Source organism: Bactrocera oleae, chromosome 5 (assembly GCF_042242935.1).
Source record: "Bactrocera oleae isolate idBacOlea1 chromosome 5, idBacOlea1, whole genome shotgun sequence".
NCBI classification, from domain to species: Eukaryota; Metazoa; Arthropoda; class Insecta; order Diptera; family Tephritidae; genus Bactrocera; species Bactrocera oleae.
In genome coordinates this window covers 15,973,089-16,097,748 of record NC_091539.1, presented here as the reverse complement: position 1 = coordinate 16,097,748, position 124,660 = coordinate 15,973,089, and the positions used below count along the sequence as shown (strand labels likewise).

Sequence of the window (124,660 nt, the reverse complement as noted above, 5' to 3'; positions counted from 1 at the left end):
CGGGTGACTGTCTGTCCGTCCGTCTGTGCAAACTGTAACTTGAGTAAAAATTGAGATATCATTATGAAACTTGGTACACATGTTTCTCGGTACCGTAAGACGATTGATATTGGAGATGGGCGTAATCGAACCACTGCCACACCCACAAAACACCATTAATCAAAAACAAATAAATTGCCGTAACTAACCTGCACAATAAGATGCAAGACTGTTATTTGGTATACAGGATCACATTAGGGAGGGATATCTGCAGTTCAATTTTTTTTTTTTTAAGTGGGCGTGGTCCAACAGCAACAACGATTATATCGGCGTAAAACTTTGCTTGAATAATACGTTTAAAGTATGCCGCCTTGTTACCAAAAATTATCTAAATTGAACATAAACTGTTCGAGTCCCTAGGTACTTAATATGTGGACGCCAGTGCCTATAGTTGACTTTTTACCGAAAATATCGGTCAACATAGAACAAGGCGGCAAGATCCACAAAGAAATCTAAAACAAGTATACCATTTGACTTTGCGAGAGCATAAAATGTTCAGTTACATCCGAACTTAGCCCTTCCTTACTTGTTTTGATTGGACAGTTAAAATCTATTTTTATAGATATATATATAAAAAGAACGTTACGCACCGAATTTGGTTGAAATCGGTTAAGTAGATCCCAAGATATGGGTTTTCACCTAAAAGTGGGCGGTGCCACGCCCACTGTCTAATTTTGAACGCGGTTCCTATAAAGTTATCACATACCATCCCAGAGATAAAATTTAATATCTCTGGCGTGTTTCGTGCTTGATATATCGCGCTTTTAGGAGTTGCCACCCGACTTCAACTATTTTCACGTTGTAGGTAGAGGTTCTAAAAAAATTTGCTTCCAGCGAATTTTGTTATAATGGCTTTAGCGGTTTAGGATATATGCACATTAAACCTATTAGGGGCGGGACCACGCCCAGTTACAAAAAAAAAATTAACTGCAGATGCCCCTCCCTAATGTGATCCTGTGTACCAAATAACAGTCTTGTATCTTATTGCGGAGCTTAGTTATGGCAATTTATTTGTTTTTGCTTAATGGCGTTTTGTGGGCGTGGCAGTGGTCCTGCAATACCAACCGTCTCCCAGTACCAAGAAACATGTCTACCAAGTTTCATAAAGATATTTCAATTTTTACTGAAGTCAGCGCTTTCACGGACGGACGGACGGGCGGACATTCAGTCACCCGGATTTCAACTCGTCTCTTCATCTTAATCATTTATATATATATAACCCTATATTTAACTCGATTAGTTTTAGGTGATACAAACAACCGTTAGGTGAACAAAACTATTATACTCTGTAGCAACAGGTTGCGAGAGTATAAAAACAATGATACGTCGTTGTATGACATTTAAAGAATATTCTGTTAAATTTTTATGGAAAAGTATTAAAAACTACGGCAAAAGCAGCAATTAATCTGGACCGTCTCGGAAAAAAGTTAAATTACGGGGCTGAAAACTCGGCGCTGGATCATATGAAATCAAACAACTAACGAAGGGCTAAGTTCGGATGTAACCGAACATTTTATACTCTCGCAAAGTCAAATAGTATACTCGTTTGAGATTTCTTTGTGGATTGACTGATATTTTCGGTAGAAGGTCAACTATAGGCACTGGGGTCCACATATTTAGTACTTAGGGGCTTGAACAGTGTTGGTTCGATTTAGACAATTTTTTTCCACAAGGTGGCATACTTTAATCGCATTATTCACGCAAAGTTCTATCCCGATACAGTCATTGTTGCCTGATTTGCATAGTGGAAAGTATAAGAATCAGATGAAATTGAAAATGGTGTTATATGGGAAATAGGCGTGGTTGTAGTCCGATTTCGTCCATTTTCGCACTATGACATAGAAATATGAAAAGAACGTCATGCACCGAATTTGGTTCAAATCGGTTAAGCAGATCACAAGATATGGGTTTTCACCTAAAAGTGGGCTGTGCCACACCCACTGTCTAATTTTGAACGCGGTTCCTATAAAATCATCTCATGCCATCCCAGAGATAAAATTTAATGTCTCTGGCGTGTTTAGTGCTTGATTTATCGCGCTTTTAGTAGTTTTTAACAGTACCGTTATATGGGAAGTGGGCAGAGTTGCCACCCGATTTCTTTTTTTTTAACGTTGTAGGTAGAGGTTCTAAAAAAAGTTGCTTCCAGTGAATTTTGTTATAATAGCTTTAGCGGTTTAGGATATATGCACATTAAACCTATTAGGGGCGGGACAACGCCCACTTAAAAAAAAAAAATTTAACTGCAGATGCCCCTCCCTATTGTGATCCTGTCTACCAAATAATTGTCTTGTATCTTGTTGTGGAGCTTAGTTATGGCAATTTATTTGTTTTTGAATAATGGCGTTTTGTGGGCGTGGCAGTGGTCCGATTACGCCCATCTGCAATACCAACCGTCTCACGGTGTCAAGAAACATGTCTACCAAGTTTCATAAATATATCTCAATTTTTACATTACATAACCCTATATCTAACTCGATTAGTTTTAGGTGATACAAACAACCGTTAGGTGAACAAAACTATTATACTCTGTAGCAACAGGTTGCAAGAGTATAAAAATCATGGGGGTGAGGGGATTTAGAAATTAAAATTTTTCACTTTTTAGAACACTTCGAAGGAAAAAAAACAAAGTTATTATTGTAAAATGAAAAATATTACCTCGAAAATTATGTGTAAAAATAGTTTTCAAAATTTCAAAACGATCAGTGCAGTAGTCACGGGAAAGCGCTTTGAAGTTTAGGACTCTAAAAAAAACTGATGTAAAACTTTCGTACAATAATTGTAAAAATACTCAATTACTCATTCGACTTGAAATTTAGACACAACATTCTTGAGATACATATATTATATATTTTTTTAATTTTACACATTTTTAAAACGATAACAATGTTTGATAGCACTAGTTTTAAAAACTATTGTACTATGTAGTACTTGTACTATTGTACTAGTTTTATAAACTATTGTACTATGTAGTACTTGTACTATTGTACTAGTTTTATAAACTAATGAACAGTTTTATTTTAATAGCTTAGAAAGATAACAAAGAAATTCGTAATTCCTTGAATTTCTTGATATTCTAACTACCAGCTAAATTATGTGGTTTTTTTCGACATAAGTCACTAGAGAGACATCTGTCTAAGAGAAGATTTCTCGCTTCCTCAGTCTCATATTTATTAAGTCTTTGTGGTGGGCCTCTGCCTAAAATATTACTTCTTCGGTGACTGTATTTACATTTAGATCGCGATGAATATCAGCATTTCTGATGTACCAGGGGGCCTTACCTATACTCCTTAGCACCATTTTTTGGAAACGTTGAGTAATATTTATGCTTTTTTGGCGCAACCCCACAGTTGTGCACCATATGACCATACCGCCTTGATGATTAATTAATAAGGAATTCGTGCAACACCTCATCTAATTCCTGTGCAACGTCAAGAAATACCGCTGAGCACACTTTTCTCTCTTCCAGGATTTTTTCTATTTTAGATGTTGTTTTATGAATTTTTTCTATTGTAGAATGCTTGTTTCTGAAGCCGAACTGATGCGATGGGATTAACTAGTTTTATCGATGATAGATTTTAATCTTTAGAGGATTAATTTTTCAAAAAGGTTTAAAATATGTGGAAGTAGTGAAATAGGTCTATATGACGAGACTATGTGTGGAACTTTTCCTGGTTTAAGAACGTCAGACGTATTCTTGAATTGAATGGATAAATGAGCTTTAATAAACTTTGTGTGATAACTGTTTTAATACTTCATCACATCACTTTTATCGAATCCAGGTGCTTTCTTAGCTTGAAGCCTTTTAATATAATTTTTGAGCTCACAAATGGAGATTGCTGGGATTGTTACATGATCTGGTTGAACAACACTTAGGAACGTATTTTCACTACTCTCATTTGGACGAAAAGTTTTAGCTAGGTGTGTTGCGGATGCACTTGTAAATATTTAATGGTGCAAGGTGGCATGTTGGACGTTTAAGATAACATATTTGTACTTTTCTAGACCGAGTAATAATCTTTTTTGTCAGCCGGTAGTTGAGATAAGGATTTGTGAATTGAATCATTCTAAATATGAGTAATTTCACATTTTAATTCAGCTGTTGCTCTATTTTGTCAAGTGGTGAGCGTGCATGTTGCCATTCCCGTCGTAACTTTCTTTTTCTGGTTAGGAAATGTTTTATTTATTTAGAGTAATTTGAACCTATAATTTTTCGCTTTATCTCTGGAGTATTATCCCAAACAGCTTGTTGAATTTCTTTTGTAAACCTGTAAATTTTTATATATTTATTTAAATTTTGTGATTTGTGGACAGTTTATTGTAGGCTGAAATACTTATTTGAACGAAGTCCAGTCCGTATTTTTGTTGTATAGTTTCAAATTTAGTTCTTTTATAATGACTGTTTCACTTGGTGTTAAATATAATATATTGGGTATTCCTGGGATAGTCCTAGGAGTAAAGAAGTGTATTACATCACGTATTTTGTTGGTATCCGCATTAAAGTCGGCACCGATAATAAATTTGTAGATGTGCATGTTGAAAAGTTCTTTATATTCACCAAGTAAATCTAATTTCTCTTTTCCCAAAATAGTTTGAAGTTATTTTTCTTCTTCTTCTTTTTGGTGCTTCCATGTTATAACCCGTAGAGCACCATTCATACCGATGATTTCGTTTTATTTTTTTCTAGGTTATCTAAATTTTTTTTGTTTATTTAACATCTCAAGACTTTGAGTCAATAGGTCTTCATTCAACTTAGTGTTTTTTGCGTTCATTACTTTTGAGTTACTTTTCACAACTTCGGAAAAAATGAACTTACTGGTCTGTACTCGATGCGGGTTGTTGACATCATTTTTTTTTTCGGTGAATGGATTATTTGATGTAGTGGACTTTACATCGAAGAACCTTTAGAGGAAAGTATGATTTTATGATAGATGTGACCCAAATCGATCCAATCGATCTCCGGTTTTAAAACATCGGTTTAGAGATTGTCGTTGATCCTGTGAATTATAAATCAATGGTCTTCCGTTCGTTTAAAGGGAAAGTCTTGGATTGTAAAACATACAAGCAAAGTAAATTTAGTAAATGCAATATAGTAAATAATAATGTTTCTATGCAGATTAGTAAGTTCGCGGAAACTGGCTCAGTCTTCGTGTTAAGTAAATTTTAATTGAATAGTAAAAAGACGAAGACGTTTTAATTTCTGGTCAAGATAAAATACGTTTAGGGCCGTTTTCTCGATATATGGTAAAGCGCTTAACCAAAACTTTATCGGTAACATGTTGAAAAATGGTTTTCTCATATCTGGTTAGCAACCAATTGTCAATTAACTTCTGTTAAACTTAGTTAGTTTCATACTAGAACATGAAATGGCAGCTATCAGCTGTAAAATCTATAAGAAAAATCAGCTGCATAGACGGCGTTCAGACGAAAACTCTTTTGTCGCTCATATGCATATTTGTATTCATATATGCATATTTCATACTAGAAAGGGGTAATAACATATATAATTCTGAATACAATGTAAATATTCCTTTGAAACCGAGCGCTATTGCAACCAAGAAAAAAATTTCTATTTAACGAGTAAGGAAGGGCTAAGTTCGGATGTAACCGAACGTTTTATACTCTCGCAAAGTCAAATGGTGTACTCGTTTGAGATTTCTTTCTGGATTGGCTGATATTTTCGGTAGAAGGTCACTATAGGCACTGGGGTCCACATATTTAGTATTTAGGGGCTTGAACAGTTTTGGTTCGATTTAGACAATTTTTGGTCACAAGGTGGCATACTTTAAACGTATTATTCACGCAAAGTTTTACCCCGATATAATCATTGTTGCTTGATATGCATAGTGGAAAGTGAAAGAATCAGATGGAATTGAAAATGGTGTTATATGGGAAATAGGCGTGGTTGTAGTCCGATTTCGTCCATTTTCGCACTATAACATTTAAATAAAAAAATAACGTTATGTACCGAATTCTGTTGAAATTGGTTAAGCAGATCTCAAGATATGGGTTTTCACCTATAAGTGGGCTGTACCACGCCCACACTCTAATTTAGAACGCGGTTCCTACAAAGTCATCTCATATCATCTCAGAGACAAAATTTAATGTCTCTGGCGTGTTTAGTGCTTGATTTATCGCGCTTTTAGTAGTTTTTAACAGTACCGTTATATGAGGAGTGGGCGGAGTTGCAACCCGATTTCACCCATTTTCACACTGTGGGTAGAGGTTCTAAAAAAATTTGCTTCCAGTGAATTTTGTTATTATAGCATTAGCGGTTTAGGCACATTAAACCTATTAGAGGCGGGACCACGCCCGCTTTTTAAAAAAAAATTTTAACTGCAGATGCCCCTCCCTAATGTGATCGTGTGTACCAAATAACAGTCTTATATCTTATTGCGGAGCTTAGTTATGGCAATTTATTTGTTTTTGATTATTGGCGTTTTGTGGGCGTGGCAGTGGTCCTATTACGCCCATCTGCAATACCAACCGTCTCACGGTACCAAGAAACATGTCTACCAAGTTTCATAAAGATATCTCAATTTTTACTCAAGTTACAGCTTGCACGGACGGACAGACGGACGGACGGACAGACAGTCACCCGGATTTCAACTCGTCTCTTCATCCTAATCATTTATATATATATAACCCTATATCTAACTCTATTAGTTTTAGGTGATACAAACAACCGTTAGGTGAACAAAACTATTACACTCTGTAGCAACAAGTTGCGAGAGTATAAAAATGGGCTTTCATAGTCAAAGCATCTCTTTGTACAAAAGTGAGTTACAAGTAGACGATTTATCACCGTTATAATCTGTTACAATATGTAGCATTTGGGCTAAAGTAATGAGATAAAGTTAGTAAGATAATCACGACGTGTTATTAATGTAAAAAAATAGTTATTTTTTTCCCGAGACTACGAGTAGATGAGAAGTAACCTACCGGATAACAAATACAGTAAACAGTTGATGTCATAGAACCAATATCGTCCCAACAGTAGGACGAATTTGAGGAAAGAAAATTCATTAATATTTTTACAGTTATTTTATTTTTGCGTTTTTTGTTCCAACAATTATCTAGTATATCTCTATTAAGATATTAAATTTAAAAATGCGTCCGGGATCCAATTGTTTTAATGCGCGTCGGTCAGTCGTAAAGATCACTCTGTCTCGTTATGATTCCAAATCAAACATCCCCTATAAAATGATTGGAACAAATTCTTGAATTTTGACTAACCTCTGCGTCGCAAAAGAAGCCTTTAAAAAACTTCATCAATTGAATATTTGAACCCAATAATATGTATGTAATAATTAAGATCAAGCAGAATAGCACTAATTCGCAAAAGTAAGTTGTTTTTGCTTAGTACTCTAAAAAATTGGTTGATAGACACCTCCATTAAAGGGTCTTCAAGTTTTGAACACTTAATTGTAACGGGAAGGTTCTCCGACTAACGGTTTTCTTATTATCAGATAGAAAAAATCATATCTCGCTTCCATTAACTACAGTCTACAGTCTGCTACATCAATGACGTTATGAGAATAAAACTTTGCACAAATAGTGCCCTTAAGGTATTCTTTCTTACGCCCAAAAATTGTCAATATTGGACCATAACTTTTTTAGGACCCATACACCAAATATGTTTTGGGCCGTAGTGCGTATGTCTGACTTTTTACTAAACAAATCGGTCGGTCTATGTAATATGTAAAAAATCTTAATGAAATTCATAAAAAATTTCTCTTTGATAACATCGTATCCTCTTTCCGAAAATGGATAAAATCAGAGCAATACTTCCCCTAGTCCCCATATACCTAATATAAGGTTGTCAGATATCTCCCTTCCGCTTTTTTGTCTTTTGAATTTCGCGGCTATGTACAAAGCGCTACAGAGCTCGTATCTGGCAACACTATACATAATTTGAAAGGTCTTGACATAACCTACAAAACAACGCTATGCATGATTAGTTTGGATATTGCGTTCAACAGTTATAGACATGTAAACATGAAGTTCACTAACTTGAAGCAGGCGATCGACCAGAAGCGTCCAGAATTGGCCAACAGGAAGGGTGTAGTGTTCCACCAGGACAACGCCAGACCACACACTTCGTTGATGACTCGTCAGAAGCTACGGGAGCTCGGATGGGAGGTTTTATCGCATCCACCATATAGCCCGGACTTGGCGCCAAGTGATTTCCACCTGTTCCTGAACATGGCGAATGCCCTTGGTGGTGTGAAGTTGAACTCAAAAGAGGCTTGTGAAAAGTGGCTGTCCGAACTCTTCGCAAATAAGGAGGGGGGCTTCTACGAGGAAGGTATTATGAAGTTGCCGTCTAGATGGAAACAGATCATCGAACAAAACGGCGCATATTTTAACTAAATCCGATCACTGTAACACTTCTTATAAAGCATTGAATGAAGAGCAAAAAAGCGGAAGGGAGATATCTGACAACCTTATATTCGGATTTTCAAACATTCGCTTGGCTTTATATCTTATATGTTGGTCAATGTGTGAGGTTTCTTAGTTTGCGAATTGCGAAAATATAAAATGTTCCATTACACTCGACTAAGCTTTTCCTTACTTGTTAAATATAAATTTTTTCCATAATAAAGACTTATTCATATCACTCACACGAATTTTGTTCATATTTTTGCTAAGGACAACCTACTGCACACTTTATCCTTGTTTATAGCTTTTAATAAAAAATATTTAAGCTGTTTCAAGGATAAAAAAAAAACATATTTAAAAGTCATGTAAACCAACCAATTCAAACCAACTTCGTCATTAAAGGCGACTGCTAAAAGCTCTACATAAGATGCAATAAAAAAGTTAATAATAATCCAATTTGCTTAGCATGTTGCTACAGATTATAACAGTTTTGTTCACCTAACGGTTGTTTGTATCACCTAAAACTAATCGAATTATATATAGGGTTATGTATATATAGATGATCAGTATGACGAGACGAGTTAAAATCAGGATGTGTGACTGTTCGACCGTCTATCTGTGCAAGCTGTTAGTTGAGTAAAAATTGAGATATCGTAATAAAGCTTGGTACACATACTCCTTGGCAAAAAAGAGAAAACGAGTTCGTAGATGGGCGTATTCGGACCAGTGCTACGCCCACAAAACGCCATTAAACGAAAGTCTATAAAAAGCCATAACTAAGCACTAAATTGAGATATAAAACTTTAGGGAGTTAGTATGTGGTATTGCCAAAGATAAAAAAATCAGGTCAATATATTACTTAGACCCCATATATCAATATAAAATTTCCAAACTCCCGGTGCGAATTATATACATACATATGTATTTATAAAATTGCTTGAACATCTGTTCTCAAGTATTAATCGAAAACCTATAAATTACCACAACTAAGTCGCAAATTAAGATATAAAACTGTAATTTTAAACTATGAATCGTAATAACTGAGCTTTTATGAGCATGATTCAAAGTACCTCACCAATTACAACCAAATTTACTACATAAGATTACAGTGCGAAATGGGCGAAATCCGACAGCAACCGCACCTACTTCCCATACTACCAATTTTACATTTCATCTGATTTTTTAACTTTTCAGTATACAAATAAAGCACAAAATAGTATATCGGAATAAAAATTTGAATAAATATTGCCTTTAAGGTATGCCATCTTAGGTCTAAAAATTGTCTAAATCGAGCCATAACTATTCAAGCCCCCAGGTATCGGAAATGTGGACCCCAGAGTCAGTCAGAGCCTACGTCTGACTTTTTACCAATGTTCAATATGTGAGATATATAATTGAATTAAGGAGAGATTTCTTTCCTGATAATAGTATGTCTATATATCAAAAATGGGTTGAATCAAGTCAATATTTCCCTTAGGCCCCTTAGGTATATGGAATACAAACTTCTGGCTGACTTTATACCCCATATAATTTAATGTTAATTAAATTGAATGAAAATGGATACAATTGGGTGTAAACTTGCCCTAGCCCCGATATGACTAATATCAGGATTTTCAAACATTCGGTACCTTATACTCATTGTATGTATGTATATTGTTGATGATATGTGATGTACTTTAATGAAACTCAGAGGCCAACTGTTTCTGTTAATGATACTTATATAGTAATAAATAAGATCGGGTCTTCCCCATCTCCCATATCTAACCAAAGATTTTCATACTTCCGGTTGGCAAAATCTTAGCAAAATTACCTGAGCATATAATGTATTGTATCATAGTTTAGCTTAACGCCGAAAATATGTATTCTGGTTGACGTTCAGCACATTTACTCAGTACATTACATTTAGTTTCTTCGATTAAGTTTATGTCAGATATATCTCATTTGAGGATAATTTTAATATAATTTTCGCTGACGAGAAGTAAAATAAGTTAACACCATCGATCGCGCAAACGGTGAATGTCCGAGAAGTGCTAAGTATGCGTCAACAAGTCAACGCATGAGAACAACATCAACAAACCATAAACTTAGTCCGGCATTTAGGCGTAGTCGCCGCAAAAATGTAATGTCTTGATTAGTCGTAAGAACTATAGCTAGCTATACTTGCGTTGCAAGTTAAATAAAACGTAATTTAATTAAAACCAACCCGTTTTTTTTTATTGGCTCCCAACGTGGGGCCACGTGAGAAAATCGAACACATAAAGTATAAGTGAAATTTTACCGCACATAACTGGAAGTCACCTATTGACAGAACGAAAAAATACCAGAGGAATTAGTAGCGGCCACCGAGGGAGATTTAGTAAAAGATATACCCAAAATTGTAAGTAAATGGGTTAATTGTATTGAATTTTTTTCTCCTGAATATAAAATTAATTCAAAAGAACGGTTTGTACAACCGACAATTAAAAAATAAAAAGCTGCGATTTACTACCTTTGGGGAAACCAAACATTTGATTTTTTCCCATTATATACTTGGTTCTCCAATTTATTAATCGAAGCACAAACTATTCAAGCACTGCTTAATGCTGCAGTTCGTAGTGCAACTTACCAGACACGGCGGGGTTTCCAATTAAATATAGACAAATTAACTAATAAATTGTCCCGTATAAGGCGACTCCCCTTTTAGGAAAAGGCAAAGGAAAAAGCTCAAAGAGGCAACACGAAAGTGACCGTCAGTTAGAAGGTACAACGAGTCAACTATCTGGAAAAAAATAATATGACCAGGATAGTGACTTTTATGAATTAAATAACTATAAGGAATACGCAAATTATAATTGCAAGAATCAGGTTGCAGAGAATAATGAAGTTTCCACTGACCGTAATGACGAAATTAATTTTGGTCTGATTGTGACCGCGAGAGCGTAAGCATGTACTGAGGAGTGTAAAGTGACAAAAATCGATACCCATTATAAAAACCATTTAATTACCTTGAAGTACCAACATTGAAGACTATAAAAAAAAGGTCAATTCCCGCAACAGCCGGTACTACGTTACTGGAATTGACCCGGATTTTATCCCGCCAAAGGCTGTTATTTCAACGATCTAACCCTGTTTGGATCGGTGAGTTTTAGTCTAAGTGTTTGTATCCTCCTGACACGTGCCGGCATCGAGTCCAACCCGGGCCCCGAGGAATTCGTTTGCTGCATTTGTGCAAAAAGGCTCCATCCAAACTCCACCTCGGTTAGGTTTAACACATGCAATTGATGGAGCCATCTTAAGACCTGCTCAGGCCTTAAGACCCATAGGAAATGGACCACGAGTTAGGTGGCCCCATGCTGCCAACGCACTACTGCGACACCTGCCTCAACGCCTGTGCAACCTGCACCATGTCCGCGCAATTTGTCGCCACTCCAGTCGAGTGGCCAAGAAAAGACATCCACGGCCCTAAGGAGCTCACACAGACAGCATGACTCCCAGTTGGACCAATCTCCTCCCCAACCTTCATTCCACTCCAATCCTCGTGCGAGAACCACTCAGCAGTTCATGGTTCCTCGCACAGTCTGTTCCGTGTCTCAGACCGTAATACGCCGGAACGTCACATCAGTCAAGTGCAATTCATGTGCTGGCTGGTATCACTTTCTGTCGTGTTCTGGCCTGCCCACCACACATGAGTGGAGTGCGTCGTATGTTCCCCCGTGCTGTAGGAGTCTGCCCCCGCAATCCCATATAGTGGCGTCGAGACAAACGCGACTTTTACAATTTAACTGCAACGGACTCCAGGAAAAGATCGAGGAGATAGTTGCATTTATGAGCCGGGAACACGCATCGATAGCTGCGGTCCAAGAAACCAAGCTAAACAGCCGCTCAGGTCTTGTGAGTTGTGCAGGTTTCAACGTTTTATGTAAGGATCCCGAGCGAGATAATGGTGGAGGCCTAGCCTTCATACACCGTGCAATATCGTCAAATCGATATTGACATCGACCGCAGGGACACTACCCTGGAATGTCAGGATATAGCTATTCGGTCAGGCGATGTCGAGCTCATCCCCCCAGTTACATGTTGCCTAACAGGATATCACCCGAACATAGGTGCGCTACTTCGTGGTGAAAACCGTTTGGTGCTAGGCGACTTAAACGCGCACCACAATCTTTGACACTCCTGCCTGTCAAACGATCGTAAGGAGATGGAGCTGGCGGAACAGATTGAGGATTCAACATTCTGCACAATGAATGCAATTTACACTGCACCCTTCGACTGACAAGGCCAAACGATGTGTTACCCGACGACTGCGCAAAATTCCAAAAGACCCCGCACCACTCACTTTCCCCGGTCCTCAACTTGTCGAAAGTCGGAAGAGTGATCCCACCACTCAAACCTGGGAAACCAACAATGGGGAGTCTTATCGTCCAATAACTTTCTTTTCCCCAGTAGTGAAGACACTCGAGGCCTTGCTGCTCCCGACATTTGCTCACCACCTGAGTCTAGCAGACCATCAGCATGGCTTCCGAAAAGTGTACAGCAACACCACAGCACTTAGCGTCATAAACGCACAGATAGTTCATGGCCTAAACCAGAAGCCACCCTGCGAGAGGACGAATCTCGTAGCGTTGGACTTGTCAAAAATTTTCACACAGTCAACCACACAACGCTACTTGAGGACATAGAACAATCAACGCTCCCTCCAGGGCTGAATCGGTGGACTATGAACTACCTAAGCGGTCGGCACTCATCCGTACTGTTTCGAGGTCAAAACTCCAAACTTAGGAAAATTAAACGGGGGTTCTACATCTCGAAACTCCCCAACCACCAGAGGAAATTTCTATGACCTCGTACGATGATGGCTGCACTATATTGACGTCGGGCAATGGAATCGATGGCATGTGTTCAAAAGTAAACAGCTGCCTCTCCGATCTTTCTCGCTTCTTCTCTGCAAGGAGCCTGACACTCTCCCCCATTAAATCCACAGCGACCATTTTTACAAACTGGACGAAGGAGTACAGACTGGATCTAGACATTTCAGTCGATGGCATCAAAATTCCGACAGTCAACAATCTTAAAATTTTAGGCGTTACATTAGATAGTCTGTGTCTTTCACTCCTCACACGACCGCGATAACTGCCAAAGTACAGAGCTGCAACAAAATCCTCAAATCGCTTGTCGGCAGCTCTTAGGGAAAAGACAAAAAAACGTTGCTGGCGATTTACAAGGCAATCGGCCGGCCGGTCTTAACTATGCTGCTCCAATATGGTCGCCTGGATGTAGAGCAACGCAGATAAAGAAGAAGCTTCAGATTTGTCAAAACACTGCACTCCGAACTATCACGGGATGCCTCTTGATGTCGCCAATCGAACACCTACATAGTGGGGATCATATGCTTCCGGTTAAGGAACATAACGAGCTCCTCTCCAAGCAGCTTCTGCTGGGATGTTTTCGTAGAAATCATCCCTGCAGTCGTCTGCTTGAAGCGGAACCGCCTCCTAGGAACATCAAGAGGTCCTTCCTTTAAAACGTCGACGACGTTAGACAGTACGCCGACCGGACTTCGGAGGCAACGAATTTTAGACAAGCACTGACCGCCATTCACAGTGGAGCCGTCAAAACCTTTACCGACTCCCATAGCAGATGTAGAGCTCGAGTTACCTCGCGAATCCAGAGTGACCCTCGCGCAACTTCGTTCTAGATATTGTAGCAGATTAAACTTCTACTTATCCAGAATAGACCCCGACATACCTAATATATTTCCTGCGTGCAATGAGTCGCCACATGACACTAACCATCTCTTTGCATGCTCAACGAACCCCACTCATCTAACACCCATTTTGCTATGGTCCGACCCCGTCGAAACAGCTCAACAACCAAACTATAACTTATCACCCAAGCGGGAACAAGGTCGAAAATACTTAGAAAAATCAAAAGTAAAATTCTATTCTTACACACCTAAATATTAAAAAAAAACATATATATTGAAAGGGCTTAACGGCAATACCGACCCCGAAGAAATTTTTAATGAACTTTGCACATATCAAAACGATAACCTAAAAATTCTTAAAGTTAATAAATTTACCACAAAAATTTCTACACAAAGCAATATACCCACGGCATTAAATGGGAACCCCTACGAAAAGCTGAGATTCCGCAATGTAGAAACTGTCAAAGTTTCTTTCACAATGCAACCAATTGTAACTTACCGCCAAGATGTGTCAAAAGTAGCGGAACACATACAAGCAAAGATTGTAGACGCAAACTCAACCGAAAATGAAAAAGTGTATTCTGTTTAATGCAAGAAATTTGGGCACCCAGCATCCTACAAAGGCTGTGGGCGGTATAAAGAGTTTCAACAAAAACTATGATTGAAAAAATAAAACCTAACAGCTACGAAAATAAACACAAACCAAAAATTTACTAACTCTAATTAAGGTTATGCAAATGTCTGTAAACAATCAACTGATGTATTTTGTGATACAATAATCAAAATTCTCAAAACCCATTAATCGAAGAACTAAAAAATACAATGTTATCTTTAAGCAAGCTGATGACAGTTCTGCAGAAGCAACTGAGAGTTGATGCAGATAGATACAGCATTAATTCAGACCATACTATTACTATTACCCAATCCCAGTTAAACATAACTTCTCTTAACATCTCTGCTTGTTAACATAAGCAGGATAATAGAGCTAAGTAAATGTTTATCAAATAATAATCCCGATATTGTTTTGTTGAACGAAACTAAACTTAACACAAGACTCAAATATGATATCATATGACGATCATAACAGGCAACTTGAGAAGCTAGAAGCTTGAGCAACACAGAGATTTATCACCATCTCCTTCATTTAAATAATATTGTCTTGAAAGACATAGAAAATAATGTATCAAAAACAAAAATCAATAGCCCTTCTCAAACTATTGTAAACTTGCCTATCATAAAAAACTGCTAGCAGAAAAAAGTAAAATCCTTTCAGCCATCAAAAAACATAATCGACTTCAAACATACCTACGACACTTCAAGTAGAAAAAACAAAACTGAAACTTGTAAAAAAACTATTAGATGACAATATTAGGAAACATTTTAATAACCAACTCGAACCTTAATACTAACGATCTCTCAAACGACCTTCTGCAAAAAGACTTTGTTAAAAACAACTGCAATATATACATCACCAATAACAACAAATTTATAAATGAAATTGCCGGGACTCATTTCGAAGCAGTCCATGCTTCAAAAGAAAGTAAACCCAACAATCCAGTCCACTTTTTATTCGACAGCACGCGCGACCAAAACAAACTTCAATACCAACAAAATAGCCAATAATTTAAATGACAACCAAACGGAAAACTTTTTTGTCAGTTCAAATGGCCTTACAGATGTAATCTCTAAACTAAAAGGTAAACTGTCATCCGGCTTAGACCGAATACCCAATATCATTCTAAAAAGTTCGCCAAGAACTAATACTACAAAGAATATTGTAGTTTATTCAATAATATGTTAAACAATGCCTACTTCCCACCTAACTGGAAAACAGCTAAACTAATTGTAATACCAAAGAAAAATAAGACCAAAAATAACTTGAAAACCCTTCGGCCAATTTGCCTGCTACCAAATATTAGCAAAGTTTTTGAAGTTTTGGTTAAAATAAATATAAAAAAAGTTACTAAAACCAACAATTTAATGGTGTCTGTTGCAAACAGACTTAAACAATTTGGTTGCATGGTGTGATAGAAATGATTTGCCATTGAATCTCAATAAATGTAAGATGATGTGCTTTTCCCGTAGATCTGTTCACCTTTCTTCTTATGTAATAAAACACCATATTCTAGAGCGAGTTTTTAACTATGTTGATTTTTGAGTTAATATGGACCCTAAGCTTAATTTTAGTCTTCATATTGATACCATGGTCTTGAAAGCAAAAGCTGTCCTTAGTTTTGTTAAACGTTGGTCTAAAGAATTTATAGATCCGTATATTACTAAAACACTTACAACTTTGGTTAGACCTATATTGGAATATGGCTCTGTTGTATGGAACCCTAGCTACCAAATCCATTCTGACAAGTTAGAGTCTGTTCAAAAACAATTTTTACTTTTCGCCTTAGCGCATTTCCGATGGGATTCTAGGGTAAGTCTACCTCCATACACTAGTCGTTTAAAACTTATTAATCTACTTACACTTTCTAGTCGTAGGGAAATGCTTAGCATAATATTCTTAGATCAAAATTTTTAATGGAACAGTTTGCAGTTCTTTTCTCCCGGTTCGCCTTTCGAGGCAGTTTAGACCTTTACTGCTAAAATCCTGTAGATCAACTTAACGAGCCATTCCGCCGTATATATTCTCATTCCAGCACATTTGACTTAGCTGACTCACTTTTCAAAATTACAAAGACTTTAGTGTTTTCTCTTAATAAATGAAAATATAACAATTTATTATATTGTAACTTTAAATCTCGGCTGTTGAAATTTTTGTTTCTGTAGCTGAGCAGTTTTAGATCTCAACACTTAAAAAACTCTCTTGCCTTTTCTGACTCGGCTAATTCCGCACGTATGCGGATTGCGCCCCTCGCGTCGGTTGGGCGGGAGGAGGGTAATCGTTGGGTTATTATTATTATTAATAAGCCTTAAGCAATTCGAGTTCAAATACAGGCATTCGACTATACATGCCATTATTCTTCTCGTCTCCGAAATAAGCTGGAACTGGAATAAGAAATATGTCACAGGTGCATGCTTCTTTGACCTTGAGAAAGCATTCGATCAGGTATGGATCGAAGGGTTAATATGTAAGCTCATCAGCTATAAATTCTCTCTCCATCTGATTACATATTTCAGTACATATTGTATAAATATTAGGTAAAGTAAAAAGTTCGTTCGGTTTTTATCTAAGAGATGGCGTTATTGTCTATAGTATTAGTGTTACGTGTCGCATCATGTCATACTATACGGCGCTGAAAACGTGTTTATTCGCGCTAAGACTTGTCTTTGACAGTTTTTCGATTGATTGACTCAGTATGTTGTGAGCTCTCGTCAAAGATGGACACCAGCAAAGAGAAAATTCGCTATATTTTATAATTTTTCTTCGATCAAGGCGAAAAAGCAGCCAAAGCGACTGAAAAAATTAATTTAGTTTATGGGCCCGATACTGTAAACGAACGTGTAGCACAAAAGTGGTTTGCTAGGTTCCGTTCCGGTAATTTCGATGTCAAAGATGCACCACGCGTCCTGTCGTCGAAAATTGCGATAAAATCATGAAAATAGTGGAAACAGACCGTCACGTGAGCACTTATTTAATTGCTGAGGAACTGAAGATAAGCCAGAAAACCGTTTGGAACCATTTGCATAACCTTGGATTCAAAAAGAAGCTCGATGTTTGGGTGCCACATGAACTAACGCAAAAAACATGATGGACCGAATTTCCATCTGCGAATCGCTGCTGAATCGCAACAAAATCGACCCGTTTCTGAAGCGGATTGTGACTGGCGATGAAAAATGGGTCACTTACGAGAACATCGAGCGCAAACGGTCGTGGTCAAAGCTCGGGTAAGCGGCCCAGACGGTGGCCAAGACCGGATTGACGGCCAGGAAGGTTTTGCTGTGTGTTTGGTGGGATTGGCAAGGAATCATCTACTACGAGCTGCTCCCCTATGGCCAAGCGCTCAATTCGGCCCTCTACTGCCAACAACTGGACCGCTTAAAGGCCGAATTGTGTTCCATCAGGACAACGCCAGGTCACACACGTCTTTGGTGACTCGCCAGAAGCTCCGAGAGCTCGGATGGGATATTCTAATGCACCCACCTTATAGCCCGGACCTGGCATCAAGTGATTACCATCTTTTCCTGTCCATGGCGAACGCGCTTAATGGTGAGAAGTTAGCCTCAAGAGAGGCCTGTGAAAATTGGCTCTCCGAGTTTTTTGTCAATAGGGACGCAGCCTTCTACGAGAGGGGTATAATGAAGTTGGCATCTCGTTGGCAACAAGTTTATGAACAAAGCGGCACATATTTGACTTAAATCGGACAAATGCACACAAAGTTATCATCTTTTGAAAAATCAATAAAAAACCGAACGAACTTTTTACTTTCACGTAGTAAACGGTCTGCAACAAGGGACAGCAATTCTGCTTAATTTTTTCATCCTCGACTTAGTACAAAAAATGGACACGATTGAAGCGTTCGCTGACGACATTGTCATTTACCACTCCGACAGCGTTAATAGGCACCTGCAACTCAAATACAATACTGTTGAGGATTATACAATAAACTGGCATCTCAAAATAAGTATTAACAAATGTGAAAGTATCCTTTTTCACCCTCCCATTAATAAATGTAACTCAAACATTAAAAAAATGGAAGAAGTTTAATATAAAATCCAGTGTAGCAAATATCCAAATACGCAAGGAAAGAATCAAATATATTGGTATTCACCCCGATAAGTTTTTTTTTAATAATCATATCGAGCTACGAATATTAAATTCAAATAGAGCCCTTTATACTTATAAAAAAATGGTTTCTTCAAAATTGCTATATAACAGGCTAAAATTATCATGTATTAAGCACTAGTGAGACCAATACTTTCATATGGATGTTCCATTTAATATCTCTTTAATATATGAAAAAACTCAGAAAATTCAAGAGCATCGCTGCAAAGGTCACAAAATAGTAATTTCACCAAATTTATATCTAACTCTAAACTATACGACGCTGCAAAAGTTCCCAGAATTGATTGTCATATCATAAATCTAATTAGAAAGCATATAACGCGCTGCCTATATGATGACAATAACATTTTAATGAGAGCGCCTTTTTACGAAAGTGATGAATACTTTGCATTAGCTATTGCAAACGGATTAAAAAATGGTTTTATCCAAAACGAAGACAACATCCCAATAATCTATAACATATTTAAAAGAGCTAACAACAAAGTAGTCACTTCGAAAATACGCACTGCTGAAAACAAATTCGACACATACATCTCGTTTAGAGACAAAACTGAATCCACTTTGATGAAACAGAACTGCTGGTGGCTATTAAATGATAATGAAAACTAATTCACTCCATGACACATCTGGTCTGATTTCTTGTTCTTCTTTTAACCATTTTATATTATAAAATCATCTATGCATCGTTTTTTTTAATTTTTTGTTTGCAAATAAATACAAGTATATATATATCTACTAAGTTAAGATATAAATTATATCATTTGTTAATCAAATGTTACTAATTATTGTTAGCGTAGTACTCGAGAGCTCGTCTAGAGACACTGTACGTATATATTATCGTTGTACTATTGTTTATTATAGTAATTAAGTTTTAATTTTAATCAAATAAACAAAAAAACGAAATTAATTTTTTAGGGATAGATCCCTCTTGCCTTATATATATACACTTGTGGAAAAGATTTCATTATCAGGCAAAAATCTAAATGCTAAATTAAAGCGGTGGCCTGTATTTGTAGAAGAATTATTTCCCTCATTTCATTACAAACATGGAAAGGAAAACTGGTAGCAGATACTTTATCTAGACAATAGATAAACGCACTCGATGATAACAACGAATCGGAAAGTGTTGTGGCAAAAAGTGAGGAATCCCTTACACAAACCATCTTAACGGTTAACCCTTGTTTTCGAAAGTAGATAATAATTGAAGAAGGGAAAACTTTTTCAAAAAGCTCAAAAACAATTTTTACGTCCGGAATGAGACATCATATAATTTTCAATAATATAGAGGAACTAATATAAACCTTGAAAAATTGTATTCATCCGAATATAATTAATTGTTTACTACGTGACTTTCCAATTCTTGCAAAAGTTCAGAATAGAATTTTCGCTGAGTTCCCGCCCGTTAAAATTCAGCAAGAAAAAAACATGTCATAGATATCTTCAACTAGGACGGAAACGAGGACATTTTTATAACAGAATATAACAGAGCCCATCGCTCATTACGTAAGAATATACAACAAATTTTAGAAAATCACTATTTTCTATACGTCAAAGAGACACGTGTAGATATCTACTCCCGATAAAACCTATTTTCTAACTACTAATTTTCTAAGTTTGCTATTGTATCCCCAATAAAAGCTATAGTTGATATATAATATCCTATGTATGAACTTCATAATTTTTATAAAAACACCAAACTGTAGTTTGCGACAATAGAAGATCCCTAAATTCTAAAACAATACTGAAAAACCATTTTTACACGACATTTTCCGCACATAGCACTATCAATGGTCGAATTGAAAGATTTCACAGTAGTTTTACGGAAATAGCGCGCTGCAAGAGATATATTTCTGACACAATTGAGTAAATCCTCCTTGCGACAACTAAATACAATTCACTCAGTATTTAAAAAAAAGACCGATAGAATAACTTAAAAAATTAACAAATACTTTACTTACGTCCCTAAGATTATCCTGCTCACATTTAGCTTTTGGGTTAACGCAAAAATCCTCAATTACACCAACTTCTACTATATTCCAATTACATCCGGGAAAGTAGCTGTTTATGAGCAATACGACTTTCTGTTCCATAAGACTAATCTTTTGACATTCGCAGCAATAGCAGAGATTACATTTGCCTAACCAACATTCAGCAAAATGTAAATCAAAATCCGCCGATAATATCGCCGCCATTGAAGGAGTCGTGGATGGTATTATCGTAATCAATGACCAACCAGCATCTATACGATCCACAAACGTGACCGAATTAACGAAAGGAACACTTCTCTTAATTTTTGATGACGATGAGAATTAATTACTTCAACTAGAACAGATTGGCACGATCCCACCCTGAGGCAGCACCCGCAAAAAGGATAAATTTCACTGAACATATTGATTTATTGTCACTCCCATATTTACAGAATATGAAAGGAACTTCAAGCACATATGTATGTATATTATCAAGTCTGGCACACTTCTTCTACTCTTATTTGTAGTCGCTATAATCGGAGCAATCATACTATAACGTAAAAAGAAAGGCCAACACCGTGATATAGAACAAGATCGCAAAAGAAACCTAGGAGGCCTTTATTTCAAGAGCGAGGATAGTTAACACCCGAAAATTTCTGAGCATGCATCAACAAATCAAACAGTCACCGACATTCCTCCATTCCGTACTTACCGCCCGTATCAAACCAAATTTGTCAAAAGTTATAACCGTAGTTGCAACGCAGAAATCAGTTATTCTCTTTTGTTTTCATTTCACCAATGTTGCCATTGTTCTATTTGTATACACGATTTTTCACACATTTAGTTTTTTAGTTATAATTTTTCGTAATGTAAAAGCTGAAAACTAAAATCCAACTATTGAATATAAGTAAGTAATAGTTTACCTATTTATAAATAAGTGTATTCGAAACAATCGAATTTGATAAAAAATCCAATTTTCGTGGATATCCTACCGTACCGTCTGTTGAAGCGGACGGTAAAAGCGGTGGTGACTGTTCATTTACATTGCGCTCTCATAAGATAGGTCGTATCAGCTGATTCGGTCCACGGTTTTGAGTCGGTGACTATTTGTGCCATAAGAACAACTTCAACAAACACATAAGCTAAGCGATTGCATATTCAATTTCTCCCCCATCGAATTGATGACAATGTATGGTATTTGCAAGTTTGCTAAAGATAATAAACAACTTTGGGAGTCAGATTACACCAAAGGGCTTTGCGGTCATGCGGATGCAACTACAAGTGTTTAGGGAAGTCAGGCATTTGGCGTAGTCGCCCCAAAAATGTAATGTCTGGATTATTTGTAAGAACTCTCCCAGCGAATATAGCTGTACTTACGTAGAAAGTTAAATAAATCGTAATTTTATTAAAATCAACTCGTTTTGTTAATTTATACTTATAAAATTAATTGATTATTATAGGGTATATATAAAATAACTTAATAAAATACCAAATTTGATCGAAATTCAAAGGGAAGGTATTTCCCGTTTAACGTTTTTATTTAGGTATGTCTGTTGGATGGCGTTCACATGGGGACTATTTGTCGACTTTTGTCGCTCATTATCGGCAAATTCCCTTTTAGTGTCGCTCTGTGCATTCATACGAGCGAAAAGAGTCCAGCAACTCAAGCCGAGTTTTTCTGTCATTCCTTTTCATACAATTTTTGCAAATATTCGTGCGGTTCGGCTACGCGACACTATACTACGTCTTACATTTTGGTTGCAACGAATTACCATGATTTTGGTAGAACAATATGCATAATACCTATTCACTTAATAGTTTCAAAGAAATACTTAAGTCGGGAATTCCCAAATTTTTAAGTATTAAAACCCCATAATTTTTTTATTCCATATATTTTTCTATTTATTATATAACATCCTTGAATTAGTTACAATTCTTGTTTTAAATAAAATGATATTCGAAATAAATTCTTTGCGGTTATGCGGTAAGTTATTAAGAATGACAATAAAATTGAATTTTGAGTATCTTAATTTTCTCCTTATTTAGAATTTTTCAAAATATTTCTAAATGAGAATTTATAACACCGTTCTCTGACAGAAATATGTATTTACCAACATAAAGAGAAAAATGAAATACTTTGAACAAAAAATACAAATGGCACTTCACAAATGCATGATTATTTGTTGTCATATAAACGATTTTTATGATGAAAAATTGATAAAATATGATTTTTCTAATAAGTGTGACATAATAAAATGCGAAAGATTATGCAAAAAAAATATATTTTACTTTTTAATAATTTTCTAATTTCAATTGTTACAAAATTACTTATTTATGTATGTACATACATACATACTTACTTATGTACATCAATATGGAGTTCATTTGCATTCTCTGGTATGAACACATGGAGGAATAGAAATTTTGATATTATATTATCACTTATCAATAAATACATGTGCGCGTACTGCTCTATATGTAAGTATGTATGTACAAATATGCGTATGACATTGCAAAATAAGTAATGCATACACAAATCTACATACATGTATGCGTAAAAATGGTAGTATGTCAACCAATAGAAAAAAATACAAACATTGTTGTACAAAAACAACAATTGTCTCAAATAGCATGAGAAGCATCAGAAATCAATATGGCAGTCAAATCCTAAATTTTTAGTAAATCACACAACAACAACATTTTAATTTATAAACGCTGGCTAACATGCAATAAGCTAAGTCGTTTCATTCATAAAAGCGACCGCTTTACACATATCCCCGAGCATGCGTTTGCCCACAAGCGTCTTTTCGCGACGATGCCAAAAGCTAGAAATCATAAATTGAACAGCTTTCTGATGTTCCCTCTAGAAGGGAAAAGTGGCAATCATGCAAACCCACAAAACACAGAAAAAAGTGACAAAAAAAGTGTTCTCTGGTAGAACAATATTTAGAAAACCCGCAATTGATATTTTCAAAGAAAATCTTATGACGGGAATTCACCAATCCATCAGAACGTATTCGTATTGAATACCCGTTATTAATATCGAATATATTCCTCATATATCGGGAATTATTAAAAACCCTAATTTTTATACTCAACATTTTTTTCTATTTATTACAAAACATTAATTTATGAATTGCATTTCTTGTTTTAGATAAAATGTAACATGATATTCGAACTAAGTCATTTGCGATTAAAAAAAAATAAATATGAAAGCATTTAATATTTTAGGTTTACATATATAATATAAAAAAGTACATTAAAAACTGCTAAATGTTATTAAAAATTTTAATGAAATATTTTTGAGTATCTTAATTTTATCCCTACTTACAATTTTTTTTAAATATTTCTGTTATTCTATGCATATTTGCATATACAAGTACATACAATTTTTTAAAATATGTCTATTACTATATATTTGCATATTAAATACAAAAAAATTTAACTAAACTCAAATTTGCAACATATCGTATATATTCATTTGAAACAGAGCGCTATTGCAACCATGAAAAGAATTTCAAAATGAACAGGAATGCTGAATTGCGTAGCAGCGAAGCGTGCCACCCAAGCACGAGCGACACGTCCCTTCGCTTTCCTCGTAGTCGCCCTCGTCTACAAAAAAAACCGGTTTGGGCGAGAAAAGTCCGTGTGTGAACTGGCACTTACTTGTTGATATTTTAATTTGACGACCGCAAATTTGGTTGTATCCACTCATACTTGACAAGTACAGGTTCATTTGCATAGTGACGATTGTATAATCCTAGATATAGTAGATTTATACAATGATAGTGACAGTTGGAAGATGAACAAGTGAGCGGACAAAAAATAAACGTATTATATTATACTTTATTATCTTTATATTTAATATTTTTACTTCTACGCTTTCTTATTTTTCCTATTTGCGTTCTTTTTTTTCAATAAAACTGCAGCAAACCCAAATAAAAGAAAATCGTGCTTCGATGACATTACAACCAAACGCTAGGAATGCAAATGTTAAATGATTATTGACGTGTTTATTTGAACGTCTGCGAGCAAGACTTCACTTACACCAGAGAACGTATACCAATTATTTAAACGTCTCCAGAGCAGTTTAAACCCTTAAAATAAAGGAGATTTAAGATCGGCCTCTGCCGGACTCTATTCGCTTTCAAGAAACTATTTCATTTCTCGTCGTGCATCTATAATACAATTAAAGTTACTAAAGAATCTTCTACAAATCCGAATGTAGCATTGAAGAAATGTATTCACTTAAAAATTTTCAGGTTTAACCGAACAGAAAGTTGTCACTTCAACACCACAGCTTCAAGCCGCCTGCGAGATTCGCGATATGCTAACATAATATCATCCAAAGTCATTGCACTTGTTCTGTTTGTACATGGTGTCAGTAATTCACAGTTGCGTTGTCTGAAACATTGACAATTAAGCTCTAGTTGTCCCGTGCTCTGAATACGACAACCGTAACGTGATTTAAGAGATTTATCTGTGACCATGTCTGTATAAAAATGCATAAAATCAAATAGTTGACGTCCACCAATTAAATAACGGGTGAGTGTTTCTAATATTCCTTCGGCAGGGCGCAGACACATCAGCTTCGCCGAGTTCGATCCGGTTAACAGATATGTAGAATAGTATGAATATCCTTCAATACGTTCGCGCCCCCAGTGGTCGATAGAAATAACCTCGAAGTATACATGCAACAAGTGAGTGAGATTAAAGTCTTCTTCGCAGAGCAAAGTCAATTGCCAATTATAACCGAAGAAGCAATCATTGTTAGCGGGACCAGGAGAGCTAGCATGTGTACTGGCGTTCAACGCACCTTCTTCGAGAATGGTGTTTACTGGCAATTGAATATGATAACGTACATGAATATTGCCGTAGCTGAATCCACTCGCCTGACGCAACTCAAAGAGCAATGATACACGGGTTGTGCGTTTCGGCGGCAGATCAAACAAGGTATTCAAGTCTCGTTCTTCCTGCCAATGGGCGGTTAACTCGGGTAGACGCAAGTATAGCGTCGGATTTGCAACATGTCTGCGTTTTGAAACATTATGCACAGCAAAAGCATACAAATGCCGATAATCAGTGTCGATTTGGATATAATAGGGATTCACCGCGAAATCGTTGAAATCTGGATAAATGTGTAGTTGTCGCAATTTCGGATACCAAACAAGAGATACTAATTGTGTGTCTGGTGATATGGCCGCAAAAATGTACATAAACTGTTGTCCCGCTGTGATTTCGACAAAACTCGCTTGTTTTTCTATCTTGTCACCATTTATTAATAGCGCATTATTATCCGGATTGAAATCGTCCTCATGCACGTAGGTAAATATTTCACCACAACGTTCTTTGGGTGAGGATTCTGCTTTTCGCGACTTTTTATTGCGTTTCTTATGATGACCACGTTTGCTAGCTTCGATCACCGATGAAGTGCGCCCTGACGAAACTTCGGACACCCCAGCCTCCAATAGCCATTGATTATATTTCTTTTGTGTATCAGTGAGACAAATTCGCTCATCCTTATAGAGTTCAATTTCCGAAGGACTTAAAAGCTTTTCTTGCCAACGTATTCGTGTCAAAGTAATTGCATTATTAGTTTGTTCAAAACTTTCAATCTTTTTAGTTGAGTTATTGATATTTACTTTATTGAGAGTCAGATCGAACTTTGGCAATTTCAACAGAGAGTTGATGTGACGGAAATGCACTTCCAATTCTAGATATTCAATATTGTCACGTATATTATAGATGCCCGTATGTTCTGGAAACGTATGAAGCATTTTTATGCCTGCACTCCTAAATCGTTAAACTACCAAAAAAATTTTTCCTTTTGTAGCGTTCGTTGTTTGTTTTGATTTTTAATCAAATTGTTCCCTTGACAACGATTTGATTTTACGATGCATTGTGGCTTCTTGTACTAGGTGGCGCACGAATCGTACTACAAAAACAAATCGAAATACCTTTTTTTAATAACATTTACTTATTTTTTTATTGTATAGCAAACTTTGTTTTATATAATTAAATATTTTTTTTTATATAATTAATATATTTAAATTCAACAGTTTTACAGATGTTTGCGCCATCTAGTAATGATATCTGCTCTACCGCCAAGCAGACACACATCTTATCAGAGAACGTAAATGAATAGAGACAGAGAATGTAAACAGAGAACGTAAACAGAGAATGTAAATGAATAGAGAAGGAGCAAATGTTAGCTGTACTAAAATGTTAATTACGATGAAGGAACATCGAAAACGCACAAGTTCGAAAATAATATTTCACCAACCTGTCAATTTACGCAACGAACTACACCACTCTATAAGCAAAATGTATATACATACATATGCACAGATGTTCTTTGATATGCGCATAAACAAAAATTAAAGTATTAAAATGGAGAATAATTGACTTATGAAAAAAAATATAAGGAATGAGGGAAATAAAATGAAAATATAATTAAAATATCATTTAATAAAAAAGGGTTATAAAAATAAAAAAATACTATATAAAAATATGATAGGATTTGAACTTAGGCAAAATATTTCACGTTGCAATAAACAAGTCGACTATACAAGCAGCACCACAGAAAATATTCATGCTAATTTGTCTAATCTGTGAACTCAAACAGCTATTGTTGTTTACTTGCTTCAATGTTCATATGTCTATATGTGAATATTCTTGAAATTGCCTTCCTTCATTCGCATGTCCAAATATATTTGCATATATGTACACATATGTACATATGTATGTCCCTCAAAATGTCTTTCGCAAAAAATCAAACACTCGCGCAAGTGACAAAAAAACGTAGACGCACCATCATCGGCCAATAATATTCAAGCGAACTCGCGGCTTATTTTCTAAGTATTTCATATTACAACGACAACAAATTTATTCATAAGGAACGTGCGTCTGCTTCAAAGCAAAGTGCGCTCGTTCATAACTCTGCGCCACGCTATTTTTTCTGTGCGCCTGGTAAACCACATTTGGTTTTCATATAGAATTCCTACGCATATGCGAAATTAAGTTTATAAAATGAATGAATGAAATTGAGTAAAACGAGAAAAATTCAATTGTACAATTTGACAGCCACCACTGAAAATCCTACCATCCCCCTCGCATTTGTATGTTGCCCACAAGCTGCTTCCTCACAACATTTGCTAAAAATCAGAAATTGAAGAATTTGTCTGATGTTCAGAAAGGAGAATTGGCAACATGACCTATTAGCGAGTTTAAATAATATTTATATTTTTGCATATTATGCACTATATATGGCATTAAATTATAAAATTTATATAAAATTGCCATTCATATGAAATTATTAACTACTTCTATATATTCTAAGCACACTGCATATAGTACTTTTATATGTTTACTTATTATCATTATTTCATAGTTTGTCGATTTAGCCCATTTTATCTAAATACAACGCTATGAAAATGCAGCCCAATCGGTAATCGCAATATTTCAAAAGAGTATAAGTCAACTTTCAATAGCAAACCACTGCGAAAAGGACAAACGAGACAACATAGCCGACCGACATTGTCGCAAAATTGTCGATACAAACAAATTTTGTCAACTCCGCGACGATTCACACAATTTGGTGTCAATATGTATGCGAGCTCATATATGTATGTATGTATGTATATACATATGTATGTTTGTGGACAAAGTCGTCATTTGGTTTTTTTCAACACAATGTCTGCGCGAACTCGCCGTTACTTCGTTGGCTTGCCACCATACACAGAGGCGTTCTAACTTAGAACCCTTAGTATATTATTATGTTGTTTAATTTGAATTGAAAAATACTGATGCATTTATGAATTATTTTCGTAATATAATATATATTATATATATAAATACACATATATTCATACCTATAATCGTTTTTAAACTAAATTCGATAAATAAAATATATATCTGAAATAATTATGTGGCAGTGCGCCCCAATCCCTCCTTGCCTGCGATCGTTCAACTCACAAAAAGCAAAAAGTGTGGACAAAAGTCATTGCTTGTGCGGGGCAAGAAGATAATACAGATTTTTAATTCAGAAGGCTTTTCATAATTATAAATTTGTCATATCATAGAAATTGAAAACATAAATCTAAATAGGTATGCGCAACGATTTTTCATATAGGAATATTCGTTTTGTCTATTTATAGCATTTCGCATATTGTGTGGTGTATTTTTCTTTTTCGAAGTTATATTTTTCGATGTTCCCTCATCTGGAACTACAAATTAGTACTCAAAAAGATTTCATTTAACATTTGCTCCTTCTCTATTCATTTACATTATCTGATGGTATAAAATAATATTTTTCAACCCTTTTCCGGTCAAAAGTCGGCCATTTGGAAACTAAAAATCAAGCCCAAAGCAATCTGGCAGTTCTCCATAGACCCCTCGCAGCTGTTGCTTTGTTTAAATCTTGTGTGGACCCAACACATCCGCCAGCACAATTTCGTATGTCATTATTCTTCGTTTTCTGTTACTGTAAAATTCTTACAATCTCGAGCTGGATTTTTTTAAGAACATCTATTCGATACAGACGTCATGAAGCTCAACACTACGTAGTCACAAATACTTTTAAATTTTAAGTTAAGTTTTCAGGTTCAGTCTTAATTATAAGAAAGTTTTGTAACAAAAATGAATTAAATAAATATGTGGTAACGTAAGTCCCCACATTCTTATCAGCTGATAGTTTCTCTACTCCCCATTTGCCATGCATACTACTCCATCATTCTTGGCCCAATACAAATTCTTAATCTTGAAAATTGTATATTCGTTTTTACTATTTTAGCATGATGATATTTCTATATGGTTGTATAAAAGATAGTTTTTACTCTTTCTAACTTTAGATTCCCCTATTAATTAGAAATGGCAGTGAATTTACATGTGTTAAGAAAAGCTGGAAAAGTGTTTGTTTTGTGATTGTTTTGTGATATGTGTTACCTCCGTTTTGGAGGGTTGTTGGAGGCAGTTTTTGCGAAATTTACTAGACGGTAAAAGTTTACGGCTGATTGCCGCTCTATAAGTTGTTCACCAATTGTTATATTACGAAGTTTTCTCGTGTATGTGCAAGTAATAATATTATATTAATGTACTATAACAAAACAATTGATGAGAGTACGATCCGGTAACCAATTAAAAAGTTTGAGCAAAAACATTTGTGTTATTTTTTAGCGAAACCTTAGGAATCAAAGTTGAACATTGATATGAGTCAGAAAATAGTTGACAAATCAATAATATTATTATTATTTGTAAATAATTATAAATAAATGCAGTTATACCATATTTTTAAAAAATAATTATTTCAAACCATCATAGCAAAATCGTGCTTTAGTGAGTAGATAAAGAGAAATTTTGTGTGCGTAAGAATTGAATCAAATTTAAATTCTATACCCAACAGTGTACATCTTTCTATGAGAGTTAAAGTTCGAAGTCTAATAGTTTGCCGGCAAACAAGTGCTCTATGCTTAAATTTTGATGTAAATCTTCATAATATAAAATGACATAAAAGTACCTATCCATAATGTGTCTATTGTAAAAATTTCAACCAAAAATAAGAATTAATTCACTAAAAAGAAGTTTCACAATTAAGCAAATTTATTTGCCTTTGTAAAATAACATAAGGGTAAATTTTCGAATAGGTTGATTTCACCACAGCTAGCTCAGAAGAAGAAATTTTTAATTATACCTTTCAGCATTTAAAATGTATATACCATGCACATATGTATTTATATATTCAAATCTGTATTATCGTATATCAGTAATAACGTGCACTACTCTATATGTACAGTGTGGACCATAAAACTGTGAAAACTTATTTTATTTATTAGTTAAACTATAGACCTGCATTATGTCTGTTATTTTAAATCGTTAAAAACTATTCACGGTTTCGGAAACTAGTACAGACTACCAGCACAACTTCTCGAATTTCGTCCCAAAGTTAGTAAGTTTTTCACATTTGTTAATTTTCCCATCATAAATCCCCATATACAAAAATCCAAAGGATTCAAATCCGGAGAAGAAGGGGGCCATTCATCCGCATATTGTCTTTGAACCACTACTGAACAATTCTTGCTTTATAACCCGGGACAAAATCTTGTTGAAAGCAGTTTGGATTACTGCGAAACATACTGGATACATGAGCAGAGAAGCACTTTCTCCAAATAATATTTTGCGTTAAGTTTTACGCATTTATCAATGAAAAAGAGAGGGAGTTTTCCCTTTGCAGATATGGCTCCCCAAACCATAACAGAGGTTTTACTTTGATACATTTCAACAACTCTTTTATTAGCTGGATTCTCAGACGTACTGGTTGCTTAAACCCGGTCATCTTGTGAGTTATGTTGTTCCGTTAGACCATGATTTCGCTTTTTCTTATAAGCCTCCATCCTAAAGTTTTTATTAATATTGTTTCGGTTGGTTTTTTTTTTGGTTCTCACAGGTCCTCAGCCAGTTTCCTTCCCGTAATTGCACAATTTTTCCCCATTCGTTCACGTACAATCTTAATTAGACTTGGAGTTCTGACCATGTAACTGCGACCAGGTTTTTTTGATATTTTAACGCTACCACTTTTCTCAAATTGAACCACAGTACGTTGAACGAATCTGCAATAAACATAAATGCTCTGGAGACCTTAACAATTTTACTTGTTGTTTTTCCTTGAAAATGTAACTTTTTCACCAGCTCTCTTTTTGATTCCTTGTCCACAAAAACTGAACACCAATTGAAGGAACTTAAAATTATGTTGCGTATATTCAAAATATACTTGCGTAAGTATTTAACAATAGAAATGTGTATTGGGAAGTTGTTAAAACTTATGCTGGAAACAGTCACCGACATTCCTTCCCTCTGTACTTATCGCCCGTATTAAACAAAATTTGTCAAAAGTTATGCCCGTAGTGGCAACGTAGAAATCAGTTGCTCTCTTTTGTTTTCATTTCACCAATGTTGCTATTGCTCAATTTGCATACATGATATTGCACACATTTAGTTTTTTAGTTATAATTTTTTATAATGAAAAAGCTCAAAACTAAAATCCAACTATTAAAAATAGTTTACCGATTTATGAATAAGTGTATTTGTCAGTGATTTTGAGTTATTTTAAGAATTTTTCAAATATATTCCAGTTAATTTTTTAATTACTACAAAATATCGAGATTGGCAACCCTGCGTTGCAAGAGATTGCTCTCTCACTCTCAGCTCACCCGAGTCAATTTTCGCGGATATACTACCGTACGGTCTGTTGACAAGGATGAAATGATGCGAGACTCTTTGAATCGAGAGAGCGCTGTCAAAGTCCACATTTTTTATAACATTTGCCAATGTTGCCACTACCGTTTAAAAACGATTGGGTATTTTAAAAATACGTTTTGGATATTTTGCAATTTCCACACTACCATTGAGGTATGCAATTAGCGCGTTACCGATATTATTTTTGGGTGCTCGGTTCCCCAGTAGGCCTATATCACCCATATACTATATACATATTTACTTTTGAAAAATAATATATAATACTATGCAAACATAAAAAACTATAACAAAAACAAAACAATTCATAAAAAATATCACATCTGTATAAAGTATTAACAAACAAACAAACAAAAAAATTATAAACTTATATGAAATATTATATATACACAAAGAAAGAAAACATTTCATAAACAATATCACATTTATATAAAAATAACACAAACATTTCCCATTTATATAAAAAAATAAGTAAACAAAATTAAATATTACTAAAATACTTAAAAGCTATATCTTAGTATAATATTTACATATATAGACAATAGTATTAAATATAATGCCAAAATTTGCCAGAACCCAGTTTTAAATATACTAGTAAAAAAAAAAAGAAAGAAGGCAAAGAAGAAATAGGACACAAGAAATGGTCTCGAAAATTATATATCTATATATTAATTTTGAAGCTATTTTGTCCCAAAAATCTACATATGCGAAACACATAATATTTTTGCCCTAAAGTGAGGAGTACTTAGGTCCCTATTGAAAAACTTAAGTGAAAAAAATATACGTATCCTAATATATAACGCTAGAATAGCATTACTGTTGCTATTATCGCAACATTTATATGGGCTGACATTCTTCATTTTGTCGAACAATAATTGCCCTACACCTATTCTGTGACAAGTGGAATCAAATTCTCTAACAAAAATTGCTTCTACTGCTTTCAAATAATCTACAAATCCCTGTGGCGGCTTAATCAAATTGCACCTGTCCACTTGCCTTTCCTGCGTAAAGAGATATTCTAAAGAAATTTCGTCTCCTAAGTAGGGTAAGGGTTGGGAGCAAGTGTGTGTTTTAAATATTTTTAAATATAAGTAGCCGCTAAAATATGCAAATGCATTTTCTTTTAAAAAATCTACCTTAGCATCATCTACCTCATTATTGCTTTCTAACCCTAGCCTGTTGAACAAATGTTCAGGTCGTGGAAGTCCTTGAAACTCTTGCCACGATAAGTCCTGCGTTACACGGTCATTACACACACTTTCTATTAATTGATACGAAGTATTAGGGGAAAAACTTTCGTTATTGTTAATAGGTTCAAAGTTTCCGTTCGTTACTAAATTAGCGTAAACTATTTATATTAAGGATCCAACCCTTAAGGTAGTTGAAAGAGGAAGTAATATCAGCCCCGGTGTCATCGCTAACCCTAATTGTCTTTAAAAGTTTTATAGCCTCATCTAATAACTGAATATGTTCGGTCGTTGCCGAAAAAACTTTTTTGCTAGGCAAAATAGCTTCAAAATTGCTACTATTAAAAAACTAGGCGAAGGACAAGTTAAACGACCGGAACTATAAATGGATAACATTCCGGAAGCGACTGTGTCACTGAAGACTTGTCCTGCAAGTTTGACACTCATTATTTGAAAATTATTGGGAAAAATATGTGCATCTGAAAGTTTCGGTGCACAACGAATAGGATTTTGTGAATCTTTTTTATAAAAGTGCACTATATCGGACGAGACTTGAAATTTACTTTATTTTTAGAATTTTCGAGACAATTTCTTGTATTTTTCAAAAGGTGGGGGCAGTCATTGAAAAAAAATACATCCTTGCCATTTACTTCAAAGTATGGGTGTTCTTCTGAAACACCCAAGACTCTAGCTAAATTTAGAAAATTAGATCCCTGATCACAAACAAAATGGCATGGATTAAGACCTATGTTTTGCAACTGGGTAATGGCCTCAAAAATATATTTTTTGGCTACATCCCCTTTACAGGAACCATGGACAATAAAATATGATAGGGGGTGAGACCAAGGCGCTCCACCAATACCTTGGACCATCAGAGTCATTGCACTATTACCTATTCTAAACTAAAGCCCTGGCTTCTCAACTCTAAACACCTAATGCTGCTACTATTACATCCTGGATCACGGGGCCATTCCGAAACAAACTCGTCCAGAGTTCTCTCATCCGGAAACCTAAGGATTAGCTTAAGGTGTCTATAAGCTAAAGGTGAAAGGAAGTACACACCTAAAGCCAGTGTTTTAAAATAATTGTCGTATCTACGACCGTTATGGTTTCGGTTAAAATTTTTAACATTATTTTGTACAATGGCGCTTATCTGTGGAGGAAAATTACTACAAAAGTGACCTATTACATCAAAACCTTCCTCTTTCTCTTTTAACTCATTTTGTAATCTTTTATAATATATTTCCTAGCTAAATCTTGTAATTGAAATTTGAGGTAACTAATTTCCCTTTCCTTTTTTTCTAGTTTATTTTTTAACTCAAAATTTTCCTCCACCAATTTCTGTTCCCTAAACGCCCCTGATACTAAATTTAAATTTGTTTGGATTCCTATGTCTTTACAATGCGTTCTATCAAATAACCCTATTTCTTCCTGGGCTTCTTTTGCCACAGATGCTAATAACATTAAATTGTTTGAGATATCGGGCGATTCCGCAATAACTGGCAAAAAATCTTCATAACCCAATTCGATTATTGAATTGGGACTATAAACTTCTTCAAAACTGGGTTCGGACACATTTGGCAAATGTATGTCCGGAACCGCATTTTATTAAATTTCTTTTCTAACTTCATATGAATGGAGAAGTGTCGATCGCACGCAAACAAATATTTATTTTTAATATGTCCTACACCCAAGCGTTGCAGCCAAATCAAATATCTAATTAAAATATAAATAAAAAAGTCCTAAGCCTTACAACCAAAATAAATTTAATGAAAATTCAGAAAATTTCTACTACTAGTTCTATACTTTTCTAATTAACGGATAAAATAAAAATCTAATTGCAGCAATTTATTTCTACTATTCTACAATAGTAAAACTTTTACAATAAAAATATTATAATTTTTTTAAATTATTTCTACACTAAGTAATACAATCATTATTTTAATAAAATTAAATATATACGTTTAAAAATTTAATAATATCATGCATTAATACAATATCTTCTATATTAGTGGATACCATACCCTTACAATATTAATAATTTCAAAATCTAAATTTAAAAAATTTACCATTAACGTTTTAAACTTTTGGACTAACCTGTCTTTATCCTTCTCCATACAAGGAAAGTTGAACGTATGCTGTCCGCCCTCGCATCCCACAACGCATTTTCACACTGAATTGGAATATATCACAAATATCATCACTATTATTATTTATTGTACGCAAATAATTTATTTGAATTTACTTTTATCAATATAATAATACGTACCAACTTGTTCACTGAAATTCTGTTTCACACCGAATTCTGTCGGTTATTTATAGCGGTATTATTTCTGGCATCCCGCCTTTTTTGACATCAGCTGTTCGAAATTCCCTGATTTTAATAATCAGGGAAAGAGAATAACAGAAAAATCAGCGAAAATGAGAGAGTCTCGCATCTTGTCATCCATGCTGTTGAAGCGGACGGTAGAAGCAGTGGTGACTGTTCATTTACATTGCAGCTGATTCGGTCTACGGGTTTGCGTTGGTGACTGTTTGAAGCATTACTTGGCTCAGCCTAACGAAGCATCAAATAAGTGCGACAGTACTGCGTATGACATTGCTACATAAATAATGCATACACAAACATACATACTTAAGTATATGCGTACACATATATAATATAATATATATAATTATGTTACCAACAAACACTTCCAATATTGTTCTACAAAAGGAACAATCGCCTCAAATAGCTAAGCAGCGTCACAAATCCATATGTCAGCCAAATAGCCGAAGCCCAAATTTATTCATTGATAAAAGCAGATACCTACACAACCCCCGAGCATGCGTTTGCCTACAAGGGTCTTTTCGCGACGATGGCAAAAACTAAAAATTATAAATTGAAGAGCTTTCTGATGTTCCTTCTGAAAGGGAAAAATGATAACCCCACAAAACACAGAAAAAAGTAGCAACATAGCTCTTGTCGATTTAAAATATATGTCAATTCTAAAATATCTTTCCATGGCTCGCAAAAATCTCCCTCGATATGTATTCATGATCAGACATAAACATACATATTTGCGATGGTTTGTAGGCAACGCTGTTAGAGCGCCAAGGGAAGCGGTGACAATCGGCGACCGTTCGTTAATTTTTTTTCGGTACAGCTCGCTTTTTCTAACAACAACACAATATTGTGACGCTTGTCGTCGCTCAAACAGTCAATTCTTCCACACATTGACTCTTTGACATAAAAACAAAACCATGAGCTTCGGCAAATAATAGGTGTACACAGTTTTTATTTAATAACTTTGAAGAATTTGCATTTAAAACAATTTTGTTTTAGACATATTTACGCTTGTTTTATTAATCATAAATATATCGAAAATCTTTCATTCCGAATTTTAAAACTGAAATTTTTTTTTCAAAATAAGAAATATCACTGATCAAAATAATAGGTGTAAAATATTTTTTTCTAAGTAAAATCGTTATCCTTTTTTCGGTCCATGGGTTTTGGATAATCTGTATATCCTCCATGGTTTTTCATTAGTTTTCCAATTCTATTCGACATGGATTAAATTAATTGCTCCTTATTTTGAAAAGAAAAGGCTGTCAATCTCTTCTTAAGGTCAATTAGAAGTTCTCAATCGGGTTGAGATGAGGGGATTGACTAGGCCGTTGCATACAGGTCACATTTGCTCCCTGAACTACTCAGATACCAACCTCGATGTATGTTTGGGTAGTTATCTTGTTGATAGCAACACGTTTTGGAAAATAACGAACCAAGGCTTTGCCAGGATAAACATCCCATACCATTATGTTTCGGCCCCCATGCTTAATTGTCTTTTTGGTGTATTTACAATCAAATTCTTTGCGACGGACAGTTCTTTTATAATCATTTCCATAAAAATTAATCTTAACTTCGTCACTGAATAAAATATTTTGCCATTTTTTTTTCTCCAGTGGGGCCGCACCAAATTTTATAATCAGCGGCAAAAGCTTTTCTCTTCTGTGTGTGGACCTTTCTTAGAAGAGGAATTTTTCTGGCCTTACGCCTCGGTAGATTGCCGTTCACAAATTGACATCGAATTCAACTTCAGTCACAAAAGGGACCTTTTTTGCCGTGGGAAGTATACGGCGATCATCAATCAGGCAAATTTTTCTTGGACGACAACGAGTTTCTTTATCATTTTTTTGCTCTAGAACATAAGTTACAAAGTTTTTCGACCTCCCAAACGTATTTGCAATTAATTTATACGTTTTCCTTCATCACGCAATTTTTTTTACCAATCGATGCTCTACATCGGTACAGTGGCTTTTACGGCTCATTCTAAATAATTTCTTGTTTTTAGTTTATGGTGTTTGTTATGTACATTAATATGAAAAATAATTCGAAATAACACTTATTTTTAAAAACATATTACTCACACCTATTTTATTGGCCAACCAAATTTAATGAAGCAATGATAATTTGTCACTCAAACGCAAAATTAATAAAATAGTAATGCAATTTGTTGATACTTATGCACTACTCTTTCGCCTTCATCGTAAAAATGTAAAGGTATCAAAAAAAAAGTAACAGTTACAACACCATTTGGCTAAAAAACAGTACCAGCTAAACGCACACCTATTATTTTGTCCATATGGAAATATTATTTATAAAACCTAAGTATACTAATTATACGTTCTATGGGTACGAATTGATAGAGGAGGTTCTCCAAATGAAGAATATATACATACATACATACATGTAGTAGCTTCCGTTGACTTATGATTTTTTAGATATTTAAGAAAAAATTAAATCACAAGCTTATTAAATATTAGTAGTAAAGTAGAATTAAAATTTGTTCACGTTTGTGAACTTCGTGTTCTACCATTTTGAACTAAAGCTCGCACGGAGCCATCATCTTCAATACTCTAGAACAGTGGTCAGTAAACTTACACATTTAAATAATTAATATTGGGATATTTGGGATTCAAAATTAAATTAAAATTTTTTACTTTAAATTAAATAAAATAAAAAAGTAAATAAAATTCTTTGATTAAATCTTGAAAAATTAGTTTCCAAAATCGGAATTAATAATTTAATTTTTAAAATTTGAAAATTTAAACATATATACATATATAGTATGTATTGTACAGGCTATTTGCTTGACACAGTAATAGTTTTCCGCTGCAATTAATTCCAAACTACGTTATTTTAAACAAATAGTAACATCTAATATAAAAAATAGATTACCCCAACGATGTTTTACACAGAGTTTTATAGTTTTGTGTTACTACCACAAATGGTATTATATATATGTATATAATGTGATATTCAATATTTACATTACATTAGTTAACAGGTAAAAGTAACAAAAAACTCGATGACTCTATTTACATATTTTTATTATCATTTTAATTATTTTTGTTTTCATTTTTATGAACAGCTGCCATAAATCTGTATGTATCAACATCTTTTTTTTTACCATTGCAGATATTTAGTCCAATAAGTTGGTTTTGATTACAATAATAATACTCGAATAAGTTCCTTGAGCACTCATGTTTATCCTAAATTCTGCAAGATGCTGGATTCACTTTACAATTATTGGGCAAATTTACCAGGTTATCATGTATTAGGTTTTGGATTAATCGCTTATTTTACCTATTATCTTATACTAGTGGTTAAAGTAAGTGAACTTGTTTATATATGTATGTACATATGGAGTTGGGTGATCCAAAAATCAATCTATCGAATTAAAAGAAAAATACATTTTTCAAGTTGGGTGCAGTGGGCTTTGATTCTTTCTGCGAATTTTGAATATGTTTCTGTACAATGACCTTTGTTTTTAACAATATTGCTTGAACAATACCTTACAGATTAATAATATTTTTTATTTGTTTGTTTTGGGCTACGGTGACGGCAGCATCACTACAGCAGTGGAGGACTTTTTTTTAGAAACTTGGGAAATATTGAATAAGTCGCTAAACTTAATTATTATTTTTTGATATTTTTTGTGTATATTTTTAAATTACATACATATGTATATATGTATAAATATATCCTTAAGATTTTGAGACCTTTCATAATTTTTTTTATTCTCAAAAATCACCTTTTTAGTTGTGCCCTTTATTTTTAAGGATATACTATTTTACAACGCGGATTCTTGTAGAGCATAAAACTTTCTACCTCACATGAGCAGAAAATGATAGAGTCGTGTTCCGAATTTGTTCAAATCATCAAATGTGTTAAAGATATTGTTGAACGAGCTATTGTGTTGATACGGAAATACAATCGAACTCTAATTCTGGAATTGGTGACCGACGTGCTGCCTTCAAACTTAGTTTTAAAATATCGAGATTAGCAACCCTGCCTTGAAAAAGAGCAATCAGCCGACTCGTTTCTACGGAAAAAAAACAATTTTCGAGGATATCCTACATTACGGACGGTAGAGCGGTGTTTAATATTCATTTACATTGCTCTCTCATAAGATAGGCCGATCAGCTGATACGGTCTACGGGTTTGCGTCGGTCACTAATTGAAGCATTATTTCAGCATAACAAAAAACTAACAATAAATATAAATTAATCGACAACAATATCGAAATGGTTATTAATTGAATTTTATTAAGAACTAAATTGAATATATAAAAGATTACAAAAACAATAATGAATTAATTGATAAACATACTTTTTTGACAAATCTAGACAAACGATATTTTTAACTATTTTATTTTATTTGAATATAGGTTTTTTTTGATTAAATATCAACTATTTTAATCAAAAAACGCTAAAACTGCATATTTTGAGTTTTTTTCAGTTGTCAAAGCTTTTATGATTTTTATCCCAAACGATTCAAAATTTATGTTATTTTTTAATTAAAGTAATTTTTATATAAAAGTTGTTATTTAAATGCAGTGGTATTTTTATCTCGTATATAAGTTCACTTATCCCAAAAATTCGATTGGTCAGTTTATTTTTTGGCTCACCCAAATATGGAGTAATTATAATAAAGAACAAGCAATCATAAGTATCAGTATTTATTTATTAGTATTTATACTTATAATTAACATTAATTTTCTGTTTTTTGTTCGCCCTTAACTTCTAATAGCGCCCAACATTCGTTTGTGCCGAAGGACCACTTAAGAATTATCTTCTGCGGGAAATACCAACATTGAGTGTAAAGTTTTGGCCTACATTTTGGTGTTTAGACAGTCGCGCCCAAACAGTTTTTGCCAGTGTATTACGTTCCAAAGTTATACCCCCTATTAACTATAAAAGGTAATATCTAACATACAAAAACTAAATTATACTAAGATACATACTTGTATGTATAAGTATATAATTTTTGGCTTTATTTATTAGTAGATAATAGCAATATATTTAAAAATGTTTAATATGTGCAGTGATATTTCATGCACATGTCAGTTATACGTAAGTGTTACGGTAGTAACAAGTAATTTAGGAGTTTGACCCGGACAAAACATGATACGCAATTTTTATGTACATATACGTTAATAAATATATGTATATAGTTCTATCATATTATTACTATACATTTTTAGAGAAATTTACACTCTGAAAGATGGAGGGGAAGTAGCTTTGGACTGGATGGACACTAATTGCAATTCAAATTCACCTTGCATTATTATTTTACCCGGCTTGACGGGTAATTCACAAGACGAATATGTTAAGTGCCTTGTATATGCCGCCAATAATTCTGGCATACGTGTTATCGTCTTCAATAATCGCGGACTTGGTGGTGTGACTATCAAAACGCCACGCCTCTACAACGCCTGTAACTGTGAAGATTTGGCTGAGATAGTGCAACATGTTCGAAATGTATTGCCTGCACACTGCAAAATAGGAGCTACTGGTGTTTCAATGGGTGGGCTAGTGCTGGGTGAGCTGCATTACTGTTATGTGTTCATAAGTACATACGAATAAGTTTTTGCTTAATTCTGTTTCAAGGCAACTATTTGGCACGTAGAAGCCAGGAGGCGCGGACGTATTTGTCGGCAGCTAAAATTATTTCAGTACCTTGGAATGTACATAAAGGTACGTTACCGATACTGCATTTGTATACTCTGCTGCAACATAGAGTGTATAATTATTTTTTTTGTTTGACTAACAGTTGTTTGTAACACCAAAAACTAATCGACATAAATAGAGAGTTATGTATATAAAAATGACGAGGATGACCGCCCGTCCGTGCAAACGATAACTTAAGTAAAAATTGAGAAATCTTAAAAACTAAGGGCCCACAAAATGCAGTTAACATAAAAGTGCCATAACAAAGCTCCACATTAAGATACAAAATTGATTTGCTACAATGATGTGGCTCTGCACACATTTGAGTGAATATATCTCAGGAACTACTATTTCAAACATATAACAATATTTTGCCGACCTTATAAAACATTGTGAAATTGGGCTATATCGGGCAGGGGAGGTTTGCCCCTATATATCACCATTTTAAATTTCATGATTCTTTCACTTCATACAGTATATAGCAAATGGCGTTATCCAAATAATACGTTGCATAAAAAGATTGCATACCTTAATTTAATGTCCAAAAATAGTTGAAACCGGTACGGACCCTAATTTTTATCCGGCCAAGGACAGCCAACTGGGCAATATTCCTCCAAATTACTTCAGGGATGTTTTCTTCCGCTGCAACAACAACAACAGCTTCTTTGGTTCAATACTTCCCTTAGCCCGCATATACCTAATAGAAAATTTTCTATTGACTTTATACCGTATCACCTAAAATGTATAAAATCCGCCCGATAATAACCTTGCCCGCCATATACTTACCTAATATACGAATACGAACTCCGGTTGGATTTATAGCGTACACTTATTTATGAATCACTAAGTAACATGTCTTAGCAAAAGCAAATTTATATTACTGGATATACTGCGGCTTCATTCCAAAAATGTGTGTGTGATATTTATGTATATGAAATTAAGTATATTTCTCAAAACTAATGTGGTTAAGTGTTGAATATGTATCGAATTGGTCAAGACGTTGGCATAATCCTTATATAACTAATATAATGATTCGGATTATTTTCTATGCGATTTCTTCGAATATTGAATGTTTAATTCTTTCGCTACATTTTTTATTATAAAGTTTTGCTTACACCTAAAAAAAAATTGCCGGCTTAGAACCGTGCAATTGCAAGAGTATAAAATGTTCGGTTACACCCAAACTCAGCCCCTCATTTCTGGTTTGATATAAATGATTTGATTTGAAATATTTTCGGTTTGCAATCCATAGCTATTGATAGTATAGAGCAACCTATATTAAATAATCTTCTCGGCCGTATATTGACGCGAAATATGTATCGTACATTGAAGAGAAGTGGACTGCACGAACATCTGGAGCTCGATATGAGAAGCATTAAAACAGTACGGTCACAAGTTGTTAAATGAAGAAATATAAGTATTAACTTAATTTATTTCAGTGCAAAACAATTAGAGAATTCGACACCAGTTTTACTATTAAACATTTTGGTTATCCCAGCGTAGAAGATTACTACAACGATGCCACTTTGCAAGATAAATTGCAGCACATCTCCGTGCCACTACTTTGTTTAAGTGCTGCCGATGATCCATTTCAACCACTTGATGGTGTGCATTGTCTGTGTTTATCTATCTTACAATGAAACAGTTAACTTTTTATTATTTTAGCCATTCCCATTCAGGCGGCAAACGAAAGCAGTCACGTGGCTATTATCGTAACTGCTCGTGGAGGTCACATTGGATTTCTAGAGGGATGTTTTCCTTCGGCTAAAGATCAGTACATAAGCCGTGTTTTCGTAGAATACTTTACCAAAGCCTTATTTGACGAAGAAGGTGAATTTCAACGAATTAAAGAAGATCTTAACCGAACATATCTTGAAAAACATAGTGATTTGAAAGTTTAATATTATATAATATTTTAAACATATTTGTTGACGATTTTACTGGTTAATTAAATGAATAAGTCGTTACTCAATATATATATGAATGATTAAAATAGAGAAATGGAAAAAAGCTACTAAATTTGAGGCGATATATTGCATTTATTGTCTTGTCCATATTTTTTACAATAAGTTCAAAATTTTAACGGGACTGGATCTAAGAGCAATCTCTTACAACGCGGGGCTGCCAATCTCGATATTTTGTAGTAATTAAAAAATACACTTGAATATATTGAAAATATTCTTAAAATAACTCAAAATCACAGTCGAATACACTTATTTATAAATAGGTAAACTATTTTTAATAGTTTGATTTTAGTTTTGAGCTTTTACATTTAGAAAAATTAAAACGAGAAAACTAAATGTGTGAAAAATCGTGTATACAAAAAGAACAATGGCAACATTGGTGCAATGAAAACATAAGAGAACAACTGATTTCTGCGTTGCAACAGAGAACGTATATCATATATAGCAGAGAATGTTAATGAATATATGAATTATATAGGCTCATATTCGGATTGTGCTTAACCCCTTCCCACTTACGACTTCAGCCACCTTAAAAGTGGAAACGCGGCCGCTTAGCCACCGTTTTATTGTTATCCTTTGTTTAATAAGCAATTACTCACGCAACGCACATACATAAGTTGGAAAAATTGCCTATTAAATGTTTATTTTATTATGAATTCTGGGGTTTTCACCGGTAATACAGATTTTTAATTCAGAAGGCTTTTCATAATTATAAATTTGTCATATCATAGAAATTGAAAACATAAATCTAAATGGGTATGAGCAACGATTTTTCATATAGGAATATTCGTTGTGTCTATTTATAGCATTTCGCACATTGCGTGGTGTATTTTTCTTTTTCGAAGTTATATTTTTCGATGTTCCCTCATGTGGAATTACAAATTAGTACTCAAAAAGTTTTGAGTTAACATTTGCTCCTTCTCTATTCATAAACATTCTCTGCTCTTTCTCTATTCATTAACATTCTCTGATAGCGCTCTCATAAGATAGGTCGTATCAGCTGATTCGGTCCACGGTTTTGCGTCGGTGACTGTTTGTGCCGTTACAAATGTAGCTGTGCCAAATGGAATGTAAAATTTTGACAGTTGAAGTTTAAAACAAATGAAATTGCGCCAATTGAATGTTTGCCTTGTTATTTAAATTATTAAATATATTCGTAAAATTAATAAAATTAAAAGTAAATATTTTGATTGCTAATAACAATATCAATGAAAGAAAAAAATTCATTAATTTGAAGATTTGTGCTAGGCTACTGACGCTATTCACTTGCATTCGGTATACATATGTATGTACATACGAGTACTGTCATTGGAATTCGCCACAAAAAAAGTTATTCAGGGGTGTTGTGGAATTCAAGACAGATTTGCGTAGTTTTCGGAATTGCACACCAATTCTGATTTTGAATGGTGTCACAGATTGGATTTGCGTCTTTATGAACATATGCAAAACCAATATTCGAATCAGCTGTCTACTAATGAGACAAAATTTTCAAATGAATAAATTAGGAAGCGTTTTATACAATTGAAATGCTGAATGAAGTCTACTAAAGTTTACAATAAGTTCCGCTATTTTAGGTTTTATTTTATTTGAAGATAAAAAGCAACGAAAAAAATAAAAGGAATATATTAAAAGATCACAGTAATCCACTTGTATACATGCTTACTTTACAGATTTATATCACACTATCGACTGAATAAAAACGCATTTGGGTGTTAAATTATGTTTGTTACGTTTTGTAAATTCTCTTAAAATATCTTGATTTTTTCCATAAACTCGATAATTATGAGATTTTTTGTTTTATTCTTATGTTTTCCCCTATAGAAATAACGATAAATTAAATCGTAACAATAATATAAATTATTTTCTTAATTTACATTTCAAATCTGTCAGCAAAAATCCTCTTGCTTTGTTTCTGATAACAAATTCTGTTTCGAACAACTATCAGATTCTACAACACCGCTGATTATCAGCCATATTCTGCATTTCACTTTCACATACAAACGCAGTGATTCAGTTTGAAAATCGAATTTGCCTGTCCCAGAAATCGAATAATTTTTTGATGTGATTTCGAAATGAAATGCCTTGTTCTGAAACCCGAATTCACACATTTAAATGTTATTTGAAAACGAAAAACTTATAACTTGTGATTTCATGTCTTGGATATGTGGGCGGAGCAAGGTTCGAGGAATAGTTTTCTGTCAAGAATTTTCCATTAACTTTAGCTTCAGGATTCCAGCCCACTGTAGTTTTTTTTAAGCAACAGTGGCTACAATTACTCACTAGCAGTAGGATAAAGTCTTATACTGTACCTTTTCCACAGCCCATCTTTTGTTAGATTATGGTTGAAGCATACCGGTAGAAGTACGAGTACCTTCTACGAGCCAGACTGAATGGCTGGAATTGATATTTCCATCTTAACACAACAACTCAAGGCACTTTGTTGATAACAAAAGGAGACAAATTACAGAGTGAAATGAACTTGCAACTGATCTTAACAGTCATTGCAATACTGTATAATCTGAGCAGCCATCGATACAACTAACCACTCCAGGATACCAAAATTTCCTTCAAAGTTAACTACAGTATCCCCCGCTTAATTAACCCCCGGTCATTTGATTTACCCGCTTATTTGAGTCACTTGATCGGTCAAAAATATATTGCATACAAAATATATGTAAATTTTTTTTTTTTTTTTTTAATTGAGCCCGGTTAATTGCTTTCCCGCAGAATTGGTTAAAAATTTGTGTTATTCAAAAAAATATATAACAAAAACTTTCGTTAAAAAAATAATCTGGCATTGCCACACATACATATTTCGCAGCATTTATTATACACAACAGTTAGAATTTCTTCAAAGCAATTAAAAATATTATATTGTATGTGTATGTTTATTGGTGAAGATATTTTTGACGGTGCTGATGTTGAGGAGCAAACGAAAGAAGATAATCCTGCAAAGCCTCCGTCAGTTCTCGAAGTTTTAAAGACATACAAGACATAACTTCAAACATATTTTTTATTTAGATAACAAGTTTTTGTGTGAATTAGGGAATATAGAATTCCATTCCATCAATTATTACTTGTAGATTGAAAAATATACACAAAAATTAGACTTTCTAAATTAACATTTAAAAAATGTGAGCAACGATCTCTAAATGCGTGAATGCAAGTATATATACAATAATATGATTTTTTTTTTAATACATTAAGTTTATTTTATTTCTAATAACAATTATCTCTAAATATATACATATACTTGTGTAAGTGCATTGTCTGGTTTCTGTTCCTTATATTATTCTCGTTTAAAGTTAAAAATATTATATAAATATCATATCTTTTAAACGGGTTTGATTACAGAATTGAGGCAAAGCGTTAGCTTATGGATTTGGATGATTAAGGAGTTTAAGTTCATACCTTTATCTGCTGTCCCCTACTTCTTGCTTTACCAAAAAAATACAAAGATCTGTGTGAATGTTTTCATTACAAATGTACTATGGTAAACCCCTTATAGCTCTAAGGATTTTTGACTACATCCTATGTATTATATCAATCTTAGTTGCAGAGGTGAATACCATGCATCCAAATTGGCATTATTACTGCGTTGTGTAACACAACTTTCTTGTTATGATACCTGTTGTATATAAGATATGTACCCTTGAGGTACACCAACCCTTATCAGTCGTTCATCTGATATGAAATTAGCCAATTTAACAGTAAATCTCCTATTTTTTAAATAAGACTCCAATGTTTTACTCGTATACAATTCGAAAGAGAATAATTTTTTAATTTTACATGCCACACCTTATCGAATGCCTGAGCTACATATGTGCATTAAGAAATATTGCTGAAGAATACTCTCTGTACTCGAATGCCTTTCTAATTTCGTTAGTAATTCTATTTACTTGCTCTACTGTGCCATGTTTTGCACAAAGCCCGAATTAGTGGGTTGGAGTTGTATTATTTTCATGGAGGAATGGAGACAACTTTGATAGTAACACTTTTTCAAATATTTGGAAAGGCATGATAGGAGGCTTATTGGTCTGTAAGAAGATCTCTGTGTTAAGAGGTTACATGGGTTTCGTCGGGTAAAAAACGGCCTATTTTCAATAAATTTTTTTTTTTTTGTAAAAAATTATATAATATATTTAATTCAAATTGTTTTCTGTCTTAAAGATACACATTTAAAGAATAATTTCTGAGATTTTCAAAAAATTAAAACTCTGCCATTGTAACGTCATTTCCAGTGACCCCTCGAAAAAAGGTGCGTTTTCGTTGTCAGCATAACTCCTGACAGGATCATTTAAAATGAAAACAAAATATATGTGTTTAGTTAAGACCATAAACTCGTACTTGGCAGACCTTTTTCCAAAAAAACGAAAACTTCGGTCAAATTTGCTCGACATTTCTTTTTTTTATTTAAACAGTACATCAGCAACTTCAAACGGATTTGAAACATCATTGAAAATACGTCTTGTAATCTTCTGTAACGCGAAATTAATTCAAATTTTTTAAAAAGAAAATATATTTACATATGAATTGAAAATAAATGTCATTTGCTTTAAACAGCTGTTTCGATGTGAAATAGAAATACTTTAAAAGAAATGAAATCATTCGGTTTGCAAAAGGAAATCACATCAATTTCATTCGGGTTCTGGAACATGCCTGTATTTCCTTTTATTTTAATTTATCTATGATTTTAATCTCTGTGCCCGAAAACGCAGTATTTCGATCAGGTGATTGTGTAAAAAGTTTGACAACCATATGAATATTTTCAGAGAACGTATATTATAATAATACTCAGAGACAGCGTTGCCATTTTATTCCGATCGGACCAAAATTGGTAGTTTCATTTGCCTTTGGTAGTTTCATTGGTAGGTATAAGTTTTTGGTAGGCAATATTTTCTATCACATACCGACCAAAAAATAATTATGAATGGAAACTATCAGCTCAATGTGTACAAAATGTGCGACCTAACTATAATTCCATTAGTTCTATAAGTTGAAATTGTAAAATAAAGATGGAAAGTATCAAGAATTTGATATATTCGCGCATTTCTTCAGCCTCATGCATCAAATTAAAGTAAAAGGGGCACATGGGCGAGTAAATACTTTAGTTTTACTTTAAATAATTGTTAATATTATACTTTTTAACTGGTTTTTTATCTATAGCAATAAAGTACCAAAAACCTCCGCAGTAAGCGGATAATATTTTAATATTTTGCGACATGTCGATAAACAACTTGATTTTGTTGTGATATAACTCGCCTGACCTTCAAAGCGAAAATTTCGTAGGGACTGGTTAAAATTAGTCGATTGGCTTGAAGAAAAGTAAGGGTGTTATGTTAGGTTAGGTTACGCGGTCAATCCTAACAGGGATCTCATTTGTACAACTTAGAACACCGGTCTTTTGTGGTACCTAAAACCCCAATATAATTGATCATAAGAACCTTACAATTTGACAAAGCTCTTTGAGCAAGTCTCGGCTATGTTTTCTAGTTCGTCGAAGGAAGACAGTGTTCTACTCTAGGTCAAAAGCATCTCGCGGTCGCACAGGAGTTAGTCGTCGACCAGCGCATGCTAACCGCTCGCGAGGTCCATGAATCAAATGCTAGAAAGCAAGATTCAACTCGTTTCCATTCCGATGGCTTTGCAGTTGTAAGCGAATCCGCTGTGGCAGGACACCCAAACGAATCTGATGATGAAGTCGCTTGATGCTTTTCTAGTAAGTATAGATCCTCCTTGATAAGCTTTGAGCATACAGTTAGTGAGCTCAGTGCTAGTATTGCGTTCTGCTGTGGGAGTGATTGCTCACCGACCTGAAAGAGGCTGCACATCGTAGCAGTCCTTTTACCGCTACCTTAATAGTAGCCGCTTCTGCTTGAAAAACACTAGAGTAGAGTCTGGTAGCCTAAAGCTAAGTTTGACGGAGAGCTACATGCAGAAAACTCCACCTCCAAACTTTCTTCCTAGCTTCGACCCATCCGTGAAAAAGCTAACTGCGACACTTCTCCAGCGAATAATCCACATATCCCTAGCCGGTATTTGAGCAGGTCCTTGTTCGAACCCATTCATATACCCTTCCTTGGACCTAAAAGCGCACTTTGCAACAAGACTACTGCCGGCAATATCCACGGGAAAGGAAGGGTGTGCATGCTGCTAAATTTAATTGACATCTAAAGTTTATTTGTATGTACATATTTTTACAAATGTGAAGTTAAATAAAACCCAATACTTTCATAATAAGAAAATTTAATAGTTTTGAAAGAAATTTGGTAGAGATTTTGTGGTAAAGTGGTAAGACTGTTCAGAGAACGTATATGGTTATAATATACGGTCTCTGATAAACTTTCTCTAAAATATACGTTCTCTGGATGAACCTATCATTCAGTCGATAATTCAGTTTTATCTCTGATTCAGTGCTATTGCGAACAAGTTATAATTATATTGTGTAGTGAAAAGTTTTGTTAGCATTTATTACTTTGCTTTAGTTAATTTTTAAACAAGTTGATTTTTTATTGTTTATAAGTTCATTCACATTTAAATTAATTAATGAAAATCTGCAGCAAAAATACAAATCTTACGATAAAAATGAAATTAGCAAGAATATAAGTATGAATAGAAAGATATTGTTCGGTTAATATGTGCGAAGAAAGAGACAGTGCAAAGTTAGAAAAAATGCATTGTTTGCACTGTATATAATAAGCTGGTAGAACCACGAACATTATTAATTAAAAGAAAAATATGTAAACACAAAACCAGTACAAAACAGTAAAATAATTTTTTTCTCAAGTGCCACTCCTACCGTCGAAATATTTGTGAAAATTCTTGACAAGGGGTCCTTAATCAAAAGCAAAACACACCATTAAACATAAATACTTCCAATTTGTTTAACAACTAGCTGATATACTTAGCCGAATAAAATGTCAGGACAAACAGTCAACGGCCAGCGCAATCAAAGAGATGCCGAAAATGGTCTCTATCCACAAATGCCGTCTGAACGTAGCCAAGCAGTACAAAAACCAACACCGTCTCGCCCACCACCACGTCGTCAAGACACAATTGACATGGAAGTTATCCCATTAAACCGTAGTCAATCCGCCCCAACAGGAGTTGAAACAGATGACCGCAGACGGGCGCGTCGTATCTTTGATAATGTAAGTTGTGTTTGTGAAATAATTACATGAGATCGATATTATAATATATACGAGTTATTGTTTGACCGTTGTTTAAATATAAACTCAGATCAACATTTTTGTGCCGTAGTATGTACATTAACCTTTTGAAAGTTGAAGTAGTTTTGTGCATACATACATTTACCTACTCGTATAAAGAAGGTAAGAAATAATAAAGTTACCATTACCTCAAAGTTGTGTTCAATGGAAATTTCAATGACTCAGTATATAATATTGAATACTTATTTTACACATCTATGTTGTTGTTTAAAATAAACAAAGGCAAGTAGGGGAAAGCGAAGTTAGCTATTTAAATTAATCACAATTGGATTTAAATAAATAATTTTCTGTATATGCATTATAAATATTTACGTACATTTATAAATGTGTATCTTTATGAATGCAGATTTATTTTTTACATTCAGCTCCGTTGTCAGAGTATTGTATAAACCTATGATTATACAATGTGTCAAGTCAAGTTGTTCTGTGGTCACGTCTTCGATGTTTCCCTTGTGCAAAATGTCTAACTGAAATCTCTCTTTTTCCATTTGAGCACAGTGAAATTATTTTTTTATATTTTAATACACCTGTTGCTCTTACATTTCTCAATCACCTTTATCGGCGCCATATTTTCTCGGTGACGTTAAATCTAACAATACAATCACGCTTACATATGTACATAAGTATGTTTATCATATTTGTGCGGTCTTTGCTTTATAATTTTTGCGATTCACTTTTTCTCGTTTCTTTAATTTTTAGGACATAATTGTTTTCAGATTTAGCGTTGGCTTTTTGCATGCGAATGGTATTTAGGAACCGGTTATTTGTTTTTTATTTAAACATTCTTTAGTAATTACAAACTAGTAAGATGAGGCCACATTCATATGCATGTCTTAAAATATATGTATGTGTACAATATTTTACTTAACTAAGTATTTTGGAAAATTTTCAACTTGCTCACGTCTTACTCTGCAGATACCTTTAAGGTAGTTTCGGTTGGATTTTATATAATTGTTTATATGTAGTTAAAACTTACCGATCCAAACAGTGTTAGATCGTCGAAATTGTTCATATCTATATATTTATAATATTACTATCTGTACCCTGGATACGTACATATGTATATAACTAAATTGTCAGCATTGTCTTTTTTTTGACTGCTCCAGGCGCGATTTTTTGGGTTTCGGCTCATTTCTCATTTATGTCCTCACGACCACTTTAAAAACGTTGAAACCACTCGTGCACTCTGCTACGGGATAGGCAATCATCGCCATAAACTTGTTTCATCAATTGAAACATTTCGGTAAAGGTTTTACCAATTTTAAAACAAAATTTAATGTTGGCTCTTTGTTCGAAGCTCATTTTCGAACCGATGACAAAAACATACTGACACTTAAAACTAACTTTACTTCCAATAGATGAAATGTCATGAAATTTTTACTGGAAGTCGATAAAGGATAGCAGATTCTAACGCACTAGTCGATAGATGGCGCCACTAGAGTTTACTTTGTTACTTTTGTCCTGTTTACTTTGGAACGCACCTTGTATTTCACCGAAAACAGAATTGTATTTTTTACAGAACCGAAGAGCGTAAATTACAATTATTGGCAATGAATTGACATGTTGTGGTTAAGTACTCTTCATTTGCCGCTGATCTGTTGTCAAGGCGACATGAGCAAGATCGTGCAGCATATTCACCAGCATTTGCATTACAGTTACGATAATTTTTGAAATATACATCACGTTATTGTTTCAGACTTAGGAAGATATATCTTGGGTCCAATTTTTACGAAATGTCGAACACCACTATTTGAAAGAATATTGACTCGAAAATCTTGTGCTACCAATATATAATCAATGTCTTGTTTTTTTTTTATTGTTATTCATACTGTATGTTTTGAAATAATAATAAGAGTCAAAAATTTTAATAATGACCGAGAGAGAAGCATGGCTTTTTTTAATGCACCCCTGCTCCCTGTAATGTCTGCCTTTAGTTTATAGTAACAGCAAAGCTGAGCTTGATAGAAAACTGAACAGATTTTTATCTGTTTTTATCTAGAATTTCAGCATAAATAATTTTGTCAATTTGATTGTGTCTTAGCTTCTGACAGCATATTTGTTAATTTTTCAAAATTTAAAATTTTCAAATTTGTATACAAGCAATGAAGTCTGCCAAAACAAATTTTTTCTAAATCCGTAAAGAATAGCATTTTTTTGAAAATTAAGTATCCTAATACCTTAATTAAACAAACTTACTTTCACATTTATAATATAATTATATAACTACAAGTAGAAGACCCCAACTACACGTTGCTGTGGCTAAGGGATACATTCAATTATATTATAAACTATTCAGTACAGTAAAATGGTACTTATGAATGAAGACGAAAACGTTATAGGTCGTATAAAAATCCACGTTATTACAATTTTAATATGACTTAAAAATTTGAAACTGCTTGATAAAAAATTTCTTTAATTTGCTATTAGATGTTGAGTTTTAAATTTATTAATTTTATTTGCTGGTTTTTAACAAATGAGTAATTTTGAAATCTGTTAGTTAACAATATTTAAGATAATTAATGAGGTAGCTGGGATAGATCATTCATAATTTTTAACAATTACATTTAAAGTTCAATAATATTCTTGGATGAGCTCAAATAGATTCGACGGTTTTCCCATACTGTAATGGGGAACTGTAGGAATACGTGGCAACAGATCATTAAATTTTTCGGTCAAAGTGGTTGCTTCCTGTGATCTTTTTTTCGATTTTTTTCGATTCGAATTACGCTGTAGAATAATAGGTGAACTTATTTTCAACCGAACAATACTTGATGAGATTCCGGATATATCTAAAGAATTTTGAATTACAATTTGAAAATTTACGATGTCATTTTTATCAACAACAGTAGCGATAGCTTTTCAATACAACAAATCGCTGAACAACAGTTGTGTCAGTAAATTGATGTCGTCAACATCTACATTTGTGGCCGCTGGAATATAATTGTACATATGTAGTTATTTGGGTGAATCAATTTGCAGTTGCTCGCGCATATGTATTTATGCTCAATAAAATTGTAAACACTTCACCATAAAGATGATTGTTCAAACTATCGTTAATCTCATTGGCTTAAAAAAATCGAAGAGTGACCGATCTTTTGGAAATCACCAGATAGTAGTAATTTCAACACTGCAGCTATTCCGCTATTTTTTGTTTTTTATATTGCTTTTTTCTGTTGTAATTTAATTTCCACATAGTTTGTTCAAGAAAAAAACTGCCTTGTCAAAAATTACGGTACTCTGAAAGTAGCTATAATAAAACCTTCAAATGATTCTTACATGAATTTTAAACACGTGCTTATGATTTGAAATATTGTTTTGACTTTTAACACAAAAAGATTAAAAGTATCCTATGTCCGTTCCCTGGTTCTAAGGTACCTCCCCATCAATTTTCAGCCGAATCAGTTCAGCCGTTCTTGAATTATAAATAGCATGGCTACAAACCGGTTTTAAGCCGAACCGCCTAAAAATTTACAAAATACATTTGTCCGGCTACATATGTATATTATAATAACTATTGATATCTTCCTTACTACGTGTGGTAAATGTATTTAGTTTTGTAATTAAACTAGTTCTTGAACCGGTATAAGTATTTTCTGAGTAGTTCGAACTACTGAACCGAACCGAATCAATTTTGCAGTGGTTTGCAGCCCTGATAAATAGAGTAACTTTCGCGATTTTATTTAATGTGAATAAAAAAAGTTTAGGTACACCATTAATTTTTCCAATAATTACTGGTTTCTGTTTAAATTTACGAAAGTAATAAGAATAATATACATACATACGTGCATACATATGTATTTCAACATTTTGTTAATATACTATTTAACCAAATGATATTTCATATTTTTAACGATAATGAAATTAGAATAAAAATATTAAAGATTTTATATAAAAAAGTTTAGGTACAGACATGGAAAATATTATTTTGGATCGTTGTTTTTTAGTCTAATATTTTGCTAGATCTCCTTTAGCCTGAATAACTGCTTCTAAACGTCGATGCATGCTTCCAAATAGGTTAGATGTCTGCTCAAGAGTTATATTTTCCCATTTTGTGCATATGGCCTCTTTAAGTGAAATTTTCGATGTTATATAGTGACTCCGTATTTTTTTCCAGTAGATGCCAAATATGCTCTATAGGATTAGTGTTTGGGGATTGTGGGGATATTTTTAAGTTTTTGCACTCGAGTCCTTTTTCCGTTGCGTGAACCAGCAACTCTAAACGATTTCGGCCGAATTAGGTCAACATTTTACAGGTACTTTCTAGCTAAAGGGTTAATTGTTTACAGTGGTAGGGAATCTATTCTTGCACAAGATATGAAGCATGTTTCGGGTCATTGTCTTGTTCTTGTTGAAACAAGAATGACTTACTCTTCAACGCTTGGAGCTAAATTTTCCTTTAATATTTTCAAATGCTTGGCCATGTTATCATTAATGAACAGGAGATTTCCCACACTATATGCTTCAATGTACCTCCAAATCACCGCCGCCGTTTCCTGCTGCTCTTTGTTTCGTTTTCGCCAAATTTTTAGCGCACCATCGGAACCAAACATATTGAATTTTGAAATCTCACTAAATATTACCATCTCACTAAATACCCATGATAGCCAGGTCTGTGTAAAGTGTTACTTACAGTTTTGTTGCTTCTTTTCACACAGCTCTACTGGCGGAATCTTCGGAGTACTTTAATATTATATAATAATATTGGTTAGGTAGCTGTAAACATGTGCAGTGTGCATAGTGAAAAGTGCTCCGTAATATCTGAAAATATTACATCAATCGTATATATAAAAGTGAAAGAATATTAAATTAATGCCTCATATAAGTTTCCTTAAAAGGAAATAATAATTCTTATAAAAAAATATAAAGGATGTACAAAGAAAAGTTCGATTAAATTTTGATATTGAACCATAATTGAATTTCGTACAACAAAGAAAGGTTTACTTACTTCGTTTACTTACAAAATGCCACCCAAAAAAGTAAATACAACACAACAGAGATGTGGTTATTGCTCAGACATAATCCGGGATAAAACGCAGCCAAGTATTCAATGTGCGGCTTGTCGACGTTGGTTTCAATCAAAATGCACCAACCTTTCATCCGATGAGTTTAAATATATCGCCAACAGCATTAAGAAAAAAGAAACAGTTTGGAACTGTGACTCATGTGCAAGTAACATTAGTGTTAAGACATGTGATGTATTGGATTCCGATGAGGAGGCATCAGATGATCCGCCACCGTCAAAGTATATTGAAACCTTACTCAAGAGACACTTTGAACGTTTTACAACAAATTATGAACGTGAGTTCAGGGACCTAAAAAAATCAGTTGTAAGTGAAATCAAGGACTTAAGAAAAGAGGTAAGCAAACTGTCAGAACAAAACGTCTCGCTATCAAATCAATGTTCTGCCCTGGATGACAAACTTACATCAGTTGAAGACAAGCTAAACATAGATACGAGGCTGCCTACCAGCCAGGAAGAGTATAAGAATATTCCTGAGTCTGATAAAGCTGCTGGAAAGGATCGTTTAGAGGATGACAGAACAAAGTTAGTCACAGCTTTGCCTCCCAGTCTCAAGGATGAGGCCACTGAACTCAAGTTACGTAGACTGGGTCGTCCTTCACCTGGACGTACACGTCCTCTTCACATTACCACCCGCTCAGCAGCCGATGCACTTTCCATTATCAAATACAGACCAACAGACGAAAACTCAGGTTTTATTTTCAAGACTGATCTAACTCCCTCTCAACAACTTCATCTGAAAAATTTGCGTCAAGAGCTTGATTCAATCGTGAAGAGTGGTGATGACAGTAACACAATTAAATATATCCATGGTTTCCCAAGAATCGTTAAAAGAAATTTTCGTCCGCTCAACGAGCAAGAAGAAAGTATCTTACGTCCACCTGTGCTACCAGAACGTCAGAGGTCTGCGTACAAAACTCTCAACATTTCAAACAGCATTAGCGGCTAACCAGTACGACGTTGTATGTATTTCGGAATCCTGGCTTCACTCATCCATATGTGATGGTGAAGTCATTGATTCAACATATAGTATTTACCGTAAAGACCGTGTTTCTCACATCAACGAGCAGGTGCGTGGTGGTGGTGTCTTCATCGCCTGTAAACGTAGTCTCCATACAGAACAAATTGCAATAACAAACAATGATTTAGAGAAAATATTCATCCGTGTCAAGGGAGCTTCTCGCGATATGATCATCGGCTGCATCTACATACCTCCTCAATCAACTCTTGAGATCTTCGAGTGCCACATAGCTACCGTTTCATTTATAATGGACAAATACCAAAACTCCAACGTCATGATTGTCGGCGACTTCAATATTCATAGCAGCTTGCCTCGTGTCGACTGTGAAAAGCAACTTTGTGATGGATTTGCCTCATTAAACTGCACTCAACAAAATTATATTCAAAATGCCTGGAACTCAACACTTGACCTTTGTTTCAGTGACATTGACTCTTCTCCGGAACACGCAGTTGCTCTTGTCCCGGAAGATAAGTACCATCCTGCTATCGACATCTTGCTAAATTTTCGGCCGGGGTTGACGCCAGATAATTCCTCATCATACGTATTTGAAAAGGCTAACTACGCAGCCCTTAATACTTCTCTCCTAAGAACGAACTGGATTGACCTCTACAAACTCGAGACTATTGACAGTAAGTTGGACTTTCTCTATGCAAAAATCTTTGAAGGTGTAAACCAGTTTTTTCCAGTACACGTACACAAGCCAAGTAACTATCCATCTTGGTTCTCACATGATCTCATTCAGAAAGTCAAACAGAAGAAATCTGCACACCTGATATATAAAATTCGGGAAACTAAGCCAAATTATTTACGATTCAGCAGGTTAAGATTGGAATGCAAAAAGTTAAGTAACGAATGCTACAAAAGTTATGTCGACAAGGTAGAGGACAAACTGCAATCGGAGATCAAAGCATTCTGGAACTTTATCAAGGACAAAAACCGTTGCACCGGTGACATACCATCTTCCGTAGCCTGGAATGACCGCTCAGCAGATATGGGACCTGGTATCAGTAACCTCTTTGCGTCCTTCTTCCAAAGCATCTACGCGCCATCGAATAGCAACGACCCAGGTATTGCAACCTTCAATCCTGGTACACAGCGCATACACTTGGATGCCCTGACAGTGACCTACGATGCAGTACTCAAAGAACTCCTTGCTCTCGACCCCAGCAAAGGTGCAGGCCCTGATGGTTTGCCTAACATATTCATCAAAAACTGTGCGGTAGGCCTATGTGAGCCTTTGACACATATATTTGGCGAATCTCTTCACCATGGTACCTTCCCGACCTACTGGAAACTGTCATACATCTCACCGATTCATAAAGAGGGGCCCAAGACCTTGGTTACCAACTACCGTCCTATCTGCATACAGTCTGCACTTGCAAAACTATTTGAGAGGTTAGTGCTTCCACAGATACGTCATGCATTTGAAAACATCATAAGAATCAAACAACATGGCTTTACTGGTGGCAGATCCACCACTACCAATTTGTTCATATACGTCGACAAACTGCTGAACTCTATGGATTCCGGCAACTGCACACACAACATTAACACAGACTTCAGCAAGGCTTTCGACCGTGTTGACTACGAAATACTTTTAGATAAGCTAAGTAAATATGGTGTGGCTGGACGTGCATTAGCTTGGATACGTACATACCTCACAGGCAGACGCTTGCAAGTCAGAGTAGATGACCACTTATCCAGTGAATATGAAGTAATCTCTGGTGTGCCACAAGGATCTCACCTTGGTCCTGTACTGTTTAACATCTTCGTCAACGACATTGGTAATAACTTTTCTTCTGATTTCCTTCTGTATGCTGATGACGTCAAAATATTTAGACCGATTACTTGTGAGACAGACATCATAATCTTGCAACAAGACATAAATACCCTCAGTGACTGGTGTCGAGTGAACAAGCTGGATCTCAACGTAAACAAATGTGCGGCCGTATCTTTCGCTCGCTCACACTCACCGATCCGCACGAGCTACAAACTTGATGGGCTTGAGACAGCTGAGGTCGAGAACATAAAAGACTTAGGTATCATTGTTGATAATAAGCTCACCTTCTCACACCACGCAGACAAAATTACATCAAAGGCGTTCAAAGCCCTTGGATTTATACTGAGGAGTGGTAAAGATTTCAAAAACCCTTGGACACTCATTAGACTATTCAAGTCACTTGTACTACCAATTTTGGAATATGGTTCGGTAATCTGGTCTCCCTACACTAACACGACAATCGATAAAGTTGAAAAGGTGCAGCGTAAATTCTGTAAGTCACTGGCCTATAAACTATCTTCACCAAGTCACATCTGCTCTACTGATGAGGTCTACCAGTGCTACTGTATAAACAAACTGTCTTCTCGCACTGTCTGTCGCTGACCTCTGCTTTTTCTACAAAGTAGTCAATAACATCACTGATGCTCATGAGATCCTAAACAGATTTGAACTCGCCCCTGCTGGTCTTACCCTGAGGCGAAATAGATTACTAAAAACATCGAAATCCAAGAAAAGTTATGTTATCCATGGTCCTCAGAATAGACTGGCTAATTTAGTAAATTCACTTCAAGGTGAAATTGATTTCTATGGAGGAACATACGCTGCTTTTACCGAAAACACCAAGAGACACCTGCTCGTCTGAATTACATCTAAATCAAGTCTGAATTACATATTAACTTACAATTACTTAAATATTTTCCAGATATTATACTAATATACCCTAGCTACTTTTGTATAATACTTTTATATATATATCTATGTAAGTATATTGCCGATTGGCGTTTAAATAAATAAATAAATAATTATGTGTAATAAGCCGAATAGAGTAAAGAAATAAAAAAAACAACTTACTCACAATTTGTTCCTAAACTTTTTTATGAGTGTTTATTCATGTTCTTACATGTACGATCATTTCGCGTTTCTTATGAAATAAAGGAATATTTCTTTGCTTTGTATGGTATGTGTTAGCTTATTCTACGAACTGCCTCGAAAAGTCCGTTAAAACAATTGTCATAACGATAGTATAATTAGTGTATTAGTGTGGATGTATGTACATAGCATCATAAGTAAATATGGATGTAAAAATAGTCAATGGAAATCGACTTCTATATTAATGGATGATGATTAAGTTACTGGCTTCATAAAGTATGCGGGTCTGGTCTCACTATTCAGTTTAAGCATCAAACATTTTATGGACGTCTAATGTCATAGGCATTGACATTGTCACGCTGATCTTCAGGTTTGACTTTCTATTAATGAGCTCAAGCCAAATATTCGAGGAGAATCTATCGCTCTATTACCCAAAATTGATGTAAAGAAAAGATAGCAATAAGAGGTACATAATTTTGATGTAACAAATAAAAATATTCGAAATAATTTGTAAAGGGCCGAATAACAGTGCGTTCAAAAAATAACCTTTCGCTTTTCGAAGTGTGTATCGTTTATTGGGAAAAATGTTGTAATTACAATATGAAAAATGCATAGTTTTCTTATAGCTGACATTTACAAAATACTCGTATAAAATCTTCCGCGCTGCCTATTATAACCTGACATCTTTGATGGCAACTAAATTTTCCGCATACTCCACGGGAAGCGACCTCCAGGTATGTTGGAATAGCCAAATGAAATCTTTTCTTGATATTCTTGCAGTTTCCAATCATGGTTATTTTTGCCGTAAAGCATTTTAGCTGGCTGCAGTAAACCCTATTTAAACAATTTAATCATTCAAACGGCGTTCAAGTTTTCTGTGAAGCCCTTCAAATCCCCAAATTCATGATCAGAGAAGCATCCATAAAAATGCAACTTTTGGAGGCGCTTAACACTCCTTTAATAAATGTTTGTGCTTTTCTAAGCCAAACACGTCTCAAGGGATTGAGCAATAGAAAAGTTGACTCATTTGTAAGTAATACATTGTTCCAATCACGGTTGATGTTTTCCTGTGCCTAATGCAACCTATTTTCTATGTAATTGATTAGAGTACTGCTGCGTTTGATGTCAGATCTCTGAAGACTGTTGTATTTTGAGATATATCTAATCTTTTTTAAAACAAAATTATTTTAGCTCCTCTAAGCCAGTGGCTTCTTCTCAAAAACGAGAACAATAGATTTGCCCTCACTTTTAGATGTCACGTGATTCGCCCCATATTCCTGGCCTGTCATCTATGTTTCCAGTTTCTCCATAATGGTTAAACCAACTCTTTACCAATGTACAACTCGTATTTAAATACTTTTCAGTTATTTTAATAGTCCATTTGGGACTTTTAGTACGCTTCATTTGATAGGCTAAGACTGCTTTAAAACTTTTCTAATACTGTGCACAAATTTTTCTTGTTTCATGGACACCGTGCCATTTACATTAAGAAGATCGAAAAAAAACTGACTGCGAATTGATCGCGCAAAAGAAAACGTTATTTTTTTAACGCACTGCAAATAAAAATATGCGGATTATGTTATTTTATAAAATTAAGAAAAACCTGGAGATAATGACAAACCATCAAACCGAAATGCCATCGCTCCAGTTTGGCTACGGATGTTATATATGTATGTATTTACGAATGTATGTACATATGTATCTCCTGTTGCTTTTGCAACGCAGCACAATATTTTGTAACTGAATTTCAATTGCAATTGTCGGAATGTACTATGTTTTTGTCATTTAATTTTCCTAAAATGTACATTTGACCGCATTTAAGTTTGTCAATTCAGCTAATCAATGTATTTAAGGAGAAACATGTTTTTATGGTAAAATAATTCTCATACACATATGTATGTATATGGAAACATGCTTTTATGATTAAATAATACTAATATATTACTATATGCATATACTAAGTAAATACGTACTATGTCTAATACTATACACATACATATGTAGATTCTACAATTGCATGATTGTGATTATTGGTGATGTTCATTTGTTTCTAGATTTTCGAGGTCTTTCAATTCAAATCCACTATCCAGAAATAAGTCCCTTACTTAGGTATTCATTATTTTACAACGCATATCCTATACCATATCCCAATATTGTTGAAATGAGTTCTTGATGACACTATGACCACTAATCTACCAGTTCAATTGTGTAATGCCTCATGCACATTAATTTCCTCGATATAATCTTTTACAAAAAAAAAATTTGGGCGATAAAAATATCCGAAACATGCAGTAATTTTTTTAATTTAAAATTTAGACTGAATATCGCTAAGGATGCAAAATTTCAACCGGAAATATCTGCTTTTTCTAAAAAGTCTGTCGGCGTTTTCTTCGTTGATATCTTTATTATCTGATGATATTATATTACAAATATGTATACACATACCATTGTATATTAGTATGGAAAGTAATCTATTGTATAATAGTATGGGAAGTTTCCTCAGAAATTGCTTTTTTGATTTCATCTAACTGTTATTTGTAGCAGCAGATGTAAGAAAAGCAGATTCGAATCGTTTAGTGGGGTATTTTTTTTGACAATCCATAAACCATTTAAAAACATTTACTTATACATATATGTGACTATTAATATGGTATAATTAATTTAACAATGTTTAATTCTTGTTATATTTGTACTCTTTGTTAATCTCGCGCACTTTAAATTGATGTCAACTGTGAAGTAATCATATCACATCAGTCCATACACGTTCGTAATACACAACCATATATAGCGTAAAGTTTATCTAAAACTATTCATCGAATATAGTTTTCACGATTTATAAGCTACGCATTTTTTAAGATAGACTTGCGAACAAAATATGCGATACTTGTATTTGTCAATTAGGATGATACTTTATAGGACTTAAAATCGGAAAACCTCTTGAATTCTATACTACTAACTTAAAAGTGTATTTAAAACAACATAATAACGTAACAATATTTATAATATTTTAGCATGATTCAGATGGCGATGGCTTCATTAATATTCACGAACTTAAAGGCCTTATCAATGCAGGCCTCTGCAGTGATATTCCTGATTACATTGCATCGCAAATTCTTCAAATGTCAGATGATGATAGTGATGGGCGTTTGAATTTCGAGGAATTTTATCAAATGTCCCAAACTCACAAATGGATGATAAGGAATATTCTTACAAAATACTGTCGCTTGGTTGTTCCGCCGCCAAAAGCAATCGAAGGTGACCAACTAGGTAAGTGTGGAAATTATGTTCCAACATGATTTTTAATTTTTATTGTTTTTTTTTTTAATATTTATGCATGCAGATGGTGTCTATGAAAAGCAAATGTCAGTCTGTCCACCGCCACTGACTATGGTTATGTTCTCCATAATTGAAATTTTATTCTTCTTGGTGGATGTCATACATTTTCAGTGAGTATAAACTTAGCAAGAAGTAATTTAAAAATTTTAGTAAGAAAATATTACAAAAATTAGCAAAATCTGTTAAAAAACTGGAATTTTTTGTGCTATTTAAAAGAGCCCGCCATTTCAACAAACGTATAAAAGTATACTATACATATATTAAAATTATTCATTGTAAAATAAAATATAAAATAATAATGTTAACAGTTTTTAATTTTTATTAGTATTCAATAGGCATATTTCTAGTGTTCTACAGTACAACTTACACTTTAATTTTTTCATTTATTGATTGAAAAAAAAAGATGTAGTGAGATTTCATAATTGCAAAAACAAATGATTTATGGATAGTTTTGCATAGAATCAATAACATTACAAACAATCGTGTAGCTAATAAAAAATATCTTTACACTGAGAGCCATGGTATCAACCGTTTTATAACTTTAATCAATATCGATAAACGATAGGCTACATATAGCAAACTCGCTTCTAATTGTTAATTTCCGAATCCAAATTTTTGATTTTTACGCAGCAGTTATACGGTCAAATTGATCACACAGAATACTTGTCAAAATTGATGTAAATTGACAACAAATAGTTTCAAGATGCCGTCGTCATGGAAACCACTTAAAATACTTGCAAGTTTTGCAAAAACTTAATAATACAACGGAAAGATGGAATGGGAAAAAAGAGATGAGTTGGAAAAGGCAATCTTGTTGTACAAAAACAACTATAGAGTATATTCAAAATCCAGATTTTGACTTTTTCAACTTTACTTGTTCTGCACTATACCTATTCGAGAGATACAGAGATTTTAACTTCTGCAAAAATTTATTGATATACCTTTATTTTGATTCAAATTTATGAATATAACGAAATATTCATATTCCCGACAATTGCATGGCGACTTGCGAAACTATCTTTTAAGTTGATCGTCAACCAGCCCCACAACATGAATGAAAAAATTGATATTAGGACGTCGTGTGACGAGAGTGTGGTAGTAGAAAAGTGTGACTGTATTATAACTCGAAAGCAATTTTTTTCATTGTGTAATGTACGGTTAAATCCAACTGGACATGGTTAACAAATTTTCTTATTTTTAACTAAATAATAAAATGTTTATACAAGATTAATCATCTAATCTTGTTGAATCATCTAACATATTTTTTTGAAGCAATGTAAAATTTCTGGAAGACTTGCTGCTCTTTTATCCTTTACACACCTTTTCTTTTTTTAACGTCGCTTGTATAAATTTAACTTTTGAAACGAGACATTTTTTGTTACTAATTTTTTTAAACCTGGCTATATTTTTTGCAGAGACGATCCTAACAACACTGCTAATATAGGTGAAAATACGAATGGCCCCGCTGCGACTGTCTTCATTTACAATCCATACAAGCGTTACGAGGCTTGGCGTTTCGTCACATACATGTTTGTGCATGTCGGCTTAATGCATCTCTTCATGAACCTTATCATACAAATATTTCTGGGCGTCGCTTTGGAACTGGTACATCATTGGTGGCGTGTAGCTTTGATTTACTTGGCTGGTGTATTGGCAGGCTCGATGGGCACTTCACTGACAAGTCCGCGCATTTTCTTAGCCGGTGCCTCTGGTGGCGTTTATGCGTTAATCACAGCGCACATTGCCACCATAATTCTGGTTAATTATTGCATTTTAATACATTCTAAAACAAAATACATATAATCATTTCTTTCCGTTTATATCCAATGCAGAATTATAAGGAAATGGAGTACGCCATAGTGCAATTATTTGTATTTCTTATATTCTGCTTTACGGACTTGGGTACTTCTGTTTATCGCCATTTGACAGATCAGCACGATCAAATTGGTTACATTGCGCATTTATCTGGCGCCGTCGCGGGTCTGCTGGTAGGCATAGGGGTGCTGCGAAATCTGGAAGTACGTCGTTGGGAAAGAATACTCTGGTGGATCGCCATTATACTTTACTTTTCACTAATGATGACTGGTGTTTTGATACATGTTCTGATGCCTAACTATTTCCCACGTCAAGAATACAATTAGATTAATATCCTGCAACCAATAGAATTGTTAAAACATACATACAATCTGATATAGCAGTATAAGCATAAAAATCCAATATTTTGTAACATGTTTACAGTAAATGTATTTAAGCGGATAGATTATTTACTTTTTGTTATATTTACACGGATACGCACATGATCAACATGGACAACAATATGTTGCAAATTTTGGTATTAAGTTTTAAAGTGCGAGTACATGCCCCAAAGTGCCTTTAAAGTATTCTATGCACACAAATTTCTCTACAACTTAATATAAATATAAATTTTTAATAAATAATCCACATACTGATTTACCAATTGGGATTAAATTTGGTTGACAACAGTGCAACTCAAATTTTGAAATCCTTTGTAAAGACTTCTTCTTAAAGTAAAAGAAGTACGAGCATAGTTATCTATCCCTTTCCGGGAAACATTTTAAAAATATATGATATATGACATTGACGATGGCAGCCAAATAAAATGCATCTGAAGGCTTTGTGTATTTTGATAGCAGATTTAAAATGCATACATATTAGGAATTGTACTACAATAATTATTTTCGAAGATATTTATTCTCTTTATTTTTTTATACAGTTTGCATAAATTTAAGTGCATACTAGCTTGTAAAGTAAATTAAAATTTTTGTATGAATTGAATTTTGTATAAAAATGATATTAGTTAAGTTGAATTGACACAGAGGTGAAAAGTATTTAATTATGAAGAAAATAAAAAGTGACAGCAATAAATGTAAGCTTTAGACGAACTGTAGTTTTATTAATTTTTTATTACTTTGCCTTATTATTGTATGTGAAGTTGGAAGGAATTAAGAAACTATTTAATTTATATGGAAATTATACAGAAGTATTTGTTACTGTATTATGTCAGCCCCATGTATATTTTTACTTTATTAATTTTATAGTTAATATAGTACGGATAATTTCGATTTGTTTAAAAGGTTCAGTTTTAATTAAGTATATTGGGTAGCTGAATCCACTAAGTTGCGACTACCCGAAACTCCAATACTTACAACTTTTTTTGCGTCATCTCGTAGTCTGAGGAAGAGGGAGCGTCCTGCGTCTTTGAAAGCTCGTGTAGTTATTCTATTTGTAGCACCAGAAATCAATTCCCAAATTATTTCGAGGAATGCTGTCACGTTAACATTCCTTGACCTGATTAACATAGGAGTCCATATTGGTCAAGAAGAATAGAATTACAGATTACGCTAACTTTTAGTTCTCCATTCGTTTAACAATAATTTCATATATGTATGTACATAAGTATGTCAGAACTATTTATATAAGAACATATTTGTTTAATATGAAAGAAACTATTACGGAAAACATCGAAATAACGTCATTAATCATCCACTATAGGGAATAGAGGTACAAAATTACCTATAGTGTAAACAAATTATTACATTTTGTTGTGTGTGTGTATATACTCTATCATTTTTTCAAAATAAAGGTTGACATTTTTTAGTTCTTTATAATGAAATGCTATATAAGCATTAGGTTTTTTTTTATATTCAATAGCTTTTCTGCAAGATCCTCTTTAAGTTGAATACGCATAATATTAAAAATTTAATTTTTACTAAATAATAATATTATATCTTATGACTTATATCTTACATAAATTCTTTCGTTTTTTTTTTATTTCCCATTATTTTTACTTTTTTAATGTGCCTGCGGCGGTTCATTTCAACTCGTTTACTTCTGAATGCATATCTGTATTCACATCTATAAGGCTGTGTGACAAACCGTAAAAATATAAAAACTCTCACAAGTGAAATTTTGAATTTTGAAAGTTCTTGACTCCTTTTAAATTTTTATTTAGTCAAAATATTGCAAACTAAAATTAAGTTGAAAGAATTAAGTAAAAATAATATTTCTTAGTTGATTAAAAAATCTTAATGAAGATTATGTAAGCATACACGTAAAATTAAGTAGAAAGAATTAAGTAAAGTAATATTTTTTTAGTTGATTAAAAAATCTTAATGAAAATTATGTATGTATGTATATAAGAAGATATAATTATGCATGTACATACATATGTATAGCAAATACTAGTAGCGTCGTAGTAGCCTAGCACGTTGCCTCAAATTCTCAATTAATAACAAATCTTCAAATTAATGACTTTTTCTAGTGTCATTAATATTGTTATCATTGAGGAATATATTTTATTATTGTAATAACAAGGTAAACATTCAAACGACGCATTTGCATTTGTTTTGACCTTCAACTGTCAAAATTTTACTGTACCAAGTGGAAATTTTGTTTACACCTACGACGTTTTTTCATCCCAACTCAACACAAGGAAAACTGTTATCGTTTGGCACGCAGCCTTAAAGACAGTTCTTCTATGTTGCCTCTTCTCATTCTATAATATAAGGCGCCATTGTTAGTCGGATGGCTTCATATTGTAACGGATTTCTCGATAAATCGTCTACCTGTAACACACTCTTGAGTTCGATCACTGGATTGTTAAATAAAAGTCCCAATTTAATGGCTACACACTTATCTTTATTTCTATTCCAACAACTTAACACTTATTGCTCATTATTCGAGCTTACAACTTCTTGCTTATAGCTTAATTGCTCTTATCACGACAACACTCTAACTAGAACTGTGTTTGCTGCACAATCCGGCAGCCCTTATATAGTAAATCTGTAACAAAACATTGCTTCTCGAACATTCTGGCCACTACGAATTTGCTGTCTAGTTGCTTCTGGCAATTTATCGTCGATTCGATTTTGTTCTATCATCCGTGTTCGTCACAATATTCTGAGTTCAGACCTAAAAACGTTTGCTCCTCATTATCGGATGTAAGTATATTTGTTAACATATTTCAGTATTACATAAAAAAAACAGATGATAAAACTGAAATTTCCGGATATATTGCAAATATGCATATGAAACAGGACGCACTGAAACCAAGAACTATTTCGGGAAGGTCTTTTGTCGCTACAACGAGAACATCGGCAACACGAAGAATACTGTTATTTCGGAGATCTAACCCTGGTTGATTCGTTAAGTTTTACTATAGTTTAAAAAAAACGAGCAACGCGGTGCTCTTGTCCTTTCTAATGTACTCCTCCAAAAATCAGAGTTTCCGCTACAAAAGTTCCCTATTTGAACAGGCTCTAATAAAGAACAAAATTTCCTTGTTTGAACTCAGACTAAAGTATTTGCGCTAGCTTTTCTTTCGTAGTAAATATTGAAAGAATGAAAGAGACAACCAAAGCTAATATCATTTCAACCATTTTTGTTTTGAGCTCAATCGCAGTTGGTGTGGAAATAATAATTTATTTTGAAAAGCGCAGTGGTTATAATACAAGGTTAGTAAAGTTATTAAAACTAATAAAATTAATAACAAAATTTTTCCAGTCAGCGATGCGGAATTAAAAGAATTCTTAAAAAGTGTAAATTAAGTGAATTACGTTGCTTGGTGTAGAGTAATGGATCAAAGTCTTTTCGGCAACTGGTTAACAATTTCGCGTACGACGGTCAACTATCGGTTAAATCAAAGGTAATTACCATATAGTCCTACCAGAAGTTTCTGTTTAATTTTTTGAGTTTCTTAATGCCGAGTTCACTAAACTACCAGAAACTTTTGGCTACACATAATCTTGTGCTTTTTGCAATGTATGAGTGAGTATATTAGTATACGTATTACCTGCTGGATTTGGGTAGTGCTCATAGTGCAATCGTCGATTAAATTCCTGTAAGAGCAACCATGTAAAGAATGTTAAAAAAATGGTAGTACTACCACATTCACATCCTCCATCCATTTTAAATACGTTTTTTTAATCTTCAGCTCCATTGTACAAACTTTAGACCACTTAGACTGCTCAGAAGAGTCTGCGAGATTAAGAGCACGATTTAAGGAGAAATACATGTTACACCATTGTTTACTGTTACATTAAATGTTTTTTTTTGTTGGTTTAGTTACTACGGTTGAGGTTGTTGCTTTTAAAAGGCAAAGTAATTGATATTCAAGAACATAGGTAAATGTATAGTTTAGGTCCCCAACGAAGGAGGCCTCAAAAATGAATGTTTTGACAGGATTACAAATCTGTGAGCGGAAAGGAAATTTTTTCAATAATTTATGTATATAGTATATATAAAAGTATATAAAACACACTTTGCACATATTTTTCAAGTATCCAAGTTGTTGTTGTAGGGGCAGAATTCTGCAGATTTCAGATCTCTTAGCTCTAATTACAAGTTCAACAAAATAGATCTGACGGTATGGACGAATAGAGGAGATCGTCGAATTCCTTTCCTTATTGGCGGTTGTTGTTGTTGCAGCGGCAGAATTCTGCCGAGTGGACAGTCTTTAGACGGAATTAATCCGGGTCCGTTCCGGTTACGTAGACCCGACTGCCGTGTTGTTGTAACGGTTACCTAGTCCCCGTTTGGGTGATAAATTCCAGATTCGTTGTCGTCGAGGTCATCTAACGGGGGCCCAGGAAACGAGCTGTTTCGACGGGGTATTACCATAGGGAGAAGGGTGTTAGGTGAGTGGGGTTTGTTGGGCATGCAAAGAGGTGGTTAGTGTCATGCGGAGACTCATTGCACGCAGGACATGTGTTTAGTATGTCGGGGTCTATTCTGGATTAGTAGGAGTTTAACCTGCTACAGTATCCGGAACGAAGTTGCGCGAGGGGCAACCCTGTTTGGATCGGTGAGTTTTAGATTAAGTTTGCCTTATTGGCGGTCTTCGGCCGCGCTTCAAAGAAATAACTCTGGTCGATCCAACACCGGAGTGTCCATAGTTCTTTTACATCGAACTTTTGCGTGGTGAAAGGAGATCGATGCGAATGGATTATGAACACCCTGGTTTCGGACCGCCCAAGTTATTTTTTTGAAGCGCGGCCGGAAGCCGCCATTGAAGACAGGGGTTACTACCCACAAATTAATTAAAATTAAATAAAACAAAATAGAATTATTGTCAAAATCGACTTTCCGGTCGTGGATTTATAATCTTCGCGTCAAAACAAGACGATTTAAAAAAATTTATAATTTTCGCCATCTCCTTCGTTTGGAGAACTAAACTATGTATACATTTACCCATAGTTACTAACTTTTAATATAAGGTATTAGGTTATAATACATATACATCGGTATTAACGCTTCATACGAAAATCTACAATAAATATCAATATTTAATTCACATTTCTTACATTATAATATTTTACTTGGATGTTCTGTACCAACATTTTTTTACCATTCATAACAAATTTGTTTACACATGCGACCAAATATATAAGTATGTATATGGTAACGTTTTTAGCCTTAGCGAAGTTTAAATTTGAAAAAGAGTTCGAGAGAATTCTAAGCTTTTGTGTCGCAATTTATAATTTACAATTTTATTTGTATTTGTAGAGATTTAAATTATATTATAAAACCTAATTCATGTACATTATACTTTATTTCAAGTCTGCTATGAAAAGTCTCTTAAAAATATATAGAGTCCGAAAGACTTGGGCACACACTTTGCATACTTTTTTCAATTAAGACATTAGCAATTATTTTGCATACCTTGAAATATATCCAAAATATGGATTTATTATGCGTATTTTTAAGAAAATAAATGTACTTTAAAATTACTTAGCATAATTACAGTTCCACGAGATTTGTTTGTTTACATTTGCGACTCAATAGAGATGTGTAATATATTATTTCGCGTCGCACTCCTTCATGCATCAGCGACCTTCGGTCACGCCTTAAAAATATAATCCTGGTCGGTCCAAAATCAGGGTGTTCATGGTTTTTTCGCGTCGAACTCCTTTCTACACAAATATATTCATTCAGTTCACGTACATCTCGTGCAATAGTGCAATCAGATCGGACAATTATAGCATGTAGCTGCCATACATATTGACCGATCAGAATCGAGTTCTTGAAAGGAATCTTTTGTATTTGTGAAGGGCTTCTCTGCAACCGAAGCTAACGTTTCTTTTTGTTAATATTTAATTATATACTCATTCATCGAAGAGAAAATAAGTATATTGTACCTGCTTTTACACAAATACTTTTCTTAAAATAAAAGAACTGAAAACAAAAAACGATTTAAATTTTAAAAATTTAAATACGAAGAGGGTAACTTTGGCTGCACCGAAGCAATAATATCCATCAGAGGTGTATTTCTTATACAAGCTATACGCAAGGGTATAAAAATGTCGTTACATGCTTATTTAAATGTTTTACTTTGTGGCAAACTAACCCTGTTCAGGGATTAAAAAGGGATTTTCGTAGAGTAATTCTCTTGTTTTACCAGAGGACTCGTATTATGTAATGTACGGGATAGTAATCATCAGTAAACTGCGTCTCTCCGACCTTTCTCGCTTCTTCTCTGCAAGGAGTCTGACATCCCCCCCACTAAATCTACAGCAACCATTTTTACAAACTGGACGAAGGAGTACAGACTGGATCTGAAAAATTCAGTCGATGGCACAAAAATTCCGGCAGTCAACAACCCTAAAATTTTAGGCGTAACATTAGACAGTCTGTGCGAAACCAGAGTGACCCTCGCGCAACTTCATTCTGTATACTGTAGCAGGTTAAACTCCTACTTATCCAGAATAGACCCCGACATACCAAACACATGTCCTGCGTGCAATGAGTCTCCGCATGACACTAACCACCTCTTTGCATGCCCAACAAACCTCACTCATCTAACACCCTTCTCCCTATGGTCCGACCCCGTCGAAACAGCTCGTTCCTGGGCCTCCCGTTAGATGACCTCGACGACAACGAATCTGGAATTTATCACCCAAACGGGGACTAGGTAACCGTTACAACAACAACAACAACAGTCTGTGCTCCTTCACTCCTCTTACGACCGCGATAACTGCCAAAGTATAGAGCCGCAACAAAATCCTCAAATCGCTTGCCGGTAGCTCTTGGGGAAAAGACAAACAAACGTTGTTGGCAACATACAAGACAATCGGCCGGCCGGTCCTAAACTATGCATCACCAATATGGTCGCCTGGATGTAGTGCAACGCAGACGAAGAAGCTTCAGACTTTTCAAGACACTGCACTCCGGACTATCACGGGATGCCTCTTGATGTCCCCAATAGAACACCTGCGCAGTGAGGCCGTTATACTTCCGGTTAAGGAACATAATAAGCTCCTCTCCAAGCAGTTTCTGCTGGGGTGTTGGCAGAAACCACCCCTGTAGTCGCCTGACTGTAGCGGAGCCGCCTCCTAGGAACATCAAGAGGTCCTTCCTTGATTACGTCGACGACATCAGACAGTACGCCGACCGGACTTAGGACGCAACGAACTTCAGACAATCACTGACTGCCAATCATAGTCGAGCCATCAAAACCTTCATCGACTCCCTCTCAGTGAATGGCGTACTAGGAGTCAAACCACCGCCTGTTGAAATTTTTGTTTCTGTAGCTGAGCAATTTTAGATCTCAACACTTAAAAAACCTTTTGCCTTTTCTTTCCCAGCCCGTCGCGTTAGTTAGGCGGAGGAGGGTAATCGTAGGTTAGGTTTATAGAAAACGCCCTTTCATAGCTTGCTTTACGGAAATGACAAATAGAAAAAAGTACGATTTTTTTAAAAATATCTTTGTAATGAGCTGTCTCAATTATAGATAAAGATTGATAGGATATATGTAGAAAACACACTAAGAGTTTCAAAGAACCTTTACAACTGAAGGAGGGCCCTTAAATTATTCTAAGAATCGTAGAAATTGCTAATTTTCAAATGTTTTACTATGCATTTATTGGATTTAGGGATAATGATCTGCTTCAATTATTTATTAAAAATGGCCTAAGCGAATTGAAACATAATAGTCAGTTAAATAATAAGTTTGTTCAATGATCTGCTTCAATTATTTATTAAAAATGACCTAAGCGAATTGAAACATAATCAGTTAAATAATAAGTTTGTTCCAGAAGAATTTGGAAGAGTTTCTAGAAATTTAGTTCAAATGTAGAATTGGAAAGCCACGGAGTTTAGATTATCTCTATTATTATTCGTATTAAGGGATTGTGTCGGCAGTACATTGTGTTATAATTTTGTTTTGCTTTATGTTGAGATTAGAATCTTGTCAATCGGGAAGCAATTATTATTCAAGCCAAAGCTTTCTTTAACTTTTAGAATAACTTGTTCAATAACTAATATATTTAACATATTATCATTAAGTTAGTTATAATGTACATAGCTTTTGCCCCCTCAGAAGTATCAAATAAATTTGAGAATAATCTACTGAACATTAAAAAATTCTCAAAAAAATTGTTGTTACGATTACTACTGTTTCAGTAAGATGACAAGTCCAATTAAAACTTTTAATAAAGAAGAAATAATTGCAGCCGATATGTTAATCGAGTATATTCATTTGAGAGTACAGGAATATTGTTAGGTGGGCACGTTAATAAAGATGATATCATTATTAAATGTTTTTGTATTTCACACCAGAAGTAAGTATTTTATATACCAATTTTACGTCACTTATTCCATGATTTTACAAACAATCTGAACAACGTATACGCTTTTTATTAAATTAAATTTGAAACTAATAACAGCTCTCACATATAATTTTTTACACTAGAATAAAATAACAATAATATAAAAATGGACGACAGATTTGTGCAGAGTACGTCAAAGCATTCAAAAGGAAAAGGTACTTTATTATATATAGCATTAACTATTACTTTATAATAACTATTAATATTTTAAGTCCAAGCAACTGCTCGGAAGAAATTCCATACAAGCACACCTTACGAAAGACAGCCATGTAAAAGTAAAACAAATTGTGGGTATGAAAATATTCCATCTGAAAACAATACAGGTAAGTAAAAAAAAAGTGTACAAAAGTCACATCAAAAGAAAAATTTATAAATGTTTTGATATTTTTGATGTGCATTATGTATTTTCAGAGGTCCTATCTCTTTTAAAAATCATTATAAAAAAACAGGATTCACTTGAAAAGCGGATCGGGCAAATAGAGAACAGCGTGTTCAACACTGAATCCGTAATATTGAAAGATGTAAGTGATTGTTTTTTAATTGAAAAGTAAGTTGTAAAGTTAAATCAGAATAATTACTTTTAATTTTCATTGTATCTTAGATTATCCAAAGGAGCCAAGCTATGGTTCAAAACAAAAATACACGTGAGCGCAGGATAATGGTAAAAAAGTTCCATGCAGGTGGTCGTATGTCTGGAGAAATAGAAGATGTCACTGTTGATGAGATCGCGTCTAGATTTCCTCTTGTAACAATGGATGCTCTTTTGGAAGTGGAAGAGAAACTAAATATGAAACAGTATAACAAGTCAATGGTAATTATACTACATATATACGTTCGCCATAAAAAGAATATTGTTTTGTTTAACACTAATTTGACTTTAAAAAAATATATGTATATTAACGGTAAACTTATTCTCTCAATAGGTCGCTTATATTGATAAGTTGAAAGATTTGTGCAACAGCGTCGATGGAGTACTTCGTCGGATTTTTACGGACACACTAATGCAAAGTTTTAATTGGGATGGTCGATGGGGGAAAAAGGCGCTTAATACTTTAAAAATAATTAATCAAGTTTTGTTTGGTAAGTGAAATTTGCATTTTTTATTAATGTGTTATTTTAATACAGTTCCTTTCAATTCAGAGACGTTCCAGGCTGACGGAAAAACTTTTGAGCTGAATGTAAAAAAATATGTGGAACTTTCTCGCAACCGTATGAAGCAAAAAATTAGATTGCAGACTAAAAACAAAAAAAGGCAGGAGTTACTGGGTTATCCATAATGGGAAAAACACGATAAAGGAAAAATTCACAGTAATGTGGATAATGTGTCTGTGCATAAGAAATAAACAAAGAGGGACGCTAAAATATGGTAGTCCTCTCATATTTTTTAAATAAATGGATGAAATTATTCTCGGCCTGACTTTAGTTAAAAACAAATGTTAATTTTAATTTTTCCTTTGAATTTTAATTTTTTTTTATATTTTTACTACTTTTATAATATTATATTGTTGATCATATAGAAATTTTTCGGTAATGCAGTAAGTACTGGTAACACTGCGCAGTTTGCGCTGCTGATTTTATCAGTGATATAGAGATGCCCTACTAATATCTCATTGGAAATAAGAGAGCAATTGCTAAACGTCAAAACAGATTGAAATCCTACCAAAAAAAAAAGGTGTTAACAGAGAGATTTGTTGCCGTTATTGAAGATAAAATATTGAAAAACAATGAAAATTAAATAAATCGCGAAATGTAATGAAATTTTTTTGTAATGCCATGCTTAGTAGTATTAATTTTCAATTAAAAATTTATTTAGAGCTTATACATTTATTCTTTTGATTAAGTATTGAATATTAAAAAATCAGTTGTTTTAATATATCACAAAATCACAAAAAAGGATATAAATAGTTTCTCCACCTGTTAAACGGTATACATATATATAATAATTAATAATCTTAATAAATGTTGGGTGTTTCAATTTAAATGCCCAACTATTTTTATTTTGACTGATCTGGCTAGAATGGAAAATGTTATCAAACATTGTTCAAACATAAAAATGTACGATATATTTCTTATTAAAACTCTCACTGATAGTTAGATAACAAACATTTTCGATTTATGTTAGAAAGCTACAAAAAAGAATGAATCGTGCAAATATGAAAATTATTAATTGCGAATAGCTTTAAAGTCAAACGAATTATTCCAAAAGTGATAGCTGTAGGGCACTTGACGAAATCTCTTTCTACTATATCCTATAAAATTAAAAAAAAAATCCACTAGCATAATAAAACAATAATATTAAAATTATAGTTACCCTTACAATGACATTTTAGCTAGCACATTGGTTTTGGTGTAATTTTGTGCTACTACTATTCAAATGTTGCAAGTTTTGCGCGTTTTTGCGCAACAGCCGACAGTAATGCTTTCAATTTTGGCAAAGACAGGTTTGATACTACGCAGTTTGCATTACCGAAAACGCCCGTACTTTTAGATGATTATTTGTAATCTTAAACTTTACTGGAACTATTTTAAATACGTTAATTATAAACTCATTGCACTATACTTATGATAATTAAACATATGTTCGTTTTACTTATATTTATGTAAGCTTAAAAAGTTATAAAACATTAAAAGCAACATATACTTTTAAAAATAAATATTCATTCATTGATAGAAGAATAAGTACGTGTATCCGCATTTTAAAATTTCAGCATAAGACAAAATATTCATTTACAACAATAATATATGAATTGTATAAGAATCTCGTGTAAATACCTTTTTGAAAGTAAATGAACAAAACATAAATAAACTATTGAAAAACGAAAGAGGGAATGTTTGCAATTTATTATCAAGTAATACTTACATTACAACAGAAGCACTTTAGTTTTTTAAATAATGTCTTACCATAGGCATTCATGATTAGTTCAAACATGAAACATGGTTGTTGCCGCTCTGGGCTAGTTGCCTATCTCTAAAGGTCGTTATACTTCGACATACATGTTAAACCTGCAATTGAAAATATATAAATCCAGATCCTAAAAAGTGGATTTAACTTGTTGTTGTAGCGGTTTTCTAATCTACGCTTGGGTGGTAAGATTCATGTTGGTTGTCACCGAAGTCATCTAAAGCTCAGGAAACCTGCTGTTTACACAGCGGAAAATATGGAGAGGGGTGTTAGATGAGTGGGGCATACAAAGAGGTGGGGTGCGTTCGAGATGGCTATCACGACAGCAGTGTTGCAAATTTGTCAAAGTATCACATTCTGCGTGAATTTTTGGCAAAACTTGCAACAGCATCACGTTCTACTGTAACTTTTTGCACGCAATTTATGCAAATAATCGGCAACACTAAACTTTTGTCTGCACATCAGCAGAGTATCAGCAAAAATGCAACACAGTAGCTGTACTGCTGCAATTATTACGTAGCTCGAACGAACCTTGGTTGGTCATGCGGAGACTTATACTACATATATCCGAAACGAAGCCGCGCAGGGTCACTCTAGATTCGCGGGGCAATTATTGTTGCGGTTATCTAATTCACGTTTGGGTGGTAAGGTTCAAGTTGGTTGTCAACTAACGGTAGAACCAGGAGACATTCTGTAATCGAACGGAGTGTAGTTTTCTACACGTCTGAAGCTTTTTCGTCTGCGTCTCTTGTAAGTTTCCAACAATGTTTCTTTATTCTTTACCCAGCTGCTGCCGTCTAGCGACTTTGGGATGTTGTTGCGGTGTGGAGTGAAGGAGCACAGGTTGTCAAGTGTAGCGCCTAAGATCTTACCATTGTTGAGTCGGAATTATAATGCCATCAACTGTGATATTAAGATCCAGTCAGTACTCCTTCGTACAGTACGTAAATATGGTCGCTGTGATTTAGGGGGAGGCTATTAGGCTCCTTGCAGAGAAGAAGTGAGAAAGATACTTATTCTTAGGACATTGTAGGACCCTTTCGTAGTGAGAATACATCACGACGTATACCACATACAAAAAAGTTGCATCATAGGGAAGAGGAGTTTTGTTTATGTTATATAATGTCAGCCATTAAAAGACATACACTATGCAAAACTTTTGATCGCTAAGGCTCATTAAATATTAGACAACATTATTCTTTCATACAAATTTTTCGTGCGAAAAATAAATGATTTGTTTTATCACTTTCTATTTGCATATATTTGTTGTAATTTCATTGAAAATTAAATTTGCTGTTAAATGTCTGAAATGAAAATCCGGTCAATCAATACATTCAAGGATACAAATATTTACAAGCTAAAAGCTAGATAACGTATTCGAAACATTATTTAAAATAACATACTAAAACTTTTCATCATTTCGAAACGTGGAAAAAAATTCTCGAGGTCAAAGGTCAAAAATGTGTTTTTCGGTATTTTCAGCCTCAGACAAACCTTCTAACTCATAAAATTATCCCTAAAAATGCATCCTATGAGCCACCGTTTCTGAAACAATGTTTTTTCCACATGTCGGAACAATGAGAAGTTTTAGTAAGTTATTTTTAATCATGTTTTGAATATATTCTCTAACTTTTAGTTTCTTGTAAATTTATTCTTATTTTCGGGTCTAATTTAACAGAGTTATCACGCAATATTACAATTCTTCGCATTTACATTTTTAGAAAAGTTTACACCAATGAAACATTGAACTCCATTACTATTTCAAATATATTCTAACTAAATGTTGGTAAAGTTAGTCAGTTCGTTTAACATTTTTCACAAATGAATCTATATTATATTTGACAGCAGATATTAGATAGTTTTAAAAGAAATATTGCCCAGTACAGTTATTTTATTTTAGGGTTCACTCGTTTACTTATGATTCGGCTTGCGAATAGATGGACCGCATAAAAAATGTAGTCATAAATAAAAGTAATTGTTTTAAGCCCTTAAAGCTACAAACTGATGAAACACTTCCAATATGTGCGAGTCCAAGTCCGATGTGAAAAGCAGCGTCTCAAGTGTACTACTATACTTTTGCACTTGTTCGTGGTGCTGTTAGAAATGAAAACGAAATTTCAAATTAAAAATTTAAGTAATATTTATTATAGGTCCGCTTACCATTAGAAATACTTGCTGTAGACGACCAATGGTCCAGCGATACCAATCGGTGTCCGGATCGCGTCCGTCTGTGTCAGAACGTACCAAATGTTCCGACAATATCATTATAAAACGTTGGAAAACGATCAAGAAAAGACGTTTTTGATCCACATTGGCTGCCTCCAATTTCTCTTCCATACGTTCGACCATCTGCAGATAAATAAAGAAAATATACATAAGTATACAAAGTGTGATCAGTTCTTATTTTAGGGAATGTAGTTAAGAATCAGCTTTAACAAGTGAAAAACACAAAATATTACATTAAAAAAAAATTAATTATAAGTAACAAAAATTAATATACAGTATTGAAATTAATTCCCATAATTATTATCTTATTTAGATATGTAAGTCTGCAAATCTCCCTAATTTTGTAGTTTACTCCAAAAGGTTTGAAATGTACATGTGGAAGTCTATAATTTTGAAGTACCATTTTATTATAACTAAACAACAGGGAGAAAATATGGTTTCAGTTACGGCAAGTCACAGTCGAATCATATCATAGTAATATATTTTAATCCTGATTTTAGAAAATTAGTCAAAGCGCTACAATGCACAGCGCTATTCAAGTGTTTTTTAAGACATAAAACGCATATAATTTAATGTTCTGGCTAAGAATTTAGCTTGATTATAAAGATAAGGGTTTGCCATTATGTGGATGGCTCAAATAAATTCCAATTCCAAGCATTTGGGGTCGTATGTCAGCAATAACGCACCGAATATTCTTTTTCAAATGCTTTGGCTTGTTTGTGTAGGCAACATAACTCCACAAAAAATAGTCCAGCGGTGTTAAATCACGCGAAATAATGGCGCTCACCTAAAGTTTTCTTCAATAAATTGACATATAGCGCCGTCTTATATTTCAAACAGTCACTGATATTCATCCCTTCCATACTTACCACCCGTATACCCCTGCGGGCAGGGGATAGAATATGCCCGCGGCAAGGCATGCCTGTCGTAAAAGGCGACTAAAAGCCAATATGCACTATGACTGTTATTATATTCTTTGCCCAGTAATATCAGCATAGTATATGGAGTGATAGTGCTATAATACTCAGCTTGAACTGATATTAGAAACACTTTAAATGAAAAAGCGAATAAAAAGACATTTGAAGTTCAAGCGACAAATGTCACCAGTCATTTGAGTAATGGGTAGCTCAACTGGCAGTAGTTTAGGCTACGCAGTCTGACCGGAGACTTTCCGGTACCACGGGGAGCAGAAAGCCCTTGGACTTCTGTTCAATCTGCTCATTGGGTTCGGCCCTTTGGGGAGTATCGTGGTGGCTGTGGTTTAAACCTAAATGCTGGAAGAACTGAATTTTCAGTTCGAAAAAAGAAGTTACACAAGTAACTGGGTGCCGTACCCGAAAACGGAAGAGGTTTTAGGTCGGCCTCGAATCATACCAAGATGGTAGTGTGGACCCAGACACACTGCCACTGGTATCCAAATAAATACTTGCATAAGCTCGTTTTGTTTGAGGCGCTGATCAACGCATTGTATTGATCCGTTGTGTTTTGAACACCGTGAGGTAAGGCCGTCGCCGGCAGGTACTCAAGTAAATCTACAACGAAAGTTACCACCCGTATCAAGCCATATTTGTCAAAAGTTATACCCGTAGTTGCAACGCAGAAATCATTTGTTCTTTTTTTTGTTTTCATTTCACCAATGTTGCCACTGTTCCTTTTGTATACACGATTTTTCACACATTTAGTTTTTTAGTTATAATTTTTCATAATGTAAAGCTCAAAACTAAAATCCAACTAATAAAAATAGTTTATCTATTTATAAATAAATGTATTCGACTGCGATTTTGAGTTATTTTAAGAATATTTCAAATATATCATTTCAAACCACACGTCTAAAAATAACACACATTGTATGTGGATACCGGAAGATTTCTGTGCAACTAGAAACCTTAATAAAATACATATAATATAATAATATATTAAGCTTTAACTGGTGTATATAGTAAACAAATTTAGGTTTTTCTAAGAAACACCTAAAATTTATGAAACTTATTTAAAAACATTTAAGTGAATATTTAATGAAACCCGTAAAATAATCTATATATTTTAATAACATACTAAAAAAAACGGATATTTCAAAAATATTCTGTGTTACAGTCTTCTAAAGTGTAAAAAAGTGTAAAGTGTCTTCAATCAGTTTATATTTAAACGAGTTTTTTCCAAAACTACATTTTTCAAATTAGCTGAAGTTGTACCTCGAAGACAAATAATCCCATCGCTTTGATTTTTTGCTGCTTATTTTACAAATGTTTTGTATATACAAGTATCAACCCTTTTTTTTAGCAAAATTCGCCAGTTTAATTTCAAAATCCGAAATGTGGCTAAATTTAAATTTCACTGTATAGTCAATACATTACAGATTAATAATCGGTGAAAGCCGCAATCACTGTAACAGTGGAGGACTTTTTTTAATAACTTCGGAAATAGCGAATATCATTCATTCATTATGTATAAATATATCCTCAAAATTTTAAAACTTTTTATGCAATATCATTGTATTTTAATAATAGTAAAATTTCTCAATTCCTAATTGAACCAATTGGTTGTCAAATAGTGTTTGGTGAATAAAGTTTTTAAAGCGTTGTAGTGGTTAGGCTTGAATAGGAACTATGAGCTAATTTAGAGTGAATTAACGCAACAAAATTTATATTATTATCAATAGAAGGAAACAACTCTAGCATTATACTCATCAGCGCGCTTTAGATTTATTCTTTGATAAATCCTTCTAAACATTTAAGGGAAACCCCCTTATTGACACCACATGCAATCGTACTTAATAAAAAAATTATAGCATGATTAAAATCCAACAACTAATTTTTTATAAGAAATTTTTATACATATATTAACTAAACGAAATTTGCAATAGCGATTGCGATTGCTCCGAATTAATTTGTGTGCGCGCACTTTTGCACCAAACACAGGTAACTTTTCAGAGCGTTTTATCCGGCGTAGATAAATAGTGGAAATATAAACAAAGCAAGTAGTTTTATGACTTCATTCTTGATTTTCCGCCATTTCGGCTGTACAGTGAGCCAGTCTGCTGAAATTTCCCTCATGTCAAACGAAGCGTTAACCCAAACCAAACGTACCTATACACGCTGTGATGTAGATATAGGTATACACACATATGTATACACAATACATTAGGGTGGAGCGAAAAAATTTTTTTGTTTGCTTAGCCTGAGGGTAAAATTTGTAGATATAAAAAAAAAGAAATTAAAAAAAAAAACTTTTTTAACATCTAAAGGCGGTCCACTCAATTTTAAAGTAAATTTCGAGTTAAAAATCAAATGGTCGTAAAATTTTTTTGATAAGTTTCTAGAAGCTGTGGAGAGTCCTCTTTTTTGCCAATTAAAAGTTATTAACTTAAACAAAATTTTTGTGGTCATTATTGGAGTTTAAAAAAAGTCTTAAACGACAAGATGCTTTCCTTAAGCGTCAAAATAAATTTTGAGTCAAAAACCGTCAAATTCAGTAACTTTTACATAAATTTGAAGAGTTCAAACCAAAAAAAATTTGTTTGTCCAAAAAAAATGTTAACTCGAAATTTCTTTAAAAGTGAGATGCTAAAATTTCTTTTTTTATAATCTACAAACTTTAACCTGGCTAAGCAAAAAAAAATGTTTTTTCGATCCACCCTAATATACAGGTATATAAATATGTTATGGCGGGGCAGCCAAACCGATATATGTATATATCTATTTACTGTAGTGGCGGGACAGCCAAACCGGCGTCTTAAACAATGATTATGTAGCGGAGTTATGCAATCCAAAAACTAGTGAGTTGCCATGCCATGGCAGAATGGTTTTGAATATTTAATTACAATTTTTGTGTTATTAATTAAAATGAAACTAAAGACTTCGCTAAATTAGGTCGCTTTAATTTTAATGAATGTAAACAGAAATCGCAATGCGTTGAACTTTTGACAATGAAAAGAGAAAATGCAAAAAAAAAGTTTATTTAAATTAAGTTAAAACGTATGTATGAATGCGAGCGTTTTCGAGGTTACGAAAATGGCTCATACTAAACGGGACCTACATAAAACTGTTTCGAACAGGAGTATCAGACGACCCTCAAATCGCATTGCAGATGGCCTAATTGTATTTATCTCGACTGTAAAAAAAAACATAGAAGGTAATAAATGTAAGTGGACTAGCTAACCATGAAGATATATATTTAAATACGCCGAGAAAATCATATATCGTGCTAAACAAAACTTATAATAAAGTTATTTGTGGGATAATCTCACTTATTGACTATTCATTAAGACACGCAACTTGAGTAGAAATTGATGATTACCATATAGGTATATGTTCATTCGATTATCTTCGCCCAAAGCCCTACAGAAACTGTTATATAACGCATCTCTAAATTCTAACGAAGCACCAAATTCGGGGTTAAAGGATCTTTGAAAAAAGTCCATCTACAGTCTAGTATTTTAGAAAAAATTAAGAAATTAGTAGGTCGTAGTCTCTACAACTACGCAATATAGGTTAGCACACCTTCTTCAGCATAATACAATTGCTTGTGATTTTTTTTTAATAACTTGTAGCTACTTTATTATTTTCTGATTTTCTCATCTTTATATGAAAAATCACTGGTATAGAAAACATGTGATAAGAATGTCCTGTTTTTGCTATTTTCTGTTCCTTTTAGTTGTTGTTGTTGTAACGGTTACCTAGTCCCCGTTTGGGTGATAAATTCCAGATTCGTTGTCGTCGAGGTGATCTAACGGGAGGCCCAGGAAACGAGCTGTTTCGACGGGGTCGGACCATAGGGAGAAGGGTGTTAGATGGGTGGGGTTTGTTGGGCATGCAAAGAGGTGGTTAGTGTCATGCGGAGACTCATTGCACGCAGGACATGTGCTTAGTATGTCGGGGTCTATTCTGGATAAGTAGGAGTTCAACCTGCTACAGTATCCGGAACGAAGTTGCGCGAGGGTCACTCTGGTTTCGCGAGGCAACTCGAGCTCTATGTCTGCTATGGGTGGTGGTTTGACTCCTATTACGCCATTCACTGAGAGGGAGTCTGTGAAGGTGTTGATGGCTCCACTGTGAATGGCGGTCAGTGCCTGTCTGAAGTTCGTTGCGTCCGAAGTCCGGTCGGCGTACTGTCTAATGTCGTCGACGTAGTCAAGGAAAGACCTCTTGATGTTCCTAGGAGGCGGCTCCGCCACAGTCAGGCGACTACAGGGGTGGTTTCTACGAAAACACCCCAGTAGTAACTGCTTGGAGAGGAGTTCGTTGTGTTCCTTAACCGGAAGCATACGGGCCTCACTATGTAGGTGTTCGATTGGAGACATCAAGAGGCATCCCGTGATAGTTCGGAGTGTAGTGTTCTGACAGGTCTCAAGCTTCTTCTTCTGCGTGTCACTGCATCCAGGCGACCATATTGAGGCTGCAAAATTTAGGACCGTTCTAACCCTGTTTGGATCGGTGAGTTTTAGATTAAGTTCCTTTTAGTCGAAAAGTGTGCTATATTTTTGCGTCATCAGGTTAGCACATTTTGATTTGCATTTATCTTCGGAGTTTGAAGATGACACTGTATCGCTCAAGTACTCTATTTTCTTTAATATGGCTAAAGGAAAGTTTCTATCGGTTAAAGAGAGAGCAATAATCGAAGCTTATGAAGAGTTACAATAATTTGTTTAAAAAAACTAAAAAGTTATACACTGTCTATTCCGTATACTAACAACCCGACACGACATTATTGGTTTTTGGAAATCAATATATGAATAATATATATATGTTTCGCTTATGATATCAAAAAACACAACCACACTCTTTGACGGGTTTTTTACGTTGCTTTTAGCTGTTTAGTTTAGAATCATTTTTTTTTTAATGTTTTTGTTTATTTTTTGCTGTGCCTAGCGAACTGTTAATTGTACAAAAAGCTACAAACATACAGGTGAAGCTAATAAAGTCGCTTTAAAAGTTGGCAGAAGTCGAGAAGTTAAATACAATTTCTTGCGTAATATTATATATTGCGATCGAAAAAATATAAGTGGTAACAATAAAGTGATTTCCGATGTTAAAAAGAAAGCAATTTTGAGAAAAGCATCCAAGCATCAAGGCAAATGCCGTCCCCATGAGAGTCGGGTCTACGTAACCAGAACGGACCTGGATTTTTATCCGGCCAAGGTCTGTCAATTCGGCAGAATTCTGCTCCTACAACAACAACATCAAGGCAAATGTGGTACCTCCAATTTTGAAACTATTAAAACTAAAGTAAAACCACCACGTAAGGATCCCCGAAAAGAAACATGATTACATTTTGCACCGGAGCATAATGCCATGTGTTCTGATTGGCGCTATTGGTGTTCTCACGAGAGTCGTGTCTACGTAACCGGAACGGACCCGGATTTTATCCGGCCAAGGCTGTCAACTCGGCAAAATTCTGCCGGTACAACAACTACAACCACATTGGCGCTATGTTGACTTTTTAGATGAAAAATAATAATATTTTGGAAGAGCCGATAGATAAAATTATTATTTCCATAATCTTCGGAAGAAGGATCATCAGTTGGAACGACTACATAGTCATGTGAGTGGCCATCTTTTAATATGGTACGTGCGACCTGCAATGTTTGAACACTAGTATGAATACAAACGTGTATTAAAACTTACTGAAAACTGCATTTTTCCATTTTAAAAATTTGTTTGGAACTTTGCACAATACGATAAAGCTCCGATTCATACTACCCGGGTATTTAAGTCTGGGATTGAAAGACAAAACGTCGATTTAATGAGTGGGTGCCTTAATCATCTGTCAGCCATGTAATAGAAAAGGTGGGGAAGGTTAGCTCGCAAAGTTTTCGAGTCTGGCAAGCAGTATTTCACTAAAGAGGAATTAGTTGAAGGAATTTAAGTCTTCTTCATCAACTTTTCTGAATTATATTGGAAAATTTTACGAGCCGCTACTCAATCGAATCTTCGAGATCATTCTCAACGAAGCGGGATCGACTCATTATTAACAATATTTACAAATGTTTAAATTAGTTAGTAAATATGTTTAAAGATATGTTCTTGGCTAAAAATGTTAAAGAATATTAAAAAAAGGGTAATATGTGATAACCTGATGACCTAATTTAAATAAATTTTTTTGTTGATTTCGAAAAAAAAAGTATCAAAGAATATGGAAAAAAATGTAAACAAAACACTAATTGTTGTTTATTTAGTAGAAAAAATGTTCGTTAATAATCGCTAATAACTTAAAAATGAAAGCTCTTTTAGTTTCGATAGAAATTAACATAAACTATTTAAATCTGAAGTGTGCTAACCTGATAAAGCGCAGTGTATATGTTTCGACAGTAAATTCAAAATACAAATACCTTTAATATGCTGGCTGGGTCCCTGAATTCGGGGATAACATGGGTATGGGGGGAATAGATGATTTCTTTCGAGGTATTCGCATTTAAAGTCCAAAAAATCAGAAATGAAAGCATGTAATTTTTCGACTAAAGATTATTAAATTTGGCGATTACATTAAAAATTGTTTTAGTCTTTGTAGAGTATTCAGAACCTGAACCCGTGTTAATTTTCAAGCACATTCACTATTGCAATTTTAATATTTATTTAACGCACCTCTTCAGTTGGTTTATCAATGTGATTGATGGGCTTTTTGCGCTTTGGCGTTGTTTCGTCCTCTGATTCGCTAGACGATGAATCCACTTTAGCTAACTTCTCTTTAGCATCCGTTAATTCACTAGCTGCAGTAAAAAATATTCATATATAATTTAAGCATATTGTATTTAAGGAGATGATATGCACAAACTTACTCAATTTTATGACATGCTTGTTCATTTTCTTTATGGTCAAATGGAGTATCTCCCACAAATACATCTTGGTAAATTCGCCAGTCATCTCCTTGGAGAATATCCATGTAGCAACAGCTGAGCAATCAACAATTTGCAATTTCAACAATTTATCGATTATTACTACCATCATTTGTTGGTGATTCTGCCACAACTCATAAACATTGTGAAGTATGCAAATTTGCGCCTCTTCGGATTCTGCGAGTGCCTAAAAAATAAATAACTTGTTAAATATTATTTGTACATTGAAAACTCTGAATTCTATCTTATTTGGAATTATACATATAAAATTATTTAGTTATCAATTAGTGCAACAAATATAGTACGTTCTCATAAAGACTGTCAATTCGGTTGTTTCTCAAAATTATTTGGGAAATGTTTATCGTCGCTACATCAGCCGCAGTATCATTTTAATCGGTGAACCATAGCTTTCGTCTTTATATTTATACCCTGAACAGGGTATATTAAGTTTGCCACGAAGTTTGTAACACCCAGAAGGAATCGTCGGAGACCCTATAAAATATATACATAAATGATCAGCATGATGAGCTGAGTTGATTTAGCCATGTCCGTCTGTCTGTCTGTCCGTTTGTATATATACAAACTAGTCCCTCAGTTTTTATGTTATCGATCTGCTCATTTGTCGGAACGGCCGATATCGGACCACTATAACATATAGCTGCCATACAAACTGAACAATCGGAATCAAGTGTTTGTATGGAAAACTCTTTGATTTGATATTTAAAGCATTAATCTAATCTCCGACGAAATTGTATAGATCGGATGACTATAGCATATAGCTGCCATATTAACTGAACGATCGGAGTAAAGTGCTTGCATGGAAAATTTTTTTATTTGACGAGGTATCTTCACGAAACTAGGCACGAGTTATTGCTTAAGGCAACAAATTATTCTCCACAGAAATTGGTCAGATCAGATCACTATATCATATAGCTTCCATACAAATTGAACGTTCGGAATCAAGTTCTTGTAAGGGGCCTTTGTATTTGTGAAGGGTATTATAGCTTCGGCGCAACCGAAGTTAACGTTTTTTCTTGTTTTAAAGTAAAACAGATACTCAAACTTTTTAAAATCATGCGGAAAAAAAACAAAACAAGTAATGAAAGGGCTAAGTTTGGGTGTAATAGAAAATTTTATATTCTTTTAATTTACGCTGTTCAAAGCGAGGAAAATTTTCAACGTTAGCAAAACTATATATAAACAATTTTACGTAATTCAGCATTTGTCATTCGAAGAAATAGTCAATGAATTGCAATCTTCAATTTCATTAACTCATACTATTGGTAATTTACTACTTATTTTCGTTGCCACATTAAATCGGAAAATCGGAAATCATTATATTGGGGATTTGGCGTTTAGACCAACTTCTTTCTTTTCAGCTTTAAACCTAATTTGATGTAACAAAACATGTCCACTTAATTTTATTAAAATTTCACACATTTTGGCCAACATGAACGATTTAAAGTCAGTTGGAAAGTCGGAAATATGGGGCTAAGGGAAGGTATGAAATAATCGTATAAAGATTTATTTTGAGATAACTCAAGCATGCTCGAGTATTTCTCGACTCATGAATGTAACTTACACATTGATCGACATAGCCGGAGACTTTATCTCCTTTATTAACGAAAATTATTACGAGTTTTTTCAAAAACTATCGCGAATTGAATTTTCGCGGGCTACGTGAATTCGACTTTTGTTGCGTTATGTTGGTATTCATATCCCTTACTTATGCTGACATGGTCGGACATTTTGAATGTTTAGTTAATTTTTGACAGCTGTTTTCCTTGGACGTGTTTTGGCTCGTCTTCGATTTGAAATTTGATGAAAAATTTAATGTCTCTGACTCATTTATTGATTGAGTTATCGCAATTTTAGTAGTTTCTAACTCAACCAATTTATGGGGCTAGGGCGTGGTTATAACTTGATTCTCCCATTTTCTCAGTGTATGAAGAGGAGCTAGAAAAACTTATCCCCAGCAAGTTTTGTTGAAAAAACTTAAGTGGCTTGTGAGATATGTACATATATATGGGTCAAAAACAGAGGAGGGGATTGGTGCAGGGGTCGCTGGGCCAAGCATCAAATTCTACATTCCCATGGGAAGTTTCCCAAGCATCTTCCAAGCCGAGGTCTATGCTATAAGTCGGTGTGTAGGGATAAACCTCCAACTCAACTATCGCAATAAAAGTATTGCTATACTCAGCGATAGTCAGGCGGCACTTAGAGCGATTAGTCCACATACAATTAAAGAGCTCCTCCGTAGGGAGGAAAGAGTAGGTAGGGAGACACATTGGCAACAACTTCAGGGCATGCACCATGCCAGACTGCTAATGGGGGGTTACGACCTCAAACGGTTCAAAACCATAATTAATCTTCCGAGGAACAAATTCCGGCTACTTGTCGCGTTCTACACCGGTCACTGAAGGCTTAAGAAGCACCTCTTCAACATGGGTATAGCCTCTTTTGCAAACTGCCGGTTCTGCGACATAGAGCCGGAAACCCCTGAACATTTGCTGATGAACTGCACAGCAGTCTGCAGACGCAGAATCAAGGCCCTGGGATCCATGTTTCCTCATAGGGATTGTATCGCCTCACTAGCACCCAGCAGAATTTTGGAATTTATCAACATGCTGGGCCTAGATGATACGATATAACTTAGGGGAGGGCACAATAGACCATAGGTCGCGGTGCATACCTCAAAATTAATCTATTCTATTCTATTCTATTCTATATGTACATTAAACCTATTATAGAGCGGGGCCCCGTCCACTTTTTAAAATTGTTTAGCCCACAGATGCCCCTCTCTAGAGCGGTATTTGTACCTAAATTTGTAACTAAGTTATGGCACTTTATAAGTTTTCGATTAACGGCATTTAGTGAGCGTGGTAATAGTCCAATGTGCCAAAGGTGCCAGCGAACAAGTGCACAAATAAAATTTTACTCGAGATATGGTTCGTACAGACAGATAGTCACTTGGAATTCAATTCGTCTCGTTGTCCTGAGTAGTATATGCTTGCCAACCGCTTTGGCTTTGAGTCCTAATATTGAAATTTGACCTTGGGTTCGAAAAAGCCATTTAGAGGTCCTTCATTCATATGTTGTATCAAGGTCTATAAGGACAAGGACAGTTTTTGTTGAATTGTTAACGTGTGCGGCACAAACTTTCCAAACAGCGTTTTTCATATGTAATTTCACGCTTAGTCAAACTTATTATGAACTTGCTCAATGATTTCTGGTGTGGTTGCGATTTTCGGTCGTCCTCCGCGAGTATCATCTTCAAGCCTACTACGATCACGTTTAAATTCACCAATCCAAAGTTCAACGGTGCGTTTTAAAAATGAGGACTCCTTATACACTTCTAACAATTGTTCATAAATCTCATTTGCTTTTAAAACTTTCAAAACAAAGAATCTAATCACTGCGCGATATTCAATTTTTTCCATATTAAAAAAATGCTCTGACACGTCAACTTCAAATGGCTTGTAAACAAGGAATTAATTGATAGAATTACTTGTAACTTTGCATGTGTTCTCACGACAGATGTACAAACATTGGAGCTAGTAGTGCTATTTCTTGATGAGAGCAGAAACTTTACAACAAACCTGTACGTATATGTTTTGAATAACTAAAATTTTGAAAATTTTTGATATTAATACATCAACTACAATAAATATAGTTATTATAAGAGCTGTGCCTCTAACTGTTTACTTAAAATTTTGAATAATCAAATTTAATATTTATATAATTTATTAGATGTATTTTCAAGAAGGCGATATCAGAGAAAGGCCGATTTTATTTATACTATTCTTTCGAGAGTTTATTGTATATTTTTTGACGTCAGTCTCATAAAGGGCTTCTCATTTCAGTAGCCCTGCAGCATTATTTTAAAATCGTCGATTCACAGAGTGTATCGTCTACGACACAGAGAGAAATATTTTCATATAATTTTCTAAATGCGTACAACACAGAGAAAATTTTTTTTTACTTTTAAATTAAGAGTCGGTTTTTTTTCAAAGCAAAGTTTTTAATTTAAATTAAGAGGGTGGTTAAGTGTCACCATTAAATTTAAATTTTTTTTTTTTGAATTGGGCAAGTTTCATCCCGCTCTCCTAATTGTATACATATTGACTCACCTTAAAAACCAAATGGAATTTCGATATTGCTGCAAAACTGTGCGAGAACGATTTGGCACCCAAATTCAGTAGCGTCTGCACAAACACGTCGATTTTAAGTGGGTTAAATGATGTCTCCGACATTTCCTGATCGGCATTTTCACCGGAATTCGGCAACTCCTTCAGAATATTGATTACCTCCTCGGGTGTGCATTTCTGACGGATGGCCACCACTAACTGATGGGCCACTTGAGTGCCGGCCAACGAAGCTGAAAAAAGTAATATACAAATAAAACAATTAATTTTATAACTGTGTAACATTTGAAGGTGCTATAGTAGTTTTAAAATCCATCCTCATTTAAAACGAGGAAATGAAAAATGTGTGGTATAAAATGGAAAGCAGCAGAAGGTGTACACACTTTCGCTTTTAATGGATTACTTGTACAATAATATTTTGTCATTTCTGGGGACAGTGCACCGGAATGCAATACAGCAACGTAGCCAGCAAGCAGCAAGCTTGTTACATTCGCAATGGGGGGGGTGTTGTTGTTGTTTATATTTCAAATTTTTCCATATTACGTATTACTGCAATTTTAGGTAATGTAAGGTGTTGTCACTATGAATTTGTGCCAACAAGTGTCGTCAGTCATGGTTGTCTCGGCTACTAAACGTCAACGATTTTGCTTTACTGTTTGCTATATATGCGCGCCGTAATCGACCACAACTGTGATCGGCTGCCTGGAACAATTTCTTTTCCTTTGATTTTTATTTTAAACTTGCTGTTGTTGTGCTTACTCAGCGCTTCTTATTTTACGCAATAATGCGTTAAATAGCTACTATACGAACAACGACATTAACAATAACAAGACAACATAAGTTATATGTGAAAAGTAAATATTTTATTAGCAAGCTTTTCAATCAATCGGTAGATTTATACCGCTATTACGGTTGTCAACTCCACTTAGTTGAATTTAAGTCTAAGCAATTCAATTTCAGATCAATCAAACTCTTATTTGGTATTACGAACTTCAACTATTTTCAGTCGAAGTTTCATTGATGTTGCCAATCTAGAAAGTGAAGATTTCACAGATAATTAAGCTGAAAATTTTTAAACGAAAAATCATAAAATTCAATTATTATTGCTCACGATAAGGTGATTAATTTAAAAAATATACTGTAGTATTGCTCTACTGCACATACGAAAAATCCACCGAGATCACTCAAATCCATTGGAACTTCCTAACACCAAGTAAGCCCAAGTTTTATTGACAATTAACTGGCTTTTATCGTAAATAATGCTTGTTGCAGCTTCATAAGTTATTTTCGTTTGAGTAAATAATCATTTTGTTTTTTACTAAATGAGATGAAAGAAAATTACCACAGACTCTTTGTTTCCTTGCGGGCCGAGTTATCAAAAATGCAGTTTAAATAATTTTAACTTTCCCATGGAACAGGGTTGAAACCCGTAATACCACAAAAAAATTTAAGTTTGAAAACACTTCATCCAAAATTTTTTTGATGGATTGAGTTGATATCGATAATACCTAATTTCAAAACTTTAACCGTAATATGGCATTGAGTTTTTTAAATGTTCAAAGGTGATTGTAATTAATAAATCAACAAAGAAAAAACGGAAGTGAGATTTAAGTCAAATTATATGCGAAGTAAATACGGAAATCTTATGAATTAAGAAAGTTAAGTGGTTAAACGGGTTAAGAACTTTATTAATTTTACGAAATTGCATTCAGTTGTAATTTTTTATTTGGTCTAGGGCCGCATAGTTGTCCGTTTCAAAACCGGGAGGACTCAAATCGGATATTTAACTATTTACTTTTTTTCTGAATTGTATGCTTGTCATTACCATACATATTTACATATTTTAGACCTTGGAGACTTTTCACATACATAACCATCACAGTCACTTATTTGACATTTTTACAATCAATGCTTTCCGGTTTTCCGGTATATAGTCATGTGAGTATAGTCTAAAATCACTGTGATAAAAGAGTATTAACAAACAAAACAATCTCTATTGGATTGGCGTCTGATGACTGTGATGGCCAATCTAAAGTAACAATATGGTTTTCTAGTTTACATTGAGTACAGTCTACTCCATGTTTCATTGTCTTCTTGCAGTATCCACTCATGGTTATTTTTGCCGTAAAGCATTTCAGCTGACTTCAATAAAGCCTTTTTATACCATTTTATAATTCTAACGGCGTTCAGGTTTTCTTTGAAGCACCTTAAATCCATGAGCAGAGAAGCATCCATAAACATGCTCCTAATGGGGGTGCTTAACACTCCTTTGAATTAATGTTTGCTCTTTTCTTATCCAAACACGTCTTAAGGGGTTGAACAATACAAAAGTTGACTCATCTGTATATATTACATTGCTCCAATTTTTAAAAGAAGGGTTTCATTACAGTACTGCTGAGTTTGGACATATCTAATCCCTTTTTAAAAAATTTTCTTTTGGCCCCTCTTAGACTGGGTAATGGTTTGTCTCAAAACGGAGAACAATAGTTTTGTCCTCACTTTTAGATATGACGTTATTCCTCCGTCTTCCTGGCTGGTCATCCAGGTTGCCAGTTTTTCCATAATGGTCACGCCACCTCTTCACAAATGTACAATTCGTATTTAAAACTTTAAAGTTTTTTTTAGCAGGTCATGGATTTTGGATGCATCGTTAGAATGGCTGCTTCAAAACGTTTCTTATACTGAGCATTCGTTTTTCTTATTTCTCGGCACGACACATTAAGAAGATCGAAAAGAACTGACCGAATTGTACACGTCAGAGATCGCAATTGAACATGTGTTAATTTGCAACAAAAATATAATAATAAAAACAGTGTTTCGCGGATTGAGCGCGCAAAGAAAGAATGTTATTTTTTGAAGGCAGTGTATAACGGGTGATCCAAGTGGAGGTGGAGTCGTGTTAAGCTGTCATGTTATTTTTGTTCAGTATTGTTTGGCATTTCATCATGGAAAGGCTTACGCCTGAACAACGTTTACAAATCGTTCAACTTTATTACAAAAATTCAAGTTCTGTAAAGAATCTGTTTCGCGCACTTCACTCAACCCTTGGTCAACATAATCGGCCTACTGAGTACTATTCGCAACACCATCACCCATCTTGAGACCCAGCATTATTGGATAATATTCGATCGAATAGACCACGTCCAGCACTCCACCAGAAAATATAGCGGCCGTAGCTGAGAGTGTACACGAAGACCGTGGAGAGTCGATTCGGCGCTCTTCGCAGCAACTTGGACTGACGTATGGAACGGCTTGGCGCATTTTACGTCGAGACCTTAAATTGAAAGCGTACAAAATACAGCTTGTGCAAGAACTGAAGCCGCTCGACCTTCCCAACCGTCATCGCCGAAGATACGACGCTTTCGAAACAAATTTTGTTCAACGATGAGGCCTATTCCTGGCTCAATGGGTATGTAAACAAGCAAAATTGCCGCATTCGGGACAAAGAGCAACCTGAAGAGATTGAAGAGCTGCTATTTCATCCAGAAAACAACGGTTTGGTGTGGGGTTTGTGGGCCGGTGGAATCATCGGTTCATATTTCTTTAAAAATGATGCATGTGAGAACGTAACCGTCAATGGCGACTGTTATCGCGATATGATAACCGACTATTTGATGACTAAAATTCAAGCTCGTGATCTCGGCGACACTTGGTTTCAGCAAGACGGTGCCACTTCGCACACATCACATCAATCAATAGATTTGTTGAGAGAACACTTCGGTCAACATTTGAAAGAGATAATCTTCAAAAAAAAAAATGCAAAGAATGTTTTTTGGAATGATAAAAAACATTCCCCATTGAACATTTTTGTTTAAAATATTGTATATAGAAAATAGTGGTAATGTGGCAATGTTGTTGTAAAAACTGTTACATCTGTTGAAGAGTGTTTTTACTAATTTAGTTATTAGAAGAGGTAAGAAGCTGTAATAATAGAGAGCTTTTACTTATTTATGCAAATATTTTATGTTCAGCAAATCTGAAATTTAAGATTAGTCCATGATTTACATGGGGCACTTTGGCTGGTTTTTCGTTTCGTTTATTATTTTTTTTGACACCAAGCAGAGGATTTTGACAATTTTACCCGAGTTTATTCGCAAACATTTTTCCTGTAAGTTTCAGACTGAGACAAATTGTGAGAGTAATAGCTGATTTATATAGAACTTTTGCTTCGCTTTGCGTGAGCCATTTGCTTTGACAGAAAAGTTCGATGTATGCATTTGAATGAGTAAGCAACTCTCATCTCTGTACGCTGTGCCAGTTTAATTAGAGAGAAATACTGAAAGCAAAACGTTTATTCTGACTTTGCTTTCTTCACTTCGTTGTTAAAATATGAATTGACAAGCCAAGCGAGGAAAGTTGAATGTTCATGAGCCATTACTGCCAAAGAACTGCGTATTGGGACGCCTTCAGATAAATTTTACGAAAAACTTTAAACTTCTGACAAGTGCAGAAACACAACTAGTACTTGATACTAGTTGTCGTTTGTTGAGAATTCCAAATTTTACTTTTTTATATTATTTAAAATTTGTTGTTTAAGAGCATTAAATTTGAATAAATTAACGTGGATAAAAATAAGTTTCGAAAATTGTTTAATTATCTCGCAAAGTGTGGGAAAGAAGATCTCTTTGTCATGCACAAAATTTAAGTAAATTACCAAAAAGACCATAATTGCGTACAACGGTTTGATTACGAACGTACATACGTATGTATATAAATATCTACATATATCTCAAAAGAGGGAGTGTAATCAAATTTACATACTTATAAAGCATAAATACAAATACAAGGTCAGGCGCCATACCGCCCACCGTCATTTTTCGACAGTGGTCACAGATACTTAAATAGTGCCTCTGTCTATTTTAATTTTTACTTTGAAAGATAAGTTCTGCGTGAAAAAGAAGAAATCAACTTGCCTCATTTACATTCATATGTCATGAAAGAGCTTGTGGATAAACTCATTTGCTAATCGAAGAAGCGAACTGGACAGAAGAAGATTGAATGTTAAATTCGGCCTAATCCTTAGCTTAATAACAAGAAATTTTAACTATACAATGGTTTTTTGAAAATTTCGCAGCCTTCGTGTAACCACTAAAACTAAATGAAACGAATAATAACACCTCTACGCGCCATACAATGGAAATTAGAGTTTCAACAAAGTCAATTATTAATTATTGATAAATCTTCAGAATTATTTTTAAAAAATCCATGACTTTAAAGACTTTTCGCTTATTGGACCCAACAACGACATACTCTTGCAATATGTTGCAATAATAGTTTTTTTTTCATTTAACAATTGTAATCGAGATAGATATCGAGTTATATATATATAAATGAACTGGATGACGAGATGAGTTGAATTTCGAGTAACTGTCTGCCCGTCCATCCGTGTAAGCTTGCTTGAGTTAAAACTGAATCGCAATAAAACTTGGAACTTGTATTCATTGGCACCCTAGGGAGGTTGGTATTGCAGATGGGCGGAATCGGATCATTCCCACATCTACAAAATGCCGGTAAGTGAAAAACCATAAAGGGCTATATCTAACACTCAAACTAATATCATGCTCCGACCGACACCTAATTACAAGATTTAGGCTATCTTACTAATCTACTGGATTTAGAAAGATTTCGCCATACAAAAATGACAGTTGTTAATCTCGTCACGGAGGTGATTTGAATCTAATCCACACGAAATCTCCCTGTGCGACTCTGATTTAGTGCCTTCTATTTGTCCGAAGGGAAATTTATCACTGCTGATTTAGACACTACAAAAAGTAAAAAATTTTAACAAACAAATAAATTAAAAGCAATGCATCTGAATTCACCTAGCAATCGACTTCCCAAAACATTTGGCCACGAGTCTGAATTATGTACGCATTTTAATTAAAAGAACCACATTATATTTAATACATATTATACCAATATTTATATATAATACATAACTTAAACCAAATATACCTTGTTGAATTTGACTCCATATTGACTAGTCTCATTGCTAAACGCGACCATTATATCGCTTAAATGGTGAATATTAAAAAAAAAAACTTTAATAACAAATTAATACTAATACTAAACGATGTGGATTTTTTAATGTCAAAAACAGCTGCTTCATAAATCTCCAACGGCAGTGAGGATAGTCTAGATAGTGAATAGATTAAATGTAATCTAATCACATAAAATTTTTGGTCGGAACATGGTATAAGATACCAAACTGTAATTTGGTACAGGGGATTTACCATACGTATGGAGAGTAATCTATGGTTGGTAAATGTTTAAAAAGTGGACATGGCGATGTCCCCTAATATATTTTATGTACATATTTCACAAACTGATAAAGCTATTTCAACCAAAGGACAAGTATTTTTAGCTACATTATCGCAATAGGTGAAATTAGATGATAACCACACAGGAATATTAAGTTTCAAAACCAAGATGGTATAGTTTAATACTGAAAATGTATGAAATCGGTCCACGATTGACCCCAGCTTTAATAAAATTGAGTGGATATGTTTTCTTGAACATAGGGCTAAACCACACGTTGAATACGAATACAATTTGTCTAGATCTTGGTCTAAACTTCATATCTCTAATATAATGACTTCCGCATGTTGGATGGCGTTTCCCTCATATACTCAATATTTAAATTAATTTTTTATTGATAAGTTTATATCACATATGAACATTTCATTTGACTTAATTGAACACAAAGCAAAATATATTAATAAAACTAAGTAAGTCTATGACCTTTCAAATAAGTTAATAATATAGCAAATATGACTGTAATCCATTCACGGTTCTGTCGAACAATGAATGTTGAAGCATTTTTTAATGCAAAGTTTAGCATTATGTATTGTGTCCGTCGAAAAAGAAATCAGGTGTCAGAATGGTGCGAGCGTGATTTCTTATTATCGAACATATTGAGTTCCATTTTTCCAGAAAAAGAAATGAATGCATTTGCAATCAAATCTTTGATTCAAAAGAGTGCATGGTTGCATCAACCAAACAACGCTTCATATCGCTAGATTCGTATAACGTTAGATTAAATAAGTTTTGGATGTTTTTGTCTCGAAAAGTTTACAAGAGTCATTAAAAAGACTGTGACATTATATTGATTAGAGTCGTAGCAAATTTGGTAATCTATTAAGTATATGCCTTAAAACCGTGATTGTTTATTAAAACACCTTCATATAAATTACTTGAGGTTTCTTGGCCAACGTTCAGTTAGTTGGTTGTTTGAAAAGGGAGGTCGCAGGACAGCAAGTGGCCGCACTTAAGCCATCATTAGGCTCACTGTGCTCCAAAGTAAGACCCAAATAAGCATCATACAATAATTAGTGAATTTAATGTTTTTTGTTCATCCATAATTTTTCCAGGCATAATTTCTTTTAAATTGATTCAAGCAACCCTTAAAGGCGCTGATCAGTCTTGGGCAACTTAAGTGAACTTTGTTCTTGACCACATAAGGGCGCGGTAACGGACCGACAATTAGTTATTTTGGATAAACGCCTAGTGATGTAAAATAAGAATTCGCCAAACAGATTTTTACATGTAGCTTTGGCAGGAAACAGCTGTGATTTCCATTGAACAAACGCATCAAAGCGCCAAAGTGAATAAATTTATCTTTTCAAGCGCGTACTTGCAACAAACAACGTAACTCACATTAACAGGCAGTAGTAATGATACACTTTCGTTTACAAGCTCTTTCCATTTTCTGTACAATTTGTTTTTCGCAGATTCAGTTTTCGTTCGCTTGCAAGTTTCGTGTCTCAGTTGACTGCAATCAAGCCAACGTTTAGTGCGCGGGTGGTAGGCCATTCATGTGAACGCTTGTGCATGTAAGTCAAATTGTTTTTGTGAAGAAATAACTTTATGATTTATATTAAAATTCAAGTGGCGTTGGAAATAAAACTTCATTAAAGAATGTTGTCAAGGTGGCCATACGGACTTGAGAGGACTCATAATATGAATGATGTGTTGTGGATTAATGTATAAAGTCAATTACTGTACTTTCGAATATTGAAATTCGATATTCTAAAAAATTTGTATGAGTTTTATATCGGGTATAAGGGAAGTTATAATACGCTTAACAGGTGCGTTTGTTATAGCATAAAAGGGTATAAAACAATATCTGTTTCTTGATTTTGATTGGTTAGTTTATATGGCACCTTGTATGTTATCGCGGTCCGACCTGTACAATATTTTCGGAGATTGTAGCGATGGCTTAGATAATAATCTACGAAAAATTTCTTGATCGATTTGTATGGCAGCTATATGCTATAGTTGTCTGATCTGAAGAATTTCTCGGACAATAATCCATGCCGCTTTTCGTGAAGATACCTTGCCAAATAAAAAATATTTCCATACTAGGACTTAAGTTTGATCAGTTAGTTTGTATCGCAGCTATATGCTATAAGTTTCCGATATCGGCGATTCTGGCAAACTTAAGTTCGATCGGTCAGTTTGTATAGCAGCTATATGCTATAGTTGCCCCATATCGGCGATTCTGGCAAATGAGCAGCTTCTTGGACGTGTGCAATCAGGTCGATATCTCAAACACTGAAGGACCCACGTTTCTTTTTGGGTGTTACCAAAAATTAAGTTTTTCATTTTTTAAAAAATTTACTTTTTATTCCAAGATATTTACAAGCACATTTAATTTTTTTTGTGTTGAATTGGCCACACTGCAGGACTTGGGGAACCGAAGACAGTTAATATATAATTTTATTTTTCATTTTACTCAGTAATATCTTTTTTGAAATAAACTGGAAATATTCCGTAGAAACTTAGGTGGAAAATACTTAAATAAGAATTCGTGCGATCAGAAAATGGAAATTGTCGTTAAGTACTGTTTTACAAGCTTATACATAATAGTATAAATAGATTTTTACATTTCATAAAGTAGAAAACCTACCTCACTTCCTTATTATACAATCCGACTTGAATAGAAAATTTTTAAGACAATTGAATCTTTAATTTTTCAATGAAATGGCAAAGTATGGTAATTACGCTAATAAAATTATTTTGGCTGAAAATTCAAAATTTAATACACATGACTGACACACTGATTTAAGTGGTGATTTTCTTATTACAATATTCAATATTTTACTTCAACTATAATGAATACAAATATTATTAGTTCCCTTTTATAATTTCCAGTTCCAAGCCGTTGATGCCATTGTAGGACGCGATGTAGTGCTCACCCCCAAACATGGTCTAGAGTTGAATGGGAAAAGTATTTTTTATGAGGAAGAATCTAGTACAACTGTAGCGCAAAACCAGTCGCTTCTGCGCCCGTGGGAACGTACACTCAAACACGTAACATACGCTACACTTTTCGCGAATGACTCAGCCGACGCTGCTGCCGGGAATGTCAGGTAATCAAAAGTGCCATTAAAGTATGCGACCTTTAGTGTAAAAATTTTCAAAATCGGACCATAACTGTTCAAGCACCTATATACCGAATTTGTGGACCTGTGAGTATGGCTGATTTTGAACCGAAAATATCAGTCAATGTGTGTGAGAATCCTTTCCAGAGTATGTCAAAAGTAGGTTGAATCAGTTCAATACTTCTCTTAGACTCCACATACTTTGTGAGTTGTCTTAATAAAATTGCGCGAGCTATTTCCTAATAACAGTCTTTGTGCCAAAAATAAATAAAATCGGGTGAAAACTTGCACCATTGACCGGTTGACTTTAATTCGTACACATATAATGGAGGATGGTATATGAGGTATCTTAATGAAACTCAGTAGTAATCAAAAATAGATAAAATCAGGTCAATGCAGGGTCCGGCACTCGAAGTGTAACCAATTAAAAAGGCCATAAATTAAGTTTGGAAAATAACTTTTAATCAGTTCAAAGTACAAAATGTGTGAACATAATACAAAATTCGGAAACAATGTATTTTTGCTCGATATGACCACTATTTGTCTTGACTATGGCCTTGAGACGGTCCAAAACGAATCGCAAGTTGCCCAAATGTGACTTCCAGGTATTTTGCGGACAACAACTTTCTTCAGCGCCTCGAGACTGGAGTATTTGTTAGTTCGGATCATGCTCTCCAAAATGGCCCAAATAGAATAATCCATTGGATTAGCGTCTGATGAATTCGAGAGCCATTGTGTGGACGTTATGAAGTTCGGAACGTTGTTTTTCAGCCATTTTTAGTTCACTCGAGCTTTATGAGATGGTGCCGAGTCCTGTTGAAACGTCCATGGTCTGCCACCGAAATGTTTAGCTTCAAAGCAACCTCCAGAATACTTTCCCGATAATACTGCGCATTTACCTTGATGCCAGTGCCTATCTGCGGTTACAGCGGCCCAAATCATTACCTGTGGCGGGTGCTGCGTCATGGTGGCCAATCGATGACTCAAATTCTTGTTTGAACGGTCAGTCAAGTAAATTCTATCGTTTTGAGAGTTTACGAATTGCTCAACTGTAAACATTTATTCGTCAGAAAACACAATGTTCAGAAATTGATTACGTTCGGGCAAACGAAGCAACTCCTTTGCTCTCTGAAGTCTGACTTGTTGCTGTTTGTTTGTGAGATCATGTGCCTTTGGTACTTATAAGGCTTGACCTGACGATCATTTTTCAGTATGCGGCGGATGCTACGGTCAGATATTTTCAGTTCTTTTGCCATTTGATTGGCACTTCGTCGGGGATTTCGCTCAAGTCGCTTCTTCACTTTTTTAACCTTCTCACGTGACGTTGCTGTCTTTTGATGACCACCTCCATGACGTTTTGCAGTGCTACCAGTATCATTGAACCGTTAAGCTGTAATTTAGCTAACTTAAAAACAGCTGATGCTGTACTATCCATATCTCCCATGTACTTAATATAAGATTTTAGAGTTTCCGGTTCGCTTTATACCGTATATATTGGTCAATATGTAAGATATCTTAAAAAAATTAACTAACGTATAATACTGCATATACTATAGTTTAATGTCGAAAATATGTGAAATGATTTTCGGTATTCTAACAATCCTTATACGGCTGACCGACATGTTCCGTGTGTTATTATTTATAAAATTGCTTGAAAATATGTTCTCGAGTATAACTAAGTATCACATATATCTCATTTGAAGATGATTTTAATATAATTTTAGCTAATGCTAAGTACCATTAAATATAGCAATAAAGCTAAGTGAGTCTATGACCTATAATAGAACTTAATAAAACACCAAATTTGATTGCAATCCATTCAAGATTTCGTCGAATAATGAATGTTGAATTCTTTCGCAACATTTTTGAATATGAAGTTTTGCCAACACTTGAATTTATTTCCCCAGTTTTGATCCTGGCAAGTTGCAAGCATATGAAATGTTCAGGTACACCCGAACTTAGACCTTCCTTACTTGTTTATCATTGCACTGGTGGTGTTCGCGGTGTTGGCTGAGTTGCGTCAGTGGAAACTAAGTGTGCCGGAATGTTACGTTTGCTAAATTAGTATTAATTGCGTAGACGCTGTCGTGGTGGCGTTGGCATGTAATGCATGGCAAAGCGTTCATTCATATGTATGTTACCACTACTAAATGTTAAAACATAGATGCGAGCTTATTCGGTGATAGTAGGTGCATACTTGTATGTCCAACTTGCTTATAATTATGTTTTGAGCAATTTTGCCGAGTTTCAGCTTCTTATGAATTTATGTCAAGAGGAAATTGATAATTCGTTTCATAGAGCAGTGAGAGCGTGATTACTATTTGGCGGATCAGGGATTCATCTAAAGTCATGGAATAGTTTTACCAAAAGCTGATTCTGAAACGTTATTTATTTAATTTGAACTTCCAGAAAACAAAGTTTGCGCCTTAAGTCTTTTATCTTTCAATCCTACATGTGTGAAGTTATTTGGAGATGGCTCTATTCTGTAAGAACCTGCATTTTTGGGAGCTACTTTTTTATTTTTCTTGCTTTATGTTTGGCGAACTGACTTTGTATCTGCCCTAACCGAATTGCAGTCAAGTAGTTTGTTCATCCAAGATATTTTTATAATTTTTATCCTATCGCAACATGTTGATCCCTAATTGGTTTAATACACATAACTCACAATTTTATATCTAACAAACTTGCAGCAGACGAATCGTTATAGTACAATACTTTGCACAAATAAAGCCCTTAACGTATGACATCGCACGTCTGACCCCAAGATATGAAATATGTTGACCTAAGTATCTATGGCTGACTTTTTACCCAAATTAGTGGTCAATTGTAATAATGAGACTTAGAGCACATCAGGGAAAAATTGGTTCAATGCTTCCCTTAGTCCTCATATAATTAATATCAAGATTTTCAATTTATACCGTATATATCATAACATAGGATATGCTATAGTTTAGTGCAGAAAATGTGTTATATCGGTCCATGAATTATTTCAGCTCCCATATACTACATATACATATTCGTTATTCTAGCAGGCTCTATAACGAGTGAGTTTTGAGTGGAAACAAGTTATCGAGTAGACTTGTGGAATGTCAAAATTTAATGTATCAGTCCAGACCTTCCCCTAGCCCTAATAAAACTTTTGTTAAAATTTGTGATGATGTATTGAAATTAAATGAACATTTCCTGAATATAATGTAGTTTAAAGCTGAATTTGAAAGAAATCGGTCTATACCATGGTCTAAACCCCAGATCCCTTATATTATATATAATGAATTCTGATTCTCTAGTTGACCTTTTCCTGTTATAGCCACTATATTAAATATCCTTTGGGTTGAGTGCATATCACATATTTTTCAGTTCAAAAAATTAACATTAAAAATATAAAAATTAAAAATATTAAAAATTTAAACTAAGTGTGTCTATGACCTAAAAAATACGTGTATATAAGATGGTTTCGTCGCATAATGATATTGAAGCCTTACGCAACCTTTTTGTAACATAAACTTTTATCAATGCCAAAAGGTACTTCCCCGTAACACCAGAAGTTAGACTTTCCTTACTTTCTTGCATAATGTTTGTATTTTATTTTATTTATTTTGTGTTTAAAGTATGATTGAACTTTTCTGTCACTTTTTTTTTCTTTTACAGCAAACAAAACGCATACAGCGACTTTCTGAATTCCCCTTACCAGCCGTTAAACCGTGTTTTTGATACACGCTTTGGAGATATTATTACACTTGCAAGTGGACGCCTTGTGAAAATAGGCAACAACTCTTACCGGTTCATAGAAGGAGAATGTGGTTATGATTGTGATGGCGATCATGTGTGGGCTTTGTGGCAAGTTCAGAAGATACGACATCGTGATGCCAACCGAAAATTTCGTTATGAAATGAAATTTAGTGTGAGCCCACTGCGTGCCGAAAGTGTGGGTAATGTTAAAAGAAAGGCAGAATCTGACAGCAACAATAGCAAAGGGAGTGCGTTGCAAACGTATATACAACGAGATGATGATTATCCACATACGTTTGGGAAGATAGTCTACAACGATTACTCCCGATTTGCCGATCGGCGGTTAGACGATGTCGCAGGTAGAAATTTGAAGATTGCACCCACGAATCAGCACCGGCCGGCGACACCAATGCCCCAACCGACTTTTTTACATAGCATCTTCCAACCACCCCCACAATTTCCTTCACCAGAGAAATTAAATATTGGCGAGTATATAAAAAATTACCCAATTAAGGCGCCACCAAAGCTAGAAGTATTTCCGAATTTACTGAATATAGTGAGTCGGAATTATTATCCCACACCCACCACATATCGTCCCAACTATCAAACGAAATTTCCACGCCCTGAATTATATTCACCCACATTGGAGCATGAAACTATTAAATTTCCACTCAATTCTCGTGAGTCAAACTTGTCTGGTGGGGTTGGTAAGTTATCTACACCTGTGGTCACGCATCACTTTCACCATCATTTTTATATGCCGAGCGCTACAAGTATCGAAAATGATCCCAGTAGTGCTGAAAAACCTTTAAATAAGCCAACAAAATCCTATAAAAACGTAGTGAGCGAAACCACAGCACCGACATTTTTCAATAACTATTATAATACTGGCATGAAAAACATTTTTCAACAGGGTCTCCAGGCAGTAAACCCGATAAGTTTTCCTAAAACGGAGACACAGGTGCGCAAAGAGCATGTGGTGCAAGTCACGCCAGTAGTGCCATTGAAGAGGCCACATATTTATCAGATACCGATTGACTCAAAAGTTCCTCTACTTATCTATCCAGCACCTGTAGTAGAGGACGAACAACCTTTACCACGTAATAAACCCTTTATACAAAGCGAACCGATGGATGAAGATCCTATACGATATTCTGAACCTGATCCACTTTACTTAAGCTTAGCGCACAACCCTCCCCTTGACGGACAATCTTACGAACTGGGCGCAGTTCAATTGGAGTCGCCAAAAATTAATCAATACACAGAATATGCAGATATCCACATAAGCGCTGTGGATAGCAGAAAAGTAGCAAAGCCTAACTCGATAGCTGAGCAATTACCCGCACCTGACAATGATCAGGATGAGCGCATTCTATATGAAGATGAATCACAGGAGGCTAGTAAGCTAAAAATCGATTTAGAACAAAAACCAAGCCAAAAAGACCTGCAAATATCATTTAAAAATAAGCAGATTGATCCAAACACTGAAACACAAACGACCAGCAGCACGACGGAGAGCCTTATAGTAGCTGCCAGCAGTACGCCCTCTGCAACTACAAGCACGACCACCCTTTCACCTTCTAGAACAGAGCTTTTTACTACAACCACTACTCAATTGGAACCGTTTAACACAACAAGTCCTTCCTTACTGACTACTGCTTTGCATACCACAAATTTGCTGCTCTCAGCCACAACTGCAATGCCGTCTACGACATTCATAGATGATGCTACGATTCCGACTAAGCATAGCACGCAAAACTTTATTTCTACTTCCACATCAGAGATGCCTTCTTTACGCGCGATCAGCCGATATCGACTGAAACGTCCATTTACAACAAGCACCGAGCAGCCGGTGCTTAAGTGGGAACCTCGACGTAAACATTCATTTATAAATAATGACGTGAAAACGAACTCAGAAACCAAGCCTGCGAATACAAACTCATCTAAAGTAGAGAAAAAACGTGAGTTGAAAGAGCAAAATCAGAGACACGAAAATCAATTGTCCACAGGAACAGGGAACAATTCAACTGAAGCTGCCAATAACATCAGGCTCGCAAAAAAGAGCAGTGAGGTAATCGAAGTGCTCACTCAAAAATCGGTTAGCAAGTCGGTTAGCATCAAAGTTGGTAGCAATGGTGAGGAAATACCAGTTATCGTTGATGATAGTGACCATGATGAGAATGAGGTGAAAACTGATTAAAAAGTTAATTTTAATTTCATTTTGCTGTGTGCTTTAAATACCAAAAATTGTAGATATTTGAGTCTGTTAATGAAATTTCAAACATTTCATTATAATTTTTCCATATGTAAAAAGTAAGAATAAAACTGTTAAATTATATTTTTTATCGTATGTATTTAAAATAAATAAATATAAGTACGAAAAAATGTATCCAATTTCTTTCTCTTCGCTGTGTAGGTTGTCTAGAGAATTTCTCTTAGATTATATATAATATTTAAAGTATCATCACGGTACCTTAAGGAAGTAAAATAGGTATGTAACTGATCTCAAAATATATCTGTATAATAAATATATTTATAAACTTTTTCAATATACATACAGTCGAGCAGTATGGCGAATACTTTTCTAGTTTTTTAGGTAATTGTTTAAGTTTTTTTTTTATATTTATACTTACAAATTCTTCTCCGTAACAAATTTATATGGAGCTTTCAACATAGAATAACTGGATACATTTAATATCAGCATAAACATTATTTTCAACTTCATTGTGAATCTCAGTATTTTTACGCGAGCCAAAATAACTCCGTTATAGGTAGATCGTCCGTACGACAGTCGAAACTACAAACTAGTGTTCGTATCCGGCCAAGGACTGTAACTCGGCAACACTCCTCAAAATTATTTGGACAACGTTTCTCACTGCTTCAGCAACAAAAACTTCGGTCTACAGAACCGACTGTACATTATATACGATTTCCGTTAAATTTTTCTTTAACCACGCCCATATAACGGTTATGTTGAATAAATACATTTCTATACTACGGATTAGAAAAGGGGTGAAATCAGACGACAACCACGCCTACCCATAAAACCCAATTAAAAGTTCCATCTGATCCTTTCAATTTTCGGTATGTAACTCAAGCATCAGTTAACATATAATGTAGGTATAGGCTTAATCTCTTCTGCAAACTTCCGGTTCTGTGAGATGGAGCCGGAAACCCCAGAACACCTGCTAGTGGACTGCACAGCAGTCTGCAGACGCAGAATTAAGGCCCTGGGATCCATGTTCCCAAACAGGGATCGCATCGCTTCACCAGCACCTAGCGGTATATTGGAGTTCATCTATATGCTGGGGTTAGATGAGTCAATATGACTTAGGCGAGGGCACAAACTTTGCCCAAATAGTGTCTTTAAGGTATGCCTTCTCAAATTTAAAAATTCTTCAAATCGGACAATAACTTTTCAAGCCCCCAGTGCTTATGGCTAACTTTTTACCGAAAATATTGGTCAATTTGAGACATATATTTTTGAACGTCGGAGGTATTCTTTCCCTTTCCGAGAACGGTGACTTTACACCTTAGTTTGGTTATTTCTATGCTCGAAATGAAAAAATACTGTTTTTGGGACGAATATATTTTTTTATTTGATATAATCTCCCTTTACTTTAATACAATTATTCCAATGATCCTCGAATAAGTTTATGTAATCCCTATAATGACTTTCCGGTAGCTCTGCAAAATACCCATCTACGGCTGTTATAGCTTCTTCGTTCGACGAAAAACGCTTTCCACGAAGGAATTTTTTCAGTTTTCTGAAGAGGTAGCAGTCGCTGGGAGCCAAATCTGGATGCTTAAGCAACTCGTACTTCAATTCGTTGAATTTTGTCATTGTTAAAACTCCTTTGTGAGCAGGTGAATTGTCTTGATGAAAAATGATTTTTTTTTGCGCTGCTAACCAGGTTTTTTCTCACGAATTTATTCATCCAACTGATCTAAAAGGCTGCAATAATAATCAGGGTTGATTGTCTTACCTTTCTGCAGATAATTAATCAACAGAATTCCTTTTGCATCACAAAAAACGGATGCCATAACCTTGCTAATGGTTGTGACTTCACCTGCTTTGGAGCTGAACAACCAGCTTCAGTCCACTGTAAGCGTTCTTGTTTCAATTTAGGATCATGGTGGTAGATCCAAGTCTCATCCATTGTTATAAAACTACGCAAGAAATCAGTTTTATTCTGCTTAAAACGCTCCAAATTATGCTGAGAAATCTGTTTTTGAACCAGTTTTGGTTGAATTGTTAACGTGTGTAGCACTAACTTTCTAAACAGCTTTTTCATGTGTCCATGTTCCATGTAAAATATGAAGTACTTGTTCGTCTGGGATGCCTATGGCATTAGCAATTTCACGCTTAGTCAAACTTGGAACTTCAATAACAATATTATGAACTTGCTCAATGATTTCTGGTGTGGTTGCGATTTTGGGTCGTCCTTCGCGTGGATCGTCTTCAGCCCTAGTATGACCACGTTTAAATTCACCAGCCCAAATTTCAATGGTGCGTTTTAAAGGTGAGGACTCTTTATACACTTCTAACAATTGTTCATAAATTGCCTTTGCTTTTAAAACTTTCAAAACAAAGAATCTAATCACTGCGCGATATTCAATTTTTTCCATTTTAAAAAAATACTCTGACACGTCAACTTAAAATGGCTTGTAAACAAGGAATTAATTGATAAAATGACTTGTAACTTTGCATGTGTTCTTACGAGTAGTGCTATTTCTTGGTGACCACTGATCACTTTTCAACCAACCTATATATTGGTCAATATTTATTTATTGACTACGCCAATCGACAATATACATAATAAAAATCAGTACAAAAAATAGATAGTTAGCTGAGAGAACTTGATAAAAAATACATAATACAATTGCATAGATCAAAATCCTAGATTACAAGAGTAAATGTTTCTTGGCGTTATCGATAAAAGCCGTGTATGTACCGCTGTAGAAGTCAATCTCACCCTGAAGTAATGGATAGATTTAGCCAGTCTATTTTGGAGTCCATGGATCACATAGTTTTCTTGTAGTTGGAAGTTTTTAGTTTGTATGTGAGGAATCTTAATGAAACTCAGAGAGCATCTTTTTCTCTCGTTCCCACGACAGTCGGGACTGTCAACTCGGCAGAATACTTCCCCCACAACAACAACCACATATTTCTCTGGTAATGTTATGTCGTAATGCCAAAAATGAAAAAAGTTTCAATACTACCCATAACTCTCAATACATAAAAGAATTTCAAATTTCCAGTTGGCTTTATACCGTATATATCGGTCAATTTGTAAATATCGTAAGAAAAGTAAGTGAACATATAGCACTGGATAATGTCGAAAATATGTGAAATAAGTCCACGAATTACCCCAACTCCCATATACTTCATATAATGATTTTCGTTATTCTAGCAGACTTGATGTCTAATATGTCGGTTTCTGTGTAAATTATCTTCATAAAATTGCATGAGAACATGTTTTTGGTATATTTCAAACATTATGACAAACAGTCTGGACTATCTCTAGCTTAATAAACCCAATATAATTTCCGACTTTTCACCTGACTTTTATAATGTGTGAAAATTTTGTGAAATTGAGTGCCCAAGTTTTCTTAATATAATGAATTAAGATCCTCTGTATCTCATTTAAATAATTTAAATCAGTTATAAAATTTGGCGACCGCGCTTTGTTTATAAAACCAAGAAAAAACGTTAACTTCGGTTGCCCCGAAGCTATAATACCCTTTACAAATACAAAAGCTCCTTACAAGAACTTGATTCTGATCGTTCAATTTGTATGTATGATATAGTGATCTGATCTATACAATTTCTGCGCAGAATACATTGTTGCCTTAGAAGATAACTCATGCCAAATTTCGTGAAGATACCTCGTTAAATAAAAAAGTTTTTCAGTTTTTCATACAAGTACTTGATTCCGATTGTTCAGTTTGTATAGCAGCTATATGCAATAGTGGCCCGATATCAGGCGTTCCGACAAATGAGCAGCTTCTTAGTGCGACAAAGACAGGTGCAAAATTTCAGATTGATAGCTTAAAAACTGAGGAACTAGTTTGTATATATACAGACAGACGGACATGGCTAAATCTACTCAACTCATCATGCTGATCATTTATGTATATATTTTATGCGGTCTCGGTCATTTCCTTCGGGGTGTTAAGAACTTCGTGACAAACTTAATATACAAGTACTTTGTTCAGGGTATAAAAAAACATAAAAATCGATTCTACACATTTTTATACTCTCGCAACATGTTGCTACAGAGTATAATAGTTTTGTTCACCTAACGGTTGTTTGTATCACCTAAAACTAATCGAGTTAGATATAGGGTTATACAAGGTGCAATTCAAAAGTTTCAGGGCTTTTATTAAAAAACGAATATTATTATTATTTTTGTTTTTTAAATTTGTTGGTCGCCTTCAAAATAGTCTCCTTCCGCCTGAATACAACGTTTTGCACGTTCAAGAAGGTTATCGAATGACTTTTTTAGGTCATTTGTCGGTATATCGTTGAGGATGGCTGTCGTCGCCTTTTGGATGACATCAACGTCAGCATAGCGGTTTCCTTTCATGGCCAAATGTAGTTTTCCGAAAGAATAGAAGTCGCACGGTGCCATATCAGGTGAATACGGGGAGTGGTTGATTGTTAAAATTTGATTTTTGGTCAAATAATCGGCCACATGCGTCGATCGATGAGACGGCGCATTATCGTGCAACAAACGCCAACTTCCATCTTCGCTATATTCGGGCCGAATGCGACGAATACGTGCTACCAAACGCTTCAAAACTCCTAGGTAGAATACCGCATTAAAAGTTTTACCAAGTTTAAAACAAAACTTAATGTTGGCTCTTTGTTCGATGCTCATTTTCCGACCGACACTACAAATGTAATGTCACATGTAGCGCGATATCTCAGCTATTATATAAATTTTATACGGCAACACTGAAGAATACACAATTGAGGGATAACAAGTCCTGGAACTTTTGGATTGTACCTTGTATATATATAAATGATTAGATTGAAGAGACGAGTTGAAATGCGGGTGACTGTCCGTCCGTCCGACTGTGCAAGCTGTAACTTGAGTAAAAATTGAGATATCTTTATGAAACTTGGTACACATGTTTCTTGGTACCACGTCCACAAATCGTCATTAATCAAAAACAAATAAATTGCCATAATTAAGCTCCATAATAAGATACAAGGCTGTTATATATACAGGATCACAGTAGGGAGGCATTTGCAGTTACAATTTTTTAATAATTGTCGTGGTCTTGCCCCCTAAAAGGTGGTGTGCATATCTTCTAAGCCGCTAAAGCTATAATAACAAAATTCACTGAGAACAAATGTTTTTAGCACCTCTATTGTGTAAAATCGGGTGACAACCCCGATATAAATTTTATCTCTGGGATGGTATGAGATGACTTTATAGGAACCGCGTTGAAAATTAGACTATGGACGTGGCATCGCCCACTTTTAAGTGAAACCCCATATCTTGGGATCTGTTTAAAAAAGTTTTCCATGTAAGTACTTTACTCCGATCGTTCAGTTAATATGACAGCTATATGCTATAGTCTTTGATCTATACAATTTCTTCGGATTCAACAAATTCGGATTACAACCACGCTTTTTCCCATATAACACCATTTTAAATTCCATCTGATTCTTTCACTTTCCAATATGCAAATCAAGCAACAATGTTTGTATCGGGGTAAAACTTTGAATGAATAATGCGTTCAAAGTATGCCACCTTGTGATCAAAAATTGTCTAAATCAAACCAAAACTGTTTAAGCCCCTAGGTACTGAATATGTGTACTCCAATGCCTATAGTTTATTTTTTACTGAAAATATCGGTCAATGTGTAAGATATATAATTGAAATTCATATAATAAAATAAATAAATGAAACTCTCGATAATAGTATGTTTTCGTTTAAAAAATGGGTTGAATCGGATCAATACTTTCTTTAATATACAACTTTGCCAACACCCTACGTAATTTCCCTTGCAAGTTGCGAAAGTATAAAATGTTCGGTTACACCCGAACTTAGAACTTCTTTACTTGTTACTTAGCATAGCAGAGGGTAGTCAAAATTCAAGATTTTGCTCCAATAATTTTAAAGTATATAATTTCAAAAAAGACATCATATTCAAATTGCGAATGTTTGCCATACATAGTTATGTTTAAGTCTATCTTAATGAGCAATGAAGGAGAGATATAGCAGATGATTTGAACAAAAAACGCAAAATAAAAACAATAACATAACTAATGATTTTAAGTTCGTTCCACTGTATGTATGATGTTGGTTTTATGACGTTAACGGTTGTCGTAACCTTGTATTCTATGAACGTGAGTGTCCGCAATATAAAATATACATAAGTAAAATTTTATGGAAATAATAACAAATAGTCAAATTAATCAATATCACTCACCCGCATCTTCGGAAGCATATTTATAGTTGGGTTGCGGTGGAACTGGTATGAGCTTAGCATATGTTTCAGGCATCATTTCCGTGATTCGTTGATGATAAGATAACCTGCAATATTAAGATTTCATTTATAATATGCAAAAATATAATTAATGTAAACAACAAAACAATACCTTAAACATTTATGTAAAACTTCTTGTATGAATTTTGGACGTGGATGTTCTGGATCTAACAACAAACAACTATCCCACTCCTCCCAAGACCAAGTGAATTTAAAATTACTTAAATGGTATGAAAACCAATTTACAAAACGGTCAAAACATGATGTATTCATTGAGTCTATACGCATGAACAAAATTTCAGTGGCTTGTGCTAGCACTTGTGGCAGTGTTGCTGGTTGCAATTTGCACAACTCAATAAGAATGGACCCATAAACAATTTCCAGATATCGTGGTGTAGGCATGTGGAATATTTCCGAAAACACAACCTCAACAATGCAATATTCAAGAGGTATTTTGTTCTTGTAGGGGAACGCCAGTAGTTGCGCTGCACAATCTTTTCTTTCTAATCTATGTGTCTCAATTATGTGGTGAAGGTGTTCTTCAATTAAGAAGCGCTCGATTGAATGTGCACCTGGTAAATTAGGACCATCGGGGCAATCAGTGTAATCGAACATGCGATAAACAACCCACGGCATGGGATATTCATATGACTCATGATGTGGTGGTGGCACTATAGGTGGTAAATTATGTTGTAATGCTTCACATAAAATAGAGTCAAAGGCTAGATATGGACGTGGAATGTGTTTTTCAGCCCAATTATCTTGTCGTAATTTACGAATTTGCGCCCATAGACAATCTAAATATTCTTCCTGTGGATGCGGTGCATCCACGGACCATACACGTAAAGCATTATGGTGCTTCTTAGAACGTTTATTTAAATATACTTCAATGCGTAACAGCAGAGATTCTAATGACGACTCCTTTTTCTCATATAAATCACGGCCAACCCATGGCAGTGTGGAGAGTACCGCAAAAACGAACCAGTCTCGACGAACTTGTGGTACTGTGTCTTCGTTTGAGACATCGATCATTGTATCTAGAAGTTGCAAGAGGCTAGTGGCTGATATTACATGACAGTTCACCAAATCAGCCAGAAAACGTAACGAATAACGTGCTGCATCCCACCAGCACATTTTCAAAGCTTCCTTGAATGTTTTCACCATATGATCTACAAATTCTCCACCAAATTTATAATTTTTCGCATTCAATAAACCAACCAAAGTCGTATAGATAGTACATTTTTCGGGCATTTTAACTGCACAATCCGATAGAATTCGTAATATTTTTAAACGAAATGTACCCAGATCTGCCTCCAACACAGAAACTAGTCCTTCTAAGTTTGATTCTACTGATGATGTGCTGCGTTCACCAACCCTCAAAATCAGCGACTCTAATCTATCTTCAATTTCCTGATTTTCAGAAACGCGTCTACGCTTGCGATTACGGTGATCTAAAAATCAAACGCATGATTATACTTGAAGAAATCTGTAGGTATTTCTGACAGCATGCCACTAAAGTATGTCAACTTACCATAGCCTTCTTCATCGCCATCGTGAGGACGTCTGCGATTCATTACTAGCTACTTTATTTATTTAATAGGTTAATATGAGATTTATTCAATAACGTGGTTGTTATAAATTTTTATACTTTTTAACAAAATTCACACGAATTAGCAGTAATATAGCATACGTGCTTTTTTGAGACGCTGTTAATAAGTTTTTTGACAGTTCACCGGTTTGGCATTGCCAATGAGAATACACATTGTGCCATTCACAATAATATGGAGAATTCAAGTAATATTGTGAATTAATTTGAAGTGTTGGAAAATGTAGGGAAATTTTAATTTATACAAAAATTTGTACAGTTTTCAAATTGTAATAGATATATTTTTTAAAGACCTGTTTTTTCAAGGCTGTAACCAGAGAACGTAAAATATAGAGAAGGTCCAACCAGAGAACGTAAAATATAGAACGTAAAATATAGAGTCCAACTACGGACCAGCGTGTGAATTGTCAAAACCTAACAAAATGCGATGAGCGTGTTTCACCACAGCAGAGAATGTTAATGAATAGAGAAGGAGCAGAGAATGTTGAAGAGTAGAGAAGGAGCAAATGTTAGCAGTACTAAAATGTTAATTGCTAAGAAGGAACATCGAAAACGCGCAAATTGGAAAATAAAATTTCACCACAACTATCAGGGTACGAAACGAACTACACCACTCTATAAGCAAAATGTATATACATACATATGCGCAGATATTCTTTGATATGCGCATAAACAAAACTTAAAATAATAAAAAGGAAAATAATTGACTTATGAAAAGAAAATATAAGTAATGAGGGAAATAATATTAAAATAGAACTAAAATATCATTTAATAAAAAAGAGTTATAAAAATAAAAAATAGTATAATATATAAAAATATGATAGGATTTGAACTTAGGCAAAACATTTCATTGCAATAAGGAAGTGTGCTATACAAGCAGCACCACAGATGATATTAGAACATATTTGTCTAATATGTGAACTCAAACAGCTATTGTTGTTTACTTGCTTCAATGTTTATATGTCTATATGTGAATATTCTTGAAATTGCCTTCGTTCATTCGCATGTCCAAATATATTGGCATATATGTACATATGTATGTACCTCAATATGTCTTTCGCAAAAAATCAAACATTCGCGCAAGTGACAAAAAAAACGTAGACGCACCATCATCGGCCAATAATATTCAAGCGAACTCGCGGCTTATTTTCGAAGTATTTCATATTACAACGACAACAAATTCATTCATAAGGAACGTGCGTCTGCTTCAAAGCAAAGTGCGCTCGTTCATAACTCTGCGCCGCGCTATTTTTTGTGTGCGCCTGGTAAGCCACATTTGGTTTTCATATAGAATTCCTACGCATATTGAGTAAAACGAGAAAAATTAAATTTTACAATTTGACAGCCACCACTGAAAATCCTACCATCCCCCTCGCATTTGTACGTTGCCCACAAGTTGTTTCCTCACAACATTTGCTAAAAATCAGAAATTGAAGAATTTGTCTGATGTTCACTTCAAAAAGGAGAATTGGCAACATGACCTCTTAGCGAGTTTAAATAATATTTATATTTTTGCATATTATGCACTATTTATGGCATTAAATTATAAAATTTATATCAAATTGACATTCATATGAAATCATTAACTACTTCTATATATTCTAAGCACAGTCCATATAGTACTTTTATATGTTTACTTATTATCATTATTTCATAGTTTGTCGATTTAGCCCATTTTATCTAAATACGACGCTATGAAAATGCAGCCTAATCGGTAATCGCACTATTTCAAAAGAGCATAAGTCAATTTTCAACAGCAAACCACTGCAAAAAGGACAAACGAGACAACATAGCCGATCGACATTGTCGTAAAATTGTTGATTGAAACAAATTTTGTCAACTCCGCCACGATGCGCAAAATTCGGCGTCAATATGTATGCGAGCTCATATGTATATATGTATGTTTGTCGACAAAATCGTCATTTGGTTACTTTCAACAACACAATGTCCGCGCGAACTCGCCGTTATTTCGTTGGCTTGCCACCATGCACAGAGGCGTGTCAAGTGAGGGCTCATAATATATTAATATGTTGCTTAATTTGTATTGAAAAATACTAATGCATTATGACTTATTGACGTAATATAATTAATAGATACGTAAAAATATAAATACCAATAAATTCATACCTATGTATAATCGTTTTTAAAATAAGTTAGATAAATAAAATATATATCTGAACTAATTATGTGGCAGTGCGCCCCAATCCTCCTTGCCTGCGATCGTTCAACTCGCAAAAAGCAAAAAGTGTAGACAAAAGTCATTGCTTGTGCGGGGCAAGAAGAAGCAAGCATCAACGTACGTGTTTTAAGAATGTATGTGTGATTATCACATTTGTGTAAATACGCATAATAAGGAAATATTCAATAAACCTAAACATATGAACATATTTTCCTGAAATATTTAAATTATATCAGGAAGTAAAATATGCTATTAAAGTAGTTGAATTATGATATGCTTAGATTCCAATTAATAAAATAAAAAAATTATATTAAATTTCAATTTTATGTATTTTACGATTCGAACGTATATGCTCGTATTCGGAATGAGCTTAACTCCTTCACGCCTACGACATAAGCCACTATACAAATGAAAACGCGACCGCTTAGCCACATTTTTATTATTATCCTTTATTCAATAAGCAATTACTCACTCAAGGCACATACAAAAGTTGGAAAAATTACATATCAAAGGTTATTTTATAATGAATTCTGGGGTTTTTGACAGTAATCCTCCTTTTTAATTCAAAAGGCTTTTCACAATTTTAATTTTCGTCATATCATTGAAATTGAAAACACAAATCTAAATAGGTATGCTCACCGATTATTCATTCGTTGTGTCTATTTATAGCCTTTTCTCCGTTTCGCACACAGTGTGGTGTATTTTTCTTTTTCGAAGTTATATTTTTCGATGTTCCCTCATGTGGAATTACAAATTAGTACTCAAAAAGTTTTCAGTTAACATTTGCTCCTTCTCTATTCATAAACATTCTCTGCCTTCTCTACTCTTCAACATTCTCTGTCTCTACTCTTCAACATTCTCTGGTTGTGGTGAAATTTTATTTTCCAATTTGCGTGTTTTCGATGTTCCTCCATCAGAGAATGTTAATGAATTTTCATTTACGTTCTCTGATTTTACGTTCTCTGTATTGCGATTCGAAATTGTAGTTATGTATACATGCATCGGTAACATTTGCGTCGGGTATTTGCGCCAACAATAGCGAAACTTTTAAATTTAAACTTATATAAGTATTGGTATAATATTTTTAATTGCAATATTTTTGCTGGAATGTCTGCTAATATGAAATTTATATATTTTATAAAGATTCAGCACTTTATATATAGATTTATATGTAGTTAAATCAAACTTAAATGCGGCCAGGATTAATGAGATCAGCAATGTGAGAGTTTTTTTTACTAAAAATGGTAATAATGTTAACTGTAATATTTGTAAAAAAAAGTTTTCTGGTAATACATCAAATTTGAATGATCACCTACGACGAAGGTATCCGTCATCATTTAGTGTGGAGGAAGACTCCTTCGGTGATAGTCGAGCGAGCACCTGCTATAAGCAACTTAGATATGTCAAGCTGTTCTACAATAGAAAGAAATGTGAATTCAGAAATATCAATGGATTTTTTGAAAGAGACTTAAGTAGTGCTTCTTTGATACCAACTGTGAACGTGAAAACTGCGACAAGTTCTTCAGCAACACCTAGCAGAAATTTTTCAGGTGGTAAACAATTAAAAAGAAGGGAAACAACTTTTTCTTGTCGAAAATGAAGGATACCGCGAATATACAAAAAAATTCAGCCTTTGTATTCCATCCCAAACATGAGACTTCTTTCTAACACGATATTGCCTGTAAAATAAAATGAAACACGGAAAAAGCTTCATGACATTTAGCAAATTATTCAAACAATTCTATAACAACAAATATGTGGACTTCAAATAGCCAACATTTTTTTTTGTCTGTTACTAGTCATTTTATTTGGGAAAATAAAATGAACCCTGCAGTCCTGTCATCTAAAGAAGTGTTCGGCTCACATACTGCGAAAAATATAGCCACAGAATTAAAAAACATTATTGACGAGTGGTCAATTTTTAATAAAATAGTTACGATAGTAAGTGATAACGGTGCATATAGAAAAAGCGATAAGTAATATTTTACAAAAACTGTGTGGCTCACACCCCAAATGTATGCGTTGTTAATGCCATAAAGGCTGTTCCTCAGATTTCAGAGCTTATAACGGAATGCAGAGCTATAGTAATATATAATATTTCAATCATAGCTCTCAAGCAGCAGAAAATTTTAAAAGCATGCAAAAGCAAATGGGTGTGGCTGAACTTAAGATGTTGCTCCTAGATGGAATTCTGGCCTTCTCATGATTGATAAAAGAACCGCTCTCTGCTGTAATAACTTCTTTACCAAATGCACCGAATTTTTGAATGCATCAGAATGGAAAAGATTACGTGATTCTTTCAACGTATTGAAGCCAACGATGTCACTGGCTGTTCCTATAAGCAGAGGAGTCCAATATGCAATAAGATCACAGCAAATGAAAATTACACAGGGAGAATGCTTAAGAAGTATTTTGTTGGAAGTTATTTCGCGACCACTTGGGCAATTAGAGTCAAATAAGATGTTTGTCAAATCAACTTTCTTAGACTCCCGGTTTAAAAAGATTGCATTTGGAAATGAAACTAAAGCAAGTAATGCCCAAAAATGGTTACCAGAAGCGGTAACAGCTTTAATACAAAGAAACCGACGGGATTCCACAGTCCCAGTGATAGAATTACCCGTGGATAAAAGTAAATTCTCTCTTTGGACTCTACTTGACCAAAAACTATTTGCCATAACGCCCCTAGTGTTAATACAAATATTGCTTTAGAGAAATATCTTAGGCAATATTTTCATGAAAGACATCAAAACCCCTTAAAGCTACTGGGACAACAAAAAATCAGCCTTTCCAGAACTCTACGAACTGTCAAAAAATTTTTTATGTATACCTGCTACTTCAGTTCCTTTCGAAAGGGTTTTCTTTAAAGATCAAAAGCTTGATCAAATAATATTTTTAATTGCAATTTTGATATACAATATAATAAATATATTTTTTTACATACTTTTTATATTTATATAAATATTTTTTGTTGTATACTTTTTATGTTTAACCAGTACTTTGAATTGTTGTTTGAAGAGCGCGATTTGGCCTCTGTTATTAAATTTGAGTAAATTAATGAATGAATAAATGAAAAAATTACTTTCATTCGATAGTTCTCAACACAAGTGATAACCATGATTCATTTATAAAAGGTTGTGTTACTACGGACCGTGCTTCCTCAATGAAAGAAGAATGCATACTGTTTTTTGTTTTTTCTCATAAATTTTCCGTTTACATTTTGATGACTTTGTGTGATTTACAATCTATTCGTAAACTGTTTCGTAAGAGAAAGCACGTTCTGCAGTAAAACAACCTTATTTAATTGAACCATGGCTCTAACAACGTTAATTCTGATACCAATTTAGAAGTGTCAGCGAAAACTTCTTAAAAAAATTTTATGAGAAGATTGCTTAAGTCGTCACACCTATCTTAATGGAATTTCTGTGTTCACGTTCAGTGATGCTTAACGGTTCATCTTAATTTATTACGTACATAATTGATTGGTCAGAATGAAAGCAATACGAATTATATGTCCATAAAAATAATATTTCGGGTTATTGCTTTATTTTATGCAAATAATTTAGTAATGAGGTTAGTCTTTGTGACTGACAGCCTAACGATTGTTTACAACACATAAAACTAATCGATATGGATATAGGGTTATATCAAAATGTTCTGGATGATTCGACAAAATTGAGTAAATTGAAAAATTGTAATATCTTAGAACAACTTTGTCCACGTGTTGCTTGTCGTTCTAAAGCGGCTTAAAAAGAATGTGTGACCACGCCCACAAAACTCCATTAACCGAAAAATCATAAATATTGGAGGGTCATTGAGGTTTGAATGTTCGTTAAAAGTGGGCGTGAACACGTTTTCTAATATGTTTCATATACAGTTGAGTTTATAATGTCATTTAGGAATGATAAAACACCGCTTTTTATAAAGAAGTGCAAAAAAACGTTTAGATTGTTTTCGGATTGTAAGTCACGGGCAAACACATGTACATATGTACATAAGGTATATAGAAATTATACGGTGGTATGGTATAATCTTTTGCAGTATTTCAATAAAATTAAAATTATTTCAACCTTAATTTAAAATGTGTGTTCGTAAAAATAGGAGTAAAAGAACAATTACCTTAAATTCACTAAAAAAATCAAAAAGTTCAATCCTTCACTAAAATAAAAAATATTGTTACTAATATTTCAGATAGACTTTGTTCTAGAAAATTATACATAAAGTTTTTATGATTACAGTGTAAAGTTAAAGAACAATAATGAAAACTTCTTTAACCTTTTACCTTTGTTGGTCTACTATATTAAAGCAATGTATCTTGGTGGTATCTTGTAACATTCGTGATTCATGAATATACATATACATATATATAAATAATATACTTGTATTCTGAAATAACGAATATTCGTTTTAACGAACAACAGGGATTTGAGAGTACTAAAAATTAGTGCAAGAAAACAATTGATCTTGAAATAAAAACCTAAAACTATTGATCAGCACATAAAAGGTGAACAAATGTCGGAATTGTGTAAAAGTTTTAATATAAAAGCAGCCACCGTCTCGACAATATAAAGATATAAGGAAAAATCTTTGAAAAATGTTGAAAAGATGAGCTGCAGCTACAAAACAAAGCATTTAGGAATGGTAAATTTTTTGAAATGGAAGAAAAACTATTTTACTTGTTTTTAATGCAGTAAAATTCCCACATTCCCATAAGTGGAGTTAATGCTGTAACTTTACATCAAGCAACAAATTTGCACCACGATTGTATGGAGGAAATTTTAATGCCAGCCATGGATGGTTGACATGTTTTAAAAAAAAATATAGAATCAGACTTCTAAAACAAAGTGGTGAGAGACTTTCCCCGAATGTGAAGCTTGCTGAACCTTTTAAAAAACATTTACAAAAGATGCGATTTTAAATGCTTATGAAACAGATCTATTTTGGAAACATTAACCTATTGAAGTCTACGAACACCCTGCAGAGAAAACAGCGCCAGGGAAAAAATATCCAAGGAGAGAATGAGTGTTATTTTTGCAGCACGTTACTTCAACGTAACTTGAATATGCGCTTTGAAATGTTCCTTTTTATACTTTCGCAACATGTTGCAACAGAGTATAACAGTTGTTTGTATCACCTAAAACTAATCGAGTTAGATATAGGGTTATATATACATATATATAAATGATCAGATTGAAGAGACGAGTTGAAATCCGGGTGTCTGTCCGTACGTCTGTGCAAGCTGTAACTTGAGTAAAAATTGTGATATTTTTATGAAATTGGTACACATGTTTCTTGGTATCGTAACACGGTTGGTATTGCAGATGGGCGTAATTGGACTACTGCCACGTACACAAAAGGACATTAATCAAAAACTAATAAATTGCCAAACCTAAGCTCCACAATAAGATACAAGACTGTTATTTGGTAGCTGTAATAACAAAATTCACTTAGAACAAATGCTTTTAGTACAACTATCCCCATATAACGGTACTTTTAAAAACTACTAAAAGCGCGATAAATCAAGAACTAAACACGCCAGAGACATTAAATTTTATCTCTGGGATGGTATGAGGTGACTTTATAGGAACCGCGTTCAAAATTAGACAGTGGCACACCCAATTTTAGATGAAAACCCATATCTTGAGATCTGCTTAACCGATTTCAACCATATTAGGTTCATAAAATTCTTCTCATATTTATATATTTTATTGTGAAAATGGCCGAAAACAGATTACAACCACCCCTATTTTCCATATAACACCATTTTAAATTTCATCTTCTTTTTTTACTTTCCACTATGCAAATCAAGCAAAAATTATTGTATCGGTGCACAACTTTGCGTGAATAATGCCAGTATGCCAGTTTTTGACCAAAAATTGTCCAAATCGAACCAAAACTCTTCAAGCCCCTAGGTACTGAATATCTGGATCCTATAGTTGACTTTTTACCGAAAAGATCGGTCAATGTGTAACATATATAATTGAAATTCATATAATAAAATAAATAAAGGAAACTCTCGATAATAGATTTTTTTGTGTCAAAAATAGATTGAATCGGATCAATACTTCCTATAGCCTTCATATACCTAATATAAAGATTTTTGAACTTCCGGGTGGCTTTATACCGCATATATCGGTCAGTATGCGAGTTATCTCAATAAAAATGAGAGAGCGTCTTCTACTCATAACAAGGTATCTTTGTGCCTAAAATGGATCAAATCGGGTGAAAATACCTAGCCCCATGTAACTAATATCAGGATTTTCGAACATTCGTCTGACTTTACTCCAATATTCTTTGTCCAATACCTTTACCCAAAAAAAAATTAGCTTGCAATATCGGTAGTAGTCGACAATTTCCGACTGAAGATTTACAGACACATAGAATAATTTCCCTCGTCTTTAATGCGTACCAATTGTGAGAGTAGCTAATGATCGACTATGCCTAATAAGACCTAAAAACTCGGATCTAAGAACGTCCATGAGGCACAGAACAAATTTTTGCATCATTATCCTTTAAGGGTTCTACTGTGCGACTTCTACTTTTTGTGAACCCAAAGGTTAGGAACGTTAAACTCTGAACAAATGCCCAAGTCTGCCACAATATGGCCGATATATGTATGGTATAATAATGTGGCAACAAGTATGCTAATGTATTGTATATATAAATTATTAATGAGATGATATTTAAGAGATAAATATAATTGTAAATGTTGCTTTATTTTGTTTAGGAGAAGCTACAAATTTTTAAAGGTAAAGGTTTAATTTAATGTACTATCGTTAACATATGATGTATGTATGGGTGTTCAACTAAAGTATATACATAATTCACATAAATCCTTTTGCACGGCTAGGCATTAGGTTTATACTTATAAGTACACTCTGTGTAGCGTGTCATTATGTAGCTGTGGGAAAGCAAACACTTGTGATCACTTCAAATGGGACAAAAGAAGAAATAAGCAAATCGATGTTTTCCGGCATCCACAAACGCACCCACTTTCACACACGCACTCAACCAGCAGAAAAAATCAAATCTATTGTTGCCAAATTGCATAGCTAACACCAATCTAGGGACACAGTTTGCAACCCACAACATTGACGGTAAGTGATACTTGTCTAAAATTATATTTACCGTCACGTGTGTTGCATATACATATTATATGTATGTATGCATATGTTTTATACTTGTAATATATGAATTTCACTAACAAATTTGTTTGTCATATATTTTTATTTCTTCAATCTCAAATTTGCGCTTCCAACCCAATAACACTTTTTCAATTGGCGCGAAAACCTCGTGAGTAAAATCGTTTAGTGAATTGTTGCTGCACAGATTGTATGGCAGATATCGTAAAGGTGTGTATCCTACAAGAAACTGCTGTTGGGCTCACCAATTCCCTCACATGTTTTTATGTCCGTCGTTACGTACAGTTTACTTGTCCACTGACCGTCACTGTTTTTGCTAAAAGGAGATACCACGACTTATAATGCTTACTATATCTAATATAATAATCATATGTAAGAATGAAATAAATTAATTATTTATTGTAATACTGTCACCACTGACAGTCAAATTATCAATAAAATGAATACTAATAAATGGCTGTCAATGCTAACGGTTTTTCCAAATGCTAATTTTGTGTACGCCAAAAAGAGACAGCACACATTTTCATAGAAGTTATGAAATACCTACATAGTATGTAGCTGTTATTCCTTGGCATAAACCAATAACTCTTTAGAGTTTTATGAAAAAAAAGAGTTTTCACAAATAATGCATGTAAGTTTAATAAGTTTCAAATAAAATTATATTTTTTTAATAAATTTTCATTTTTATTTAGGCATTTTTAAATTCTGAAATATCCGTGAATTAGAAATTTGTGAAAATCATGAATCATGGATTTTTTTTTTATAATTCATTATTTAATTATTATTTTTTTTTGCATTTCTTTTCTTATATTTATTTATATTTGTATTACTTATTTTAATTAGAACTTTTAAATTTATTCAAGAAATAAAAATTATATTATCTACAGCGCAAAAGAATCTTTCTCTTTTTTCATCTTTCTTGTGATAGATTTATAGTCATAACAGAAAAATTGCAGCTATGATGGTATCGATTTATGGCCAGTAATGACTGAGTTAAAGGAATTAGAGTGAGCAGTATGGGTATATAGTGAATCAATTCCGAATACCCAGGTGTTAAAGAGAAATGCAAAATCTCACACATCAGTTTTTGCTCAAGGCCGTGAAGAAAATTATAGAAATGTTGTCCGCGCTGACAAAATTTTTTCAGCTTTGACCGATCACATTACCGTCACTGTTCTTGTAGGGTATTGAATCACGCTTTATTTATTTTCTTTTACCATGTCACGTAACAAAATGGAGCAGCAAACAACCCCTTTCCAAAGCCTTAATATAAAGTGGATTATTTCGATTGATATGAAAGTGGAAAATTGCATTACCAGACAGTTCCTATCAGTTCTAGGAGGGGATTCCATATGCGTAGTTAGAGTTTATGTGTATAAAGTTCACAATTGCGAACTGTGTGAAGCAAGTTTTTGTATTTTGACAGCACTGAATAAAATGGATTTTTTTGTGTCAATGAAACATTTTTTTTATCCCTACAAGAACAGTGGCAGTCGTTTTACCGGTAATATGACATGAGTCAGAGCTGAAAAAATATTGTCAGCGCGCAGAACAAAGTTTCTATAATATTCTTACTGGCTCTGTGCAAAAACTGATGTAAACAAACATAAACGTCGAGTTTGCATCTCTCTTTAACAGATCGGTATTTAGACTTCACTAACTCTATATAACTATACTGCTCGCTCACTGAAAATTGTCGGTTATGACCAAGGATGGGCA

At 34.4% G+C, this 124,660-nt stretch overlaps 6 protein-coding genes and 1 pseudogene across 16 annotated transcripts; 4 read left to right on the top strand and 3 right to left on the bottom strand.

The window, feature by feature from the left end:
• Positions 1–24,541: 24,541 nt before the first annotated feature.
• On the bottom strand, positions 24,542–27,232 carry Mks1 (Meckel syndrome, type 1). The gene has a single exon (XM_070110604.1). It carries the CDS (start codon positions 26,581–26,583, stop codon positions 25,090–25,092), a length of 1,494 nt encoding a protein of 497 aa, XP_069966705.1. The 5' UTR covers positions 26,584–27,232; the 3' UTR covers positions 24,542–25,089.
• A 2,400-nt stretch (positions 27,233–29,632) lies between these two features.
• Positions 29,633–43,251, top strand: Hydr1 (phospholipase Hydr1). Of its 8 annotated transcripts, none has more exons than XM_070110608.1 (8): positions 29,633–29,799; positions 38,699–38,826; positions 40,313–40,482; positions 40,767–41,104; positions 41,173–41,259; positions 42,485–42,615; positions 42,672–42,837; positions 42,898–43,251. In XM_070110608.1, exons 2-8 carry the CDS (start codon positions 38,764–38,766, stop codon positions 43,131–43,133), a joined length of 1,191 nt encoding a protein of 396 aa, XP_069966709.1. In that variant the 5' UTR covers positions 29,633–29,799; positions 38,699–38,763; the 3' UTR covers positions 43,134–43,251. The 8 variants fall into 8 exon arrangements, with proteins under 8 accessions (XP_069966709.1, XP_069966710.1, XP_069966708.1 ...); XM_070110609.1 differs by having other exon boundaries at positions 29,633–29,878; XM_070110607.1 differs by having other exon boundaries at positions 29,633–29,933.
• Positions 33,777–34,704, bottom strand: LOC138857324 (uncharacterized; annotated as a pseudogene).
• A 6,368-nt stretch (positions 43,252–49,619) lies between the features above and the next one.
• Positions 49,620–65,574, top strand: rho-4 (rhomboid-4). The gene is made up of 5 exons (XM_014237527.3): positions 49,620–50,347; positions 62,347–62,602; positions 62,676–62,781; positions 64,087–64,429; positions 64,504–65,574. The coding sequence occupies exons 1-5, from the start codon at positions 50,114–50,116 to the stop codon at positions 64,810–64,812; spliced, it is 1,248 nt and encodes a 415-aa protein (XP_014093002.1). The 5' UTR covers positions 49,620–50,113; the 3' UTR covers positions 64,813–65,574.
• Positions 65,575–68,001: 2,427 nt separating this feature from the next.
• Positions 68,002–76,118, top strand: LOC106619442 (uncharacterized). Of its 4 annotated transcripts, none has more exons than XM_014237523.3 (8): positions 68,002–68,145; positions 68,195–68,336; positions 73,380–73,451; positions 73,509–73,619; positions 73,708–73,817; positions 73,898–74,107; positions 74,220–74,376; positions 74,437–76,118. In XM_014237523.3, the coding sequence occupies exons 3-8, from the start codon at positions 73,403–73,405 to the stop codon at positions 74,571–74,573; spliced, it is 774 nt and encodes a 257-aa protein (XP_014092998.1). In that variant the 5' UTR covers positions 68,002–68,145; positions 68,195–68,336; positions 73,380–73,402; the 3' UTR covers positions 74,574–76,118. The 4 variants fall into 4 exon arrangements, with proteins under 4 accessions (XP_014092998.1, XP_036227248.1, XP_036227251.1 ...); XM_036371355.2 differs by having other exon boundaries at positions 68,060–68,145; positions 68,199–68,336; XM_036371358.2 differs by lacking the exons at positions 68,002–68,145; positions 68,195–68,336 and adding an exon at positions 69,473–69,494.
• Positions 76,119–77,947: 1,829 nt separating this feature from the next.
• Cbp80 (Nuclear cap-binding protein subunit 1) lies at positions 77,948–113,749 on the bottom strand. Its single transcript, XM_014237522.3, has 8 exons — positions 113,549–113,749; positions 112,130–113,468; positions 111,961–112,064; positions 90,386–90,633; positions 86,199–86,442; positions 86,005–86,129; positions 78,359–78,547; positions 77,948–78,292 (listed from the first exon to the last, which is right to left on the bottom strand). Exons 1-8 carry the CDS (start codon positions 113,589–113,591, stop codon positions 78,179–78,181), a joined length of 2,406 nt encoding a protein of 801 aa, XP_014092997.1. The 5' UTR covers positions 113,592–113,749; the 3' UTR covers positions 77,948–78,178.
• LOC118682450 (uncharacterized) lies at positions 99,383–105,832 on the top strand. Its single transcript, XM_070109629.1, has 3 exons — positions 99,383–99,395; positions 99,534–99,771; positions 103,432–105,832. The coding sequence occupies exons 1-3, from the start codon at positions 99,383–99,385 to the stop codon at positions 105,710–105,712; spliced, it is 2,532 nt and encodes an 843-aa protein (XP_069965730.1). The 3' UTR covers positions 105,713–105,832.
• Positions 113,750–124,660: the final 10,911 nt, after the last annotated feature.

Excerpts from the sequence above, each read along its gene's own strand:
- LOC106619442 (XM_014237523.3), top strand. The coding sequence starts at position 73,403 with ATGGACGACAGATTTGTGCAGAGTACGTCAAAGCATTCAAAAGGAAAA. Across the intron at positions 73,452-73,508 it reads AAAGCATTCAAAAGGAAAAG|TCCAAGCAACTGCTCGGAAG; the intron begins GTACTTTATTAT and ends TAATATTTTAAG. Across the intron at positions 73,620-73,707 it reads TCCATCTGAAAACAATACAG|AGGTCCTATCTCTTTTAAAA; the intron begins GTAAGTAAAAAA and ends ATGTATTTTCAG.
- Cbp80 (XM_014237522.3), bottom strand. The coding sequence starts at position 113,591 with ATGAATCGCAGACGTCCTCACGATGGCGATGAAGAAGGCTATG. Across the intron at positions 113,469-113,548 it reads TGGCGATGAAGAAGGCTATG|ATCACCGTAATCGCAAGCGT; the intron begins GTAAGTTGACAT and ends TTTGATTTTTAG. Across the intron at positions 86,443-90,385 it reads AATTCCATTTGGTTTTTAAG|GCACTCGCAGAATCCGAAGA; the intron begins GTGAGTCAATAT and ends TTTATTTTTTAG.
- Hydr1 (XM_036371317.2), top strand. The coding sequence starts at position 38,787 with ATGCTGGATTCACTTTACAATTATTGGGCAAATTTACCAGGTTATCAT. Across the intron at positions 38,892-40,312 it reads ATCTTATACTAGTGGTTAAA|CGCCCAACATTCGTTTGTGC; the intron begins GTAAGTGAACTT and ends AACTTCTAATAG. Across the intron at positions 42,838-42,897 it reads TCCATTTCAACCACTTGATG|CCATTCCCATTCAGGCGGCA; the intron begins GTGTGCATTGTC and ends TTATTATTTTAG.
- rho-4 (XM_014237527.3), top strand. The coding sequence starts at position 50,114 with ATGTCAGGACAAACAGTCAACGGCCAGCGCAATCAAAGAGATGCCGAA. Across the intron at positions 50,348-62,346 it reads CGCGTCGTATCTTTGATAAT|CATGATTCAGATGGCGATGG; the intron begins GTAAGTTGTGTT and ends ATAATATTTTAG. Across the intron at positions 62,603-62,675 it reads AATCGAAGGTGACCAACTAG|ATGGTGTCTATGAAAAGCAA; the intron begins GTAAGTGTGGAA and ends TTATGCATGCAG.
- LOC118682450 (XM_070109629.1), top strand. Across the intron at positions 99,772-103,431 it reads GCTGCTGCCGGGAATGTCAG|CAAACAAAACGCATACAGCG; the intron begins GTAATCAAAAGT and ends TTTCTTTTACAG.
- Mks1 (XM_070110604.1), bottom strand. The coding sequence starts at position 26,583 with ATGCTTCATACGTTTCCAGAACATACGGGCATCTATAATATACGTGAC.